This window comes from Haemorhous mexicanus, chromosome 8 (assembly GCF_027477595.1).
Source record: "Haemorhous mexicanus isolate bHaeMex1 chromosome 8, bHaeMex1.pri, whole genome shotgun sequence".
NCBI classification, from domain to species: Eukaryota; Metazoa; Chordata; class Aves; order Passeriformes; family Fringillidae; genus Haemorhous; species Haemorhous mexicanus.
This window is the reverse complement of record NC_082348.1, coordinates 21,247,761-21,356,432: the sequence shown is the minus strand read 5'-3', so window position 1 is coordinate 21,356,432 and position 108,672 is coordinate 21,247,761. Positions and strand designations below refer to the sequence as shown.

Below are 108,672 nucleotides of genomic sequence, written 5' to 3'. Positions count from 1 at the left end.
TTGCTCAGCCATTCCTGGTTGCCCTGAGTTCCCCAGCAAAAGCACTGTGTGTAATCAGAATTTCCACCTAACTTCCAGTTATTTTAATCTTATTCCAATATACATGAAGCCAGAAATAACAGCTGTAATCAAATAAATGACTCACAGTTGTGCTGTCAAGGGTTCAGAAAAAATCACACCTGATGATCAGAATAGTAAAAACGGTTTGGGCTTATTTATGGATGTTGGAAACCTGTGTGGAATGGCACATTCTGTTATCATTTGAAAAGCTGGTGCCAGAGCCCCAGTACGGAGGCTTTGGAGGAAACTAAAGAGTGAGGTTGCTGTGTGTCTGCATTTGTTCTGTGTATGGACCAAAGGAAGTGAAGCTGCACACAACTTTTAACCCAGTATGAGAAAAATGTGTAAGGCCTCCCTTGCATTGTTACATCCTTTTTCTGACTATGGGTTGTGCTGGTAACTCCAAGGGAACAAAAGGCTGTAAAACAGGGGTCCTCTGGGTGAGGGGAGGAGAGCCAGCCCACCTTTTAATGGCTGTGCTGTAAAAAGGCTCAGGTTGTATTTTAATTATTCAATTTAAGTAAGGGATTTTTTCTGTTTGGGATGGTAAGAGTGGCTGGGCCTCTGAAAGGAAGATACTGCACCGAGAGAAGGAGATGGCAGAAGTGTGGGATGAACAGTGATTTCAGCTACCTGAATTACAGGAGTAATTTGCTTAGAGACAGACACAAACATTTTAATTGGTCATCATAAATGATAATGAGGAGAAAGCATAGTGAAATTAAGTGCATCCTAATAAAGTAAGGTATGTTAAATTGCACTGAAGGAAACTTGAGCAATGCTTCTTGACATGATTAATATACTCATGACAATGTGTCTAATGAAGGCTGTTTGCATTTATATGCTGCCTGTTGCTTCTCTCAGTAGAGACATAATTGGAACTGTGCTCATTTACACTGCAGAACAGTCAGTGTAAGATTGGTTTGCAGTAGTCTTTACATCTGCTTTTAACCATTCTATCAAGAGTAACACAGGTATGATTTATTTAACCCGTGTTGTGTAACGCTGTGTAGGGTTGGTTTGGATGATTTTTATCATGAAATTTTCAAAGTTTCATATTCTTCAGTGGTAACTCTCCTTTTAATTTTAGGGTTTAATGTGACTTTTTTTTTTCTTTTTTATTTTTTCCTTTCTTTATCGAATGTAGGATCATGACCTTTCTTTTTCTTTACTTTCTTCCCCTTCAAAATATTTTTCTTTGTGTGATGAGCCCCAGAAAGTGCTTATAATACTCAATGTGGAATTCTTTCTTTTTTCATATTGCTTCCTCCTTGGTTGTATTAACCCTCTATAGCAAACTTCCCTTTCTAGAAGTCAGAAACTTCTGCACACTTTGTACCTTGTCTTCAGCTAAAATAGATATGAGAATCTTATGTTATCTTGATATTTACATCTTCCTAGCTAAGATACATTATAAAATGTATATTTAGGTATGGAAGGACTGCAGACTGTTACAAAAGATTTCATTACAGATGCTGTGCACAACTAATGAGTGCAGGTTGTATGCTGAGGGCTTCATAACTCTGCAAAGTGCAACCCTCTCCAAATAAGAGTTTTTAACTTCCCAGGTGTGGGGTGAGTTATCATCTAATCACATGGCTGTCAGTAGGACAAGAAGATGCATAAACCTGATCCAGTTTCTGTAATTACTGTATTTTAACCCTTGCTCAAAAATCTTTATCCCTCTTCTATTACCATTTTCTATAATGATGTGTATTGTTATAAGCACTTTATCCTAATAATTTTTGGGGGGAAGAGGAGGCACAGGAGAGGAGGTTCTTTGGTTTTTAAATAAACTACCTGTAACTTAATGGGGGATGAATAGTTCATCAGAAAAGTGTAAAATCATTATGAAAGGACAATTATAATATTTAGTCCATAGGTAAAGAGACAGTAGCTTAAGCTGCATAGACTGACTAGAAATGATAACAAGCATAGAAGGTACAGAACAGCTTGAAGCAAAGAAGAGGAGTCGTGCTTCTAGGAGCTCTTCTTTGGTTTTAATACCAGCAGCAGAAACAGAGCAGGGCAGAGAGTGGGCAGTATTTGTAAGCACCTTGGGCAGCAGGGCCTGGTGATACTCAGTTTGCAAATAAGGAGCTTGAAGGAGAGTACTGTGGCTTAGGGAGGACTGTCAGTGTGGGGCTGAGCTGAGCTCAGGAATGAGGCACTGCCAGGGAGAGCTTTCAGAGAAACAGGATTGCAGGTAGCCATGTTTTCCTCCCCTCACTCTTGCCTGTGGCTATCACAGAACATCAAAGAACAAGCATGAGCTATTACAGCTCCATTTCACACCATCTGTGCCCAGGTGGGTGGAATGTGCTGAAGGCTGGTCTGATGGCTGTGTTTAGCTACCTGAAAGATGAAAGTTAAGGTTTGGTTTTTTCCTACTGCCTAAAATGTTCCTGCTCTTGTTTTGCTGCAAGCTAGTACTGGCACAGTCTGTGAGTAGTATTTCCCTCCCTTTACCTGAGTCACTTTTTCTAGACCATTACAGGAGGCAAAAATACTGCCTTGAGAAACAACTGGGCTGCTGCATTTTATTAACTGAATGATTTGAAAAAACCTACTAATTTGCTAATGTTTAAAAAGAAAATGGGAAAATATATCTGTCCTACATCTGGGATTCTAATCAGGAGGAAAAGGAGATGAGCAAGGAGAGAACAAGCCCTCTGCCTTAGCAGCGAACAAAATAAACTGCCCTGAATAAATTGAGAAAATGAAACTGAGGAGGGAGACATCTGCACCAAGAAGGTGCTGCATTTCACTGCTCAGTTACAGCAGCCCTTTCCTCTGACACAAAGATGAGTTCTGTGAAGATCTGTTTCTTCCAAATGTTTACAGTGATGTTAGAAATGTTTTGATCTCACTTGAGGTAAGTAGTATAAACATCCTGTTATTCATAATGCTGTGTTGAGAAAGATACTCTAAAAGGTGATATAATGTATAGTACAGTCATTCTGGCTGGCTGTAAAATGCCAAGAGACTTTATAGTCAGCCTGGCTATGATTAGAAAACAAGCAAAAGGCTAATATTTCAGTCTTCTTGCTTTCTGTCCTTTCTTTCAGCAGAATTGCTGTAGAAGGCTAATGATTTTTGCTGAAAAAAATGTGTAATCCTTGTAAATACTGGGGAGATGCTATTTCACTGGATGACATTTTGAACACTTGCTCGTTTTGTTGACTATTTAATGATTCCTAAGCTATAAAGTTTACAATTTATGACTTCAATACATGTGTGAATATGCAAAATATTTCTTTATCCTGTATCTAATTATTTACCCAAACTTTTTAGAGTCCTGATTCTAATAGGAGTTTACTCTTTTCTAAATTATGCAGCACTCTCTTGAATGCTGTGTAGGAAGGTTGCTGGCCCCAGAGCCTTGAGCTCTGTTCCCAGTCACCACACAACCAGAATGCTGTTTCTGAGCTGACTGCAGGCTTGTGTTTGTCACAGCACTGGCTTCTTGGGATAGAAACACATTATACTGACTGGGATGCTTCCCTTATATTGTAAGTACCAGTTTGTTATATAAATTCTGTTTGTTTCGTTTCAAGGAAGAAATTGACGATCTTTACTTGCTCTTGTAATTTCATGTCTGGTTTAGGTTTTGTTGTTGTTTTCACATATTGGATAAGGGCACACACCCCTCCTTCATGGAAATGCACTCTATAATGTGCCAGGCACTCAGACTTGTTCTAGAGAGTGCCTAAGTCCCACAGGTCTTGTCTATTGAAGAAAATGTCATCTCTTTGTCAGAGTTAGATTGTTACAAACTTTGACAGATTGAAAACTTTTGGTTTCACATGTCTACTGATTTATTCTAATCCAGTTTATGTTGATGGAGAATAGTACTAAGCTAAATTTAAACTAAAAAGAAGTGCAAGTATATAACCATTAAGGCTATATAAAGCTGTTTAAAGTTTTGCAACACAATCTCATAAAATAATTGACTTAAACCAGCTTTTCTACATCACCAACTTCAAAGAAGCTTGTGCCTGTTTCATGAAGAGGTGAGGATTAATTTTATCTTAGTGAAGTAAGGTTCCTTCTGTAATGAGTCTTTTCTAAGCAAGTATGAGAGCAGGACCTGATTTAGCCACTGCAAACGGCCATCAATGCTTCTATCAGTAAATATAATTTAATCAAAGAAAATTTGAGCAGTGCACAGACTCGCTCTGCATCATCATGTACAGTCTCCTTACTTCCTTACCCCTGCTGCAGAGTAGGGGAAATACTCCTGCTTGGTTTAATCTGACACAGAGGTTTACAATGCCAAACAATGTCTTATTAAACAATGCCACCTCCATGTCACCCCAGATTGTACCCACCAGAGCTTCATTGCACCTCTGGATGTGATGCATTGGACCCTGTGGAGATTAAAAATGTATATCATCACAGCTTGTACAAACTAAAATGAAGCACAGGAAAGTATAATATTAATAAGTGAATGTTATTAAATTATTATTTCAGCTCTCTTCCTGAATGGAAACTCTTTTTTATACTGCAATCTGTTTTAAGGGTTTATCCAAAAATAACACAGGAAATACTGTATATAGTTACTGGAGCAAGGCATTTCTGGCAGATTTCCATAGCATGCTCAAAGTCTGTGACTTGGGCTACATTTGTCTTTCATTTAAAGTGTGGAAGAGATTTTTGGTAAGTGCTGACAACAGCTCAAACCCCTACCTACTGAGTGGAGGGTTGAAGAGTCACAAGCTATGGTTAAATAAACAGGATTTATCAATCTGCAAACGAAATGTCTTCTGTTAGTAATGTTTTGCTTATACAAGACAATGGATAATAGATTATTACCCGAATGAAGTAAGCAATTTCATTTGGTACTGTTTCCTGCTGGGTGTAGCAATCCCAAACCTGTGCGTTTCTGGTTTCTCAGGAACAAAATGCCATCTAGTGGTAACTACTGGATATTTTAAGCAAATGGTTTTTTTTTACATTGACACCAAGTTTTCATTATTTTTTTCCTGGTATTCTACACTTTACAGCACATTAAGACTTTGAGAAAAGAAGATAAAGATTTCAAGGGAAGGTGCAGCCCCCTAGGCTGGGCCAGCAGTGGCAGGGACACCACGCTGCCCAGCTGCTGGGGAGCATTCTTTCTGCCTCTGCAGCTGGCCTCCGGCAGTCAGGGAGGTCTCCCCTGCTAAGGGTTGGATAAAATTTCATACCTAGTTGGTAGCCACACCTTACTGTTACTTGCTACTAAAATACAATTTGGCCGTTGCTGTATGAAAAGAGCTGAAAGCCACCTCTGCTTCCCTGAGTGCTCATCTGTCTCTCCTGGTAGGAGGCTTTTCCCTCTGGCTTGTCATTCTCCAAGGAGCTCAGGGGAAGCCATCCCTTCTGCTCTTCTTACAAACTACCAGGGAATGGTATAAGATTCTCCATGACATAGTTTGCCTCCTTGGCTCCTTAGAGTAGAATATGAACTCTAAAATATTAAAACTAAAATCTGGCCTCTAGAATAGACTCCTGAAAAAATAACAGCCATAAACTGGCTTTTAGAGTTGAATGACAGACTTTATTTGTACAGCAAGAATAAATAATTAAAAAAAACCCTTATGGTTCTATTTAAATATATTTATAAATGTAAATGGGGCATAGGAGCCTGCGTGTGATATGAGCTCACTGATGGAGATAGTCTGGCTTTATACCTGGAGCCAGCTGAAGAGAGCTCTGCAGTGTTTCATCTTTCTGTGGGTTTGCACTTCATTGTGACAGGGGTTGTGTAGTTTATGGATCTGCTCTCTCCATGCTTTGTTTGAATTCCTGCATCTGCTGGTCCATGCTGCCCTATTCCATTGCACCATGCTGGCAGCAGCAGTTGCCAGGGCTGTAGTCAGGCCAAGGGCCTCTGAGATGTGTTCTGCAGGCTGGTGCAGAAATCTCATCTGTCCCACTGACCTCACTGTAGGAGTCTCTGAAGATGGCATGACATCAGTTTGGTGGGCTGGGAAGGAGTTTGTGGATGGGTGAAGAAATCCTTCACCTTGACTCTTGTTTTGTATGGTGTTGAGTAAACTGCAGCAGACTAAAGCATCTGGTTAGCAGGGGCACTCAGCACAGGTCAGTAAAAGGGTCATCTGAGACTCTGGGCTGCTCTGTGCTCACTGCTGTTGCTGTGATGCAGCACTCCTCTGTCCCTCTAGAGTGCTGCTGGTTGTTTTCCTAGACACTGGCATTGGCCAACAGCCAGTGCAGCTGCAGAGAAAGAGGAGGGAGTAGAAACAGGACCAGAGCAGCACTGGTTTAGTGGGAGTAAATTGTCATGGAAGCACATTTAAGTAGGCAGAACAAGAAGAGTTTGGGGAGATTGGCAAATGCAGTCTGAAAAGCACCAACAAATCTGTCTTGTTTGTGCTTGCTAAAAATAGACAAGGAAATCCCTAGATCTGGGACAATTTCTTAAAGCTAGAATAGTGGCTTTCTCTGAGAAACAACTGCAGTCTTGCAGCTGTTGCAGCTGCATCTGCCCTTCACTCTCAAGGTTTCAGAGCAGCAGGATGCTTTAAGGAGGTTATGGTTCTCCACAGTCAGAAGGAACACATTCTGTTGTGCACACAGTAAAGAAATCTTAAGAGCAAGTAGCCCTGCAATCAAACCTTGAAACAAAGGAGAAAGAATAGGGAAAACAACTGTTCAGTAATGATCCACCTGAACTTTGCATCTGTTTTTGAAGCTGTATCTCCATACAAAAACAAGTGAAATAAAATATAGTGCCTACACAATGTTTTTCATTCCTTCAAAGAACTGGGCAGAATGCAGGCAATTTCGCTTCCAGTGTTTTAGTGGGGGCTTTTGTCTTTATATGGCTAATGGTCATATGCTGCAAGGAGGAAATTATTTTAATACTATATAACATTATAATCTGGATTATTGCTTTTGATTTGACCACTCAGACAATAAACTAATTGGATTTATTTGGCCCTTGTTACTCTTGAAGAGTTCAAGATGTGTTTGTCATGGAAATGCATCCATGTGGGAGCAGAAAGGAGAGCAGTTTTCCCATGGGGGCCCAAGGAGCTGTTGTCTGACAACAAGCAGCAAAGTGGCAGCTGAAACATTGCTGCAAAGCCCACAGAAATGGTGAGGGCCTGGGTCCCTCTGCTCCTGTTACATTGCAGAGGGTTTGCCAAAGAATTTTGCTTGGTTGTGGCTTTCCAAAATGTATTTTCTTGACTTATTGGCCTTTAAGAAATAAGGAAAAAAAAAACCCCAAACCTCTTTGGAAAGTGCTTCCCTTATCAGTGACTCATTGGTGCAGATAAACTCTGAATTCTCAAGTCATTGTGTTTGCACTGAAAGCATTGGTATCATATCTCTGTGTCAAAAACCACTAGAAACTGAGTGTGGGAAGGACTCAACCAGGAATTAGTTTCCTCTATATGTCCTTGATTAAGGATTGCATGATTTCACAATTGAACACATCAGGTTGAATTCCAGATCTGAGCTTGGTGTGCTGATGTGCAAGTCAGGTTGCAAGATCAGTTATCTCTGATTTTGTTGAAAATAAAACTTCTGCTTGCCCAGCTGAAAAGTTGCCAAGCCTTAGTAATAGTCTAATTTAGTTTTGATTTTCTAAGGGGCTTTCCACGTGTCTTGGTTTACACTAAGCAAAACGTGCACCACCATGGGATGTAATTATTTTATTATTAAAGAAAGGGGAAATAATGTGGGGTTTTTTTCTGTCTTCATTCTTTCCTCCTCCCCCACTAAAAAACAGTGACATCAGGTACAGGAAAGAGAGATTTCTCTCTGTGTGAGTGACATAGTAAATAAAGAATTTTGGCACAATTAAGGGCTCAGAAGGCATCAGGTAATTCTCTCCTTTCATAAGGAATCTTACTGTTGTAAAGTTACAGTTCACTAAAACTATTGTGATACTTGCAGATAAAATTAATGAATAGTGAAAAACCTCAAATCCTAATTAAATCCCACTATTACTTCCAGGAATGGTTTATCTCCTCTTCAGGAATACTTGATTTGAACAGCTTGTTTAACAGGAAGAGCTATTGATCCCTTCAATAACACTTTAGGATCATTAAGAGGAAAAACTTTAATCTCCTTTAGCTCTTTGAAGTTGCTTTGGTTAATGTCATCTCTCTGTGATGCTGAAGAGCTAATGATGTTCTTGAAAGATATTTCCAACATTATTCTCTCTTGTCTTTTGTGCCCTACTGCTGTTACCTGGCTGCTCACAGGGTTAGCTGTGCAGTAAGGCAGGAAGGTACCAGTAGTGCATGTGCTTGCCTGCTCTGTTTGGAAGGTTTTATATTCTCCTTCAAAAGTCTCCCTGGTGGAAGTAAACACATGTATCAGAGATTTTTTTAAACTTCTGATTAGCTCTCCTGTGCTTCTACTATCTCAACATTTTGAGGCTTGGACTTAGAAGCTCTTCAAGTCATTAAATTTCATTCTACAAAGTCCCTTGATAACATGATTGCATCTGTCTGTACATCAGAAAATTCTCAGTTTTTCTAGACTAAATTTCTTATTTGTTTTTCTAAACTATTACATAAAAGTCCATTTCAAATCTGATACAGTTTGCCTTACCAGGGCCCACACATCCTTGTTCATGTGAAGTGGACTACTGAGCCTTAAAAAAACCTCTAAATATTTCATGTGGTCTGAATGGTGGACATGATCTCAAAGAACAATAAATATTCTAGAAAGTGCAACATTGTCTGAGAAGCAAGTTGCCCGGGATAGCTAATACCCTCATTAAAAACATTATTTTGGACTGGCTTCAGTAACACAGGCATTGGCTTCTCTAGGAATGTAGAAATTTGAGGCACTGATACTAGAAAATCAAGTAACTGCCCCAAGAGTGTGCTGGTTCTATACAGCACTTCAGAATTGCTGAATTGTTATGAGAAGATTCAATTTCTTTAAAAATTCCTCAAATCCATCCAGGAGATCTAGAAGTGGGTCTAGTAGTTCTAGAAGGCTCAACTGATTGCATGCAGAGCCACTGCCAGTTCTGTGGCACAGCTTATGGCTTCAAGTAGGAGATCATCCCTCACTCAGGGTTAAAGACATTTGGAAAGATGGGACTAGAAGTATCTTGAAGGGTTTTATGTTTTTTGATGGCTAGTTTGCTCTTAGTTTTTAGTCTTTATGGATGAAATTATAGTCTTAACAGTTTATTCCTAAGATTGTTTTGCCCTTGGCTTGCCTTCTGTTTTTTAACTTGCAATTACCATGGGTTTTTTTTCCAAATATACAGAAGCACTACTTCAACTGATGCTTAATATGAATTTCTAAGCATGGTATAAAAACAAAAAAATTGTGCAAGTTAAATAGAAGGAATAATCTGCATTTTATAGCCAGTATAAACACACTTGGATGTTTTATAGCCATCAGTATTATCTCCTTTGACACTCGAGGCTTGTCCCTAGGAGACAGACAGCAGAAACTTCCTGGAATTTCTTTAATTAGCCTGTTCATTTCACTTAATAAAACAAGAAATCAAAACCATATTGTGTTTCTTACACAGGATTCTTAGAAAATGTAATGCAAAGTATGTAGTCCTTATATCTGAGCACAAGTGCAGGCAATTTGAGATTTCCTAGTATATTAATAATTTTGTAACTTATTTCACATTAGAAGTTGATGCTTATGGGACATGCCAGTAAGTGTGCACATGAGCATTTAGAAAGCTCATTAAAAGTCTGGTGTTAAAGTGCATCCAGAGCAGCTGCAAATGGGGAACAAAACCAAATAACCCTTTTTCAATTATAGTTTTGATACTGTTAGCTCTAAACATCACCTGGAACCCGCTTCAAGAGAAATGCTGTGCATGTTGGCATCAAAGTTTAAGATCATGTGATTTTGTACCTGCTACACAAGTAGCATCAACTATATGTTATGCACAGTAGCTGTTTATGATGTAATTTTCACACACTTGTGCACATCTAGGAAATCCAATTAAGTGCAGTCATGATGTAAAAGTCCTTAAGAATTCTTTCATTAAGGACTTTGTTCAGGAAACACAGGCAAGAGGGAGCTTTTTTCCTTTGATGCACTGACATTCAAAAATGGCATAATTTCTCCTAGCATCACATTCTAAACACAACACATTCTTTAGATTTCAAGTAAACAGCATTAGTTTAGTTTTAAAATTAAGACTGTGCTAGTATGCTCTTCCCTTTAGATCTTATGGCATTCACTTCTTCTGTAACCAGAAAAAAAAATCCAAATTTAAAGGTTGTCAATGTCACCTTTTTCTGTCAAACATTTTTTCATGACCCTGAGAACCAAAAGCAGATGTGTTAAGCCCATTTTTCATTTCTCTGGTGTACACCATGCACTGTGTACCAAGCTGCTCTAAGTTATTGTGGGGACATAGAGCAAGTCACGTGGATCAAGATAGAATGCCAAATGTGAGTGTCTGATGGGGTAGTTGTGATTCTGTGATTTAAAACAGGAGCTGTGGTGCATGTTATACAAATCTCCCTTTTTTCAGCAATGATCAGAAAATTCAAGATGCAAGTTCCTCCTTATAACTTATTTTGCTGGTCTGTACACTGTGGATAAAAGGAAAAAAATTACCTCAAAAATCTACAGACTAGCATAGATCCCAGGAAAACACTGATTATGTCTGATCTCAAAGGTTGTTCATAGCTGCTGCAGTAGATGCAGGATTCTCTTTCCCTCTCTGCCTGTACAGTGTTTGGTAATATCAGTCTTAAATGATTTTGCCATTAATAATGAACAACAGCAGCATCCAAAAGACAGGCTCAAATGGCAGTTCTCTCATCAAAGGGAGAAAGATTATCCAAAATGCTGGCAATGTGCAATGGCTGTTCTGGGTTTGGTAATAGGCTTGATGTAATATTCAAATAGCTGTCATCTGTATAAATATTAATTATAACTAGCAAGCTGGCTGGTCAGCCTTTAAACTTTTTATGGATGAGTTTTAAATTAGCTAAAGTAATTGAATTTATCTTACTGAACAAGAGGTAGAAATCTGAATTGCTGTTTTCCAAGGAGTAAATGTTCCATTGCAAATACTGTGAACTCCAAACCTGCTTGGTAAGACAGCCCTTGGCCACTTCTCTGCCTGCCCCACAAACTTCCAGCAATTACACATTAAAAGCTAAATTAAATTCTGCACATAACAAGGCTTCTACACATGCTGTTTTCCCCCTGTCAAGGGGATCTGTAGCAGGAAGACACTAACTGTGATAAGATGCTACCCCTGTTCATCAGGTAACATCTCACCATGTCTTCACTTTTACTGCTTCCAATTAATACAGGACAGCTTTAATTTATGGTGGTTTGGGGTTTTTTTCCTTCACACAACATTATATTTACTAGCTGGGAACCTGTTTTTACAGTTGTGTATAAATCTTTAAAAATGTCAGTGATTAATTTTAAAATCTCATTTATCACTATATGATTAGTGCATTAGTTAAGGTTTGAAGAATAAATGTCAAGTAATTAGAAGCAATTTTGTACCAGACTCTCAGACAAGGTGATGGATCACAGAAAAGTCACTGGAAAATAGGCCACTGGACTCATGGTGCTCAGCACCCAGAGCAAGACAGCAAAAGGAGAAGAGCCAAAATAAAGAAAAAAACCCCTAAACATTAAAAACCAATCCCCAACCCCAGTGATGATATTTTACATGAATAACGAAGCTCTAGCAACTGACTACAGTTTCTAAAGAACACTGAAGTTTGAAAGATGAGGCAAGAAACCTCTGAGGGACAATGAGAAGGCCAGAAAATAGCATCTTACACATTTATTTCTCTTCTGGAGCCTTTATCCTTGAGGCACACTTTGTAATACACCCACAAATATTCCTTCCAGGTGGCAAATACGATGGCACCTTCGCTACACAACGGAATGCTGACAAGCCCGTCTTGCAAGGGAGGGCTTTTCAAGGGCTAAAGATCCAGGGGAACAAAACACCAAGCTCATCCTTGCTGCCATTTAAACCAAGGTCGTGCACACCGAGGTTCTCTTTTGCTCTCTCCCCTACGAGAGCACAAACCTATGAGCTGGGCTCTCCGGGAAGGAAGAGCCGCTCGGCGCCGGCTGCCCCCGAGCATCCGCGTCTCGTCCCGTGCTCCCCGTGCACGGCCACGGGGGCTGCTGCTGGGGGAGCTCCAGCTCTTGTCTAATGAAATTCCCAGAGTTGTAGTTAAATCATTGTTATCGCTTGTGCATAAGATGTGCTGGCTTGATAAGGCATTAGGTAATTTTAAGATAATGTTGTTATTAAAGAGATATCTCCGTGAGGATTTCAGGCCCATTCAAAAGCAGGATGTGGAGGCAGGACCTTTGCCTGGTGAATTTCAGGATAATGTTTTTTTCTGCTTTGCCCCTTTGATTTGTTCCCGCTGTGCTGAGGCTGGGCCCTTGTAAAACCGGAGGTGCCAAAGGTACAGAAGTGCCCGGGCCAGCACCTGTGGGGGCGCTGGCCATGAGCCTGGTGGTGAAGCCCTTTCAAAAGCTGCTGCTGAAGGCTGCTGGAGCCAGGGCCAAAACATCCTCCTAAGCCAAGCAAAGAATCTAATCAGAAATAACGACTGAGCTCTCAAAACTCTGATCAGCTGCGGTTCCAGGCACAGTAAAGGACAGTAACTAACTGTGAAATGACAACACACTTCCCCAGGTTTTAGCAATAACTGCACTAATAACAAAGACATTATCAGATAATTGAAATTACTAATCAAAGCACTCAGGCTGATCTTTCTTAACTGTAGTATTCATACTGCCTATCATGAAAACTAGTTTTACACTCTGAACAGGAAAGCATTTTTTAATGTAAACATGCAGTTGAATACTTAGCAAAAAAACATTTGGGAGTAGTGGAAGAGTAAAAGCTGGCCATTTAATTGAAGGAAGTTGGAATGAAAGCTTGGGATTTAATTCCAGGAAACATAAGGGAGAAAAGATCTGAAAATCCAACTTATTTCCAAAAAGCCAAGGAAAACACTCTATGCACACAAAGGTCAAATCATGTAGGCAGAATTGCAAAGATTTTTTGCATTGCTTTTTTTTCAAACCAGTTTTCATCTATGTTTAACCTTCTTTTATCCCTGCAATTGAAATATTATTTCTTGGTAGCCCATTTGCTCAGTAAACATTTGCACTTTCTACATGCAAAATTAAAATATTTTGTAAAATCAGGTCCATCATGCTAGAATTTATTTGGGAAGGAATAAGAAGAAGGAAACAATCACTCTCACATTTATTTTTTTAACTTTGCACACTAAGTGAAGTATATAAATATAAAAACCTATGTTTTGAAATATATGACAGATATAACAGATGTCATATTTTTCTCTTAAAGGATATTTGGATATATTGAAAACTCCCCACGATGTTTTCCTTTGGTTCTCTACAACAAAGATTGGGCAGAATTTTGAACATGGACACCTGAATGCAGCTAACTGCATAAACCCCCTGTTTTTCAGGCAGGCCTTAATGCTTTATCTGCCTCGTGGAAGGAAAGGTGTTTCATTCACTGAGCTGCACTCACGGAACTGAAACCACTAATTGCAGCCAATGCACATGCTTTTCTTCCTTCGGGCTCTTCTCTGCCAAGAGCCTTCTCTTGCAGCCAGGCTTCCCACTGCACGCCCGCCGCCACGGTGTCCCAGGAGCAGGCGGGACCCGCTCCATGAAGTCCAAGAAAACATCTGCAAAGCCCGCTTGTCCTGGGCGAGCTCTGCGGAGCCTCTGCCGAAGGCGGGGATGCGCACAGCTGTAGCGGGTTACACTTGCGTGGATTGTGCTGCGGCGGGGTTTGAATTGTGAGCGCGCACCTGTGAGGAGAAGGGAGGGATGGCTGCGGTGGGGCGGTGCTGGTCGGGGGACACGGGCTGGCCAGCCTGCCGCTGCCGGGCTGCCAGCCCCCGCGCTGGGCTCTGCTTTCAGGCGGAAAAAGCCGCCTGCACAAGCGAGGTGCGCCAGGAACGCTGTTGCCTTTTCAACTGTGCTCTCTTAGAGCTGAAATTTACAGTCCTGGACAGCGGAAAACGATGACAGCTGAGCTGGCCGAAATTTCTCGCGCGAAATATTTGGAGGGGAAATTTATGTGTTTGCTCTCTTCGTGATTGCTGGCAGATAAGTGGCAATTTTCACCTCGCTTTAAGGAGTCACGTTTTTCACAGTACCGTGGGCTCTTCTGCCGGACCAGGCAGGCGCAGCCTGCCCGAGGAGGGAGCGGCCGGGGGAGCGGCGCTTTCCACGGGGCATCTCCTCAGGGGAGCAGCGGTGCCCGGGATGGCCCCAGCGGTGCCCGAGGGCCGAGCCGGAGCGGTGTGCGGGGATGGGCCCGGGCCCCGCGCGGGCCGTCCCGGGCGGGACGCGCTTCCCTTTGTGCCCGGCGGCGCGGCGGCCGCGTTGCCATGGGAACCGTCCCGGCGGCCGCGGCGGGCGGAGGCGGGCCGTGCGCGGCGCAAGATGGCTCCCCGAGGCGGCGGGACGCAGCGTGAGCAGCGGGCGGGGGGCGGGCGGGCGCGGGCTGCCCCCGGTGCCGCGCGTCCCCGGCCCCCGTCCCCCGATATCCCATCCCGGCCCTGCCCTGCCCACCCCCTGCCCTCCCCTTCCCTGCGGGCTGCGCCCGCCCCGCCCCGCCCCGCGGCAGCAAGTGGCAGCGGCCGCCGGTGCCGCGGGGCGCGCTGACAGCCCCGCGCCCAACTTGTGTTGCAGGCGCGCCCCGCCGCTGATGCGAGAGCTGCCGCCGCGCCAATGCCAGCGCCGCGCCGCCCGGCCAGCCCCCGCCGCGCCCCGGGCCCGCCCCGCCGCCGCCGCGATGGCTCTGACCTTGTTCGGTGAGTAAAGCGCCGCCGCCTCGGCCCGGCGGGCGCGGGGCTGCCGCCCCCATTGTCTGCGGCGCGGCAGCGCCTGGGCGTGGGCGCCGCCCGCAGGGCCGGGCCCGGGGCTGCGGAATAACGCCCCGGCGGGGCAGCCCCTGGCACCGGCAGAGGAAAGTTAGGGTGCCTCGGGGAGCCCCGGCAGCCGGGGGGCTGTGCCGGAGCCACGGGCCGGCGCGGGGGACCCCCGGCAGCGTCGGGGACACGGGGCGCAGCTGCCCGCGGCGAGCCGGTGCCTTCCTGCCGCCCGGGTCAGCCCGGGGAAGGAGGCTCCGGGAGTGCTGCTCTGGCCGTGCTCCACAGCCTGGGACGGCGAGGTGGGAGCCGGCTCGAGAAAACTCTAGTTTAAACTGTTGAACATGTGGGTTCTGCCAAGTAACGTTATTAAATTAGGCTTGCTTATGCTTAACGTGCGCAATTTTACGGCGGGCAAACAAACAAAAAGGCTTCAAATTGTGTCTGGCAACATGAGGTAAATGCAGCAATGCGAAGGAAAACAGAAATTAGTACAACTAAGGTCAGTGCGGAGTTAACAGGATAATCGGGATACCCTTTCTTGAAAGAAGCTCGTGCACCACAAGTGATTTCTAGTGAACAGAGGATGTCAAGTCTGTTCATTGTGTTTAGACTGCGGGGTTTATTTCATATGTAACTAAATGGCTCGCTTTCCTTGATTTCCTGATTCTTGGAATGGTACAGTTTCTTAAGAGACTAAAACCAGTTTTTTGGGTTTTCTTAAAAATTGATGCCTGCTGTATTATTCTGCATATTGAACCCCATCTAAGAAGAAGTTTAGCACATGTTGTAAGATAGCTCCCTGCAAATAAAATCTATGCTGTGTTGGATTTAGCTACAGTGCTGTCTCCCATATTTATATTTCCTGCTCGAGTTTTTCAGGATGCCAAGGGTTCACAGGTCAGAGTAAACTGTCTCTGTTGTTATACTCCTGGTCTGTCGCTGACTTCACGGGGCTGCAGGAGCTGCAGGTAGGGGGGCCCTGCAGGTTGTCAGGCATAGGGTGAGGATCAAGCTCTTTAACTTAGAAATGAAAGTAAACACAGAGATCAAATGGCAGATTGGCTGTTTTGAAAAAAAAAACCAAAAACCAAACAAACCTGCTTATGTTACTTTGTATCACTTTGAATTTGATTGTTTGAAAATATGTAGTTTGTTACATTGGCACTGAAGGTAAATATTGTCATTTTCCCTAACAGAAAAAAAATTTTTAGGCTGAAATACACGCATTCTTCATGCTGAGTGTCATTATAATTTTGTCTACAAAAATGAAGAATATTTTAATTTTAACTTTTAAAGAAAGTGGCGTTCCTATATCAGGTACCTTTTTTTTTTTAACTTATGTGGTTCTTTTCCAATTTGTATGTGTTTGATCGACTGTATGACATATTCTACAAATTTGCATTACAAAGTAACTTGGTGGTTTTGTGTGTTATCACATCTGTTGTAACAGTAAATGTCATTGATACATATAAAAGATAATGAGCCTCGAGAAGATAGAATAGGGTGCTCTGCTGTGTCTGTCTCATTTTTAAACATTATCTTGCTGAGGGCAAAGCCTTAGGATTGCACCCTTTTAAGAAAACAAAAAGTGACAATAAAACAGTGCAACAAATATGGCTCATATGCATCAACAAATGAATATGATGCCTTTCACAAATGTAAAAGCTTTACAGTATGTCTTAAACTATGAATGCAAGAGTGTGAGTTGTGTCAATGCAGAAGTGGATGTGAGTGCAGTATCTTTGCAGATGTGGTTGTGATTAATTTATGGTTGAGCTAGCTCAGCTTACTGTGTTGCTGTGACTCCTCTGAGCTGGGCTAGCTTGCCACACTTTGTCTCAGCACGTAACAAAGACAGACTTCAGCCTGCTTGCTTTGAGCTTCAGGAACAGTGTTCAGCCTTTATTGTAAGTGTTGGCTGCTGCTGGATAGTTACATTTTCACTTACTGCACTGGAGCTGACCCATAGTAAATCATTAAAAATATAACCCACAAAAGAGGGGGGTTTGTTTATTTTAATGTAACCCCCTACCAAAGCAATAGCAGCAAATCTGAGGAAAGGCAAATTAAATGGCTGAATTAATTGATCTGTTTTAAGGCTTTAGCAGCTGTAACTGTACCATTTTAAATTCACATCTATCTTATACCAGTAAAATTGTCCTGAGCAAGCAGGTCTCAGGGGAGTGGGTTCTTTGGTTCTGCTTGCTCATGTAAACTCTAGGCTGAATATTGCATTTTTATTTTCCCTAGCCCATAATGATATATCACTCTGAATCAAATTTTACCATTTTCAGGCTGCTTCCACTAAGTTGTGCTCCAAAAGCATGTAAAATTTGACATGAATTGCCATGTCAACTTTGGTGGGGGAGAAAATTCCCCAAGTTTCCTGGGTCCCTTTCAATCAGTGTGTACTTGTATGTGCACAGCAAGGGAGAGGAGAGGGTTGGGAAATGTCTTTATATGCTCTAGGGAGTGTTTTATGGCTCTTTTGGAGCATAGTGCAAAGACTCTGCTAGGAGGGGACAGGTCTGGAGGCCAGGCTGACGTTGTTGCAGATCCTGGATTAGCAGGGACATGCTTATCAGGAGGTGGAAAGTCAGGTCCTGTTGGAGGCTGCCCTTTGCCATTGTCCCAGAGCAGCCCCACATTGCCACAGGAGCAGTGTCTGCAGTTCACACCTTTGGGTGGCTGCTTGAGACTCTTGGGAAAGTTGGTTGTGAAAAGAATTTCTAGTATTAATAATGTATCAACAGCATTTTTCTGCAGAAAACCACATAAAGCCTGAGGGTTTCCTTATTACCCCTTTTCAGTTACAGCCTATTGGCAAGATTCTGATGGCAGCAATACTCAGGATATGGTAGCAGCAATACTCAGGATATTCAATGACTGTGTGACAAAGTTACAAAGGCAGAAATAGCCTGTTGTGACCATAGGTGGTCATGTGCCATGCCTTTTCATGGTTCCAGCCCAGGCAGGGTGTCACCAGTACATTCAGTTTGTGTTCCAGAGCCCAAGCACTTGGAATGCAAGTTTGATCTAACAGTGGAAAGCTGGTCCTGCACAAGGACTGCATGGGCAAAGCACTGGAAAATAGTTGATTTCTCTGAGAAGCAGAAAAAAAATGCTGTCTGATCCTTTTATTTGTTGCAAGTAATAGATGCTATAGGTTTGATATCCATGTGAATTGCTTATTAAGAGTTGGTGGGGATTTTAAATTATCTTATTCCATGCAAAGTGTGCATTTTCACATGCATGTGTGTAAATGTCTGGAACTTGAGCAGATGTCCAGTTCTATTGCTGTTTTTCCTCCTACAGCACAGTCCTGCTGCCTTACAGAAGGTTGTGGTGATTACAGGTGTAGCCTCCTTTTTCTCTCTATTTCTTGCTGCCTGATGCAGCAGCTGGAATGGTGTGTAAGCCATTCCCTGCCATCTCAGCACAGTCTGGTGGCTGCATGCCCAGCCTTTGGGAAGCTGGGCTGAAACCACTTGCCTGGTTTAGCAGAGGTGGCTCAGGGTTGCCCACCACTCCTCTGTGCTGAGTCCCTGCAGGGTAGCAGCTTCCTAGTGACAGGAGGAGCAATCAGTCACGTTCCTATGGCTAGACTTCCTAAAGCCATCTGTTAATACCCTGAGATGTGAGATTGCACAGTGGCAGGGCTGAGGTGCACGCTGTCATTCCACTTGGATGACTCAGCTATTGGAGAGATAACAAACAGCCTAGAGAGAAAAGGAGGGGAAGTATTAAGTTATCCCACTGTTTGCTTGTGTCTTTGAATATCCTGAAAAGTGTTTAAAGAAAGTCAACATTGTACTTTGAAAGAAAAACAGTTTTGTTATATTTAGTGCTTGTAAGTTGTCCTTGTCATTTATGAATTCCCTTCCTGTTCATTTATTTGCTCATCAGCTCTCTGGTGTGAGCAAAGGAAGACATTTCAAAACAGCCAGGAGAGATCTTCATGGACATATTTGCCATTAGTTATCCCTACTCTTGCCTTCTTGCTCGGAGCCTACCAATGGATAAAAACTCATCCCTGAGTATTGGTGCTTAAGAAATGAGAAACAAACCAATTCTCTTTTTATCTTCCAAGTGCTTGCACTCTGATGAGTGGCTACAGCTGAATGGGATTAGAGACAGAGCTGTAGTCAGCATGACAGATATGGTTTTTTAAGGAGATGATGAACAAGAGTAGTTTTTAGGGAAATCTTTAAGAAAAATATCAGAATAAAGGAAATAAGCTATACACTGCTACAGGCAGAAAGGGCAGGGACTCAGAAGCCAGTGATACCTCTGTTTCAGGTGTCCATGCATTTCTGAAAGAGTAATTTGCTCACTTAGCAGAATTGCTTCCATGGCTGTGAGCTCTGATGTTGTCCTACACAGAATTAATTTTCTATGACTATTTTCTACTATTGGTATGAAGTGAACCTTTTGAAATAAGTTCTTCCATACTTGAAATAACAATTAACAAATTACTGTTTCAAGTTCTATGCATCTGTGGTTGCTGTTCTCCATGCAAACTGTGCTTACTGGCTCATGGCTGCTTCAAAAGGTAGGATATACTTATGTTGGTTCAAGCACGTATTTTCTAATGTGTCAGTCTTAATGAGAGAAATTTTCCTCTAAATAAATGTTTTCCTTGCTTGAAAAAGGGCATTAATTTTTAGAGTGCTTGGTTGGCACAGGTACAGAGAAAGTAAGTGCTCCTCTAAAAAATGGCTCACAACAGGTAATGCTGCAGATTCTCTGTAGGGTAGGAAATACACAAAAATTAATCTGCTCATTTCTTGTCTTGTGTGCAGAGCCCTCTAAGAGCAGTAAATAAACAGATCACCTACAATTCAAGTTCTTCTCTATATTTTCAATGTATTTGGCCCTGAGCTATGCTTAAGACTTGTGGCTACCTGTGATTATAAAGTTTATTGACAGAGCCCATTAACTAAAGAGTCCAGTTGTACCAGGAAAGTGGTCTCTGAATATGTTCCTTAACTGAAGTAGGTAAGGAAGCTTGTTCATGGAATTGGGACATTTATAGTAGGGGTTTGTGTCACTACAGGGAACATAAATGTAGAATGATAAGAATGGTATCTATCATGGATGCTTCTAGGCCAAAAAGAAAGTAAAAAACTTTGAAAACTCTTCAAAGAGCATAAGGTGAGCAACAAGGTGAATACATATCCCATGTGGCACTGCCTGTGCTAGGTCTTTTTCAGCAGAAAAGCAGTGAATTCAGTCATGTTTTTAAGCTGGTTGCAACAGATACTCTTGAAGTGGTTAGGCTTTGCTTAAAATGCTTGGGCTTCATTCAATACTGACTGATACCAAGCTAATTTTAGAGGACATTTAAGCAATTCAACATCTAGTCACAATGGGAATTACAAATAGTCTAATTAGATGAAACTATTTAGGGGTATTAGTACAATGTTTAGGTTTGGGGGTTTTTTAACATTTAAAAATGAAGGTGATTTGTTAAAAATTGAAACCATTTTAGAGAGAAACTAGACCTTCCAACTCCCATTCATGTGTCTGGGAGGAGAAGTGTCCAGGTGCTGAGAGTCATATTTTCTCCTAGGTGCTGTGCTAACCTTTCATGATTTATAGACCCTAATGAAACAAATAGGGAGAGCAGGCTTGAAAAGGTTTTGCTATCAGTGCAGTCAAAAGAAAAACCTTTATAGGATCTATTAACTAGTAAAGTAGTATAAATTGATCAAAATACCAGAGAAGTGACACTAACAGTATAGACAAGGATGAAAAAATATGAGTCATGGCTTCTCAGGTTGGTGCTTAGAAGTGTGCTTCACACAGTGGCCAGTACAAAATTGTGTTTCTTTTCAGTTGTATTAGAATAAGAATCTAAAGAAATCAGAAGTTTGAGGATTGTTGCTGAAACTGGAAAGGACATGTCCAGTTGTGTGCTCAAGTAATGAATTAAGGTGAGATTTTTAAATTTTCTCCAAGGAGATTCTCTTGTGCTATTATCAGCTCAGGCACATAATTGAACAATTGCATCCCTTTTCTCCTTGACACCAGCAGATCCACTAGGAATGGAGACAGTCTGTGTAACACAGAATCTCAGCTGATGGTGTTCCAGTGAAAGACACTCTGAATGTGAGGATCCAGGAAGGTTTCCTGATGTACACTTCACAGTGGCCAAGGGCTGATGTTTCAGGTGTAAATGTGGGGTTTCTTCTGTGTGTTTTGGACTCAGTTGATGCTTTTTGCTTTGTCAGGTTTTGGGACTTTATTCTGTCACTAGTTCTCTTCAAGAGGTCTTACCTGTTTTTTTCAGGTGCACAATAAGTTTTCCATTGGCAGAAAGCACATCTCAGTGTCCAGAAAAGATTGTGTGTACTCACAGTGGCAGTACTATATTCATAATTTAAATGCTGCTCTAATAGTAAACTCAAAGCACAAGCCTTTTGGAAGGCTGTGCCATTTTTGTTGAATAAAGGCAGGTTAATCAGGATCCCCCAGGGGTGCAGACATGGCTAACTGCTCTGTGCAGTCTAAGCTGAATGAGCATTGTTGGACAATTCAGTTTTTTCTGAACGTGGGGTGTAGCATGCACAGCTCAGGCTACTGAGCTGCTCCACCCTGTGGACAGAGATTGTACAGTTCTGCACACAGATGTCCTCACAGGGAAACAAAACAGCCCCGAGACCTGGCCCAAGGGCTCTTTTGTAGTTGTTAGCAGAAGATGCGATGTTTCCTTCTCCCTCATAAAATCATCGCCTGGCTCGGTTATTCTTTCAGTGCCATGGATTGTGTGATGGCAGAAAGTTAAAAACCCTCTAGGTGTTGCTTTTTTGAGTCTGTGTTGAAACAAGGAAAAGTACCATTTAAGGTCTCTGAAATATTTGGTCTTCTAAAGCATTTAACAGGACGTGGTGATTGCATGGGGTCTGGGCCTCCATGGCCAGGAAGGTGCTGGGAAGAGTTTCTGCACTTCTCCATGCTGCTCTGAGGGTTTTGCTGGCTGTGGAGTGAGGGATTGGTCATTGTCCTCTTCTAGTCAGGGGGAGGTTGGTCCCACCCAGCTGGAGGCCAGTGGTGTCGCTGTGTGTGCAGCAGCCCCTGTGAATGTGTGAGAATTGGTTGGCATTTGACATTTACAGCACTCTGAATGAAAAAGGCAGATAAAATGAAAATGATATATACAAAGTGATTTGAAAGTTATTGGAAATTGTGCTCATCAAATTCTATTTATTCATCTGTGAGTCTCATTTCCATGCTATATTTTGATACATTCCTCCCTGAATTTATTTTCATGACCTTATTAGCTGTTCTGTGATAAGCATCATGGAAGACTGGTCATGTTGGGGCTGGTTTGCTTTTGGTTAAAACTGGGAGAATGCATGAGGAAAACTGCATTCTCTGGTTGTGGCCCTCTGAAGAGGTTGCAGGCTGGACTTTCCTGCTCACAGTGAGCAGATGTCCTTTTGGTGTCTGTCAGTTCTGTGAGGAAGCCACTGTCACATCCAGCTTTGGTGCAGGTGGCAGGATCTGGCTCTGATGAAAACATCACATGGTTTGCTCTGGGTACTCCTGGTGCTGGTGGGAGGTGGTGGTTTCCTCTCTGCTACAGTCTCCATCTCCAACTCCTTCCTGCTTCCTTTGTTGCAAGAGCAGTCTTGCCATTTAAGAAGCTGAAATAAAAATAAATGTTTTCTGATCTTGATCAGAAGCTGAATGTCCCAAGGCAACCTCCTTGTGTGAAAGTTCACTCCAAACATAAAGGTACAACTCTGCTTCCTAAATACTAGAATGGTTTTGTTGCCCCTGCATTGTGGTGTGCTACCACAGCTACAGCCATTTAAATTACATAGCAAGTACAATAGAGCATCATAGAATCACAGAGGGGTTTTGGCTGGAAGGGACCTTAAAGGTCATTCTGGAGCCCTTGCCATGGGCAGGAACACCTTCCACTGGAGCAGAGCCCTGTCCAGCCTGGCCTTGAACACTGTGAGAGATGGGGCAGCCACAACTTCTCTGGGCAGGCTGTTCCAGTGCCTCAGCACCCTCACAGTATTTCATGTAGGAAAGTTTTAGGGTTCTGCTGCAGAGACTAAATTATTTATTGTGTGGTGTCAGTAGGGGACTGTGAAAAAAGGAGGAGGACAGATCTGAAAAACAGACTCAGTGCCTTAGTGCAGTACCTGACCATTCCATTGTCAGGGTACAAGCCAGTCTCCTCAGTGCTGAATTACTGTCTGATACATATGCAGTCCAGAGCAGACTGCAGACTATAAAAGTTGCTGATAATTATTTGGTAGGGCCAGTCTTCCAGTGGTTTTCAGCTGTGCTTTATGGTTTCCATGTGAATCTGGACACAATGTTTCAGTGTGTTCTGGGATCATTTTTTCATTTAAAAAAGCAGCCTACAAAAAACCCCCAAACAGGATGTACTTCTTCCTCACCTCTCTCCTACAGGCAGAACATGCACGTGTGGGTTTATCCTTCCAATTAAGGAAACATAATTTTGACAAAGCAATTAATTCTCCTGATTTCCTTTTTGGTTTTTTTTTTTTTTTTAAAGCAGTATATTTATAAATGGGACTTAACAAATGTTGAGAAAAATCTTCAGTGGTTTAATAGAAGCAGAAGGGGAGGAAGCTTGTCACAGCATCCATTTCCAGTGGTGAGCTCATGGCCTGTAGCTCTGCTGTTGCTTTATTGTGGTGCTCAGGGAGCTCCTGGCTGACCTGTGTATTATTTCCCAATGCCACATCATGTCAAAGCAAGCTGTGGCCACAGTCCCCTCCCTGCACCCTTGGGTGCCCCTCCTCAGTGGCAGAGCAGCAAGCACAGCAGGAACTCGATGGAACATCTTGTGCTCCTGAGATTTTATTGAAACTGGACTATGTAAGAAGATACCCCCAATCCACCTCCAGCTGCCCTAGACCAAAGGTGATAGTTTAGTCTGGACTTGCTCTTCTGCAGGCTCAGAATTAGCAGGAGCTGAACTGTAGTCCCTGTGTCCCAGTGTCCCAAAGCTGAGCCCCAGGCTGGGACAGAGCATGCAGCACTCCTGGGACAGGAGCCCAAGCAGCCTCTGAGGTGAGGGAGTTGCAGACTGCTCTGTCAGAGGGAGAGCTCACTCTGGCTAACTCAGCTTGTTGGCTTTTTTTCTCACTTAGCAGAAGGTCTATGAGAAGCAGAAAGATCTTTTTTATTGGTTTTTTTTGGTGGGGTGGTGTTGATGCTGCTGTTAATAGTGATTTTTAAATGTAAAAAACTGACATTTTCCTTCTCCCACTGCTGTGCAGGAGCAGCTGTGGAAAACACAGGCAGGGCTTGCCATGTCTCAGAGCTGTCTTAGCATTTGCCCTTCTTTCTCTACAGACATCCTGTGTCTCACAGCCTCTGACAATTGCTTACAACGTTCTGCCTCACAGCAGTTTTCACCAAGTTGTGTCAGGCCAGGACCATTTTTAAATTCTAAAATTGATTTTTGATCTGTCACATCCTATCACTATCCTTCTGTCTGTCTGTATGTGTTTTCCTGTGCTGTCAATTGCCATGAGAGGGTTCTTTTTATAAAGTCAAAGTGAGGCTGAAGACACAAAAAAAAGCTGTTATCCAGAGAGACAATTCTGGCTGGGGGTTAGCAAGGCTTGGGAATAGAGATACTGATCTTTCTTTGATTAACTCATCTGTAAGGGCCTCTGCTTCTCTCACCAGCTCCTGTTCCTATTTTCTGTTTAGATGTCTTATTATGTAGGACTAAGTCTGCTGGTGGACAGTTCCATGGGATCTTAGTTCCAGTAAGGATGCTTTGATATCCTAGAAATGCAGCTAATAATTGTTGGAAACCTGTTTAACCTAGTGCCATGATAACATGAGAGCTAATAACCCAAGTTTCCATTACTGATGGACAAATTTGTCTTTCTTCTAAGTAGTGGAGAAAAAGGAGAAAGAAAGCAATTTCAAAACAGAGACAAGAAAACCATCTGAGTTCATCTTCTGTAGGGGGAAAGAAACATGGAGATAACTGAAGAAGGACTTGGAGGTTATCTCTGAGCATCAATTATATCAAGCTTTCCAGCTATTTCTCCCATTCCTTCAGGGGACTACCAAACCTCTGTTCAGCTCTCCTTCCAGCTCTCCTTCCAGCAGCCTGTTCCCAGCTCCCCTGATGTGCTTTTCTCCCCCCAAACTCAGAAGGAGCTGAGGACAAAGGGGAAGCCCATGCAGAAGAGCTCCCAGTGCTTGCAGAGCTGCTAAAGCACCTCTGAGACCATCTGGCTGTTGCTGCAGTCACACAGTGTGCTGGGTGGTGCAGGAGTGCACCCAGAGCACAGCTTCTCCATGGCCTGGCCCTGCTCTCTCTCCTTGGTCTGGTTCCTGCCTAGTGCAGCAGATGAGCCTGCCAAGGAGGAAAATCATTATGAAAAAGATGGATGTAATGCTATAAACAGGGAGGGGCTATTGGGTGAAAAGCTTTCACCATCGTTCATTGGCTGCAGTTGTAATAGTGAGCCATGGCATTGCCAAAAGGAAATGTGAAGTTTTCAGCTTTTCTACCTGGAGCATCCTAATTCATTTCTTTGGAGGCCTCTTGAATGTTTTATATAAGAAGCAGACGAGGTAAGGAGTGGTACGTCTCAGACTGGGGAGAAGCTCACAGCAATCAGAGAGTGCCTTTTGGAATAAAATCTTAAATTCCAATTAAAAAAAAGGCATCCTACCACATTGTTTCCATTTCCTGTCTCAGACCCTGCCAATAGTTTTTTTAGGACTTTCCTTCATGACACTGTAAAGAGCAATCACGATCTTGGGCCAGGTTACTTTACTTGGTAGTTGCATCTGTTCTGAAAGTAAGGACATAAATACAAACCATATTTTTGCCTGAGCAATGGTGTGTGTTATTGACAGCTGCTTTAGAAAATGAAAAATCTGTTTGGAATAGGAATCATAATAGGTTTTTTATAACTTGATGGTCTAAGAGTTTAAATGGGTCAGGTTTGAGGAAGGAGGAGCTACATTGGTTTGACCATCTGACACAGTTGGAGCGATGTGCTTTGGAACACGTGAGTCTCTCTTGATGCTCAGTCCGCTATAACAGCAGTCAGAAGGCAGATCTGCTTTTCATTTTCTCTGGAAGGCTCTGATTTTTGCCTGGGCTGCTAATGGGTGGTTTGGTTTAGCTTTTTTTTTTTTTTTTTTACCCCAGGAGGTTAATGAATGCACAGCAGCTGTCTTGGTCTGAAGTGCAAAGATGGACAAGTTCTCAGCGAGTTTTTACCAAGGGATGGGGGGCAGAGTCAGTCTTATGCTCTTTGATTGAGGTTTAGCTTTTGGTAATGCCACAATACTCTACTTGAAAGGGTATTTTAGAGTAGGAAAGTGAACTTATGTTCATTATGTTGGTGTTGTGTGTGGAAAAACAAATCAAAGCAACCAGCGATAAAGCACATCTCCCCATTCAGCAAACTAGGGGATTATGCAGTGGATGGAAGGGTTGCATTTCAAAAGTGCTTGTCCTTTTTTTAGGGTCTTTTCTGCTCAACTTTGACTGGACAGACAGTGTATTCAGGGGAGAAGATTAATTTACAGCTAGAAGACACTTTTACACCATATCATGTTGGTTTTTTTCACTAGTAGGGTAACTGTTCAGAATATTTGTGTAATAAAACTCCAATCAATATTGCCTGTTAGATGTGTTAGAGAAATGAAGACAAAAAAAGTATTTCTGTGAATGCTGAATGCCTTGAGACCATGGCTATAACAGTTGTCACTGGTTTGAAGTTATGGTAAAACTGCTGTGCCCTTCTTAGTGTTATTAATGTTTGGAGGAAGTGAAGCAAGCGATGGGAAATGAGCTTTGTCTTTGTGCAGGCAGACTTTTAAAATAGGAGACAAAGAAGGATTTGCAGAAGGAAAAATAGGGGATGAAATGTCAAAGGGTAAATGTTTTCTCCTGTATTATCCCTTGCTATGGTTGGAATGAGAGAGTATAAGAGCAATAGCCTCAACAGATATTTCTCCAGCCTTCCATGTGAGCTTGACTGGCCATGACCAAAACAGTGTCTACAGAGGAAACCAGTCTGGGTTTCAAAACAAAGAAGTCTGATTGCAGTGTTCAAGCTTGTGAAACCTGACATTTCTCTGAATTTACAGTGAACAAGAATGCTTTACTGAACCTAAAAGGTACTTGGAAAAATTTCCCGTTAAATCTAAAAGAGGCAATTCATCCAATAAAGGCCTATTTCTGAAAATTTTGACCTTGCAAAATTAGACTGCAGTAGACCTTTCAAATAACCCACAGGGAGGATGGGAAACTGCCAAACTCATTGATCCATCTCTTCAGGGCTGCAGTCAGACATAGTCAGTTCTGTCACAATGGAATAAAAAAAGAAAAAAAAAAGGCTGTTTTTCTTTTAAATAGATACATTAGAGAGGCATATTTGATTTTGACAACATCTTCAGTTGGAAGTTGTTTACTGTGTAAATGAGACATTTCAGGATACATGTGGTGATGTAAATGAGAGGGTTACAGGACAGCCTTTGGCCTGACTCTGTTCTTTTACCTGCAGCTGACCTGCAGAGCCATGTCAGGGAGCAATTCCCACTGTGTCTGTCTTTTCTTAGAGAGCAAAGGGGACGTTCCCAGGAATACTGAAAATCAGCAGCAGCCTGTTGTCTGGAGACTGAGATACAGAAAGAAACATTAAATTTTGTTTTTATTAAATGCCCACAAGGTGGCACTTGTCATCTTTTTACCTCTCTGAGAGCCAAATTTTTATACTTGCAGCAGCACTGAGAAATAATACTAGATGTTTTGGAACTTAAAGAGTAAGCTACCTGTGCTTTCATGGCATATTTCCCCACCCCTCCATTAAACTACTGTCAAGAGAAAGACAAAAACAGCTGTGTTTTGCTTGTTACCATTGCATATGTGAAAGTTTCATTTTAAAATTTAAGATTAATTTTTTTGCTGTAAAAGATATAAACTTTTTTTTATTTCTCATTATTTATGCAGTCATATGCCAGTATTTTATTTGGCAAAGAGGAGGAAAAATGAATAATTGCTTCCTTTGCTTTGGTTAAATGAAAAATCTAGAAATGAATGATTTGCAACCTGGTCTAATCACTTAGAGGATGAGTTCATTTCACTGCAGCAGTGCTTGTGATAAGCAAAATATCACATCCTAAAATTTCCCATCATTCATAAAGAGGCAATAATAATGGACCTGCTATGAAAGTCATTGAACTCTGGCTGTTTTCAGTGGGTCTCTCATTGAACCCCATTAGAAGCATTCCCACAGAATTTATTGCTGCCAGATCAGACAGTGTAGAAACAGGATGGCAGTGTGATCCATTTTCTCTTTCCCTCTCAAGACTGATGTAATTATCAGAGCATGCCCTTCTTTAGGCCCCTTCACTTTTGCTGAGTGTGCTTTCTCATGTCCCCCTTGGTCACATCTGAGACATGCCATCAGCCCTTGTAGCTTTCTGGGGCATTGGTCACACTGACTTTCTCTTAATCATGTTTTCTCCAGTAATAATAAGAAATGTAATTGTACTTTTTTTGGAGTAGTAAAAGCAAAAGCACAAGAGGATGAAGGAGCAAATAAAAATAAGTTTTCAATATTAAAAATTCCTGGGCCACAGGATGTGTGATGTAGTGCCATCTTGCAACTGAAGGGATGCTTTCATTATTGGTGCCTGTTTTCAGTGATTTGCATCTTTCCCTTACATTGTATTTTACTCTTGTTCTGCTCCCAGATGGGAATGCTCTGAAAAAGAGAAGAAAATACACTGAACTGTTTTCTTGCTTTGATAACTCAAACATAATTTAATTTTAAATGTCTAAAGCTGACCATGTGCATTTGAATTTATGGGCGTTGAAAAGTGTAGCTACCTGTGCCAAAGGGTAAGGTAAAGAAGTAAAACTTAATGTAAGAAGAGTTTTCACTGGTGGCTGTCACCTCTACCCCCAAGCTTGGGCACATCCCTGTGGGTGGATGGCTTCAGTGGTGCAGTGCCCTTCTCGTGGGCCAGCTCTCCCAGGGCTGGCCTGGGAGCACCTGGGGGCTCTTGGCTGCCTGGGACCTCTGCCTGCAAATTGCCATCCCCTGGCAAAAGCTCCTTTTTGGACCCAGAGGCAGTTTGTGTCTGCGGTCAGACTGGGATTTAGTTGGCATTTAGCAGCTGCCCCACTCCAGCTCCCTCGGGGTGGGTTGTGTCGTGTCAGCAGCACGATGGGCTCAGAGCAGGGGCTGCTCTGCTGGGAGGGTTAGCTGTCTGCACACCACTGAGGTGCCTGCTGAGCTCCAGCACCTGCCAGCATGTGGAACTGCATGCCTGTCTGATGGCTTGTCCCTACCTGGAGAAGGTGGAGCAAATAGATGGTGGTTTATTTGGAGACTTTTGCACTGAAGCTCCTTACAGCATTGGTGTCTTAGGAAGAGCTTTGATACATCTAAAAGTTTTCAAAGCATTTTTCTTTTCCTTAATTCAAAGGAGATTGTGTGCCAAAGATAACATTAAAGAAGCATCAAAGACTCAATAACATTCTGGAAGTATCAGTCATCGTTGCTGAGTGACATACAGAAATGTGGTGCTTATTGCCTGGGGTGTTCTCAGCCCTGTGGGGATGTTCCCATAAACAAAGGAAATTCTCTGGTGCCCAGGTTGTGAAACCCTAAGTGTTTTCCACATGGCCCCAGGCCATATGTGCCATCAGGTTCCTGTCATTAATGCCTTTGTTTTAAGTCACTAATGGAGCAACATTACATTTGGGTTAACATTATTTATTCAGTGACTTCTAAACCCCAAGTTTTTGTGAAATAACAGTATAAGGGGTTTTGTTTAAGAGAAAGGGAATATTCCAAAAGTTGCATGTCATATCTTTAAAAATGTGCTGTAAGCCTGTGCAAGATATTTTGGTCAGAAATAGTTTGTTGCCCCTTTGCTTTGGAAGGATGAAGGCAGGACAAGATGGAGCCAGAGGATCATTTCCCCTTTTCTATTCATGTGAAGGACTTAAATGCTGAAAAAGTATTTGTTTCTAAGAAAACATTTCTTGCCAGGTAAGAAAGCCTGGCCACAGCTTTCTGCCTTGTTTATTGACCCTGACTGAAGTGCAGTTCTCTGCAGCCTTTGGCAGCTGTGTGTGGCACCCTGCAGCCAGGCTGGGGCAGGGTGGTTTCCACAGGACCTGCTGCAGTGATGATGGGCAGCAGCCGGGCATGTGACACTTGCTCTTTGCATCCAGGTCCTGCTCCTGCCCTCCACCCATGACAGGCTGTCACCCAACTTACTGCTCCTGCTAGCAGAGGGGTGCAAAGAAAAGGGCATCCCAAGGTCTGGTCTAGGGGCAATGAAGGATGGTTGGTGTCCCTTATTTCTTCCCTACACACGCTCTAGACAGGGATGGTGTTTTCTGCACCCTCTACCTTGCTGCCCCTCTCCAGAAGCTGCCTGGAGTCATCTTTCCCCCCTGCTGCCAGCTGCACAGGGACTTCTGCAAAACCCTTCCAGTGCTGCTGCAGCCAAAGATCAGCTTCTCATATTTACCCTGAAACCATGGAGCTGTAGCCCATCTGTTTTAGTGCTGCTGCCTAGGGCAGTGGCTGTATTCAGCCTTCAATTAACTCAGTGTTGTTTGAGTTTTATTTTGGTTGGAGTGTGTAAAAGCCCTCACTGCTAGGGCCTGCTTGGCTGCTGCTGAAAACATTTTGTGATGGCTTGAGCTTAGTTTCTGAAATGCTCTTGGCACTTGTACTTTGAAAAACAGAGATGAAATGACATTTTCTGTTAAATTGCACTGGTTTTTGTGGCTTGAGAATCTCACCAGCAAATAAATTATGGCTTTGTTTCTCTAAGTCAAGGGATTTTTTTTATGTGCATCCATTGAGCATGGAGAAGGTGCTAATAAGGAAGATCTGGGGGCTGGAGACAAGTTTTCTAGAAGTTTCTTTCAGGCACAAAAAGGAGTCTGTTGTATGGGTCAGCAAATGGCCACATCCACTGGGCAGGTCATGAATCTCTCCAGGAGTTAATTTTTGATGCATGCTGCTGCCAAACAAAGCAAGACTGGCCTCTTACAAGTCATGCCTTCTGGTTAGTGCCTAGCTGGAGCTTACAGAAGAATGTTTATATTTTTCATATTTGTGACTTTCTCCATTCTTTGGTCCTAGACCAGTTCAGAACATGAAATCATACTTTTTTTTTTTTTTTCTTCCCTGATCATGTTTGTATTTGGTCCACATGGCTGGGAACTGGCTTCTTCCACAAAGTTCCCCACCTGAGGCCTCAGCTGTGTTCAATAGAGATATTATCACATAAAACCAAAGGTTGGGGTCAGAGCTGCTGTCTCAGCAGATAGATGATTGTTTCCTCCCAGACAACATTAATCTCTGCTGTTAGAGATGACCAAGGTGCAGGTACTGACGTCCAGTAACAGCAAAGTAAAACTGAATTCTCTAGAGTAGATCTCTCTGTAAGTCCTCCATTGCTTTATGGGGTTACCCTGCAGAGTTAAGCTGCTGCTGCTCCTCTACCCTTGAACTGGCTGAGAAACAGCCATTGCAAGCAGAGGTAAACATTTTTATTCTTTCTTTGAAAGGAATAGACAAAGACAAGCACTCAAAACAGTTTGAGGCAACAGTAACAGTTTTTGTATCTGCAGTTAAAATGTGCACTCTGAAAGTCCTGCAGTTGTCCAAATTTGTGTAGTGGATAAAATAGGAGCGGGTAAGAAAGAAGCAAAACAGCACAGGGAAATGCTGCATTGTAATGTCACAATTAGTCACATTGGTGTTTATGGAAAATCTGAGATGTTCTCCCAGTGTTTCTGTCTGTATATGAACTTCTAAATGGCTGTATGGTTGTCTGTTGGCAGAAGCCCATTTCTGTGGAAGTGAGTACTTCTGATGGTCAGTCTGTGCTTGTCAATTCTTAGTTGCAGGTGGTTCGTGCTCAAGATGCATAGTCAACCTTTTTTTTTTTTTTTTTTTTTGTTTGTTTGTTTGTTTGTTTGTTTTTTATGGTGAATTGATGTGCTCAATGGAGGGCACTCTGGACTCAGAGTGGCTCCTGCCCACTGTGACATTTCTGACTGTTACACCAGGAGCTGCCTGTTGTGCTGTTCTGGGCTTGCTGTCTCCGTTTTCTCTGCATTTAAGCAAATTGCAAGGGACCTTGGAGTAGAGATGAGACAAGGTGGTTTGAGGATGAGATGCTGAGCAGGTAGAGTGGGATGGAGGAAGCAAACCAAAGCACTGCTCAAGGATGAGGGGAGAGGTCTTGCATGGAGGTGGAGATTGCTAAGGCTGGGGAAAGCAAAGTCCTGGAAAAGAGAGGAGTGTGTTGTGAGGGAAGAGGGTGATGGCAAGCAAGTGCTGAGTATCCAGAATTTCTCTTGTGATTAGAATATAAGGAAACCAAAGGTAGATCTTCAGGAAACTTTGCACTTCCAAATGAAACAAAGTGAGAAAGGATGAGCCACTTGGATCATCCTGAGGATTCTACATATATTGACTGATGGCATTAAATAATGCTTGTGCAAACTGCCAAAGTAAGAACAAAGACTGTGTCTGAGTTGCTCGGAGTAAAGTTGGTGTAACACCACTTGTCAGGAGCAGCTGAAGAAAAGTGTTTGCTGTCTTACATGGTAAATTTGGCTTATGGGAAACCTGTGTGGTTTTTAAGTACATATCATCTGCATCATGTTTGTAGCCCAGTTAATTCTAAGGGAAAGTATCTGTCAGCCTGAAACTGGTCTTAGTTTGAAATTGCAATTTATGTACATGGACAGTGTCCCTGATCTAAAATGTCCTTACTGATTAGAATGCCTTCACACTGGTGGCAATCTGACCAGTGCTGGTAGGGTCCCATCTGGACAGAGCTGATAGCATCAGCTTATGTATTTATGTTTTCCCTAATGCTGTAGGCCTTTGGAGAAGAGTAGCTTTAAGTTGAATTGCATCTCACTTAGGGCAGAAAATACAGTTAAGATAGAACCTGATGCACAGCTTGTAGAAAATTATTTTATCCTGGAAACATTTAGCAGAGCTGAGTTACTGTGAAAAAAATCTGAGAACTGACAGTGTACTTTATTGCATTAATTAGAAAGTGCTGCAGCATTAGTGAGAAAATGTATTTTGGGTTCCACATTTTCTGTGGGTTTTTTATCATGCCTGTAAGTGCTTTTCAGATGCCTAATTGGAGATGCTCTATGTGGAAGCCTGTACTATCTGAAAATCAAACCCTTTTCCTAATAATGAATTTCTAAATACTTTTGATGTATGGAATGGGACCACATCAGTTAACCTTTACAAAAAGGTAACTAATAGACAGAGCTGGTGTTTGTGCTTATTCTATTTCATCTTTGTGTAGTAGGATAGTTTTAGTAATAGAAACATTCTTGCTCAGAAACAAACACTAGAAACCCTCTGCTTCACTGTGCTTGTGTTTGCTACTACACTTTAAAAAAAAATCACAATAGAAATCACCTTTTGTTTTTTCATTACCTCGTGTGGGATGGCTGGAGGGTATTCTCACACTGTAAAGGCAATAAAGCTCACCAACAGATTTTTTTCCTAACAAAATCCTTCTGCACAGCTGCATAACATAAATCATTCCTTCCCATTTCTGAATGTTAGTTATTTCTTGTATGAAAGTAACTCCTGTTCTTGCCTGACTTTAACAAGGTTTGAGGTTTTTTGTTTGGCACAAATATTGTCACTTTTTAGTTTTATAACCACGATGCCCTCAGCTGTAACAATTGCATGGCTTGAGTGTGAGCAAGTACAGGTTAGACTGCCAAGATGTTTTTATTTTTGTAACAATCAGCTCATATTTTAAAAATACAGTGTGTGTTGTCCTTAAATTATTTATTTGTGCATTCAACTAGTGCATATATTGCCAAAACCCAGAGTATATAAAAAGTAAATTCAGGTGGTGGGGTAAGAGTTGTCTTCTGGGACTAAAGCCATTATTTTTACTTTAAAATTTTGCTCCTTTTCCACGTGACATTGCATTGCTGAGGGATCATGTTACAATGCTTCTGGAATGAATCGACTTGCACTGCCTTAATTAAAGGTATCAAAGCAGGAATGAATAACCCTGGCTGCATCTGTTGCTGCTGATTTGCTTTTACTGCCTCAGTGAAGCACGAGCTGCCTGAGGTCTCTCTGCAGATTCAAGGTGTTCTTGCTGCTCTGCAGGATGTGGTAGAGCATCTGCAGGACCTTCCAAAGATCAAACCCCATCATAGTCAGGGGGATGGCAGTTTAACTGAGTGCTGCCTTAATAATAAAGTCATAATGAATTGTATTTATAAAACCCACTGCCACCAAGGTGGTCTGCAAGGTCTGCACCCTCTTCATGCACAGAGCTAAAATATGGTAAAAATGGAGCAAAATTACAGTGCACTCAGGGCAGGGAGTGCTCTGGGAGGGTCTGGCAAAGCCTGTGCCAGTTAAACTGGAAAATGTCTCCTTCCACTACGTGCTGGTTTAGAGGTATTTGACTTTGTGAGAGATGGACTGCAGCAAGTAGCTGAAGAAGACAGATTGCTTACTCAAAGGGAAGGCCAAGCAAAATCTCAGCTTCAGGCTCAGTTTTGCAGGCCTTAAGGACTCTGGAGATGCCACTCAGGCCAAAATTCAAGCAGCAGGTTCCCAGATTGCTTGATCTTTATGTAACCTTGTAATAAAAACTAGAAATTCCTGTGTGTTGGGTGCAGCAGGTAGTTCCAGTGAGCAGACAATTGCAGAGAGAGCTCAGGCATGCAGCTGCAGTCAGCAGTGGCTTCAGACAGCAAGGCTGGCTGTGGGGGTGGCTCAGCCTGGGACCCTCTGGTGGGGAGGGTGGAATAATTCTCACCAGCTGCAGGCAGATAAGCACAGCATCTTGCTGAAAGCCTCGGTGGCTTGTGGCATCAGAACTGAAGCTGGTCAGAGCAGTGGATCAGAGTCAAAGTTTGCAGCATAGCCCTGAGCTCAAAATGTTGGATCAGTTGTAAAACAAGTCATAGGGGTGACAGAACCTAGAAGACATTGGGATCTTATTTAAAAAAAAAAAAAATTATTTGAGAATTAAAATCTAGGAGTAGAAATACATTGTTACTTTTAATATATAGTCACTACTTCCAAAAAGAGCTTGTACTCAGTATGAAAAAAAACTCTCTGCATTTCTCCAAAGTATTTTGTTGTCCTTGCATACTCTGATTTTATTTTAAGAGTTGTTAATTGCCATCCAGAAGAGGAAAAAGATAATGGCAGGAATAAGTTGCATGGAAACTCATTTATTGGAATATAAATTGACATTAAAAAAATCTTTCTGGTGTAGTTGAAAATGGAACTTACATGCATAGTAAAATAATATACATTCTTCCTCCTCACAGTATGCTGGCTTCTGATCTGCATCTTTGCCATTTTCCAGATTTGTTTCTATAGTATTTTTTGTAGCTGGATAAAGAAAATACCTTTTCACATTTTCAGTTTATGTAAAAAGGAGGGAATTATAACAGGGTGTTCTATAATAGTAAAAAGTAGGTTTAGAAACTAGGTGCAATATTATCTTAATAATTCTGCAAGTGCTTCTGCAGTTTTTTCTGTGTTGAAATGTTTCCTATGCAGCATTAAGATTTTTTTGTTTCTTTTCAGATACTGATGAATACAGACCACCTGTTTGGAAATCTTACTGTAAGTATCTCAGCATTCTGGGGCTTTTTCCCAAGTTAGAGCTGAAGATGTTTTAAAAGATTCATTTCTCTTTTCATCAGAATGTGACTTTAAGAAGCATCAAAGGGGTTCACTTCTGTTTAGAGACAGGTACAAGGAGGGAGGTTCACTACCCCAAGGACAAGTGAACATAGATTATTTAGAGGAGTAGATTCTCTGCCCCTTATTAACATGCACTGTCCCACTCCTGCTTGGTCTTGCTTATAGTGGTTTGTCTGCCTAGACCAGGGCTTACATAAACTCCATTTGTGCCTTAAATTTGGCATCCTTGCAAACTTCTAGGGCTCCTGTGATCTAGTGCTTTGCATCACTAGAGCTGAGCTTGAGCTGGTTAAGAAAACTCAAAATAAATTGTGTTCTTCAGGAATTTGCTGATGTAGTAAAACATGAGCATTTGTTTGGCCTGGTGTGACAAATCACAAGCAGGTTTTTGGAAGCCCTGAGTAGAAGGACCTGGATGCTGCCAGCCTGCCTGTGCTCTGCAGTTCTTGGTGTGTGTGTGCCTGTGCCCAGGGGCAGCTGGCCTTGCAGGTGTGCAGGGCAGCAGTCCAGGTGCCTTGCCCTGAGATCAGAGTTGCCACTCTCATGGGGACTTCACAACGTGCTTGTTTTGTTTCAAAAAAAAACACAAAGCCAAACCGAACCCACAAAAAGGCAAACAGCCATTTTAAATGCAAAAGAATTCCATGTAAAGGAGTGACCTCTTATTTGACGGTGCAAATGGAGGTTTAGGGACATGGAAGAGAGCATGAGAAAACAGTAAAAGAGCATTGTAGCTTCCCACAGTGGCTCAGCTATAATTTCTAGTTCTTTGTAGACACAAAAGCCAAGATGTGAGACATTTTGAGACTCGAGGAACCACAGCAAGAAAGAAGATTCTTCTGTGACAAGCAGATTTTGAAAACAGAATGTTTGTGTGTATAACACACTTAGCAGTTTAGGGATGTCACACTTACATTTGCATTACTTTGTATATGTTCATCTTGGTTAAAGGGATTTGCTCAAGCAACAGTTCACATTGTGAAAAAGTTTGCTCCCTAAAGGTTGAGGAGATTTAGCACTTGAGAAAATGTAGTTACTTTAAAAGGTTTCCATCCTGCTGTGGGAAACTTTTTAATCAGAGATGTAGAATTAAAGGGTAGGTGAGAACCATGGTTAGAAAGAAAGCAAGTGTAAGAGGGCAGATTCGATTATTTTTTTCAGCTCTGTACCTTCTGTCAACTCAGGGAACACTGCTCCAGCTTATTCCACACCATAATCTAGAAGAAGGAGGTTGAACCTCTCTAATACCAGGTGCTCATTGCCAGCTTGACAGAAGCTGAAAGCCTGGGCACGTGCACCTGTGTCTGCACCCAGTCTCCAGCGTGGTTTGCATGGATGGCTTGTGTGCACCCGCTCTCCTGCCAGGGGTTTGCCTGCTCAGGGTGCTCAGAAGTAAGCCATGGATCCTGAGGTTTGATCACATTTCTGTCTCATGACAGATGCAGAGGAATGTCTTGTTTGCCTTCCCTGGCAATAATTACAGCGAGGAAGAGCTGGTGTTGAACAGTTTGAATTGCACCCATCGGTTAGAGGAGCAGGGGTAGGAATATCCTGTTTTGTAACTTAGCTAGTCAACCTGCTGTGCTTCTTACTGGAAGAGGAGAAAGATATTGCCATTGGTGAAAAGGAATTTCCTTTCAGAAAATCTTTTCAGCCTGGCTTGAAGTAAGGTGGGAAACAGTTCTCAGTTTTCAGCCAGTTTCGGTGCAGCATGGTGATTGTGGGTCTCCTCTTTCGTGAAATTCAGAAAAATCTTAACTTGCTCTTTCACTTTGGTTTTTTTTTCCTTTGAACTTGGCTCTGCAGTTCTCAGAATTAGATATGGGCAAGATCCAGTGCCATCAAATACAGCTTTTACAGTAGTAGCTAGGGAATCTATGTGCTGGCAATATAAATGGTCATGCTATGCCTAAAATGATAATTGCACTTTTATATACCAATGTGCTGTTCTTCATCACTTGCAAAAATCATTTTTCTATTATCCAGCATGGAAATGACTGATTTTAGTAGCAACAGGAAAAACTATTAGGGTTTTTTATTTGGATCAAAGGGAATGTTTTTTTCCAGTTTATCTTACGATTCAATGGTCATTGGGCATCTTGCCATTTCCTCCATTCCCATGTAGGTTGACACATAAGTACAGCATTTGCCAGTGGAAAAGATTTGGAATCAAATGAGAATTGTAATTAAGTCAAATTGTATTGGTTAAATTAATGTATGGTCTTAGTTTCTGAAGAAGGTGATGGCACAGTGTAGACCTTGGTATTCGTACTAATGATTGCAACGTAATTTAATTTTAAAATATTACAATTCCAAATGTCCATTTTGCCATTTCTAGTGTTCTATTGAAATACTAACTTAGTGATGACAGCCTCATTTTGAAGGTGACTTGCCAAACCAGATTCAGTTGGCATAGAAGTTGAAAATCATTCCTTTGGTATTATACTATAAAGTCTGCACACACTAGTAGCATTAAATTTACATCTGGTTGTAAAGATCTGTTCTGGCTTGATGAAGCTTATTTTAAAAATAGATAAAAAGGAGGAGGGAAGATATAAATGTAAGTGTATGTCATAATTTGGGCCTTAGCTATTTTACTCTGCTACTCAACTTGTTGTCTTTAGATCTGCAAAGGCAAAGGCAACTTTCTCTTTCTTCAGAAAGGTCCTCACTGAGCAGTGGCAAAGGCAGAGTTTGACAGTGCACAGTTCTGAATGATTCTTGTAAAGTCTTGATGAATTGCAGGGGACTGGGTGTGTGCCCAGCTTAGTAGGATTGGGCTCCATCTGCTTACCAAAGTCTGACAGCAGCCTGATTGGACATAGAGGGAACTTTAGTTTATTATGGTCCTTTTTCTGATCTGTTTGCTGGAACTTGTCTGATCTCACCTAGTTATTCCATATTACTTGATTAATTCATTGTAAAGAAAATCAATATCCCATTTTGGCTTGCAACATTCTTTTTTTCTGACCACTTGTTAGTAAATTTTTATATCTTTTGTATCCTTGTGTTAAATTTTGCAGAAAGTCCCCTTTATTTAAACTGCAATGTTTAATGTTAAATTCCTAACTGACAGAACGATTCTCTATTAATTAGAATTTTCCTTCTGCCTCCTCCCAGTGTATCAGTTGCAACAGGAAGCTCCCCATCCTAGAAGAATAACCTGCACTCGTGAGGTAGGTACCACAGGGTTCAGTTCTATACAGCCCAGTAATTCCATGTCTGTACTTGATTGTGCCCAGCCCAAAGAGTGGTTCCTTGGGACACTCTGTGCTGTGATTGCAGTGAGTAGCCTTGGGGCACTGGTACTTGGAAATCCATTTGTTCAGAAATGGAATTTAAAGCATTTTGATCTGTATCTTCATTTACTGAGACTCATTTACTACTTTTTGATTCTTAGACATATGGAAACATACATTTTCTCCTCATTTTCTCATGAGGATCTCATTTGTGACTGTTTTAATTCCCACAGAATTAGAACCTCCATTTTTCTGTATATATTTTGATTTCTTAAAATAAATTTAAAAAAAAAAACCAAAAAAAAACCCCAAAGAAATTTAAAAAACCCAAACCAACCCATAATTGAAAGTACCAGCACAGTTAAGGAAATCATACAATGCTTAACATGACAATTGTAATTATTTTGTAATTATTTGACTGCACAAAATATATGTACTGTGTAGTCAGGCAGAAATTGTAAACTGATGAAGGAGTCTGGGATATTCAGGAAGGTATGTTAGCATAACATCCCAGGGTAGTTTGGCTGCAGAGAAGGGCTTGGAGGTCTTCTGTCCTAGGGGGTAAGAACTCACAAGCAAATTTCATTTTAAGTTCTTTTTCATAATGTTTCTTAGAATACTATTAGCTAATCCAGTCAAATAAGCAGAGACATAAATGTGTATTCAGTATCTGAAAATTAAAAATTTTTACTCCCCCTGGTGTGATGGAAATTGTTCAGCTGTTGATCAGATAAAGATTGCCTTCTTTTTTAGAATAGAACAAGAAACTTGCCAGCCAAATATAAAAGCATCTGTGTAAATCTCTTCAAATACAAATCACACTGACTACTACAACTTTCTCATCCTCATTTTCACTGCATTTAAATTCTGTTAATTGGAAAATGTTACTAGCTCTAATAGAGATAGCTAATTAAAAAGTTGGACTGGTTTACAAGGGAAAATTTGCTATGGGTGAGTGGTGGCCTCTAGCCTGTTACAGTCAGTGGGGGATTTGCAAAAGTATCACAAACAATCCAAACGTTGCCAAGTCTTGTCATCAGTGCAGAAGGAAATGCAACAGGTTAGTGTCTGTAATGTCATACTTCTATGAATTTATTCCAAAACAAGATTTTGACATATGACAAACTAAAGTGTAAAACCATCCCTGTGTCAGAGTGAACAAAAAACTGAGACATTGAGTGTTTTAAAAGAGTTTCTTGACCTCTGCAGAGTAAACCTGTGTCTGCACCATGAACATAGAAACTGAGAAATAAAAGCTGTAGATTTAGAAACCAGTGTGAATAGAAGTAAATAACACAAAACTCTGAAAGAATCAGTCAGGTATTTAGCTGCAGAACAGAGCATGTTAAATACACATTATTTTATCATTGAAAAATTACTTCTTTTTTTTTTTTTAAAGTTATTGGAAGCTTATTTTTAATTAATACAGGTAAAATTGAAGAAGTACATTTTCAGTGTGCATTTTCCTACTTCTGCATTCATTCTTTATGATGCAGAAAGGAGTTTTTCATTCTCAGTGTTGAACAATTTATGCAGCTGAGCTGATTTGAAGTGAAAATATATTCAGCAAGCAGTAACTTGTTAACCTTTCTCTCTGGTCTCAGCCTCTCCTGCTTGTGTTGAGCTTTGTGATCTGTTCTTTCTCAGCTGGGTTTCTATTAGCAGCCACACATGAGTCAGTGGGGAGCAGAATCTTTTCCTAAGTGGTTGAATTATTCAGCTGTATAAACAAATTCATAAATATTAGGAAGAGAATTTTGGTCCTGAGAACATCAAAGAGGTCAGTGGGAATGAACAATATGTAATTTGGTGAGGTATTAACAAATAAATTGCTCTTCTTGCCTTATTGTAATCCACTTGTTGACAGAAGCAGGAGCAGTGACTGGGGGAAAAAGCACTTGTTAAAGAATAATTGGAAATCACACTGTAAAAAACCCCAACCCTTCATTTCATGTGCAAAGACACACATGGTACAAGTGCTGATACTGAGAGGAGTATTCAACAGAGTGACCTACTTAACTGGAAATGCTTCTCAAATACAAAGAATTCAAGTTTCTGCTCTGCTGCACCAGTTTCATATCAGAGCAGCACACAGATCAGTGGAGAGATGCTGAAGTAAAAAGAGCATTGCATTCATTTGGGATTCTTTATTGTGAAGGTGCAGCAGAGCTGAGCCTTTTAATACTCCATGAGGTTAAAGTTGATAATTCCATAACATTCTAAGGTTATTTGACTTCTGCATGAGGCTTGCATGCAAATGATAATGTTGTTTGTCCAATTAATACTGTATTTCCTCCATGAAATTACTATTTTTTCTGCATATTATATACATGTGTGCATGCATAGGCATATTTAGGGCAGCCTTGACCGATATATAAAAGCATTCAATGAACAATTTAAAATAATTATATTAAAAATACATAGTATGGAGAAATTAAAATCACTGGCTTGTTCTGTCCTTTCAGGAGGCTTCATCCTAATTCAGTGCTAATAGTTAATAAACCTGTTAGACAGCATCTCTGTGTAGTATTGTGAAAATGGTCAAGACAGAATATGGGCATATATAATGCACATCCTTATTAGAGCTGTTTGTAAAGGTGGCCTTATCTGCATGATATTTGACCAGGATGACTTTCCAAATTCCATTATAGCTAAGCTCTTTTCCTGCTATAAGGTGCTTGCCATGTCTGTTTGATTTGTCTGTTGATAAATTTGGTTTCATTGCCTTCACCCCTCACTTTGAAAAAATGACAAATTAAGCAATGGTGGATATCTTGTTCATCTTTGTGTTTCTTGAAGGTATCATATGGAGACCTTATTTTTTTCCTGTGGCCTCTGCATTAGTGATATACAAATAAACACATTGAAAACACATATCTCATGCTTCCCCCACCCATTTTTTTTCCAAGTTAGAAGCAATTTTTAAAACCTTGCCAACCAAACAGCAACAGGAAATTTTTCCCAAAAGTAAAAATCCTGAGAAGTCAAGAGGCAGTGTTTGGCTGATCTTTGCTGGATACAAAGAAAAAGCAGCAGCTATGGCTGCTCTTACTCACACTCAGCAATGCTTTGGTCCAAAAATATTGCCAAATCAGAAAATAATTCTGCAGAGGATAACTACACTGTATTTTCAGCTATCAGCTTTAGCTAATAGGACCAATTTCTTGCTATCATCTTATTTTAAAATGTATTTTCTTTCTTGGATAGGTTTAGTTCCAGTCCAGATGTTTTGGTTTTGTCTCATTAGCTTATGGATGACAAGCAGTGAAAGTTAGACTATTGAAGCTTCTGAACTGAACTGCTTTGGCTTTCAGTGCTCAGGTGCACAGGGAGGATATGTGGGTGCCTGCAATTGTCATTTGTAGAATTAATTTTCTAGAATACAGTCTGCCAGGAACTCTTTGAAGTCCAAGGAAACAGAAAAGATCAAGAAAGCTGCACGTTGCTTCTGGTTCCAGTGCAGTGAGGGATAAGAACCCTGTGTCTAAGTTGCCAAGGGTGCAGTTGGTGTAACACCTGTCAGAAGCTTTACAGAAAGCCTGACAACAGTGTTTACTGCCTTACATGGTAAATTTGGCTTACAGAGTCTGTGTGGTTTTCTCAGTGCACACAAGCTGCTCTGTGTATGTAACCCAGTCATTCTGAGTGAATTAGAAGGCCCCTGCTGAGTTCTGATGGAATTTTCTTAAAGTCTTAATGTGTGTCAGTATAGATGTCAAAACCCCCTAATATTATCGTAAATACAATAAGTGATTAAAAAAAACCCAAACACAAATAAACAGGCAATAAAACTCAGTGAATTGAGGTTCCAGCTGCACTGAGTCTTATGCAAGCAAAAAGTGTTGCCCATCAACATTGATACTGAAGTTATTGCCAGTTGGTAAAACTGATCAGTAGAGACAGTGTTAACAGAAGTGGTTATTTTCCTTTTTAACTCATCATCCCCTAAAATGAACTGCAAGCCTAGCTACAAATGCCTGGAAGTCCTGTGGGCTTTTTTTTCAGATGCTTCCTTCCAGTCATCTGCCCGTTCACATTTTCAGATGTTTGCACTGAGTGTATTATAAATGTTCTTAGGACTTGCAAGTACTCTGAAGATGCCCTGTCAAGTTACTAAGCCATTTCTGAAAAGGAATGCTTTTGCTTATGTGACAGAACTGGAAAATTTATATAAATTCACTGCGATAAAGATAAAATCTCACTAGACAGACAACAAAATCTTATTCATGACAGGATTCTTCTTTTAACAACTGCTCTAAACTAGTGTCTTGGCTTAAGGGTTTTAGTTAAGAATTGTTGCAAGATTCTATAACAGCAACAATAAAGTGCTTTCATTTTTTCTCTGTTGATGTTGCTATCTTCTTATTGAAGAAATAGCCTACATTTAACAAAAACTATCTAAGACCTTTCTTCTTTTTTTAAATAATCCAGTCTCTTCAGGTCCTTTGAAAACAGCTATCACACCAGGCAACTCTTGTTTGCTGTTATAAGGGAAAAGGAAATATTTTAGAACGTGATAAATCTTTCCAGTGGTGGAATGTTTTTTTCCAAAGTGATGAATCATTACAATAGCTTTTTATTTGCTGGGAATGTTGAAGAATTGTTATTAGACTGTACATCAGGATGTATGTTGTTTTTTGCTGTTATGGATATCTGAAATCTTTATACTCCACTGAAAACACTGGAAAGAAGCACTAATATTAATAGGCTTTTTGTTGAAAAGATGGAAAAAACCCCTAATACTGTGTTTTAGTATAGCTGCATTGTTTTATACTTCTGTAGTTCAAGTTGTAGTTGACTTTTACTCCCCAAAGAGTTTCCTCCTTTAAATTTAGCAAGAAAGAATAACCTGGTGGCTTAAATTATTAACTGATTTCTATGGGATATGCTGTTCCTCAGTTGGCTCTAAACTTCCAGGACAAATGAAGATGCATTACTTCATCTAAAATAATTATCAGGCACCTCTGCATGTTGTGTGCATGTACAACATAAGGTCTCTGGAGCACAGACAAGGTGGAGTTACAGTCCATAACACATGCACACCTGCTTTTGAAGTCTTTTGGGTGATACTGCAGATGACACAGTTTAGTGAAGTCAAGAAGCACAAGACTCAGGCCCTTAATGATTTACTCAACCATTTGCCCTCACTCTGAGGGCCTGCATAGTAGTGGCTTTATTTCAGCAGGGGCACCACCAGCTCTGTGATGGAAGGTAACCTGTAAATGTAAGGTTTTATAGATATCTCACTGTATTAGTGCACTCAACAATATGGTGCACTTATGTGCATGAAATGAAAACCCATTTCCCCTGTCTGGCACTTTGTAAAACCAATATTTAATGCCATCAGTTGGTATATGCAGAATCCTGAGGATGACATGATCCAAGTGGCTCATCCTTTCTCACTCCATTTTAAGCCATTCCCAAGTGCAATGTTTCCTGGAGGTTTCCCTTTGGTTTCCCCATGTTCTAATCACAGGAGAAATTCTGTTCTAGATTATTTTTGCCTGCACTTTCACATTATATCCCTTTTCTGGTTTTAATACTATATTGTAAGCAGTCCACTTACTGTATAGCTTCTCTAGTTATGAAACATGACAATTTCTGTTGTTTCTTCTAGGTAGAGAAGAGACCCAAATATTATGGAAGAGAGTAAGTAACAAACATCTCTGAAAGTGGTTTATCCTGACATATTGGTTAATAATAGTTACAGAAAAGGTGTCAAGTGTTTAGTCTGAGCTCTTTGTTTCTTCTGTGTGTTTTACAGCAGTGTGTCTCACCATCAGATCATTATTACAGTGCCATCACTTTTGTCTGCCTAAAATTACAGCTGCAATTTCTGATGGATATGGATATCACTGAGTGCTACTTTAAGTGAGAAAAACATACATACGTTTCTGTGTTTTCAAGGGATTGTCTTCTTCTATCCCCCTCTCCTGCTGGCTTTGCAAAATGTGTTTCTGTTTAGGAAGAAAAGATATTTGGATCCCAAATGCAATATATTATCAGTCTCTATGTGTCTTCTGTTTCAGGTTGCTAATGCAAAGATGGTTAGATTTAGTGTGAAGAAACAAAGAAGATCTTACTTATGTTTATTTTGGTAAAAGATGTGTAGTGTTGCTGGGTTATTACATCAGCAATTATTGAGATTACAGCAACTTGACAAAATCTCAGGGATCACATAAAATATCCTCGAGTGCTTGAAAATGTCTGATTGCATGCCACTAGCACAAAACATGTGAAACCAGCAGGAGAAAGCAGATTTATTTCTACATATTAAATAGATAGATGCAGATTTAAAAACATTATACTTGTTTCATAGATATTCTTTCCTACAAGCCTTTCTAAACCATTTGAAGTAACTAACTTCAAATACAGGCAAAAAGGGAAATTAATTCAAACTGTAGATTCTGCCAAAGCAATCATTTTTGTGTTTATTTCTTTTATAATTACTATCATTGGTGCTTTTTAAATGAAGACCAAAAGGTGATTTAAAAGAGAAGAGGCATGTATTTAAAAAAAAATTTTTGTTCCTTAGATTCCATGGGATGATCTCAAGGGAGGAAGCTGACCAATTATTGAGTGTTGCAGAGGGAAGCTATCTCATTCGTGAAAGCCAAAGGCAACCTGGGACCTACACTTTGGCATTAAGGTCAGTAATTAAAATTTCATTTTTAAATTTATAAAACATTCAAATGGTTTTACTGTATTGCTGACCTCAGATCATAAAATTCTTTGTAGTTGTTTTAATTTCTTTTTCATCATTATACTTTTTTACCCTAGTTACAGATTTGGTATCTTTGACCTTCCCTGCCCTTTTTGAAGTGCTAACATTCCTTATTGTTTGCACCATCAGGATAACAGCAATTGTGGTTTGGCTGGTGGGGCTTCATTTTACCCTTCTCCCAGTGTGATCCAGATGTGACCCCATGCAGATGTTGGGAGAGCAGGTGATCAGGAAATAAAAGGCACCTTAAGAGTTCCCTGACTAATCTGCCATGTCCTGGCCAGGCAGCTGCTGCTGGAGAGCACTCAGTCCTCCCTGGCCTCTCCACGGGATGGCAACAAATCAGGAGGCCCTTTTTGTCTGAACACCTGTTAGCTAACAGTGCTTGCAGATCTCCTTCTTCATTCTGCAAAGTTCTGGCAAGTGGGTCAGCTATAAATAAAAAAAACAAAAAGTAGTTCTAAGGTTTAAATAGCTTAATTACTTTTAAGATATTGGAGGTTATTTTGGCCTGTGCTGTACACCTGAGATGGGAGATGGTGGTTATTAGCAATGTTGTAAATCTAAGTGGGACAGAAAAATATTGAAGGAGAAAATGCAGTTACTGAAAGTTTTATATGGGTAAAATAAGATTATAATTAAAATAATAATGTCATGAAATAATAGGTTGTGGTGAATTAGTTTTTCAGGGGAAAAAAGAATATGTTTTCAGAGAATTTTTGTAGAAATAAAAGAGAAACATTATTGACATTTACATTGACTTTCATTAACAGTGTAAATTTGGTATTTCTTATTAAAATAGTACTCCATTTCATCATCTTCTGCTCTTGCAATATTCTTTTAAAGTTACAAAGAAATCAGTTTTGTAACAGCTGGCTTGAAGGCAGCTCCCACTCCCTGCTTCCAATGGTGCAGAAGACTCAGGGCCTGTAGATAAGATGAAGCTGTTGAGCATCTTGTAGGATGTATTACTGCAGGTTGTTTTTCAAATGCACCTCCACTCCAGCAAGTCAAAAGATGGCTTTTTTTCCCAGGTTTGATGGTATCTCTCACACTGGAAAACCCCTTTGAAAACAATAAAATCAGTTTTGTACCAAATAGAGAAAAGAATGGATAGTTGTTAGTGATCAGTTTGGGAAAAGGTTTCAAATAATAGCAAAGTTGTTATCATTGATTTATTTCTATGAAATTAAGTGTTTGGGATAACACATGAGAAACTGAAACTGCAGCATCTTGCAGCCATTTCATTATGTTTAAATGGTAAATGACTTGTGTATCATGAGCAGTGAGTCTAGGGGGCTGCTTTCCTTCCCACTGCAGGCAATGCTCTGTTCTCTTGCTGTTGGCCTTCAAAGGGTATGAATGAGGGTGTTAACTCTGATATCTTAGGGGGAACTCTGTGAACTGTGGTGCTCTGTCTTCCACACATTGGAATTTTACCACCAGGATTTATTTTTTATCACTGCTAAGCAGTGTAGCAGGAGTCTGTGTTTCCATGGACTGGAGAGAGGATTTTTCTCAGTTTTTATTTTTGCTCTCCCTGGAATTATAAATACAGAATATAACCATTAGCCACAATGCCCACTGACTGTGTTTCTGACATTGTAGCCTCTCTGAAAGACTAGGTCCTTTCTGCAGTCTCTCTGTGCATCCTGACTGTGAGAAGTTTGCTGTGGGTGCCATGATGAGTTTATGTAGTTCTATCCTTTTCTGAGAGTATCACTTGAGTTTGGGTCACTACACTGCCAGATGGCAAAGACAGCCCCATCTGCAGTTTAGATAATCCCAGCAGGAATTTAAGAATGTAATTTCTATGGCCAAAACCAGAGCTTGTCAGTAGGATGGTATGTATGAGCAAAACTTTTCCAAGTTCAACAGAAAGCTTTGATTGAGTTCAGGGTCTCTAATTTCACCCTTTCTCTTCTGGTTGTATGAATAAATTTGGTTTTTTCATACTAGGTTTTAGTGCCACTCTGTCTCTGAAGCAGTCATGTTAACTTAAAGATCACTTACTTATGATTTTTGCTTTTTCTTCTTTACCTTTGTTTTACCCCTTAGAAGGTGTGGGAGGAAAGAAAACTTGGTCAGCTGTTACATAAAAAAACAGACACAGAACAGATTCCGAGAATTTTATGAAGTTAACCCAGCAATTCTCTGGAGGGGCTCTAATTCTGCAGTAACATAGTGACAAAACATGAAGGGAAATATCCTTGTTTTCTGATTGGTTTTCAGGCACATTTTGGTAAAAAAAGTGGAAAAAAGTTGAGTAAAATTTAGATTCTTTAAAGTACTATCAACTCTTGGTATAAATCCTTGGTTCCCTCTGTATTTCTGTGTATCTACCCAATCTCTCTCACTGTTGTTGTCTGATGTGTCAGTCTTTGACAGTCTGTCAGTTCTGGGTAGGGCAAATTGGAAACTGCCTATGAAGTGTGATTGCATCATGAAATCCCAGTTCATCGAGACATAAAAGTCTTGTGGTAGCTGTGGGTAGGAGCAGCTGATGCTGAGACTGAGACAGGTTTGTTTCCTGGCTTGTAGCTGCCGGTGGCTCTGCTGGGGAGGCAGGCAATTCAGTGAGACAGACGGCCCAGCACGTCCAGCTCTGGCAGATGTCTTCTTCCTGTGCTTGTGTCAGCGTGCCTGGGAGCCCTGAAAAGCCCAGTGCATCCAGTCGTGAAGAGCAGTGTAGTGAAACAGGATCATGTCCCTTCCTGTGGCAAGGTATGATGTCTCTGTCATGGAATGTTTCCAGCCATCCTTTCTGAAATGGAGAAGAACAAGCTTTTTGTGATTTGTCCTGAGGACCCAAGCCAGACAATTCCTCAAATCATCATGGGACACTTAGAGTGTTACAGCTTTCAGTGTTCCATTTGATTCCAGCTCTTGTAGCTGATGTCCAAAAGCTCAGTGTCCATACCAGCCAGGACTGCACATCCTGTCCAAGATGAACTGCACCACATGTTTTAGTTCTTTGTTCTCCAAAGCCTTCTAAATGAGTTTTTGACCACTGTGAAGCATTAGGCTGTGGTGCTTTTATGGAACTAGCTTTAGTAGATCTAAAGATCTTGTTCCTGAGCTGCTATAGCTGCAGACATAGCTTAGCACCACCACTTAAATGCCCAAATATAGGACAGGAAAAATAACACTTTTTGCAAGCTAAAGCAAAGCAGTCAATTGTTCTCAGTGAAATACTGTGGAATTGTTGAGTTCAAAGTGAAGATTTTTAATATTTTTTTCTTTGTAAGGTAGGGAAAGTGACTCTTGCCCAAAAAAAACTTCTCATTTTTTAATGCTGCTGTTGAGTTACTGTAAAATCTGCTTTCCACTTATATAACAAGCTGCATTTTGATCGTCTTATGATGAGCTATTTTTGCCTACTTTCATCCATTATTGTGCAATTAATTTGCATCATGACTTTTTAAAGGCAGACTACCTTTTAAATATAAATTTGAAACAAAAGATGGTGGATTTTTTCAGAAAATAGTTTTCTCAGAATTTGTAGGAGAGATAGGAGTATGTTCTTAAAGAAAAAGAAAATGATAATTTAAATTTTGTTTGAAGTATAGAAGTTTGACTAAATAGTCAGAGCTGTCCTTCAAATAAAATTGATGTTAGAGCCTAAGAAGGCCTGTAAAATTGTGTCAGCTCAGATACCATATAGAGGAGAGTGAAGCATAAACACAACTGAGAGCAGAAAATCAGCACCCTACTATATTTAATGCCTGTACTTAATCATGGATGCATTCACCAATCATTACTAATTAATTAATCAATCAGAGAATGCCACTGAAAATGTTTTGCCATCTTGAGGTTTAAAAAAAAAAATTACTAACATGAGAAAACGATCGTAGGTATATATCTGTGTCCATACATATCAGCAAGTCTCTGCTAGAATAGAAAGATATAAAATGCATTGTAATGCTAATTCAATGTTCCAGGCAGATTTAAAATAATGAAAATTCCTAATTCACTTCTGGAGCTATCAGATCTGCTTTTACATTTGGCAAAGGAGGAGTGCCTTGCTTAGTGTGAAGACCTATAGCAAATGGCAGTAACAATAGGCATGGTGTGCAATGCAGCCCTCTGTGGTGGAGAGCTTGTTTAATTATTAGGATGAGGATAAAGAGGAAATGGGTAGAGATGTACTAGTGGTAGGCATTGAATGTGATGGTACTGCATGTTCTTTTGAGCAGATAGCTGCTGTAGCACATTTAATTGGTTACCATGGTTTCCCTTCCTGCAAATTCTATTGTTGTGATACTGAGAATGAATTGAAATAAGGTTCTGCAGCATGATTTTTTTTTAAAAAAAAAAAAAGGCAATAATGTGAGCCATGATTATGAGTCATGTTTTCTTTATGTTTGGAGGCTTGGGCACATTGAAGATTATGTAGCACCAGGAAAGAATTCTTCAGGTGAAACGAATGTCAAAAATTAGTAATCTTTATTTTAGTCAACATACATTGTGCAAATTCGTACATACATTATCAATCCCTGAATTATGACATTTTTTTGAGAAACTAGCCACAGGCATTTTAAAAGGAGACCTCATTGGTAGGCATTAGGGCATAATGCTGCACATGAACCTTTTGAGTTTCAGAGGATGACTGCTTTGGTAGCTGGATGCTGTTTATTTTCAGTGGGCTCTTTTGGAACACATGTGTAGTGCTGTGCCAGAACACGTGTGGATTGCTGTGGGATTACTTACACATGTAGAATTCAACATCTGCAAAAGAATTCAGAGATTAACACTGTTGATCTGCATTCTGCTGAAAAGCCTTGTTGAACATAGTGGGACAGGGGAGAGCACTTGGGGAAAGAAGAATTGTTTGAAACTACTTTATTCATTATAATAGCTGAATTATGTTTTTTGGATTATGAATGTATCAAAATCTGATCATAGTTTATCCTGCATCTACAGCTGATCTGTAAGTAGTCAGAAGGAGCCCAGCAAAGCAGTAGCTAACTGCATCTCTTCACTTTACCATGGTAACAATATTCTGACATCATGCTAGTTGGTAGGGAAAAATTCTAAAGACCATTTTAAAGACTAAACTTTGCATATCTTTCTGTGTATTTTTTACCTGATTTGCAAATGAAGTGATTGGCAGTAGCAAGGGTTGAATTCAGTTTCTAGAATCCTTGGTTGCTAGCTGAAAAAAAAAAAAAACCAAAAAAACAAAAACTAAAAAAAAAACAGAGGAAAAGGTGGTAATAAATTCTGGAGCTTGCTTTTCTGCTTCAAGTAAAACAGTTGGCCCTCTACCTAGATGATGTTCCATGTAAAAAGTTTCTTTTCCTACAAAAAATTTCACACTAAATAATTGCCTCTGTTAGTTTGTCAATAACATGTAAGGTTCAGCTATCAGTAAACACCTCAGGTGTCTGCTTATCATCTGCCTTATGTGAGTGCACCTGGGCACTACTGAAATGGCTTCACTTAAGTATTTAGAATAATAATAAATAGCTGCTAACCTTAATGAGTAATTAACTGGCTACCTAGGTCCTCCCACAGACCAGAAAGCTTTTTTCCTTATGGTTCATGTCTTCTTGCTGTGTTCCTGTTCTCCTTCCCTCCTCTTCCCATCTGTTGTTGTTGTCAGCTCTGTTTTCTTTTGGCTGGAGTGTCTAATTTATCTTTAGCAATTCAGTTTACTGCAGTCTTTCTCCTGCTGGTGTTAAGTTCAGCACTTCTCAGAGGAATACTCGGCTTCAGTGCGTGGTGAACGTTTTTGGGAGAGCTTGTCCAAGAGATGCCTGTGCTCAGTGTGCACAGCTCATGCTCATTTATGCCCTGTCCTTCACCCTGGCTGCAGCTCCTGCTGTGCCAAAAGCTCTGCTGTGATCTGCTGGGCAGCAGAGGCACCGGGCTCGTGCTGAACTGCTGTGGTGGAGCTCAGGAGGCCTGGGCTCACTTCTTGGCTTCATAAATGATTGGCTTGAGGCCATGAAGTCCTGCAGGCCTCGTTTCTCCATTAGAGAAGATGTTTTCTCTATTGTCACACGTGCTATTCAGTACAAAAGTCTAGGATATCTTAAAGATGCCCTAGGCAGACTGGAAGTTGTACCCCATCTCTCAGCCTACCCCCAGTCACAGGTCCTGAGCAGGAACCTGTGTGGCATTTTGCTGGTTTTATGCTGCCTGGTTTAAAGCTTCTGGGCACTGTTGGAGTTGAAATAATAGTTGAAAAAATCAAATTGTAATGCAATCAGTTGCTAATCAAATTGTGTATGCAAGTATGTTATGCTCTCCTCTCCTGTCAAAGCACATATATCTTTTCTGTCTTCTGCAAGTTCTACTGGAATGCCTCTTTTCTCTACTGCTTTTAGAAAATGCTAGGTAGAAATCTATCTGCAAGTTAGTCCTTTTGACTGGCCTCTTATTTTGTGTATTTTTGGAATTCATATTTAGAAATTTTGTATTTGGAGAAACACCTTTATTCCTGTACTACTTCAGCTGTCGATACTGTGGGTGCTTTACAGACATGTTTTCAAGATAACACACAAGATAACCTTACATTGTTGTTTAATGTCATAATTGCTTTCATCAAAACATTTATTAATTATTCAAGCACCAAAAGAACTGACACCAATAAGTGTTATCTGGCCCAGTTTTCCTTTTCCTTCTCCCTCCTTTATACTTGGTGAAGCTCAGCTGAGTATGGTTCCTCCTGATTTGATAGGTGCTAGAAAGAGAATCAAGCTAATTTTGTTTTCTTTTGTATCTTGAGATAAATGAACTTTAACAGTTTCAGTAATAAATTGACATCTGCCCCATTTATTGCTGCACTTGGATGAAAGAAGAAATTGTATTCTAGAAAAACAGAATATAATAGTGAAAAAGCTATGAATCTTCATTGATGAACTGTTAATAGCCCCAAGAATTCTAACAATGCATGTTATGTATCCAGGATCTATCTGATTTTATGTTGTTATGCTTGCTTGTTGTTAAGGAAAGCAGCTTTGAGGAAAAACCATTTAGAGAGCAGGATGAGTATATTGGTGAATCTCACTGTTTGCAAAGAAGTGATGAGTGAGTACCAGAAGATCAGAGGTAGAAGTCACTGAGAAAACAAGTTAAGTGAATAGTAAATTCTGTAATACCTTTAAGTAAGTTAAGTAAATCTGCATTGTAAGCTTTGAATTAGCAGTGGCTTAAGGCAAATCAGATTTGACAAAATCTCTGTGGAATAGAATTCCTACTGTAGTTTTTTTTAATCTAAGTGAATTTGGGTTTTCTTGAGACCTTGAACAACACTGCTGTGTACCTTAGGAAAAAACCCAAACAAACAGGAACAACAGCAAAAACAATGTTGCTCCACTCTGCTCTCCAAAAACCTTTTCTGGACTTGCAAAGCTATTTTACAGTAAGAACATTTCTCTGGGTTTTCACTTGATGTCTTCCTCTCTGGTTTCCTTGATATACTGAATTAAAATATCCACATTGTTTTAGAAGGATAAATTAAGAGCAAGTTGGTTTTAATGTGAGAAACTCTAGAGAAGCAAAAGAGAAATACGACAGTCATGAGTAACTTTTGAACTAAAGGAGGGTTGATTTAGAGTAGATTCAAAAGAAATTATTTTATGATGAGGGTGGTGAAAACTGGAACAGGTTGCCCAGAGAAGTGGCAGATGTTCCATCCCTGGGAAAATTCATTGGTGGGGCTCTGAGCATCCTGGTCTAGGTTAAGATGTCACTGCTTACTGCAGGGAGATTGGACTGGACAGCCTTTAAAGGTGCATTTCCAACCATTCTTGGTCTCTATGAACTTAAGCCCTTGTAGGGAAAGCTACTCTAAGTGAACAAAAATGAACATGTTTGAGCATTATGCTGTGGCAGTTTTCTCTCCATAGTACACAACTGCAGTGGGATTCCTGCTGCATTGCTGATGTTGTTCTACTTCAAAATATACCAGAAAAACAATGTCATATATGACCTAAAATGAAAATTTTTTATATACAGCAAAATTTGCACACATATTTTGAAGTTTGCTGAGCAGCCAGTGGTAGGACTGATACTTTAGTTTAGAGGAATTGGAAGACAGTTCTATTTTAAAGTAATGTGAAAGCTCTCTGTAGCATGAAGCCACATGGTAAAATGAACTCTTGAAGAACATTTCTTTAAAATTTTTTGTAAGCCTTATCTAAGTATTAGGAAACTGGGAAAGTTAGTAACTTTCCTGCAAGTACCTTTTGACCAGATGATCTTTATCCAGGCAAGCTGGCATAGGTCTCCAAACATTGCTCTCATGTCCAGAGAATACACCAGGCTTTTAACACGTTCCTGTGTGCATGTAGAATTCCAATGGCTCTTAACCACTAACCACAGTGAGTCTATTTCCAGGAACCATGGGGCTTTCACCAGGTAGAACAGGCAGTAAAACAGTGCCCAAAACAGTGGTATGGATTCTGATTCAGTCATCAAATCAATCCTAGCAATTGATAGAAGGTTAAATGGAATAAGGCATCCAGGCACAGTACTAAGAAGAGGTGATGCATCTATTCAAACCAAACAGATTATTTTCAAAGGCTTATCACTGATCAAGAGCAGTAACATTTACCTTAAGTGGTCTTACTGCATATTACTAGCATACCACAGTACTTATCCGCTGACATATTTTCAAAATTTTAAGATGGTGAAAATCAGCTGTTGATGGTCAAATAATACATTGAAGCAAATGAATTCTTTTCTAATTTTGTTAGATTTATTTGTGAAATGCTCTATTACAGGTACCAAGAGCTGGTAACACTTTTTCTTCATTGCTTTCAGCAGCTGTTGCCTACTGCTGGTGCCCTAGAGCAGTTGTTTTGTCTCTGACAGTGCTTATGATCCACAGGGAAGTGCCACTGCTCTGGTCCTCCCTGCCTGCTGTTGGCACGCTATTTATGCAGTAGTCCAGCTTTGACAGGGAAGTTTGGGCACTGATGTCTTCAGCCTCAACTGAGAGAGACTGCTGGGAAGCTGTTATCAGTGGTAGCCTGCAAGCTCTGAGCTTTTTTGTTTGATCCAGGTTAGGCAGAGGGAGGGAGTGGCAGTTGTGTCTGCACTGGCAGGGACAGGCACATTGCAGTACCAGGTCTAAGATCTCTTTTCTCTTTGGAAGGATGCCATACTTTTTCCCTGCTGAACTCAAGTATCATGCATTCAGCATGGGTGTTACCTGGTTTTAGGGATGACTTTACACTAAATTAATGTTCATCAAGCAACAGTCAGCTAGCCAGTACTGCCCTTCCAAATGGCTCTGGAAAACAAACCATAGTGACTGTCCTCTGCCACCCTTCCCAGCCATATCAGCAAGGATTTTTTTGTCTCCATTTGTATCAACCCCTAATGTATTTGACTGCATTTATACAAGTTGTGTTCTCGTAAAATACTGCTCAGGTTTTGAAAACTTTATTTGTCAGGCAGGTATTCTGGGAAGTTGACAAGTTCTGCAGTTCCCTGGCCATCATCAGAAATGTTGTTGCCAATGAATATTAAAAAAAAATAAAAATTAGCTGCTTTCAGGAGCTGGAGACCTTCAGGGATAATTGTGTAGAAGAGGTTTTGGCTGCGTGCAAGGCTTGTCTTTTGACAAGGAAATGGGCCAAAAGAGGATCTATGGAATAATTTGTTTTCACTCCCAAGAACACAGCATGATTAAGAGACATCCATGATGGCAATATTTCTCATATTCCTGTGGCTTTTTATGGAGTGTCAAGACTCGAGTTGTAAGTGTTGGTTGAGAGTTTTCAGAAAATAGAACTGAAATTCTGGCACCTAATTTTAAGAAAGACTTCTGCCTTCTGGCTGCAAAGCACATTAAGACTCTTTCTCCAAGGGAAGATTAAGTCCAAGTGACCTTTAGGCTCAGTCCTAAATTTTCCCAGTTCAGTGCATGAAGTTGCTTGAAATGAAGGAGGACACAAGTAGTCCTGAGGGGTATTAATTTGTCATTTGATTGCAGCTGTGCACTCTAAACAATGCCTGTGTCTAGAAATTATTCTCATCATAAAATAGCCAGTGAAAGTGGTGAATAGCTGCTGTACAATTCTGTATGTGGACTATAAAATTCATCCTCTCAGATGGTAAGGGAGTGTATCTGTGCTCTCAATCCTTCCCTTCTTCCTTTTGTTTCTTTACTGAATGCTGCACACAGGTGGGTGGCTGATTCTGAGGCCTGTCTCCCATGGCATGCTACCTAATTCAACTCCTCAGTCCTTTATTTTCCTTTATTAGCAGCCACATTTGCTCTGCTGTTCAATACATTTTCCCACATTAACCACTCTGCCCCACTGGCAACCAAAGGAACTAGACAGTGATTGCTTTTCAGACAACTTGGAATAAAAAAGTCCTTTATCTGTAGTCCTGCTGCTTGCAAACAGATGCACAGTGGACACAATGAGACTGTTTGACATGTCAGAGGTCTAATTCTTTTTCTTGGAAAAACATCTGATGTTCCCCTGTATAAACCAAAAGAGAACATACTTTATCTGTGTCCCACTTTCTACTTATTAAACAAAAAACAGCTGGTACTAGTACTTGCCTTTAGGAGGAGAGCATCAGGAAGTTGAAATATCAAATCTTGGCTCTACTTAGTTGCCACGGTGATGTATAATTAACTAGGCTGCAGGAATGTTACAGAAAGTAAACATGAGGAAATAGTCTTGCTAGTGGAAAAATTTAAACCATAGCTTTAAGTAAGATTGAAGATTAAGTCTTTATTAATAATTTTCAATTGAACATGTATGCTTTTTTAATATTGTAATTTGATCAAAATAGTGTCATTATGTGGTCAAGAAAAAAATTAAATTAATTTGAAAGAAATAAAACAGGATTCTGAGACATGTTATTGACAATACAGTCTTTGTAAAAGACTGGTGTTTCATTGATTTGTGGAGATTTTGGGGGTTTATTGCCTTATTACTAGTAGAATTCTATTTTTCCACAACATATCCAATTAGATAAGAATAAAGGAAAAAAAATTGATTTGGAACAAATGGGAAATTAGATAAAGGCAGACCATTCATCTCTTGGAAACTCTGTTCCTTACAGTATCTCTCAATGACACACTTCATGTGCAGCAGTCTGAACAGATCTACAGCATAGGGGCTGCTCAGTAAAACACACCTGGGGTAGGACAGTGCACCTTCTGACCCTGTGGGAAAGAAAACTAAGCTTTTAAGGAGTTCTGTCTCTTTTCTGCATTTGGTTATCTTGTTCTTCAGATCAGGACTTCAGAACCAGACAAGACTGGTTTTAGATTTTGAGGGATGTTGCCAAAATTAAAACACTGTGTGTACTTAGTACTAGGTCTTGTGATGCTTTTCTGTGTGTTACCATCTCTTGATAAAATTGTGTAATACTTCTAAAAACTAAGAGCAATAAGTGACCTCCAGTTTGCTTGAAACTCTGCTTTTAGTAGTCTGAGCAGATGTTACTGATTAGAGCAGCAGTTCACCTGCATCTCTTAATAGAAGTGATTCTAATGTCTATGTCATTTAAGGCCCATCATTCTTCACCTGCAAACTTACTTGGTTCTCCTGATGAAGTGAGAGCCACCACGGTGCTTGTATGTGCTCAGTGTGCATTATTCCCAGTGACTTGGGCAGATGACAGTGAAGGTTGCTCACTTTGGCACTGCAAAGTGCTGAGCACTCTTGGCTCACGTGGACTTCTCTGACAGTCAAGGGTGTATAAAGAGGATGTCTTGTGGTCAGAGCTTGTTTGCCATACACAGTGTTGAGTATAAAGGTGTCTGAGGAGTAAGTTTGAATACATCTGCCCCTTCTGCTGTAACTTAGGACATTGTTTTGCTGCTTTCTGAATGACTTGTATTCACTCAGAACTGCATCCTATGATTTAATTAGCATTGGGTAAAAATGTTATTTCTTTTTGTCCTTTTGTAATTTCTCATGTTTGATCCAATGACGTTTTAGTTTGTATGGCACAGAAATATGCATGGAAGTACCAGTTAATCTGCAGGAAAATGCCCACATAGTTCCTACACATTGTGTCCCCTTTCCTTACTGAGCAGGATGCAAATTCCATTTACATTTCAGTGTTTTGCAGAAATAGCAGTGTCTGAAGTTGCAGTCACTGTCAGAACTATTGATAGGGTGATGGGAAGGTTTGGCATTTTGATGTAGAACAGAGAAAAAAAATACAGATTCCAGAACCATGTATTTTTTGTCCATATTGGCAAGAAGAATGTAATAATTCACCTGAGGAAAGGTTTAAAATTATGCTTTCCCCTGTTTGGCGAGGTCCTGCTGAGAAGAGGAGCCACTTCAGCAAAGTGTAATTATTTACTGTATTCCTTAACATCTCCAGTGAAGCATTTGATTGTCAAGTGAAACCAGTCCATCCTTTCAAATTTAGTTCTTAAAACTTATTGGGCACATCTGACCTCATAAGGGGGCCCAGTACCCTCGCTGCTGTCTGACCACGGAACAGCACTGGGGTGAGCTGTGAGCAGCTTCTTGCCTCCATCTTCCCCACAGGAAACGTCGCCAAGTGCAAACACTAGTGTGTTTTCACACGTTTAGACTGCTTTGAGGCAGAAAATGGTTGCAGATTCTAAGTGCAGTATTTAAAGATTTGCTGCTGTTCAGGTAAATTCGGCATTCTTACGGTTGCTAAGAGCCTGTATCAAAATGCTGTTCCATCCTGATGCAGAGTGGCTGGTGTTGGATAGCTCTCGTGTTATATATACTGTATGTTACAAAGATTTGCTTGAAGCTTGGGACTTAACAAGCAGAACACAGAAGGACTTTTGTACAAAGCCTGAAGAGTTAGTCCTGGGCCTTTGGCCAGGAATAAAGAATGCTTGCCCTTGTGCCATTTTGTCCTGCGCTGCTCGGGTTCTGGCAGCAGTTCTGCTTCAGTGTAATTGTTGGCACTGGAGCTCAGCTGAACCTTGAATGGCCTCTTCCTGCAGCAAGCAGGGGAGCAGAGATCCGGGACAGCACCAGAGCCGCGGATTGATGGGCTCTAATGGAGGGAATAGAGGGCTCTCTTTGAGAGCTCCTCATACCAGAGCCAAGCAAATTGACTGCAGTGATAAAGTGGCTAAGCACTAAAAAAAGCCGTAAGGAGTGTGAAGTAATTTTTCAGTTTTTCCATAGAGAATGGAAAGGCTAGAAGAATACCAGAACAAACAGCTCCTTCTGGGACAGTACTGTTTTGGCTATCTCTCTGCAGTTGTTGTTGATCTCTCCTTCCTATCTGTGCTAAGTTGTAGTTCCCCAGCTCGGCTGGACCAGACACAGAGCAGAGTCACAGCTTTAAGTGATAAAGTGTTTTTAATTGTTTGCAAAGGCTTGCTTACTCTTATTTATTCTGATTACTGTTCTTTAAAAAAAACAACTTTCCCATTTCATTGAGGCAGATTTGGAAGTCAAACCAGAAACTTCAGACTCTACTACGATGGAAAACACTTTGTTGGGGAGAAACGTTTTGAGTCCATCCATGACCTGGTGACAGATGGATTGATTACTCTTTATATTGAAACGAAGGCAGCTGAATACATTTCCAAGATGACAATTAATCCAATTTATGAACACATAGGATATACAACCTTAAACAGAGAGCCAGCACACAAAAAGCATATGCCAACCCTGAGAGATGAACATGATGGCAAAGAGTCTACAGGAGAGGATGAGGTAGCAGAAAAGAGGGTAAGCAATTGTTAACCCACGCTTTTTTTTCTGTAGACTTTTTATTTTGTACTTTTAACCTTTCCCCTCTACTATAAGCACTAAAGGTCTCTGCAGCTATTTAGTCTACATAGTTATTTTCAGCATTGCATTAACAGTAATATTTAAACTGGTTATAGAATTTTGTAATGGTAATTTTTGCATATTGCAAATGTTCATGATTTGGAGGTTAGTTATTTGTCATTGTGATTCTTCAGGTGTTTTTATAGTTATGGATGTTACCATTAAGCCACTGCTTTATTTCAAATGGGCAAAGAATATTTGATCTTAAAATTGTTTACAGTATATAAGACAATTGCATTTTTATTTCTTAATATATTCAGATTTCCCCAAACAAATGCATTCCATAACCTATTCAGCAGTCTGCATATAATGACAGTAAAGTTGTCCCCATTATAAATAAGACTGTTCATTAAGTTGATAAAATGTTAAAACATTTCACTTGGCTAAGTTCAGCCTGTCAGAAGCTGACAGAGCTATTTTTGGCCTCAGCCAGAGAAAGGGATTGCTCTCTTCAGAGAGCTGCAGTATCAGCTGAGAAGTAATTGCATCCTGGATTATAAAAGAAAAACGAAGAAGGAAGAAATCTTAGAACCAGTGAACATAAAAATATTAAGGGAGGTTGGGGATGTACTGGGCAGACAAAGCAGCTGCCTGAAATTTTATTTGCGTTTCAGAGACTGAACATAAAAGGAAACCATAATGTAAATTCCATTGGTTTAAATGAAATACCTTGCTTATTGAAAATCTGACAAATGAAAGTATTTTTTAAAAGTTATTTTTGCAGGCCTGTGGGTATTAATGCATGTATAATAGTCTGATATGTCTCCCTATTTCACAAACTTCAGGATGATGTACATTAGGCCCATCTAATATGCTTATAGTGCGTAGAAGAAATGCTAACCTTAGTTGGGATCTTTTGTCTCTCCAATCAGAAATATGGGATTTTAGCTGTTGTGGATGTGCAGGAAAGGTCTGACTGACAATTTCCAACATACATGGCTATTACAGTGAAACTAAGCTCCATACTGAGTCCACAGAGAGACAGGCTCATAGCTTTGGTCCTTCAAATCCTCCTTCAGCAGAATCTGTCACTCTGCACTGAATTTGCTGAGAGATGAAGCACCCAACTTAGCCTAAAGTATGAATCTTCACTGTTATCAGATCAATTTGACAAAGGAAATACTGCTGGGATATTGAAGCTAGCTGACCACATTTAATATCCAATTTCTCGCCTGTTAGGTAGCAGTAGTAGAGGGGTGAGTTATCACTTTCAGTTCCTGACAGCCACTGCTTCCAGCGTGCTGGTTCAAAAGGATTCTTTTTGCATATTATCATAGACAGTTTATTATAATGCAAAGCCTGGGTAAAAATCTTCTCTAAGTCTTCTGGAAGTTATCACTTTGGGTTTCTTTGGTAAAATTAACTTTTCCTGCATCTAGAAACTTCCAAATGACAGCAGAACTCTGTTCTGTTCCATTTTTTAGATTGATGAAACAGTGTTCATAGTAAAGAGATTTCAATGATTAGTGTTGAAGAATGCTGTTTTTTCCATGGATTACATTGTGTTATGTCACCAACTGTTTTGAAACATTTTTCATTAAATAGCTCAAGGACTTTTGAATATTTCTCAAAGATTGAAATTTTATGTGAAAAACCTTTAAAAAGGTTAGACACGTAATCTCAGCATCCCACTCCCTTCATCTGGAAGTTACAAGTGACTAAAGGGGCTTCAGCCACAAAACAGTTCAACAGCAGTGGTGTTTTCAGTCCTGAAGCCCAGGTTTTGATACTCTTCTTTGTTTTGTCTTGGAACTCTATTGATGTGAACACTCTGAGGCACACAGACATCACAGGATAGTTAAATGTGGAGATTTCAGTTTACTTTTTGAGTGATGGTGCAGTTGGGATTGCTGCCTGTGGCTGCGTGGGGACAGTACAGTGTGGTCTTGCTCACCGTGGAGTGGCACAGAGGTGACATCTCAGCTGTCTTGGCACCTCTCAGGGCTTTGGTGAGAAGATGGCACAGATTTTCCTGCATGTCACTCCACTCAGCAAATCAGAGTAAGGCATTCATCCCCATGGCCAGCACCTGATCCCACCAGCAGCCTCAGCATTTGGAACCAGCAGCTGTGTGTAAATAGGTTCTTTCTGGTGGCAGGGCTGGCAGGTTGATTCCTGTTGTCCAATATGAAGAGAATATCACTGAATTGCAGTGAACCAAAGAAAATCGTTCAGAGTTCAACACCAAAAAAATCCATTGTTTTATGATCCAAGCAGCAAGATCTGTGTGCCCATTAGCCCCATGGTGAGGATGAAAATTTCCTCAGTGCGTACAGCATCTGGCAATTAATGCATCTTTATCAGTTCTGTAATGTAGTCACACAGCTTTTCCCTGCACTGTATGCTTCTTCCTCTGTAAACAGAGAAAGAAGTCTGGGTCTTTAACGTGATCATCTGATCATCCTGAGCCAAAATATGTTCCCAGATTTGCAGGCTCTGAGGCTGTTCAGATGCACATCTAAATTTGTGCCTGTGACTGTTGCCCAGTCATGTGTGGGAAGTGTCTGGAATGCAAGTCCTTCAGAAGGAAAGAAGAGACACAAAAACAGTCAGAGCCTGTGGAACAGCTGGTGGGAATGGAGTCTCACTTTCTGCCATGGAAACTGGGCAGCTAGAGAACACACCCCAGCTTGAGAATGAAGTGTTAAAGGGCACTCACCCAGTCTTCAGTTTGGTGTGGGGCAGTAGCAGGAAATGCTGCATTTTGTGTTAGATGCCTCCCAGCAGGCACTTGGAATACTTCATTTGTTCCCTGCTCTTTCTGTAATGAATGTATGGTAGAAGAATTCAGTATGTGTTGGGTGACACTTTTCATTTGCAATATATTAAAAAGGAGCCCTAGTAAAGGGGAAAGATTTAAAGACTGGAAGAGATGAAAAGTCAAAACTTATGCAGTCATTAGATAAGGATTGTAAGACAGAAATTGCAATACTCCTGTGTTGTGCAAGAGACCCTATTGTGGCATGATTTAAGATGCAATTTTTGATGGGAAAATATAATCCACAACACAGCACGTGCTTCACTGATAATGAGAAAGAATATAACTGCATACAAGTGTACCTTAAAAGTTTAAATTCCTGGTTATTAATTTAATGCTTTTCCTAAGCTATGAAGGAATTACTAATTAGTCAAGACATAACTGGAGGAGGAAAAACTGAAAACAGGAGAGTGCTTGTCCTGCTTGAATGTCCCAAGTAGACATTTTAGCTGTTGTGCTAAAAAGGTGATACTGGTTCCCAAAACAGTCTGCAAATTGTTCAGAACTCAGTCGTGGGGCCATCATGGTCTGTGTGTTAAGAGAGGGCTAAGAATGATTTAAAAGAGGGTTTCCCATGTGGATTCAATCTGTGTGACCTGGTGTGGAAGTGGAAATTATAGCCAGTATCATAAGATTTAGTATTCCTCCTGTGCTTTGAATACTGATGGGTCTCTGAATATTCTCTACTCTCAAAGGCAATCTGCCTTTGGGCAAATGGCTTGATTCAGTTAAACACCTTATAAAAAGGGTAGCTCTCAGAAATTAGTAAATATCTAGAAACATATATCAAAGTCCTTCTTTAAAGCCTTGCAAGACGTTCTTTTTTCATTTTGACATGTTTTTGATTTCTTTGTAATTCATTTAATGTGTAAGAAGTTGTATGAGTGATTGATTCAGGATTTAATATTTGTTATGAAAAAATGAAATCATTAGTTATGAGTTATCCTGTCTTTCAAAATGAAATTCTGGGGTAAATGTTAGGATAGCAACTGAATCACATCTATTCATGTTGACTTCAGTAATATGTGCTGTTTCTTCAAGAAACTTCAGTGGCTGCAAATCAGTTAAAGACCCCTTCTAGACTGTACTACATTCCATGTAATTCCTATAGATGGAAAGAATTGAGAGAAGGTTTGTGACAGCAGTCACCCAACAAAAGCAACCTTCTCTTTCTGTTTTCTGTTATCTTAGCTGGTGATGCCACTTTTTCCTCTGTAGTGAAGAAGGCTGATTTTCTGCAACTCTGTGCAAGGAGATGTGAAAATGTCTGTAAAATGATCTGTATCATTTTAGTAGGAAACATGCTTTTACACCTGCCTCCAAAGATAATACAGATGACCAAGTTAAGTGTGATCTGTGTACATTTCTAATAAATTCATAACAGACTCCACATACAAAATCAAGGGTGATCCTTTCAGGTGTTTGCAGAGGGACCAATCTTACTTTCTAGTTTAGCCTTAAACTGACGCTTCTCTTTTCATTAATGAAATGAATTTTCTACTACTATTTTTCTACTTTTGGTCTCAGTCAAATCTGTTAGTAAGATCTGCTTAAACTTTTCCTCACCACAGCTTATTTTATCTTCAGGGACAGCACATGAGAGGCTGCAGCTGAGGAAGTTGCAGTAGCTGGCACAGAAGTACAGGCACCCTTATTGAGGTCTGTGATAGAGGCACAGAGCTTTGAACAGCACTGTTTGGTGCCCAGTAAAGCCAATTCTGGAACTGATGGGCTTAAAATAGACCTGGTCTTAATTATCTTTGCTTAAGGAAGCAAAGTGAGAGCTGAAGCAATCTTGATGTTGGAAGTTGTGTGAAATATTTCCATTTATTTGAATCACCTTCAAGGATGGGTGTATAATGTACACAACATCTAAACAAGCCATAGCTGTAACAAGGGTAATGATGAAGCAATAATGTTTTTAGAAGTGCAGCTAATGAATGTTTACCTTCAAGTACATTTAAAGATGCAGGACACTGAGCACTGAGGAATCCCATGGGTTAACTGGAGGAGATTGTCAACTCTTTTCTCACAAATGTTCCTTTCCAGTCCCCGCGCGGGTGTCCATGACAATCACTCTGGAACTTTAATGTAATTTATAAATAAAACATAACTCTGTGGAAGGCAGAAACTTCTATTTATTTCTTCTGGGTTTAGCCCATCTTTCAGCAGAGACTTCAAAGCACAGACAATTTTGTCAATTCCGAGAAAGTTCTTAGCAGGATGAAAGACAAGCCTACTTTTTAGGTAGCTGCTCCAGCATATCAGCAACATCATGCTCAGAAGAGATTGCCCCAGCCTCAGTCTTCCTCAGCTTTCCTTTCTGTGCATTAGCATTTGTGCTGGTGGGGAACCAGTGTCATGCATGGTGTTATGCATGGCACGTACAGGCCAAACTAAAACTGGTTATGGTGCATTTTTACAAACATACATGGTTTTAACTTAACCCTGTGTTTATCAATACCCAGGGAAGGAGAGTTAAGTGCACATGTTGCCCAGTGTACAGACATAAGCACAAAAAAAAATTCTTTTCTCCAAACTTCAGAGTGCTTTTTCTACTTCTAATCACCAAGAGTAATGTAAGCCCTTATTTGTGTTCATTATGGCAGTAAACTTGATTCACTAAAAAATCTTGTATAAACTGATTTTGTTTTAAGATTCAGAGCTTCCAAATGAAGCATGCACTTTGCTAATTTCAGTCCCAGGTCACACACAGAATATCTACTTTAATCTTATCAGCATCTCATGCTTATAAAAGATAAATTAGGAAGCAAAACTTGTTTTTTAAGGGTTGTAACTGGACCTCCAGTGTTAAACACTGTCCCATAGGTCTGCTGTTTCTCCCAAGACAATTCTTTCTTCTTCTGTTGGTGCCAGCTCTGGTTCATGCCCAGCCGTGCTCAGTTAATTCCTGCAGGTTACAGATGGCCTCCTGGCTGATTCCAGTGAGCCTGCAGGACTTGCCTGCCTGCCTCTGTCTGTGTGTCTGCCCCTCCAGAGCACATTAATGTAATGCTTACACCATACTGGGGGAGTTAACTGAAGTGGAAGCTGTGTGCTTGTGTAGCCCAGTTGCATGTTGCTGGTCCAGTGTTACAAGGGTCAGAACAAATAAGGCTCCACACCTGCAGACAGTGAGTTGTGCCTCAGGTCAGCCTGCATTTCAGGCAGAGACTGCACCTCCTGTTGCTATGCTACTCCTGTAGAGGTGTTCCCTGTGGTCTGAAGGTAAACACAGCTGAGGATCAGCAGCCTGCTTCAGCCTTTTGTCATGGGTACAAGTCTCTTCACTGCTTGCTGAGATGACCTTTCAAGTTACTTTCTGCTTTTTCAGAAAGTAACTCTTTTATGATCTGTCCTGTGAGATGGGTACACAAAGGTACAGTCCTCAGAAAGTTTGGTGTCAAATTATTCTGAGACAGGCAGCTGCCCTGTGAAATCGAGTGCAGCTACTCTTTGAGACTCACACATCAGACCCTCAGCAGAAGTGTGGTGGGTAATTACCCTCAGCACATGCCCCGTGCCTGATTGAGCCTTTGTAAGATGAATAGTGTGCAGAGCTGTTAAAAAGGCTGTAAAGCAGTACAGTTGCTGTGCAATTAATTCTGAAGTATAATGCTTGTGTTGTTACTGATAAAATGGAACCATTAGCAGTGAATAAACTGTTACTTTTTTCCTGTGTTTCTCGGTGTTGGGAGGTCAGTCAGTGTGAAGCCCTCACCTCAGTTCTTTTCAGGATTTCTATACTTGGTGGTTTGGATCTGGCTATGTTTGTAATGCCCTTCAAAAAGTATTGTATAGCCCTAGCCTCTCCTACATGTACTGGCAGAAATTTCTTTGTTTTGTGGCTGGGATAGGCTAGTGCAAGAAGACACACAGGGAGAGAGGGAGGACTCTCCCTTTGCTCTTGAAGAGCCAAGGAGGATAGCTTTCTTTGGGCACTCTTCCGGGTGAGAACCAGTTTTCCCACCCTAGTGGACCTTAGTAGTTGGGACACAGAAACACAGAGCTGCAGCTCAACCCTGGATGAGCAATGGAGAGCTCTTGTGACTTCAGTCCTTGCATGCTGGAGGAGTCTGCTGCTGACCTTCCCTATGGGCCTTACACTTGAGGCTTCCAGAAAGGCCACCTGGAGGTACAGTGGGGAAGCCACATAGACACATATAAGTAAATTACAATCTTCTTTTCCCCTATTTTTAAAAAAACCCCTATTTTAGCTACCCTTGACTTTTGATGCCTTCTCACAAGTGAATAATCCATGCAGTGGCCACAGAAGGGAAAGGTGGGTCTCTCTCAGAGCAGCCTCTAAAGCAGGAGTGTGGTTCTGATTTATGGCTTGTGCAAAGGGCTTTCTGGATGCTGAGGGACTGCAGTGGGTTGCTAGCTGGCAGCTACCTCGTTTGTTGTTCTCATTCCTTAGCTGTGTGAGTTTGGGGTCTTTTTTTTTTTTTTAACTCCTCCTCCCATCTGGCATCTCCTAATTATTTTCTATTACTAATCACTTCTACAGGAAACAGACTGGACTGTTGAATTAAGAGCCCTATAAAAAGATAATTTTGTTATTTACAGGTTTCTTAGCTCACTTAAACTTTATAACGTGACACTGTATAGCTGGTGATAATCACCTTGGGCCATGATTGTGTCCAATCCCATAAACTGGGCAGGGTCAGGTCTGCAGTGCAGCTGGTAGCACCTCTGGTTGTGAACTAATATCTGAAATATCTTGCATATCTGCAGCTCTGTGTAGCCAGTTCAAACCTGTGCTAGGAGTCCGACTAACGGGGATTTTCTCCAGTGATCTCTCTCTTTATTCAGATAAACTCCTTTCTCTCCTGTTTGTTCTCTGTGTGTCTAGATGGGAGCAGGGAAAGCATTTTACATGGGTCACTGTTTACATGCTTCCAAGTGCAAATCCATGTCTTTTGGCTTCTGTACAGAGATGGAAAGGATGGGGAGCTGTGGTGGTCTGATGTGTCACCCCCATCCACTTAGAGAAGGCACATCTGCTCCACTAATAATTGCCCAGTCATAAGTGGTTACCAGATGCTTAAAACCCATGGGGAGTGAAATACTTGCTTTAGAGGTGGTAGCAGAAAGAGAAGTAGTTAGGTATGCCTAAAACAAGTATCAGACTGTGAAAGAAAAGAAGAACAAAATTTTTCCTGTGGTTAATGCCACAGAAACTGATCTGTTCTGGTCCTTGTTACTTTCTTTTTAATCTTTCACAAGGAAAAATATATTTTCAGCTAAAGCTTCTCAGGCTTAATTTTAGTCTCTAGCTAAATGTTTTCTGACTGAACAAAGTAAGGAGAGCAGTTTTATTACTAAGCTCAACAAACTACTTGCTCCTGTTATTTCAAACCTGTCACACTTGTCATCAGCAAAGACAGCAACTCTTGACAGTTTTGTAAAGACTTTCTTTGATCATTAACTTTTAAAACATTAAACTTTTCCATATTTAACCTTTTTTCTGCATGGCATCAGCAGTTAGAAACAGAGTTGCTTCTGGCATCTAGTGTTCCTACAGCCCTAATGTTTCAGTAAGTTAAGAATCACCACTCTGAAAACTCTGGTTCTCAGTTGTTGCTCTAATCTTTATCATGTTAGTATTGATATCCCTCAATTTCAACTTCCATATACTTTCCAGAATAAGTAAAGGATGATGTGTTTCTAATTGTGAAGTTCATATTATAATGCACTTTGATTATATTGCTGTGTGTAGTGAAGATTATTATTGCATTTTATTTGAGCTTAAACAGTTAGAAATAAGTTGCCTAAGGAATCTTAGAGCTTGTATCACAGAGTATAATATCTTCTATTAAGCCTTAGTCATATGTGTATGTGATTTAATAATTTTTTTCATATTTTCCAATTTGTGAATTAGATTAGTAGCACTTAGAGGAAAGCAGCTTTTACCCTTTTTGAGAGGGGATTGGAGGAATTCTGTGAAAATAAGAAAATACTCTGTTCCCAGTTTCCATTTTGCATGTAATGGTGAAACATTTTAAAAGCTCTATGCTTTATATCATGTGTCAAACAGTTTATTGGTAGAAGGTTCCTGATGATTTTACATGGCTAGAGAAGTCTTGAAGCCATTTCCCAAAGTTAATATGATAGTGAATTACATTTGCATTCCGGCATTTCAGTGAATTGGATGATGATTAGAGTAGCAGTATGTTTAATGCAAATGCACTAAAATTGCAGAAAGTATCCTGTGTTATGTTTCAAAGAATTTCAAAGTGCTCAGTCTCTTAAGTGACAGCTTCTCATTCCCTCCAGCTCCATCCCAGTCCTTGCTAGCGCCGGTCGCAGCTGGTGCCTGGGAGCTTCCCGTCACCTCTGCCACACTGCAGTTCTCAAGGCACACTCCCTGCTCAGAAAGCTGATCATGCTGAGAGCTTCCTGCACAGTTTTTTATGGACCTGCTGGGTTAATTCTCTTGGGCTGTTTTTATTGTTGAAAAGTCACACAACCTCAGTGGTAGAAATCTTGAAAGCAGTGTCATTTTTAAAGTGCTAGTTGATGGTGGCAGTACAAATGAAAAATTGCCCTGTAAGGTAAGATGAAAAGCATGCTAAGAAAGAAAGAAGTTGTGCTGGTTTAACATTTTGTTTATTTCCAATGAATGTAAGTAATGCAAACATACCCCAAACTTAGTACTTTAGCTTTGATGTGGCCTGTACTCAAAATAAAAGCTGTTGGTCAAAGACCACACACGTCTGAAATCCCAGGTGTAGACTGGAACCTGGGACTAGTGTATTTCAACTGAAAATAGACACCAACTAAACATTATGTTGTAAGAAACCACAAACTTGCTGGGGGGAGAAAAATAAAAACCCCTAGAGTCTCTCCTGTGTAACAGAGGTTGTGTGATCTGTCCACATGCCAGTGCTTCTCCCTTGAAAGGTAAATATTCTGTATAGCCAAGATTTATGAGGGGGGGTTACACTGCCCGCCCCATTTTGAATCATTCAAAATCATTCAATTTTCAAATCAAGTGGTTATTTAAATTTGTTTCAAAGATGCTGTGTTTGACCATTTGAGATGATGATTTCTTGAGAGCCTGTCTCAAGAATTTTTAACAGTCATAGCTTTCTGTAGGGAAATGGGATGTTTACTGCTGTTATAGGAAAAATTTTCCTGACAGAAGCATTTTAAAATGGTAATTAGGAAACTTAGAGGGAATAAATAGGAAAGATGAACCATATATGTAGAAGGAGAGAGGAGAAAATTGGAACACTGGTCAGCAGAAGTGAAATGAGCCTTTTCTGAGAATGTGATCAGGGATTAGAAGACTTTATGGGTGGAAATAAACTGATAATTTGTTAATAATTGATAATGTGACTTTGGAAGCAGACTAATTCTGCTGCCAATTCCACTCTGGTTTCATGCATTGCAGGTTTCAAAGCAGTCTTGATTTAAATAGAGATTTATGCAAGGAAGTGGGAGTCCACATGAGATTCATTTGAAGGATGATCAGCCCATCTGATTTTTCAAGTGTGCCTAATTGCACTGTATAAAATGAACAGACCCTGACCCACTGGTGCAGCTATACCCATGGAAACACATGGACCTACACAACTGGTAATCAGGGTCCCTGAGGAGTGCTGGGAGCACTGGGGGTTACCCCATTGTTTAATTTTTCTGCAGTGAGCTGGTCCATAAGCAGGTTTTCATGCATAGAGCCATTTGCCAACTCCAGTATTCCTTCAGGTGAAACATTGTTTTCATCTCGACTCATGGGTTCAAATCAAATGGTAATTCAGGAAGGATTAGGAGACTTTGCATTCTTACTCTTATTTAAGCTAAATAAGTGTGATTATGGGCTGAAAGTATGATTAAGAAAGAAACTGTGACAGCACATGTACCATAGCAACATAGCTTATTCAGGAAGAAGTGGATGGATTCAAAATAGACACTGTGCCAAAGGAGCAGGTGTAGTCTGAAATACAAAGAGTGTTTAGAAATTAATGAGCTGCAGTTTTCAATTATAACATACATTGAATTACTCTAAATTGAATTACCACATAGAACAAAAGAAGGCTAGTATTAGATGCATTAGACTGCCAGTCAAGACTAATGTGAAATAAGTATAATACGTTAGGTAAGAAAATATCCATGAGACATAAAAGGAAATTTCCGTAGCATTTGCCCATGTTATACCAGTAGCTAAAACTCCTATTCCACAAGGAAACAATTTAAAAACACCTAATAAATATATGAATAGAAAGACCTTGTGGATTACACAATCATCATTATCCCTAAGTGTATACATTTTCAGTTACAAAAAGATAACAGAGATTGATTATAGATTTATTTTATCTATAAGATTCTTAAATGGATATGATAAAGGAAATGTAACATTTATTTCCTCATCAAAGGGTATGGTCAAACTTCTCTTTTATTTTTATCTTTCCTTTTATTTGAGGAAATCCTTGTAACAGTATGGGTCAGATGAGAAGTAAAACCACCAGTCCCTTGTGGTTTCAGATGATTAGTCTTAATAGCCTGTTTGTTCTTACAATACTTTAATTTAGTGTATCAGTAATAAAGAGCATTTGCCAGAAGAGGAGCATTCATGCAGCTGCCAATTTGCATTACATTTTAACTGCTATCACTCCTATAGAGCACTTGGCATTTATAAATAATTTTTAAGGTCTTTTTGGAGTACAGTCTGCCTTGACATGTCATGAATCAAGAGGCTTTTGCTGGAGTGACCCTTCAGTGCAATGAATGTCAGTGGAGGCTCGGTCACAGCAGCACAGCTCTCTGCAGACCAGCAGGGAGACATACCCCAGACAAAGGGATGGGAGAAAATGCAGTGCTCTCAGCTGAAATGGGAAATGCTGACTCAGTGAGGGCGAGATGGAGAAGCTCTGAGGAACAGTCTCTGTGTTGCTGACCAGGGAGAGGGTTGCTCCCCCAGGCAGAGCTCCTTGTTTCATCACCTCCTCTTCCTGAAGGCCTTGTAGCTGCAAGACAGATCTCTCTGGCTCCAGTTTAGCAATGTCTCACAGTGCATAATTAAGTTAAACTATGTGAGGAGTTCTCCCAGTCTCTCTGCTCCTGCCTTGCCCAGGGAGAGGAGTACCTGACCAAGGCATGTGCTTTAACTCACTGTTAGCATACCACCTCCATGGCCCAGGCTCCTGGCAGGAGAGGAAGAAGACAGGATGGGCCAAAACCAAATCTGTGAAGAATGGAGGTTAGATGGGAAGGGCAGAAAGCAAAATTGTAAAGGACAGTCTTTTTCTGGAGGATTTACTGGAGACACATTCCAGTGTTTAATGATGCTTCTCTTCTTTTTCACAAATCATCTTGAATGGTTTGCCTGGGGAACAGTGATGCTGCCAGGCCCTGAGGCAGGGAGATTGGTACTTTCTGTCCTCTATACAAGTTCTTGGTCTCCTTCTGTACTTTTCCAGGTTTGGTAGGGGCTGGCCCCCTTTTAATGCAGTTTGTTTTCAGGCAGAAGAATGGGACTGTGGTAAGGAACTACTACAAAGCAAGGAGACAGTTTCTGAGGCTGAGCCTGTCAGTTCTCATAGTCATGAGAACTTCTTTCCTCACCACAGTCAGAGTTAGGAGCTCATTTCTGAGCTTTTTGGGTAGCTTTTATCATGGTGTTTGATTGGCATCTCCTGCCTCAGTGCCACACAGCTTGGTGGCAGCTCTCCTTTGGTCAAGCACTCACATCCTGCCTCTTGCAAGCAGGCTGCTAGTCTCTGTCTTTAAGGAAAGGGCTGGAGCAGTGGGTTATTTCAACAAGGGCAGCTGGGGCCACGGGGACATCTTGCACTGGTGTCTGCAGGGAGGAGCCCTGTGGCTCCTGCCTGTCCTGGGCTGAGGGCAGGACTGCACTTCTTCATCCACAATGCAACTCTGTGAGGACGTGTATCACTGTTTAAGCTGCATAAAGGAACCTGTAGCTGTAGCTTATAAAACCCAGTGAGCACCATTATTGATTGCAACATCACACCCCCACCACGTGCCCACAGACACCCCTGTAGTGGGATTTGTACCGATGGAGCGTGGAGGAAACCCCTGGAATTACCTGCACATGGCAGGCCAGTTGCTGACCTCCCTGAAAGCTAAGTCACTTGATGTTAGCAAAGTCTTCCAGAACCAGATCAAAAGCAGAACTTCTTCCTGAAGGTACTGAGAAAATTTTATTCTCTTTTTGCCTGTCTAGATCCATAGCTATATACCAAAATATATCCCCCCCCTTGGAAAAGAAGGGGTTTGCCACTGAAAAGTTCCTTGCTTTTGTGCCACTACCCCGAAAAGTAAATGTTCATTGTTTTTGCCTTGGCAGTAACTGAAGGAGAGGAGTAGTCATATGGCTGCTCTTTGCTGGTGCAAGTTTGGAATTGTCATTCCAAAGGCCCATATCAGTAACTGCCAGGAGCAAATCTACAACCTGTCAGCCACCAGAAACAAAATAAACCCAGACCCCAATCAGCTGCAGTGACCAGTGGGTTTTAGGAGTAAAGCTACAGAAAAGCTTTTCTGTTGGCTTCCCTTTAGACCTCTCTGCTTTTTTATGAGTATGCTCTGCATGGTAAGCACACCACTGGGAACATACAGTTTTCCCAAATAATGCCAATACACTTTAATTGTATTGTACAATGCAGCACTGAAGGAACTCACTTTTGATGCAGTAATTTCTAGCAGCAATATCAGGCAACATTTTTTCCATAATTTAAACTTTGGATTTATTTATTTATTTAACAGCCTTTAAGTCACGCCAACATTTTGGCTGAATTTGTTTAATTAAATTTTCAATTAAACATTTTTTTTAAACCTTCTTTTAAAATTCTGGATATAAAATGTTCATTAGCAGCTACGGAAATCATGTATGCTTTTATCAAAAATATAAATAGCCATTTCTTTAGATTTTGCCATAAGTATTTCACTGGAGAGGGTGGGGAAGGTCTGATTTAATTAGAAGTCAGTCCATTTGGAAAATTTTTATATAAAAACCAGAACTTTTCTCAGGAGTAAGATTTCATCATTTAACCATGACTTAAACCCAACTCCCCTGTGGGTGACTGAAAGCAGGGCTCGGTGTTGCCTGAGGATTCCTTTCTGCCTGAGCACTGTGGGAGCCTGAAGGTGTCCATGTGCCAGGTAAGTGTGGCTGTGTTGGAATGGCAGCAAGAGAAGTCCCTGGTGCCTGAGACTGTGAGATGGTCCTTCCCAGCCACCTTCTGAGATGTCATCTTTCAGGCTGAACCTTTCTTTTAGTAGCTTTCCTACCCTCTGCATTAGCATTCTACAAGTGAAGAAAATTCACTGAAAGCAGATTATCACCACTTTTAAATAAAAAGTAAAATTTTGGGCTACTCTTTCCCCTTCAGAACAATCCTATGAAAGATATGACTGGGAAAGTTATATTTAGCTTGGAACAAACTTCCACTAAGAGCAGCATTGAGGAAATTGGGCTCAGTTTCACAATCTGACTGATTAGCTTTTGAAAATCATGTACTGAGGCCATAAAATATGCTCATAAAGTGTTCAAACAAGCAAGGATTTACTGAGCATATGCATTTGGGTAAGTTAGCTATACAGTGAAACAGAATACTGCAAAATGTACAGTGGCTCACTGCATAGTAAACCAAGTGTCTTGTTTCTTTATACATGTGCAGTAGGGCATCATCTTTGATGTTTTTAAAAATTGCATGCAGTATAACTGCTGGTTATTATTAAAATGCAGAGAAGGGATCGTATTTTATATAAATTCTGAAACAATAAAGGCATATTTAGTCATAACAACATGAAAATACCATTTGAGAATGAAGTGTACTAGGCATGCATTCTGAAGAAAATGTGATTATGTGTTTGAGAGTGGAGCCAGGTGCTCAGAAAACGAAACATTCCATTGTATTGAAAATGCATGTGGGTTTCAGGATCAACTGATCAACTCTAATCTGGTTATTCTAGGATCTGTGATCTTAACCTTCCTTGAATTTTTCTGTTTTGGTTGGGGTTTGGTTTTGGGCTTCTTTTTTTTCCTGAAGTAATTTCACTTTCTTACTCAACAAACGGGAAAGCATTGATTTTCCTTTTTAGAAAGATAATTTGTACGATGTCGACTGAACTGTGTGACTGGATTAAACTTACATAATGTGTCTTTCAGAGAGTGACTAATTGGAATTTACTGCAAGTTGCAGATGACTTTTAAATCAATTCTGTGAAGGCTTCATAATCAGACTTACTGATTGGGAGATTAGTAGCAGAAAATAGGCATACATTATCCAGCTAACACTAGAGCAGATAGTGCTCCAGAGAACAGCTGTTTCTCCTGTACCCTGAAGGACCACTCCAGGGGAAAGTAAGGAAGGTGGAGTCCCAGTAGGGCCTAGACTGAACCACTCCTACAGCTGAGGTTTTACAACAAATGGGAACATTTGAAATAGCACATTACAGTCTTTTATTCCACCCTTCAGTCCATATGTAACTTGTAGAACCTGTAAACAGATGTCGTGGTTTAAAGGCTGTTGTGTTGCTGGGTTTGGCTTTTTAGTGAGTAAATCACTAAAATGTACAGGGCTGAGGCTGCTCTGGTTGCATGCTCTGCTGAGAAGTTGCTCAGCTGTTGCTTCCAGTCATTCCATTTTCAGTTCACCTCAGTCCTGTGAAATCACGTCCTGAAATTAAATTTAAGAATGACAGCCTTGCAGTTTCCTTCCTCGTGCAGTCTGCACAGCATATTCCTCCCTGCACTTGCAGTTGAGATTGCAAATGTTTGTCACACACAATTGCTAAAAAAAACCCCAAAAATTAAGACTTAGGAAAGTGGGAAGGAAATTACTTTCCTCTTCAGATTTTTACCTCTTTTTCATCCAGTATGTAGCAGACAGTATCTTCAGGCAGTATCTTCAAGCAGAACAAGTTACAAAGATAATTTGTTGGAAAATTAAAGGCTCTGGAGGGGAGACTTTGCTGGCAGGTGGGAGTGCAGGAGCCACTGGTGGGGAGCAGGCACTGAATCAAAAGGCAGCCCAAGGTGTAAGAAGAGGAGCAGGACCTGCAGGCTACAGGCCCTAGAGACAGCACAGAGAGCCTGGAGCAGGAGAGTGTCTTGGGAGTGGAAAACTTCCTGCAGGATTTAAGCCCCAGGTCCCTGACTTCCCTGGTTTGCTCTCAGGGGTGACTCATCTCTGCAGTGACTAGGGCTGCCTGAGGACAGTGGCTTGCTCTCTCTTACTTTATTATCTCACATACTAAAAAGTTAAAGACCCGGACCTGCCTGATGACCCCAGCTGTTGTCAGGAAGGTGTGTACAACAGAAATTTCATTCTTTGGTTTGGTTTTCAAAATAAGGGATTTGATGTGTGTAAAGGAAAGCATTGCTTTGCAAAGCCAAACACCCAAAGTTAGGCAATGGCAGAAGAATGAGCATACCCATTATAAAATTGTGTCCTCTGAAAGCAGTTGTATAAATTGTAATTTTTCAGTTGCTAGCTTTGTGGCTTTAACTTTGTTTCAATCTCTGTTTCTGTACACTACTCTAGAGCATATACCCCAGGCAAATGGCTCTAAGGGTAGGTGGTGAGCCCAGGACTCCTTTATTTGTAAACAGCAGAAAATGCTGTGCAGTGAACAATGGGAAGGTGATTTATGTCAAACCAATAAGCAGTCTCTGTTAGAGTACTGTAACACAAAGCAGTGTTAAAATTAAAATTCATAATCTTATAACTACTTTCCAGATTATAACACATTTTCATAATTACAACCATGAGATAGGACCTTTCCCCGTTGGGTAGTTTTGCTTACCTTTTTATTGGCATTCTTAGATTTAATTTTCCAGGATCCAGAGATCTGTTTCTACTAGCATGACTCTAAAGTGCCATTGGAAATAACTCAGTTCTTCAGAATTAGGAAAAGGGAAGCTGACAATTAAGGAGTAAGTATGCCAAAAAACCAGCTATGTGCTCTATAGTGATTGAAAGGGAAATTTAGCCTGCTTTACCTTGCTTCTTCAGTGGAATTACACAAAATAATGACCTGATTCTGATAGTAAATTTATTGTTGAAAATCACTGCATTATTTATTTTCAACAAATTCCATTTTCAAAGAATTTATTTCTAATATGAAGCTTTGGTGATGCATTTTTTCCCCTTAAAAAATAAGGGTTTGGGTTGCAGAGAAAAGTGTAATGAAATGTTTTCAGAAATCATGACTTACTTCCTGGGCCTGTTGTCACTCAAAGTTGTTTGGAGAGGATGACTCCTCTGGGGCAGGTGTAGGTCCACCTTGTTCCAGGAGGACTTTCACCTGATGTAGTTCTTAGGAATTAAACAGGGAAGGGAAGGGAAGGGAAGGGAAGGGAAGGGAAGGGAAGGGAAGGGAAGGGAAGGGAAGGGAAGGGAAGGGAAGGGAAGGGAAGGGAAGGGAAGGGAAGGGAAGGGAAGGGAAGGGAAGGGAAGGGAAGGGAAGGGAAGGGAAGGGAAGGGAAGGGAAGGGAAGGGAAGGGAAGGGAAGGGAAGGGAAGGGAAGGGAAGGGAAGGGAAGGGAAGGGAAGGGAAGGGAAGGGAAGGGAAGGGAAGGGAAGGGAAGGGAAGGGAAGGGAAGGGAAGGGAAGGGAAGGGAAGGGAAGGGAAGGGAAGGGAAGGGAAGGGAAGGGAAGGGAAGGGAAGGGAAGGGAAGGGAAGGGAAGGGAAGGGAAGGGAAGGGAAGGGAAGGCTGCTCTCCTGAGTCCATGCTATTTTCACACTTTGTGTAGACAAAGTGTCAGCATTTACCATGCCTTACTCATCATCTCAGTTTTCTTGATCTTCTATTGCTGTGGAGTGTTAATACACTTGCAAGGATGCACAGAAAAATGTCAGAGGAGGATTCACCTGCATTAGAAAGGAGTGGTTAAAAGCAAGACAAGCAGATTGAGGTAGTCATTGGAAAAGTATTTCTTGACAGGATGGATCAAGCAGCTCCTGCCTGTATTAAAACCAGGAACTGAGTCAGACCCTTGTATGAGCCAGTAATGCGTGTCAGCATTCTCCTGTATGATCTGTAGCCAGTGTTTAAATTATTAGCTGTATTGCAGATTAGTGTTAAGTGCAGCACCAGCTTTGATCCTTAATCTCTGCACCATGTCCCTATGCTGAAGCCCAGCAGATTTTTAAAACCTGCCAGGAAGGTACGGGTGGCCACACAAGAGAACAGAAGAGGGGCTCCAGTGAGCACTATTCTCAGCTGTATTGTCAGGACTGAGCTAAACTGGAACACTGTGATCCAGCTGCAAAGCACATACCAATTCCACCCAGAAGCTTGTGACAAACTGTGCTTGTCGTCGGTTTCTGACTCAGGAGAGATAAAAATACCTCCGCTGCAGCAGGGAGAGCGGTTGCAGTGCGGCAGGCTGTGCCGGGGGAGGGAGGGCTGCGCGCCGCTGTCTGCACAGGCACGGAGGAAAGGTCCATGGCACCCTGCATCTCACCCAGCCCCACGCTGCAAAGCTTGGCTGTGGTCAGATCAAGGGTCCCTTTTTGCTGTCTCTGACAAAGACAGTTCACAAATGCTTGGAGAGCGCCAGAAGGCAAGGGGCAGAGTGGCCATCGCGCTGAGCCCTGCCGGCGGTCCGCGCTCAGCTGGAGGGAGCGCCTGAGCCGGGCTGTCCTGGTGGGTATGGCACAGTCTGCCCTGCTCCTTCGTCAGCCCCTTGGCTCTGGCTCCGTGGCAGTTGAGTTCAAGGCTTTAATGGTTGTGTGGAATAGTTTGTGTGAGGGCTGGCCAGAACCAGACTGCCCTGTGCACCTTTCATCGTCAGTTGCATCCGTCCAAACTTCAGGTTTCAGTTCAGCGGGAGACTGTGGCCATTCACCTTCTGTTAGGATCTGTGAATTTCTAAAGAGAGGCGACACCTCTCTTTAGCGAGCAGTACGGGGTTCAGGTCTTTGCTGGATGGAGCGCTGCAGTGAACTTGGGGTGACATTTGTGTTCACCTCCCTACAACATGTGAGATTGGTGAGCATGTTTTCACACGAAAAGTACTGAAAAACGTAATTTTAAGGGAACAGTGGTACCCATCAGCGGTCTCATTACCCGCTCCTGGCCGTACCCCCTGGTGCACAGGCCACGTCAGACGGGGGGGGTCGGGGAGAGCCGCTTCCCGCCGTGTCCCCCGGGGCTGCTCTCGCTGCCCTGCCTCCCGCGGCACCTCAGCACAGGTGCCATTCGCTAGTGGTGCGCGGCTCACACCGGGGGTGCCTCTCCCCGTTCCGGCCGCGCCGGGAGGGGCCGGGCCGTGCCGTGCCGGGAGGGGCCGTGCCGTGCCGGGAGGGGCCGGGCCGCCCGCCTCGCCGGGGCTCCATTGGCTGCGGCCGCCCCGGGGCGGGGCCGCTCCGCTCCGCGCGGGCCCGCGCCGCCCCCGCGCCGGGCAGCGGGCGGGATCGGGGCGCGAGGCGTGCGCGTCCCCGCGCCCCCCGAGCCGGCCGCCGCCGATGGAGGCAGCGGCCGCGGGCTGCGCGTCCCCGCCGCCGGCTGCCGCCCGCCCCCGGCCCGCAGGCCGCCCGCCGGCAGCGCCCGGCCCCGCGCCCCGCCGAGCCCGTGCCCTCCATGGCCGCGCCGCCCGCCCCAGCAGCCTAGGCTGCGGCATGGTCCGCGCCGCCCCGCCAGCCCGAGTGTGACAGAGCCGGGCGCGGGCGGGCCGCCGCCTCCGGGCAGCATGCCGGCCAGGGAGCCCTGGGCAGCGCACCGAGCCGGCGGCAGCGCCGGGCACCGCGCCGGGCACGAGGGCCGGCAGCGCGACCTGCTGCTCGCAGCCTTGGGCATGAAACTGGGCGCTCGCAAGGCGTCTGTGACAATCTGGCAACCTCTTAAACTCTTTGCTTATTCGCAGTTGACGTCGCTCGTCCGAAGAGCAACTCTGAAGGAAAATGAGCACGTTCCAAAATACGAGAAGGTTCATAATTTCAAGGTAAGACGTTTTCCTGTCTAATTTCTTTTTCAGGGGAAGCTGCTTTAGCTCGTGCTTTGAAATGGGTCTGATATTGCAAGGAAATCAGAGGTATGAAAACTGACTTTCTAGGAACTTAAAAGCCGCAAGTAAAGCTCATTGCCGGTTACATCAGTGAGGCACGTTTAGAATATGCAGCAGAGGAACCGGGATTTTGTTGTTGGCTGCTCGTGTGCACGCATTTGTTTCAATGATATTTGCCATATCTAGTCATCTCTTTTATTTAGAATTGTTTTATGCTGAGAGAGATGCTAAAGGTGAGAAAAACAGCAAAGTTTTCTTTCAACTCTAATGTAGTCCAGTTTTACTTTCAATGCAAAAAAATCTCTTAGATCTATAGTTAGATGATTAAATTGATCTTATCTCAGTTTGTCGGTCGTAAATAGCTTTGGAGGTAAGAAATGTGTTCCGCTGCATCTGGATTGAGCAGATGGTCTGCATTTCCCTTAGTTTCTGGCTTTTCTCCTGTGTCAATGAATTGAGTGTTGAAACCAACAAGACTTATGCCATGAGGCTGCTGGACATGCTGGCATCAGCAACTACCTTGTGTTTTAATGAAATTTACTTAGTCTTCTATGTAGCTTCTAGTTACTGTTTTGATTGCTCTAAATAACCAATGTTCTTGGGTAAGAGTGATACATGTCAGTACAACATACTTGTGTTTTGTATCTGTCTGTAATAGGTGTCCAGTAAGGACTCAGTAATGTAAGCTTTTGGTGGTCAAATACATTTGATGATAGGCAGTCTTAATTTTAAGACTACGTAAATTGATGTTTTACTGGATTCCTGTAGATGACAGTACAAGTTTCATATATATAAGTTGAAAACCAAATGTTGTCTTTAATGTAAGAAAAAAAGCCAAACAAACCAGAAACCCTACTTTTATTTCTTTTAAGAGAAGGGCAGATTGTTAATATAAAACAGGCATCTGATGATATAAGCATCCATTAAATGTCTCCTGTTTTCAGGAGATGTCCATCATGCACACACGTCGGAATGTGGGAATATCCTCATGCATGCACATATATTAATTTACCTATCCTCCATCTGATTTTATTTAAACCACCTTCTGGCTTTTGAGTGCAGATAATCACCAAAAAGGGAAACCTTATGTGAGCAGGATGTTTTGTTTCATTTCAGTACTTCCATTAAGCACAAATTTGAAAACCGTGTACAGAAAGGTATGTAAGAAGCGTTTAATACGAGTGCTTGGCATAACATATTTGTGCTGGCTGACAGTTCAATGCAGAGCATTTTTTCACAGGCTCCTGAGGTGTCCTAAATATCTGCAACGTCTTGCAATTTTCATTTGTTCCTTACAGTTTGAAGACAATTCCTGCAGATGCCAGTAGATCATGATTTTCCATGTACTACAGTGTATGTAGGATAAGTATTTAATTTTGCACATCTGTGTTCCCTCGTTGGTTTCTTTAACAGCCTGAAACATATCTGTTTTGAAAATAATCTGATAACCTGATTTTCATTCATTTGGGTTTGTTTATTTCTTTTTCTTCCATAAACTGTTTATGGAAAGTTTCAGAGCTGTGAGTTTTCCAGTCTTTTCTAAAAACAGACTGTATGTCTGCTCCTAGGTCATAGCCGTGGCACAAACTTTCCACATGGATTGTTTTCTTTATAATAGTTGTACTGTAGTTCCTTTATACATACTGTTGCCAGAAAAATATACCTTGAGAAGTAAGTCTATTCTCAAGTCAGTGGAATGGAGTCGCCTTTCACAGATAATTTTTGCTGTAAAAGACTAGAAGGGGACAAGCCCCTTACAGGGTGTGCTGCAGCCAACCTTCCAGGAATGCTGCTGGCCTTCATGAGCTCTAAATGTGCAAAAACATAAGCTCTTAGTAAGTACTGTGTTATGGCTCTAAAATGAATGGCCATGGTTAGCTTGTGTGCTTCTCTCCTTTATAATTTCTTTGCATCTGTCAAGTTTTTTTCCTCGCATGTATAGATGTCCTCATTTAAAATGTCTGCATGAGTCTCCTAGGTTGCCTGCCAAGCAGCAAATCTGCCACCCATGTTGAGAGGAAGGAAATGTCAGGCCCAGAGTCTTCAACCTAGACTTTTGAAATAAACCAAGAAAAAACAAGTCAGAAATTAAATAAATTTATCCAGTTCAGCTAATCAGCAGTGACTGCTGTCCCCAGAGGCTCCACAGCAAACAGGAGTGTGTCTGCTGCTTTGTACCTCTGCAGCCAATCTGCTTTCTGTGCTGCAGGCACAAGGCACCAGATAGGGACCCCTAACCCTCTCCCAGCAGCTCCTTTGATCAGTCACACCACTGCTCACAGAAATGAAGGGGTCTCAAAAATCCTCTTATACTGGAAATGCTGCGGCATCCTAGCAGAGAGGGGAGAAATGGAGAGCCACACATGCACAAGCAGCAGTGTTCTCCTGGGGAAGGGAAGGTGACAGCTGCAGCCACTCCAGAGACAGCCTGGAGTTAGCAGACATCCCAGAGAGCTGACCACAGGCTAAGGGACCTCAGGTCTCCCTGCACCTCCTGCCTCTGTGGGGTGGGTATCTGGGGACACAGGTGCAGTTTGAATGCTCAGGCTCTGTAGCCTGCACAAAGCTCAGGTGGAGGAACACCATGGCAGAGGAGCAGTGTAGTGAATCCTCATTACAGGAGTGCAGTGCCTAGGGGAGGGGTGAGCATGAAAGCTGCTTTTAAATCATCAAGAGGTCTCCTGAATAAATCCATTAACCTATGTTTGGCTCCAAGGGTTGTTTGAAAGAAGAATGTAAAGACAGTTTTACTAGGAGTGCTGACATGGCAGGGTTTTTGAGAGGATTTAATCTTGCTTAAATCTCCTGGAATGTGAGTTGTCTCCTGCCTGAAGGGAACAGGCTGGGTAGCCAGGGTGACAGGGAGCTCTGCAAGCAGAGCTGGTCGGTAATGATCTCCAGCTCTGTAATATTCTCCTGGCTGGGAAAGTCTGGTCTCTCATGAGCACATCTCAAATGCAAATACAGAGTGCCTGAATTCTCTTAAATTAATCTCCATAAGTAAAGAAAGGGATGATTATTTATAAATGTCAGTTCTGACTGAGTTTTAAATGCATGTCCTTCAGGATCAAAGCTAGATGTGAAAAGTATTCTCCTTTTAAGCATATTTTTGCCATTTCCAATTTATAAAAAAAAATAAATTTATATTTCTGTGTTCTTCTCTATAAATCTAATGTAAAAGACCCATTTTCTAATAATTCAAATATATCAGATTAAGGAGGCTTATGTTGTTTGATAGAGCATTTTATTTAGCTCTAATTGAATAATGGAATTTGACATGAGTGTGACTTAATTTGGTCTATCTTTTTGCATGTCTGGATTACTATAGATTTCCCTGCATTTACTGTGCTTTTCTGAAATCCAGCACACTGAATGAGATCTCTTGTAAAATGAATCATTTGACCAAATAAAGACAGTCACTTCACCATCCTCAAAATTTCAGCCCCACCTTTTTTCACAGAAAGGCTTTTTCTGTCTTTCAATTCACTAACCATTATGGGGAATAAACCTCCCCACAGACTGTGGTACAGATGTAGCAATATGGACAGGGGGGTGTGTGATGGATTTCAAGCTCACTCTTCCACCCAGTGTAGATGAACAAGAGCATCTTCTGTCTGGAAGCCCTGAGAGACCTGTGCTCTTGGAAGTGCTGACAAGGAGCACAGCTGAAGCCAGTGGGGTTCTTTTGTTACAAAAAGAACTTAATCATAGGGGAAAGTTCTGTAACAGAAAAGTTTACAAAGTTCTGTAACTTCATAGAAGTGAACAGAATAGATTCATACTTAATCATTCCCATAAATTTATTCTACCCCTGGATCCTACCAATAAGAATGCTTTTTACTGTCCCTTACAATTCTCATAGTTGCTTATATTGTCCCCAAAAGGCAATAACTGTGACAGCTTGTAAATTAAAATAAAATTTCTTACCCAGCTGATATTTAATCTGTTCAATGGGTGTAAGGATAGGAAGCAGCTGGGCACTTCTGGGCAGGCAGATGAAGGAGGAGGTTAAGGCAATAGAGGAACTGCAAATCTGAAGGGAAAAGGGGCAAGGTGCCATGTGGATGGAAAATGAGAGGAGTACCAGGGGAAGCTCTGGGTTGGAAGGTGTGAAGCGGGCTCTAGACCAAAAGACTTAGCCAGGTAATCCCAGCTGGGTTTAAGGTTCTCTCTGTCTTCTCTCTCTGGTGAGGCAGTTTATTAGGGTGATGAACACACAGGATTCCCCTTGCTCAGTCCTCTGCACTTTCCTGCTCTTCCTCTCCTCATCTCTCCATTTCTGCTCTTGGTTTGTTTCAAAACATCCCACAGCTTTTTGCTGATAAAAAGGTGCATCTAATGGGGTACCTTCTGCCCTGGGTCCACCCTATCTGACATGGAATATCTTCTGCACCTGCTCAACACCTGGTGCTGTGCTTTGGGCACTGACCTCACTCCTTGGCCTGCTGTTTGTGTGGGGCTGGGGAAAGAGGTAAAGCTATGCTTCAAAAATGCTCTTGATAAGGAGGGCAGTTGTGGAAGAGGAGCTGGGATTTGTGGGATGATAGCTTAAAAGGAAGGTGAAAATCTGAGGTTAACAGCAAGAAATCTCCTGGGTTGTAAAATTTGTTAGTCAGTGAAATAACCTTCTCATCACTTGGCAAATTTAAAATAAGCCTGGACAAAACACCTTAAAAGCCTTCACTCCCCTTCAGCTTTTGTGACTCATAGGCCCTGGGGAAGTTTTAGCTCCCTTGGCTGGTTACAGGTATTCCTTCAGACATCTCTGGCTCCTGATGCCTTGAGCCAGCAGAACAGCCTCCAGGTGTTTTCTTGCTGCCACTAGTCCAAGGCACAAAGCCACTCCTGTGCCTAGGTCAGTGCCATGGTGCTTCACTGAAGCAAGAAGTGTCAGTTCCTGTCAGGGCTGGACTGAAAGCTGTGCTTCCATGCATCATTTGCCCCAGGATTTTGTCTTGTTTCTCTCTTGTGTTTCACAAACCAGATCTATCTCCAGAAGACTTATTTTTTGCTATCTCTTTGTGCAGTGCTGGGTACTCTCATGCTGTTTCCTGTCACTATCTTACTAGTGCTGTTGGCCTCAGTCAATTAATTGTAAAAAATAACAGTTGCAATACTGCTTGCTTAATCAGTCAAGATTAACAACATAATTCCCTTTTGAGCCAACAGTTCTTCCAGAGAGATGCTTTTCCATGGGTGCTTAAAGTGAGTCAGCCAAGGTGCTGATGAGCCTTGTTAGCTGGGATTCTTCACCCCTTCCTCGACTGAAGCAATATCCTGGCTTTCTCTTTGAGGATGACCCACTTGAAAGGCCAATGGGGAGCTCCAGACCAGAGACAACATGGTTTTCCAGAAGTAACTGGAAGTAGAATATAACCTTAAATAGGCCCAAGGAGTGAAGGCTCAGGTGAGGAGCAGTCCCTGGAAAGACTTTGCTAGTATAGACAGACTCAAGCATCACTTTAATGTATCACATCTTGGAAACAAATAACCCACCTGGCCCTGGCCCAGATTTTGCTGGGGTAATTGCATCTGTGCTGGGTGCTTTGCTAGTGTAAGTCATAACAAATCACTTCCATGCCACATTTTGTTCTAGAGAGCTTCTCAGTAGAGCCATGCCTAAACACTGGGAAACTGGGAGATGGAAAATGTAGGAGTGCTTCAAAAAGGCCAGAAACTATAACAAACTCATACTATATTAGGCAGAGCCATTTTTCTGTGACTTCTGACCTGAACTCATTTCTATTTCTGATGTTCTGAAAACTGGGGCAGATGCTGATTTGGGGTAAATTGATCTAGTTCCGCTGGAAAGAAGATGCTGGATTTTTTATTAGGAACAGAACTGGCACTGGACATATTTTTGAAATATCTTTAATTGAGCCACTGCACTAATACGAATATTCAGAGAGAGAGCTGGGTGCCTCTAGCATAATCCCTGGGGAGAGCCAGTGTGTGTTCCCACAGATAAGAACACCTCAGGAAATTTAATGTTTCTATTAGACTCCTAGGACTTAAGAGGGGAAAATGGTTCAAAGGCAGGGAAAACACCTGGAGAACATAACTGGAAAAAAACTTCCACAAAACTTCTGTGAAGACCTCATCAGCTCTATGTTGTTCCTTCTGAAATTCATAGTTGTAAGACAGTTCAATCCAGAAAAGCTTTTAGGCATTGATGGGTTTTAGTCTCCCAAAGTATTTATTTAATGTTGCTTGCACTTTTTTTTTTCCCAAAGCAGATTCCAAATAGCACAATGTTATTTAAACCTTTCTGGTTTCCTAGTGCTAGTCCCTGAATTAAGGCTTTGCCCCTGTTTAAAAAAAAAAAAAATAGAGAGAAAGCCTTTCTTCTAAATACTTAATTTATTTGGGCTGTAATTTCTTCCCACACACCAGCAGTTTTTTTATCTGCATGTGTGGATCCTGTGAGTTTGCCTTGTGCACAGCCAAAGCCAGCCCAGCTCATTTCTCTGGTAAGGCTAGGAAGCACTCCTCTGGGGAGGACTGGGACTTTGCCTCTAGAAGCTTCTAGTGTGTATTATGCTCTCTCATCACCAGCTTTTCCTCCATATTAGCCTTAGGATCATGAGAAAAGCATTCATTTAGGAATCTCGCAGGGGTTTATATTCTATTTGTACATAAGGTACGTATGTAATTCTAAGGATTATATTCAATTTTCACCTCTAGTTTCAGAATTTTTTGTATGGAGGCATGTATTGAGTAAGTTGGACCTCAAATAAAATACAAAATGTTCCCATTTCCAGATAACAATTCAAAGAAAGTCTGCTATTCCATCCTGAAAGAAAGGTGGCCACTTTCACTCAATTTACAGGCAAAAAGGCCAACAACCTGCAATTCTCATTTTCCACTTCAGCTCTTGCAGAGCACAAGCTAACCTCAATTTCCAGTTGTTCCATCTCTGCTGACACAGGCAGTGCAAAGCAGAGGGTAAACAAGGTCTGACAGCGCTTCTGGCTCCAAGTGGGTGAGGATGCTGAGGGAGGTTGTCCTGCCCCACATTCCCAGTGCCCCCAGCAGCCAAAGCCACGCTATTTATACCGCAGGCTCTGACAGCATCTCTCCTCTCCAGAACTGCTGCACTGAGGCTCTGGGGAGCTCCCAGGCTGCCTCCCCATGGCTAACACCCCAGCTGGGCTAAGCAGAGTCGGCTCTAGCTCTGGAGAAGGTCTGTTCCATGCTCTCGCTTCCATTCCTTTCTGTTACACCTTCGGGTGAAAGCAATTACCTTGCAGATACTGCTCTGCCATGTGGGTTGTCATGGCAGTCTGCTTGCTTCTCAGATTACTTAGCAGCAGCAATATTTTCCTCCCAGGAGAATTACCATGTGCTGGAGTATATGAAGTGCTTTGAGAGCCTTGTTTTAGAGGCACTATCTAACCATCATAATAGATACAAGGACGAATTGAAGCATTGCCCAAATTGATGGTTGAGTTTCTCACTCAAATCTCTTCTTTACCCTTCACGTCCAGGCAATCTCTGTCTGGACCAGGGATGGATGAAAAGGACAGTGCCTATTGGATGCCAGTATGGGTGTGCTCAGTGCCTGATAAAATCAGCTGTGACAGGGAAAACAGATGTTAGTAATACAGGCTGAGTTCATCGTTCTAATTGGGATTTACAATGTCTCCCATATTCACTCTAAAGCTTGGTAAAGCCCCAGTAGGCAGAACTCAGCTGATGGAATTGCAAATCAGTTAGGACCACTGAGCTGACAGTCCCCATCAGCAGTGTCTCATCATCCTTGGGAATTGGTTTGAAGGACAGCATAGCCAGCAGACCTGAACCTTTGGAGTGCCATGTGGTGCAAATGCTGGGTGTGGCACTTGTCCGGTCCCTGGTGGACTTGGTCTCCTCTGTGAGCCCTGACAAGGCTCTGGTAGCCCAGGAAATAGATCAGCAGTATTTTTTCCCATCCTTTTTCAAGGTGATGTATCCCATCCCAGAAGAGATGGTAATGCCTGGATTTTCCAGACCCCATCACTGTGAGCAGCAGTTTGGTGTGGAGGGCTGTGGAAGAGGTGCTCTGCAGAGAGCAGGGTCTGATGGAACAAGTGTTCAGTGGGACCATGGCAGCAGCCTCTCAACAATGGAAACCTTATTTGTATCCTGTCCCAAGCACTTCTGTTTTATGTGCTCTGTGTTGGTTTTCTATAACCAAAGCTTTTCAAATCCAGCCCTGTTTTTCTTCCTGTCAGTGGCTTTGCTAAAGCTCTGTTGATCCACCATCGTCCCTCGTATCACATTTGCACAGCACTTCCCTGATAATCTCTCATTTTCTTCCTCCCTGCCTTGACATGTGATAAAATGTAAGTCTCCCAGTTAAGAATAAAAATTATCTGCTGGCTCATTCCTGATCTTCAGGTAGCAATCAAGGGTAGCTGAATAACTGCCTTGGAAAAACCAAAAGCATAAAAAATAAGTGGAGTAACAAGGTGCACGGGTAACTAACTTCAGCAGTGACCTTTATGGAGCCTGAGAAATAACGGGGAGAGATCTGCCTGAGGAGTTCACAGCTTGTGGTAGAATCTGCTGTCAGAGCCACTGCCTCATTTTTTATTTGGTTCTCCTAAAATTTTGTGCTTTCTAAAAAAAATTTAATTAAATTCAAAACAAAGTAACATTTTCTAACACTCACGAGTTGTTAATCACAAGAATTAAGCTGCTTTTCCTTGTGTTAAGAAAATGCTTTTTAAACCTGAGCAAAAGCTTCTCCTACATAGTTCACAGTAGTTACATGTTTATTATGCTTTGTTGATAGTGCAGGAGAGTTCAAAATAGAAATGCCTAGGGTATAAACCTAACATGAGGCTCTCTTCTCACCTCAGACTTGCAGGACAGCTTAGTGGTAGTATTTTATGTGGTTTCTAAAGCAGATATTTTTCTTTAAAATTATCTAGACTTTTGTTTTAAATTTATTTTTTTCTCCTGGAATTTTACAAATTAAGATTAAAACCAGTTTAATTTGCTCTCCCACTCACTCATTTTCCAGATTCTTTTAAAAAATTATTCCCATTTGGAAAGAGAGAAAAGAAGATTTTTGGGTGGGAGTGAGAATGGAAGGACTGGGAGATGTAAAGCCACAGTTGGCAATCCTGCTCTCTCATGTTTTATAAGACAGTAAAATATGCATATTGCAGATGCTCTTTTTTACAAGGGGAAAGAAACCCCTTGTAATTTAAGTTAGGATCTCTGGGACTCTGCTGGCTGTGTTCTTAGAAATTTTTCTGGAAATCATCTTTTAACTTTGAAAACAGACAAGTTGCTTGGCTAGTTTTTAGAATAGGAAATTAAATATAAAATCAGAATGCTATGTTAAACAGTGTCATGTGATAAATGCAGTATTGTTTGCAGCTGCTGGCTCTTGAACTAGCAAAGGGATGCTAAGGTGTTTCTTTTTGTTTGCCAGACCCCACCCATCCTGTAACTAGGATTGGAGACCAATTTTTCAGTATTTCCTGGCATCACTCGCTATGTCTGATTTAATTCCCAGGGAGGGTGTGCATTCAGAGCAGGGCAGGGTTAGGTGTCCAGTTCCACTGCACAGAAGTGGGAATATTGATGCTCTGGGAAGAGAAAGCCCTGCTCAGAAACCCCTCAGAAGCAGAGGCTTCAGAGCTGATCTTGTAGGGCTGTTTACACCAGGGCTGGAAGGACATTGTGACCTTTGGGCCTCCTGTTTAACATTGCCAGAGAACCTCCCATCTCATAGCAAGGATGAAGCCAGGCAGAGCATCATGGGGCACAGGAAAACCCACCCTCACCTTTTAATCTGCTTTGAGTTTGCAATCAGAATAATGGATAAGAAATAGTAATTTGGATGGGGCAGCATAAAGCAGAGCAGGCTCTGGGTAAATCCAGCTGATGATGTGGAAAAGCATTTCAGTATTTGGATGAAGCCTGGCTGCAGGGGATGAGACAGAAGTGCTAGTGCTGCTGAGACAGTGGTTCTGAAGGGCCAAGTCAGTCCAACCAGCACATGCAGTGTTGGTAGGGAAGAGTAGAGGCTTTGTCCTTGTCATTTTTAAGTGGATGATGAATGATGTAAACTCTTCTGAGGAGCAGGCTGAGAGCCAGGGTGATAGCAGGGGAGCTGGCTGTTGTAGAGTCTAGGTGAATCATAGCTACTACATGTAAGAGAAACTGAGCTCATTAGAAAAGTTCATAATATTAAAAATGGAGGCAGAAGGTTGGAGTGGCAGACTTGGGATGTGATAGACCCTGCAGAAGAGTTTCTCAGGAGGATCAGGAGGAGATGGAAACATGCAGACAGTGGTGGGGAGCAAGATGCCAAGAAGGAAGAATGGTCCCTGCTAAAACAGCCAGTTAGAGACAGGACATCTGAGGTTTAGTGAGTATCAACACTGGGGGTGGCTCTGGAGAAGCCAAGTTGGGACTCCAGCACCTAAGGACAGCATTAGAAATGCTTCAGCAAATAGAACATTTGCTGATTTGATGTTTGATGAATTGAAATCAGCAACCACAGAGGCACAAGGTAGGATAGTATAATTCTTTTTATTTAGAAAGAACTAATAATGCATCCGTCAGCATTTTAAGGAACAAAACAAAATTCTCCTCCTTTGTGCAATCAGAGATGCTGAAACCAAAACAACTTACAAAACTGAAAAATATTGTGAAAAGAAATTTTTTATTGTCCAGATTTCTGAAATGTCAGTTTTGCTTCAGTTTTCATCGGTGGGGGTTTTTGAAAAGTATTTTAAAGAAGTATGTTTCAGGGGGAATTTGACCCAAAAAAGAAAGATGGCCACCCAAATTATGCCTTCTTTTTTTCCCTGAAAAAGTTCTGTTAGTCCTGCAGGCATTAAAGCACAATGCTTTGCTTCAGGATATTAGAATGTTCTTGTTCTGGGAAGAGAACACTGCCAAAAACCTGGATAAAAACCACCAGTCTGAGGAAGAAAAGTCAAAAGGATGTGGGTAGTGCAGGTGGGTAACGAATGGTGTGAAAAATCTCTTTGTGGTGAGAGGAAAAAAGAAAATGGAGTACAGCTGCTGACAGTCTTGTCATGGTTTGCTTTGAGGAAGTCAGCCAGAGCTGCAGGGAGAAGAGGCCTCGTGGAGCACGTGTCACCTTCCAGAGGTGTGTGGGATGGGTGGGCACAGAGCAGGCAGCTGGGGACAGGCAGGGCAGGGCACTGGCAGCCTGTGCTGGCTTTGGACCAGGCATTCAGGAATCACTTGGCACAGATGTGCATGTGAATTTCTTGGTGAATTCAGCAGTAACTTTCCAGACTGTCTCAGCAGTGTCTCTGCTGCTCTGAGGGTACCCAGGAGGCTGCAGACCTTGCTGTAGCCAGAACTGAGCTGTGGCCTGAATTGCAGGGTGCTGCTCTGCATTGTCACTTGTGGGGGTGTCAGCTGGATCCAGCTGCCTCCTCCGTCAGTGGCATGGGGGACACTTGCCACCTCAGTCAGGCCACTTTGCCTTCTTTCAGTGTTCATAGCCAGAGCTGTGTGCAGATGTCAGGAACAAGCATTTCCACCAGCTCCTCCTCTCTCCTGCCCCACACTGATCCGGCCGGGCGCTGCGCACACGAGGTTCCTGCCTGCTCCCATACCCACTCACTAACTGAGGATCTGAGTGACTCCAGCCTAAAGCACTTTTGCTGTATTTCACTGCAAATTTCCTTTCTTTATGATCATCAGCTACTAATTTTATTTTCAGCCTGTCTATTCTAAATAGCAGCTCAAAGCCTTTTACGCTGGCTAAGGAAGTAATGATTTTCTCTGTAAAGGATCCTGTGGTTTCCTACAGCAGGAGCTTTATCAGAATGAAATCAGAAGCAGTTAATGGTGGCTGCAGGATTTGTAACAAGCATGTGAGCCAGGAATGAAAGCGGCATTGGGGTTTTTTTCCTTCTTTAGCTTTGAATTTTTTCCTGGTTCAGTGGATTCTTTTTTTTTTCATTTTGGGTTTTCAATATGTAGCATTAGTCTGAAGAAAATTAATTTCCTGTTGGAGTTATTCTAAACTGGAAAGTCTCAAGGCAAATTTACAGTATTTCTGTGTGGCACTGGTATTTTAGCCTGGCAGGACTCTTTCCATGCGAGGTGGAATCTTGCAGCCCTCTACCCATTTCACACAGTGTCTTATGAAGAGGAGGCCACAGCAGAAGGCATTTGAGATTGGAAAGTGAACTCTTGCACAGTTGCTGCAAAAGCCTTGCCTTGTGGCCAGGCTCCTGCCCAGACAGAGGGATGCCAAGAGGTGGGAGAAGGGCTATGCCTGCTTCTCTGTCCTGGTCTTGGAGCAGACCCCCACAGACCCAGTTCTGCTGCTCTGGATGGCTCGGGATGGAGGACTCCAGTTTTCCACAGGTCTGCAAGAGCCTTGGGTGTTAAATCTTTCTTCCTTTCTTCCTTTCCTGCAGTGATAAAGGGAAGCTTCCAGAAACTGCGTGTGGTACCTTCAAAGAGGAGGAATTGTGCACTGTTTACATGCATTGATACTGATGTCTGTGAAATGGCTGGCTCATTCTCTGTAATTCTCCTTTCTGCTGCTGTCTTCCAGGTGCACACGTTCAGGGGCCCGCACTGGTGTGAATACTGTGCCAACTTCATGTGGGGCCTCATTGCTCAGGGAGTAAAATGTGCAGGTAACAGTCATTCAGTGTTCTTGTCCTGAGTCGTTCCTCACCCTGTAGCTCTGTAATGTGCAGCCTGCTCTGCTCTGACACCGGGGCCAGGGGCAGTCTGCTCCCTGCTCCATGAAGGAGGAAATGTATCCACTCTGCTGCTGCTGGTTTCAGGTATCTGTTTCAGTGACTCACTGGAGTGATGCACAGCACCCCTCCAGCGCTCACAGAGAGCAGACAATCATCTTTAAGAGATTTTTTTTTTCCCCACCCTTTTAGAATGGAGGAGAAAATGGACAGATGCATAGCTATCTTTATTTCTTTTATACCATTCCATGTATTGGTAGGTGTGAGAAAGTCCTTGGGGATCTTGATGTGTAAGGTGGACCTCAGCAAATTCCACGTTGCTTCTGTGGAACAGACATTCAGGTTAATTTTATAGATAAACCAGCTGAGTCCCAGCATGCCACAGACCCTAAATCACATCTCCCACTTGCAGACTGAACAGAAAAGGGATGATGAATAAGGGATGCCTACTGAAATGTTACATAAACACTCAGGTGCTGGTAGAAATGTATTACACGCATGGGTATCACTGCAGGCATTTCTGGGATAAAGCCTCTCCAAAGGAAAACAGTTGGACACTTTTCTTGATAAGGTTCTTCTGAAAGGAAAGGACAGTCAGCTTTCTTTCAGAGGCAGAGAAAAGGATCAAAGTGATCCAAATAGTTTGCTGTATTTAAAAAGTATTTTATGACATTCTAGCAAACCGTATTTATAAAAATGGTGCAAAGAGATGTTGATGTATGAAGACCTGCTTACGTTGCCCTGGAAACTGAATTTTCAAGCTAATTTAAGAAAATCTGCTCTGTCTAAAGCTTTCTGAAGTCTTGTCTCAAGCAAATAAGAAGGCTTTTTATCACAGAACTGCAAAATGATATAATATTTAAAACCATTTCTAGCCACATAGGATTGAAATGTTTTTCAATTCTTCACCCATAACTATTTGAATGCAATATTTTGTTGTTACCATTACAGTCTGCACTGTCCAGGATGCATTGGAGAATGCAGCTCTGTTTTAAGACATGATCATGCAAAGATGGCATTTCCTTTCTCAGTTTTTTCCCTCTACTAAGAATACAGGATTGCAGCCATGTCCTCCACTTACGAGTGAAGATTGTCAGTACGTTTTACTGCTCTGGATTTTATACAGGGTGTACAGTGCTAGGAGAGGAAGAGGAGGCTTGATTTTGGTTTTCTGATTAATATGTTTTTGATTACATTTGAATCAGTAAGTGTGCCATCCTTATTCCTTGCCTTAGATTCCTCCATTTGGGCATTTAGGAGAGATACCAAATATTTTGCAGATCGATGTTAGGCAACTTGGATCCAGAAAAACAATAAAAATAAACAGTATGAAGGCTTGCAGTGCTGCTTGGCACTGTGGAATTAATACTGTTGCTTTTACAATTAAATCCAAAATGCTTGTTATTTTGTACTGCCTTTTTTTTCTTTTAACTGAAGTATAACTGATTTTGTGGATTTATGCAGATTTTTCTAAATGGTGGGTTTCCAAAAGCTTCCAAAGTCTGGTTTTCTTTCCTCCTTATGAGGATGGTAATAAGTCCTGCATGCATCCATTCTCCTCCTTGCAGCATAAGGAGCATATGTGTATTAGATGACTTCATAGGTTCAGAAACTATAATTAGGGCTTTCTGTCTCGTGTGAGGTTTCACATCAGTGCTGGGAGCTTCCAGTAGTTTCCATGATCTTATTTGTATTTTAAAATCCCATGTTATACAACCATGCTTGCTGAAGTGCCAGCAAGGATTTGGGGTGGGGTGAGGCTGCAGCAGTGTCTGCCTGTTCCCAAGCTGAGGCTGTGCAGCCATCAGAGCCAGAAGCTGCCCAGATCTGGGCATTTCAGGGAAATACTGGAGGTGCACAGACACAGAACACTGCCCAGCCAGTGCTGAGGTACCAATGTGTGGGAGCTCAGGCTTGAGTGGTGGGAGTTTGGCCAAGTTTATGTGGTCCTACAGTGCTTTAAAAAAAAAAAAAAAACAAACATTTGCTTCTGAACTGAGTCATTTTAATATGGAAACAATGAGGCACAGTAAACCAGGAGCCACATGAAGCCATTGTTTTTCAGAGTGGGCTTGTACTCCAAAAAAAAAAAGGAATTTAAGCAAGATGCAGCCCACTTGAATTCAAGTGGGGTTCAATGCCACTTCAGGGAAATCCATGAAATCTGTTTGGTGGTCTGTATAATCATTTTATTGAAAATACCTACAAGCAAAACTGCATGGATCATATGTAATTTTATACTTTTTAAAGCATTTGCTTTTTATAGCAAACAGTTGCACATCTCAAGAGGACTCTATTTGCTGTACAGATGTGAGGAGTTTAACAAATAGAAATGGATTACTACATGGGCTGTTCTCAACCATTTAAAATCCTATTCTGTGCAGAAGCACAAAAACATGCAAAAAGAGAAGTGTAGGACAGTCCAAGACTAAAAATGTCACCCATTTCAGAAAGGAGGAAGAGCCAGTGGAAAAAACAGCTTATTTCTAATGGCTGTTAGTTTATGTTACACAAAGTAAGCCAATCCTTTAAAAAATTACCAGCCAGAGCTAAACATTCATAGGAGTACACATGCCATAGCAACCAGCAAGGATGCCTTAGCAAATTGAACTGGAGTCCTGCTTTGTTTCAGTCCAGCATGGCTGAATGTGTCTCTGCCAAAACACAGACTTGAGTGTGGGCAGGGTCTTGTCAGGTGCAGTCCTGTTTTGTTAGTTCCTGGAAGGTGGATTCTCCCCAACTTATCCTTGTTCAGGTTTTATTGCAGTTGAAGAAGGAGGACTGTGTCTTTTCCTACCTTAAAGATGAGGGGTAAATGTAGGCACCACATTGGACACCTGATGAATGGTTGTTGGTTGAAATGAGATGCTGGGTGCTGTCTGGACTGCAAAGGTTTGGGGATTAATACAAACTACTAAACGTGAGAGGAACCTCATTGTCTTCCAAACTAGAACTTGGGGGGATGTCTGGGATTTGGATCCTGTAGGAAGTTAATTGGTGGGTGTAGTATGTAGTCTGACTTCTGCTGAAGGTATCTAGCAAAACAGAAATAGTTTCTTTTTTCCTTAAATGTCATTCTCTCAAATTTGGTCTTTATTTCATCAGCATCTTTAAAGACAGATTTGCTTCCCTAGAGAGAAGATATTTATTATCCTTATAATAAATATCTTCCCTACTGCCTCAGAGGGTCATACTTCCAACTTTTGCATCCAAGCCACAGGCCCTTAAATTTTTTGTGAGATGAAGACACATCTGTATGAGAGGAATCTGCCTTTTCTGATGGCATGCTCCATCTCTAGTGTGCTTTCCTGCAGGCTTTGGCCATAAGTAGAAATGACTGCAGAAGTATTTGAAATTATAATGCCATCACTTTGTGTAAAGACTGAAGGTCAGTAGAAGTTAATGAAGACCAAAGTTTTTACCCCAGAACAAAATCCAATGCATGAACTTAGAAAAATATATTCTTAGTTACATTCCTCCTATGTAAAGCTCTCCTATGTTCACAGGGCTCATCCCAGTGCCCAGAATGTGTTCAGAAGAGAAACTGTAACAATATTCAAAGAAAATCTGCAGATGTACACCAGTGGATTCTTTTTATGAATGACACAAACACGTAACTCGCAGTTGCATTACCAGAATAGTGTGTTCTCACTGCAGCATTGCTGATGCTGTTCCTGTGCTGCCCAAGTGGAGTGGTAGACTGGCAGATCAGTAGATTTGTCAAGCTGCACCTGTCTCCAGCCCATCAGAGCTCTCCAAGTCCTTCCTCTGTATGCTTTTGCTTGTTGTTCCTCATGAATAAGCAGTTTAATCAGATTTTTTTTTTCTGAACAGGCTGGTTACAAAGCATTAATTAGCTCATCTTAAAGATAATTTTTTTATATATATATATCTGTTTCCCTGGATGCTTTTGGAGGTATTTTGGGTTGCTCCTAATAACACCAGGCAGCACGACCCTCTGAGGCTGTACACAAAGCACCATTGCTGCAGCCTTCAGTTTTGCTCCAGACTATCTCAGCCTGCTACACATGAAGCATTTCCTGCTTTCCTTGGAGCAGGTAACTTGTCTCTGATGAGCTGATAGAAATTAATTTGCAGCTGAACTATCAGTGTGCAGATAATCAGCTCCCACTGACAGACCCCAAGCAATACTGCTGCCAGCCCTGACCACAGTAAGATCTGGGAGTTTATTTTCAAAAGAGCTAAAGTAAGGTCTCAAAGCAGAATTGTTTTGTGAATTACTGCTAAAGTGTTTTATTTCCCCATTTCATCCATTTCCTTCTCCAGCAGTTGAAAGATGTGCAGCTGCCCCACTTCCTTTGCTGTTTGTTTTGCCTTGCTGAGAAATCCTTTGTGTTGGACAGCCCTGTGTTGCTCCATTGGTGTGCAGGGATGGAGGAGAGCACAAAGGAGCGTGTCCATCCTCAGGCACTGATTGTGCAGGCAGAGTGCTCATGCTTTCTGTGCCTGGAAAAGCAGCTGATGCTCTTGTGACTAAAGTCAGCAGAGGGAAAAGCAAGTTGTTCTCATCACGTTGCCCACTCTCAAGGTATTTTGCATGGCTCAGTCATGAAAAGCTTCCCCTCTGCCCACGCTTGTGCCTCACAAACACATCCAAGCTCCTTCTGAGATGAGCACCGGATTCTGCTGGTTGTGGAATGCCGGGCACAGACAGCCCAGGAGAGGCCCAAAGAGCAAAGCCAAGCCTCAGAGGTCAGGGCTGTGGGAAGGGGCTGGACGACAGCCCCTGCCCATCTGCAGGTGCTGATGCTGTTGGAGATGTGTGCTGCCTGAGAAGCTGTCCAGCAGCTCGGGATCTGGTGGTGTTCCTGCAAGGAATGAGCTCTGGAATTTTGAAATGCTAATCAGACAGCAGAGCCTTGCTTCGGAGCCGTTCCCAGGGGGAAGCTATTCTGGAGCTATATATTCTTGAAACTGTAAGTCCTAAAAGCAGCTTTATCTCCAAGCCCACACAGACCTGGAAGCCTTGAACAAGGCAGTGGCCCAGCCAGGGAGCTGTCGAGGAGGCAGGCAGGTGTCGTGGCAGGAAGCCTGGGGACTTCTTGAACAAACTGACTCTGATCTTTCAGAACTTCTATAAAATGAAACCGTTGTCACTAAGCATTTTGGAGGCACAAATGTAAGTATTCTTTTGATTTGAGATAAGGGAATATTGGCTGTTTGATGGGCTTTTTTTTCTTTTTGTTTCATCAGCCCTGATTTTTGGGTAGCATTGGGTAATTATGTTGCCAAGTAACTAGCTGCCCTCTTGAAATTCCTCTCTTAAAATAAGGTACCCTGTAGTGCATGATACAGTGATGTGGATGTAAGCAGATTTTAGGGAGCACGCTCATATGTTTGGAAGCAATTTTTGCCATGGGGCTGCTTAGTGAAGTGGCTTAAGGGTCTGGAGGGACAAAGGTTGCTTCCAGATGTGCATTGCAGATGAACACACAGCACATACTCGAGGCACTGGGGCAGCTCCAGGGTGGCCACCCAAGTTGCGGCCGTGCAGCCGAGGAAGAGGAAGAGGGCAGACCTTCACAGCACCCCACTGGATTGTGCTTGGAAGCACAGAGTGCAGCACGTGGGGCCACTGGGGCTGCTACCTTCACTCGCCTGTTGGAACACGCTGCATCCCACGAAACAGAAAACGCTGCTCCCTCTGCTACAGAACAAGTGTTCAATTTTTAAAGAAAAGCTATGAGCTCATGAGAGATGTATGAGAGCAAATGGCTTTCTGAGCCATTCACCCTTGCAGGAAGGAGCGATGCCAGTACTTTGTGTAGAGCCCACTGTCTTCCTGTGCCAGCTCAGGTGTGAGGCTGTTGCCCTGTCTGGCAGGTGCTGCAATGGACCAGCCCAAGGCAGCACTCGGTGCCAGCACTGCAGCTCTGTGCTTCCCACCCTCCTACACTTAGCACAAATCTCAGAAGAGTCTTTCAAGACTTCTTGCAGATAATGTATATCTACCCTTTAGCTCTTAAAGCTGCTCTTCAGAGTGATAGAATGCATCAATTTTGGGGGAATAATTAGAGTGATGTATGTAGCGCATGGTATCATTCCAATGGACCGTGATCAGCAGCCATGTTAGCCAGTAAATCATCAACCAAAGGAAACCTAAAACTGACTGAAGTCAAATTAACAGTATAGCAAAACACGACAGCTAAGTTTATTTGAGTCTCTGCAGGTATTTATACTGTGTGCTCGTGGGGCAGTAGTAATGTACATCTATCTGTTGGCTCTGCTCATGCATTCAGTATGAACATGTTATTTGTCCTCTTAGCCCTGGGGACTAACATCAGTATTAGCTGTTCCTATAACATTACCAGACCTCTTCTAGGCATCATAGGAATCTATTGTCAGGCTGGTTTTAAATTTATTACTTCTCACAGAAGTAATGTCACAGCCCATCTGAACTCCTAGATCAATATGCTGTTAAAGCCAGGGCAGCTTATCACCGACTTTCAGACCTGTCATCTAAAATTACTTTCTGCACACCCTCCTTAAATTTCCAAACTTCCTATAAACTCTTGAATTTATGACTGCGTTGGTTTTGGTCCATGTGTTATATTTGAAAGGTGGGCACGGTTTGATAGCACTGTAAAAGGAACAGTAAGAGTGACTTACAATTCTGCTTCTGAGAAATCATCTCTATAAGGTGAAACTGATTAACCAAAGTCAGCAAAGTTTTACTGTTGACCTGCAAGAGCTCATGACTTCATCTTTTACATCTGTCCTGTGTTATTCTAGGATTTATCAGCAGATACAATGCTTTAGGGGGATTTCTCTGAAGCTCCTCACCAGCCAGCAGGTTCTGTAAGAAATGAGTAAGGCTCCTGGTTACTTTAGATCCAGAGTAAAGCTGCTATTCTGGATTTATTTTGACATAATGAAAAGTAAATAGACCTGAGAAGTTAGATTAGAACAGATTCTAAAATTAAATTAATCCTCTTGGTTTTAATGAACCCAGCCAAATTATGAAGCTCATGTGCGAACAAGGCAAGCAGTCCTAAGACTTTACCCCACGGCAGCCTGCAGGGAGATTTAGGACTTGGCTTTCCTCTTCCTTCCACTTGATTCTAAAATAATGACTTTTGAAGCTTTCAGAGCATCTGCAGTGAGAACAGAGGACTTTTTTTTTTTTTTTTCCCATTTAACAGTATTCAGTTTGCAGTACAATTCCTGTCGTTTAGGACTAACAAGTTGAGTATAGTTTAAGTACAAAACTGGGACATAGCCAGGGCTCTGTGGAGAGGAGGACTGACCTCCTGCCATCCTGCCATGGTGTTCTTGAGCTTGGTGGAGTTAGCAAGACATCATCCTTAGTTATCAACTGAACCAGAGATGAGGGAAGTGACTGAGACATGGATGTTCTGCCTTTTATGAAGTATTGTCAGCTGGGGTTAGAGGCCCACTTGGTTCAGGAAGCACAGCACTGGTGAGTTTCAGGTTCTTCATTGGAAAAAAATACCATCTTCTGATGTAAATTCACTGAAATAACCTTGATATATTTACTGATATGAAATTGCTAAAGTAAGATGGCTTTCTGTGCTTACACAAGAGGCAAGAAGCCTTAGTTATTACAAGGACACCACACAGCCCAGTAGTCCTGAACATAAGGCTCACATGTTCTCTAAACATTAGGTATCTGAAATATTTCCAGGTTTTAAATGTTTCTCAGGAGTGCTGATAAGCCCTTAAGCAGTAGGTTGCTGCATAAAATCTAATCAAATGCAAAGGAAGAACAAATGAGAGAGGAGAAAAGTTGACTTCTGCATTTGTAATTATTATTCTGGGATTAATGAGGTCAGATTCAGAGCCTATCTGACTCTATGGGATTAGCAATAACACAATTACTGTCAGAAGCAAGGTTTTCACAATGAAAACATCTCTGTAAATTGAGATTTTAATGAATTGAAACTTCTATATAAATATAATTAAGATTATCTCAGTCAAGGCAGTAATTGGTTTAAGTCAAGTGTAAGATACTTGGGAGTATGTGTTTTTTCTTCTTTTTTTTTTTTGTGTATTTTATTCTTAATTATCCTTGGGTTCCCAGAAATGTAACTCTGAGCTATACTGCTGTTTGAAGCAGCTAATTTGCACTCACAGAATCCTTCATGAGCTCTCATGAGTGAGGTGCTGCCATCCCAGTGTTGTAGATATCATTTTTGATAGACAGCTATTTCATGCTTGTTGGAAGATGTGCTTCTTGAGGCAGTTTTAGGAATTGTATGTACAGTATTTATATTTGCATTTGTAAATACTATTATTACAATGTTAAGGTTTATTCCTAAATAAAGGAAGTCAAGATTTAAGATTTCCTATGTGGTCTCAATTTGCTTCCCTCGTGTGTGTGTTAAGATGTTGCCTCTAATTATTTGTCAATTTTTTATTTTTACTCCTCAATTTTCTCTTTATTTTGAAAGCAGACTGCTTTAATAGCACCTACTCAGTATTTTGTCTTGTTGTTTTTAAAAGTGCTGGTGTTACTAATGACACAGCATTCAAACCTTTCACCAAAGAAGACTTATTTTACCTGTGCATTTATTGATTTGGTTCTGCAAGACCTAGAGGAGGCAAGAACAGCTTCTCCTTGCCATGTTACAGCTGGAGCAGTGACTCACTAGAGGGCTCAGGTCACTTGTTTCAGTGAATGTGGGTTCCCTATTTTAAGCACAGAGACCTGGTTTTTCAAAGTTCAGGGAAAATGTGGCACAGGGCACAGATATTTAAAGGAGAGGCAGGCTGGCTGCCTGGCAGGCTCAGAGTTTCTTTGTTCTGTGCCCCAGAACTACAGGCAGGGAGATGCTGGGCATGTGGTCACTTCAGGGTCACTCGGGGGTCTTGGAGCACTTGACTAAATGTGGGATTTAAAGAAGTGCTCAGGTGGAAGCAAGGCAGTCCCTGTTCCCTCTTTGCCAGCACTGAGGAGCCCAGGTGCCCAAAGCACTCTCCCCCACAGGCAGGGGCAGCAGTGGGCTGTGGGCTGTGCCCAGGAGAGCTGGGGCAGAGCAGCCCCCGGCTGTGCGTGCAGGGGTGCGGGTGGGAGGCTTTGCCCACGGAGGGTTCACAGCACAGAGCTGCAGCCAGGAGGGAAATCCAGCACCACAGCTCCCTGCCTGTGCATTCCCTGCTCCTCAGGAGGAATGGAGGTCACTCCTGCACAGGAAGACCTCCAGAGAATTCTAATCAGCCATTTCATCTGGATCAGGATCTGAGCAAGTTTTGATGGATTGAAGGTGACATGCCAAACTTTAATTGCAACCAGAGGATCCTAAGTGACAAATCCGGTTGTTTTACAGGCCTTTTAAGTAAACAAAGTGCTTTTAGCAGCAGGCTGCAGCTGACTTAGTGGAAATTAAACCTAGCCATGAATTCTGGAGCTTTAATGGAAGCACAAGTATTGGCAAAATCAGCAGAAACAAAAAAGGAAGGGGTTCTCAGTGGATAGATACCCGGTCCTGCAGTGAAAGTACAGATTTTCACCAAGGCATCAATCCTTCAAGCTCCTACACCCCTTGGTGCTGTGCCAGTCAGGGCACGGGGGCTGGCAGGGCAGCAAGGTGCAGGAACACTTGCAGAGCAGGGCTCCCTGTGTCCCAGGTGCCCATCAGAGCGTGGCAGCCGCCCTCGCTGGGATGTGGTGCTGTCCTCGCTGGGCTCGGCTCTTTCCTGACAAGCACCTGGCAGTCTGCATGCCAGAGCAGGAGAGATGGCACTGGGCAGAGGCACGGGGTCAGTGCCAAGGGTCAGCTCCCCCCAGGCAGGGCAGGGCTGCCACACCTGTCCCTGAAGTGGCTCGGGTTTTGGCACTGCCTTGCCAGCTCACTGCAGAGGGGTTGTAGCCTGTTTGTAACCCAGTCCCTACCTTCATCTCCCCTAGGAGATGTCCAAAGTGCCAGATCCAGGGCTACATTGAAGATGGAGCTGTTAGGAAATCCCCAGTAACTTGGGAGAAAGTCTTCATTGTGACAGCAGTGTATGTAATGGTGCTGGGGAACATAAGTGACCCCTAGCTCCTGATTTGAAAAAACACTTGGAAAGCTTGTCTCTCTGTGTTAGACCTTTTAGAAACAGAATAAATGTCTTGGGTAGGAAATCCTTCTGACTTCAGGGCTGTCCCTTCTTCAGGTATTTGGTGGTTAAGGGCCCTGAAGAGAAGGGACTATTGTGAGCTGAGGTCAGATCCTGCCGGAGCCATTTGTACTCCGCAGCACTGATCTCAGAATACATTTTCAGCAAACACCAGCCTAATCACGTTTTCATTTTTTCCCCCAGATTGTGGTTTAAATGTGCACAAGCAATGTTCCAAGATGGTCCCAAATGACTGCAAGCCAGACCTGAAGCATGTCAAAAAAGTGTACAGCTGTGACCTTACCACGCTAGTAAAAGCACACTTCACCAAGAGACCAATGGTGGTAGATATGTGCATTAGGGAAATTGAATCTAGAGGTAAGGCATCGTTAATGGACTTCTGTTGCTTTGCTGATAATCCATTTAGATTGATCTGGGTCATCTGGGTTTCTGCTGAATGTATGATTGCTCAAAACAGATTTGCACAAGACATTTTATGACTGCCAATTACCCTGCACAGCTAATATTGTACTGTGCATTATTTCATGGTTCATACCATTTATAATTTTTATAGATTCCGCTAGAAATTGCTTAATGGGAAGTTACTGCTTTGTAGTTACATATTAGTGCCTATCTTTCCAATAATATATTCATTTTAAAAATTAAATGAATATGGCAAAACAAAGAGGGTTCATATTAATCTGTTCATTCTTGCTAGTTTCCCTAGCCCACATTGAGTATCCTTTTCTAGAATTAGGGTAGTACCCTAATTTTTATTCTGAAATAATGACTGATCATCAGGTATGTTAATCTGAGTTATTTTTAAATGAGCTGTAAGGTTTAAAATGTTCCTTCAGCTCTGAAGTCATTTTTGTAAGTGCAGTTTAGTGCTGATAGAACAAGGCATCTGCTGCAATGGTCAGGGTTAAAAGCCCAGGATAAGGTTTCATTCTGGAAGAAAAACCTGATAAGGCTTTTAAAGCATGTCTGCTTTTTCTGCCTTAAATGAAAAACTTGCCAAGGGAAGAACCAGGATGAGGGCAATTGTAAAAATCAGGACTAATTTTAATCTTGTTAAAATGTTCATTGCAGGTCTTAATTCTGAAGGACTGTACCGAGTCTCAGGATTTAGTGATCTTATTGAAGATGTCAAAATGGCGTTTGACAGAGGTACAGTCTTTCCTGCATGCTGGAACTTGGTGCTGATGTGTAAAATATCCCCAGTTTTTCTGCAGAGCCTCTGTCTCACGCTCCACTGCACCGGAGTGGTCTGAAGGAGCCCGTGCTGGCAGGAGGGGAGACGCCCTGTCAGAAAAGCATATCAGCTTCACTCTGGCCTTTATTACCAAAATCCACTTTTCTCCTTCCATCAGTATCTGTGCTCCAGTAACCATGTGTGTAGGAAGGACAAAGCTTTGTGAACTACTGCCCTAGTTTGCAAGTCAAACTGTGCTTGGAGGGGTGGGGGAGGGATAGAGGGTGAGTGGTGAAGTGCCTTAAGAGAGCTGTGCAACTTGAATCCATCTTTCTGGATGAAAGCTTCAAAATAATAAGATGAATGCAATAGTGCAAACAAAGTTTGAATTATTACAGACTAAAAGAAGGTCACTGAGAACAAACTCTTCTCTCTGAGAAAAGACAGTGGGAAAATCAGAGGGTTTCCAGCTGCAGTCCCTCTATCCCAGTAGAAGTCAAGTCCAGAATCCGTGCTGGAAACTCTCTTTCCTGTTTGTCTGGAGGACTGGACTGATTCGGACAACATCTGCAGTGTTAGCAGGGTGGGGACGTGCTGCAGAAGCCAAGTTCTGGATGTGTGTCCGCTGCAGTTTGGAGTAGGTGGTATGTTCCAGTTAAATGGTGAACACATGTTTTTCCTATAAAGTAGGGGGGCTGTGGACAAAGCTGGTTTTCTGCCTTTTTCTTTTTTCCCAGACTCCCTGATTTCTCATTCAGTGCTGATGAATGTGTTGTTTTGCAATGCAGCGTGTTCAGAAACAGCTAAACGTCCATACCTTAATACAAGACAGATACTGCCAGATCAGTCAGGCAGGGTCTAAAAAAAAACCAAACTGTACTTTTAGTAATTATTTGAAACAAAGAAAAGATATGTTATTTTATAAAATGCTTGAGGTTTTCACCCTGAAACCATGAACATCACAGTCCAGTTACGGTTTAACGTACAACAGCCAAAATCTGTAATTGTTTCCTTTTCAATAATGTTTGCTTAAGCGAGTTATTATTTTTCTTTTGAATACTGCTCTACATCTGTTTACGTTTCCAAGGCTTTAATATCAGTGCCTTCTCCACACAGATGGGGAAAAAGCTGATATTTCTGTGAATATGTATGAAGATATCAATATTATCACTGGTGCACTTAAACTGTACTTCAGGGATTTGCCAATTCCACTCATCACATATGATGCCTACCCAAAGTTCATAGAGTCTGCAAGTAAGTGTAGCACATTTTTTGTCTGCTTTCATTCTTTTCTCCTTTTTGTGCAGGACTGTTCTATTTGTTTTATAGCTGTTCCCATCAGCTCCTACCCTGCATGCCCAATTTAGTAAGGATTGCAGGACTGAACGTGCAGTGCACATTGCAGCCTGACCGTGATGCCACGTGGGCATGGTTACATTTTCCTTTGCCTTTGGCACCAGGAATGTTTCCTTTTCATCACACTTTATGGATTACATCACTGGTGTGTCTTGCATGAGTCCTGGGTACTTGACAGTGATTATTTAAAGTCTGTTGGTTTTATGGTGCCAGAAAGAAGGTGATTTATGGAAATGTTAGTAAATAAGATGTCATTTGTTTCTGGAGTTGTCCATTTTAAGTGTTTTCATAAGCTGATAACCACTCATTCTCCCAAAGCCATCTTTGGGGCTGGCCTTGCAGAAAGTGGATCTACAGGCACAGCAGTAAGCCCAGCTGGAATATCTCTCCCAAACATCCTGGCTGCCTGAAGCATTTCTGTGATGGGCTCACACCAGCCACACCTGGAAAGGTGTGAGGTAGCCGTGGGTACAAAACAAGGACTGCATGCTGGCCCTTCCAGCTCCTTTGGAGAAGGCTTTTCCAGGTCGAATGGAGACAGCCAAAGGCACTGATGGCAAAGTTCCCAGTACCTTCTGCTCTCCCAGAGTTGCACCTGTAGATTATTTATGCAAAACCAGTCCAGTCAGCAAGATTACCAGAGGGTTTTTTTTAGTAGGCTGCAGGGAATCTTTCAGTGGAGTGCAGTTTGCTTTAGGGAGTTTTCTTTGTCCAAAACCAGTCACATCCTTACGGTGCTCTGAGCACCTCTTTGGACAGACAAATCCTCCATGAGTAATCCAGCAGAGCTGTGAGACCCTGCCTCCTGTGCAGGCCAGGCTGTTGCCTTTCTGTGTGTGAATTCTGGCTGTTGGTGTGGTGACAGTTGAACATCTGTGTTTCAGAAACCACGGATCCGGATGAACAGCTGGAAATTCTCCACGAGGCGCTGAAGCTGCTGCCGCCTGCACACTGTGAAACATTACGGTATCTCATGGCACATCTGAAGAGGTGGGTGCAATAGCTGCAAAGAACTCTAAGCCACACTCATTTTTAGCTAAAATCCATGTTAGCACCTCCAGAAAAGTCTGGTCAAGGCCCACCAAATCCTGGAAAGGGCCTGTGGCAGGAGGGGTTCTGTGCACAACAGCAGAACTCAGACACAGGGAATTATCCCTTGCAAAGCAAAACCAAGGTGGCATGTTAGGGTGTCCATTTTAGTTTCTCAAGTAACGTGAACTTACTGTCAATATGTAAGAGTCATTCCCTTTCCATAGAAAAGTGACTTTATTTTAAGGTCTCTTCTGTCTTTTTCAATTATGTAGTTCCTCTACAAGTGGGACTGTGTTGACTCTGCTAAATGCCTCAGGCAAAATTCAGCTACTGAGTTTCTGCCTGACTTGTCCTTTTATTTCAATGACATTTCTAATGGGTGTTTTAAAACGGACAAAGGGATGAGAGACACAGGAACAAAAATTCCGCCTTACAGCTTGTGATGTGTGAAATTAATTTTCCCTCACCCTGTTCAAGATTAGCTGTTGCTGCTCTGCCTAGCAAGTTGCTTTTGCACACCATATATCTGGTATGGGGGAATGATAAGGTAGAAAGGTGACAAAATTCACTATTTTTAAACTTGCATTTAATGCTTTGTTAAAAGGAGCTGTGCTGCTCAACAGGCCATTGCCTTGCTGCTGAGTTCAGGTAATCAGACACAGCTCCTTTATTTGGAATTCTTACAGACTGGAGACACAGCAACTCGGTAACATCAGTCTGACCTGTTTTCAAATAAAAACTACGGCAGAAAGGGAGAAACAGAAGAAATCTTGGTTTGTAGTTTTTGTATACCAAAGGACTTGTTCATGCAGTGCAAGTGAGCACGGTCTGTGTGCTCTGAGGGGGACAGACACTGACTCACCACAAACCCCCACAGCCTTTGCTTTCACTTGCTCCCAAGTGTTTCACCAGACACTCCCATGTGTGACCCGCTGGAAACAGCGGCCTCTCCTTGGGAAAGGCACACATTTCTGTCCAGTTTCCCTGGTTGTCAAGCATATGCAGGCATGGTCTGGCAGAGTAGAAATGTGAGTATCACTGGGATTTTTTTACAGAGTAACACTCCATGAAAAGGAAAACCTGATGAGTGCAGAAAACCTGGGCATAGTTTTTGGACCAACTCTTATGAGAGCGCCGGAGCTGGACGCGATGGCTGCGCTGAACGACATCCGCTATCAGAGACTTGTGGTGGAGATGCTTATAAAAAATGAAGACATTTTATTTTGAATATTTTGGGGGTTTTGTAATAAAAAAGGAAGCAACAGTGTTCTATGGATGAAGGAATATTTTAAAGTAATTTAATGGCTCTTGTCACTGAATTCCATATTTGCTAGAGCTTTCGATGTATTCAGGATAAAAATGAAGGAACTCTTTGTCGTTTCTGTAGTGCCATTCAGCTGATGTTGAAAAAGGTTAACACATACTTTCCAGTACTAGTAATCCTGGGTGTTTATCATGTTGAAATAAAAAACAAAATGCCTAAAGCTATTGCATGATTTGCTCCCTGTTCTCCCTGTTCTGGTGAGACTCATTCCATGAAGAAAACAACTGAACTGGTGCAGCTATCTTTGTTCTGGATAGTTTGTGATTGTAATTCAGCATGTTTCTCCGTGTAAACCTGTTGTGAATTTGCTTTTTTGTTCTATGTAATTGGTTTCTAATACTAAAAAGAAGGCAGACTTCTGTGAAATGGAGCCTCTGGCCATTTATTGACATTTCATATTCTTCTCTTCCACTTCTGGGGCTGATTTCTTCTTGGGTTTCTTTCCATTTTTTCATCATATAGTAATTTGTTTTTAACAGAAACAAAATTGTACTTTAAATGTTACTTTAAGTAATTCTCCATGATGTTTATGGTGGTTGCAGTGAAATCTGCAATACTGAACAGTGTTCCTTTATTATTATTGCTATTTCAATTGTAATTTTGTATTTTTATCTGGCATGCATATATTAATTTATTAAATTTTGCTTTTAGAACTCTAATATTATGCTATTTATTTTTACTTTCTGAACTTGTTTCAATAATACTGATTGTTTCATTTCTTACATTGGCACTATACTGAACAACCTCTGACTTAAAGAAATGAGTTAGAGTTTCACCAGTTTCGACAAGACTATTCTAAATATTTTGGATCCTGACACATTGCTAAGGTTCTCACAAATTCTTGTCTTCTCTGAAAACTCCTTTCTTCCTTGTCCAAGAAGGCTTCAGAACTCCTAAATAAACCAAAAAAAGTATTGTCAAGCCATCTACTACTTCCTAAAATATATCTATTGTTACAATTGCCTCTATGTGGACTGGAGTGGCAGTTTACAATTACACAGCTGTAGCTGCCCACAGTAGATGGATACACCACCAAATTTCACAAGCAGACACATCCTAGGACATTTCCTTTGCACTTCAGAAGTTCAGCTCTGGTGCAAGCACTCCTCCTGGAGCAGGAGGAGACCAAGGAGGAATAATCCCCTCGTGATCAGAACCAGCTGTACAGCAATAAGGTGCCTCATTGCATCCCACCCTGCCTTGCCTGTCTGGCTAGGAGAGGAGAGGAGGTGAGCTGCGCTGCCCTTCTGCAGCTCTCCTGAACTGGGGATTGGAGGATCCCAGGGAGGAAAAGGTGAAGCTGGGAATGTACACAGGTAAGCGTGTGGGGAATGCTGCTCTGGGCTGGGGAGGCACAATGGGGGAAGTTTTGAGGGAATCTAAAGTACTGTTTAGTTTGAGGTTTTTTTCAATCATCTGTACTATTCAAGTGGCTTGCTGTTGTAAGTCCTGTACTAATTAGTGCCCATTATCACTTTATTTATGGCAATGAACTGCAAGAGAAGGAAAACTCTTATGTCTCTGGCCATAGCCTTGCCTCCCTCTAGCCCAAAAGGAGTGGCCCACATGCTGCTCAGCCACATCTGCCTTGCACTCCAGCAGCCACCCATGTTCACCACTACCTTGCTCCAAGCCAGCTCCTGAACACGCTGTGTCTCCTGCTGCTGCCCTGACACTTTGTGATGCACTTCCTCACTCGGCCCTGTGTTTTGGGTGGCTCCTCGGGCCATCCATCACTCCTGCATTCCCTCGGGGATCCCTTGCAGTGGCTCTGGCTGGCGCTGTGCGCTGTCCTGTCACTGCCCTCAGCTCTCAGCCCCTGGCTGCGGCAGCGCTCAGGAGAAGGGA

General features: G+C 41.8%; 1 protein-coding gene across 3 annotated transcripts; it reads left to right on the top strand.

Annotated features, from left to right (window-relative positions):
- Window positions 1–14,800: 14,800 nt before the first annotated feature.
- CHN1 (chimerin 1) lies at window positions 14,801–107,483 on the top strand. 3 transcript variants are annotated; one of them, XM_059853154.1, is made up of 14 exons: window positions 35,571–35,590; window positions 38,792–38,851; window positions 44,532–44,559; window positions 44,675–44,781; window positions 45,446–45,559; window positions 48,176–48,358; window positions 59,007–59,295; window positions 78,999–79,076; window positions 91,687–91,771; window positions 102,122–102,295; window positions 103,010–103,087; window positions 104,229–104,366; window positions 105,353–105,458; window positions 106,556–107,483. In XM_059853154.1, the coding sequence occupies exons 6-14, from the start codon at window positions 48,339–48,341 to the stop codon at window positions 106,725–106,727; spliced, it is 1,140 nt and encodes a 379-aa protein (XP_059709137.1). In that variant the 5' UTR covers window positions 35,571–35,590; window positions 38,792–38,851; window positions 44,532–44,559; window positions 44,675–44,781; window positions 45,446–45,559; window positions 48,176–48,338; the 3' UTR covers window positions 106,728–107,483. The 3 variants fall into 3 exon arrangements, with proteins under 3 accessions (XP_059709135.1, XP_059709136.1, XP_059709137.1); XM_059853152.1 differs by lacking the exons at window positions 44,675–44,781; window positions 48,176–48,358 and adding an exon at window positions 14,801–14,870 and having other exon boundaries at window positions 35,552–35,590; XM_059853153.1 differs by lacking the exon at window positions 48,176–48,358 and having other exon boundaries at window positions 35,569–35,590.
- The last annotated feature ends 1,189 nt before the right edge of the window (window positions 107,484–108,672 follow it).

What these genes read in the sequence shown, in the direction of transcription:
- CHN1 (XM_059853152.1), top strand. An exon ending in AGAAGGTTCATAATTTCAAG is followed by an intron (nt 79,077 to 91,686) that starts GTAAGACGTTTT and finishes GCTGTCTTCCAG; the next exon opens with GTGCACACGTTCAGGGGCCC. An exon ending in CAAAATGGCGTTTGACAGAG is followed by an intron (nt 103,088 to 104,228) that starts GTACAGTCTTTC and finishes TTCTCCACACAG; the next exon opens with ATGGGGAAAAAGCTGATATT.